This window comes from Anguilla anguilla, chromosome 19 (genome assembly GCF_013347855.1).
Source record: "Anguilla anguilla isolate fAngAng1 chromosome 19, fAngAng1.pri, whole genome shotgun sequence".
Taxonomy (NCBI): Eukaryota; Metazoa; Chordata; class Actinopteri; order Anguilliformes; family Anguillidae; genus Anguilla; species Anguilla anguilla.
In genome coordinates, this window is record NC_049219.1 from 3,392,938 (window position 1) to 3,537,116 (window position 144,179).

Genomic DNA, 144,179 nt, shown 5'->3' on the forward strand with positions numbered 1-144,179 from the left:
GTACACACACACACACACTCTCTCTCTCTCTCATACTCAGTCACTTCAACACACACCCTCACTCTCTCACACATACGCACTCACATCCCCAGTCACACACACATTCACACAAACGCACACACACAAGCTCATGCACCCACGCACGCACACATACATGCGTGCAGAGACACAAACACGTGTCAACACACACATTCACATTCCCATACGCATTCACACACATGTATAAACACACACACATTCTCTTACCTATGCACACACACACTGATGTACACTGATGCACACGCACTCACACACCCACACACGCACACACTCATGCACACACACTCACACACTTACATACACATACACACTCTCTCACACCCGATCACACACGTGCTCACACACACCTACACATGGACACACACAATCTCTCGCACACCAACACACACATTCACCAGTGCACTCTCACGCGCACACACACATGCATACATATGTACACACGCTCGTAACCGTATGCACACACACACACACTCTCTCTCGCACTCTCTCATACTCAGTCACTCACACACACACACACACCCTCTCTCTCACACACACACACTCACATCCACACACATTCACACAAACGCAAGCACACACACACAAACTCATGCACTCACGCACACACACACAAGCCTGCAGAGACACAAACACGTGTCAATACACACACTTCTCAGTGTCCCTCTCCTAACTGGAGTAGAGACACACATGTGCGCACACACAAACATGCACACACACACATATATGTATATATACACACTCATGTACACATACACACACTCAATCACACACTCACACACACACACACACACACACACACACTCACACACACATATATATGTATATATACACACTCTCATGTACACATACACACACTCAATCACACACTCACACACACACACACACACACACACTCATATACACACACACACTCATATACACATACACACACACTCAATCACACACTCACACATATATATATACACACTCATATGTACCCAGTCTCACACACACGCACTCACACACCTACACACCCTCTCGCACACCCAGTCTCACACACACACACACCCTCTCTCTCTCACATACACTCCATCACACACACACATACTCTCACACACACCCTTTCTCTCTCAGTCATGCACACGCACTCACAAATACATACACTCATGTTTACTCATGCACACGCACTCACAGACCTACGCACGCACACTCTCTCACACCCAGTCACTCACACACACCTACACACGGACACCCACAATCTCACACACGCATGCACACATACACGCACTCATACACACACACTTTTCTCTCACTCACACACTCACATACAGTATACAGACACACACATTTCGCAAACGCACGCACACACACACACATTTATGCAATCACGCACAAACACAAACGTGTCAACACACACACATTCTCATTCCCATACGCACGCACGCACACACATGTATAAACACACACATTCTCTTACCCATACGCACACACACACACACACATACTCATGCACTCACACATGCACACACATGCATACACATACATGCGTGCACACACCATATACACATGTATACACAAACATTCTGACACCCATACATACACACACACGTATAAACACACACACATTCACAAAGGCACTCTCACGCACATACACATACATACACTCATTCTCTTGAACGCACACACACTCAAATAAACAATCACACACACATTCACACAAACACATGCACACACACTTTCTCTTACCCATACACACACGCACCCGTGTGTACACACACACATACTCATGCACTCAATCATACTCTCACACATGCACACATACATACATGCGTGCACATGCACACACATTCTCTTACCCATACACACACACAATCCGGGCACACACGTACTCATGCACTCACACACATACACACACATGTTCACATCCACAGTCACTCCCACAAACGTACGCATGTATGCACACACATTCACAAATTCACGCACACAAACACACTCTCACCCAATCACACACACACACACACTCATCGACACACTTGCAACCTTCCTTGACCAATGCCTTACCAGTGCAATTTCAGCTGTGCCCAATATTATATATATATATATATATATATATATATATATATAACCTCAATACAGCCTAACCCCTGTACATAAGAGTATTATCTTTTAGCAGTTCAGGTCACTTGCTGTCTAAATGTGATTTTTTTTTACATTTTAATACATTTATATTGCAAATGTTCAAGGTGTGTTTATGTACTTTTGATTATTAAAACATTAATATAACATTGAGAGTAATAATGCCAAAAGATGGCAGGGTAAAATGTTTTTGAAGTAATAATTCTGTCTCCTGTATCTGCATCTTTTTTAAAAGAATCCAGTGGCAAACTCCTCCACTTAAATGTGCATTTTACTAGTTTTTACAGTTGCTTTCATTCATTTTCACAAGAGTTCCAATGTGCAAATTTCTGTTGGCAAATGCAGCTGATAGGGAGAATGCAGAATGATCACTGCAGTGTACTTATTTCCTTTCATTACTGTAAACAATGATGGATTGAGTTTCCTTATTAATTCTTTTAGGATTGTTTTTTTTTTTTTTTTTTTTGCTTTAATTTTCTGTATTTTCAGACAATAATATGCAATGATTAAACCTGAATTATTAAAATATCAAATGTTTTGCTGTTGTGATTTATTATTGTGTGATGTATTGAACTCCTGTACTCCGCAGTAGTACTTATTTCATATTCTGTATGGGATTATGTTTGGGCTCAATTTGAGTAGATCAGCATGGGGCTAAAATCTGCAGTTGAAGCAATGACATTCATCTACAGTAGTGGAAATAAAATCCATTATAAGAGAAGTTGTGTAGTGTCTGATGAATGCTTGCTTCTGTTGCTGTAGTGTAACCACAACTCAATACATTTTGAAAAGGCACTGCTTGTCTATTGAGCTGGTATGTTTATGTTACCTCTCAAATAAATGGTTTTCCTGAAGGTTTGACCTGGATCTGCTGCACATCAGTTGAATGGATTAGACCACTAAGCCAAAATCAGGGCAGAAGTGTGGTTTGCATGACATCCAGTCTCTGAGATGTTCCTGAGACCCTACAGTTTTTCTCATTTTTTCAGATGCATTTCTGATATCTGCAGTCACACATTACAAATGCATTACAGTATGTTATGATTGCTTTGGCTCAATGTGGAAAACTCAATTTGCCAAACTGACTGGCAAAATTCTTACCCTAAGACACTAATTGCAGTACCTACCCACAAAGTGCACAACTCTAAATCACACTCAGTTTTCACAATACAGTCGTCTCGTATTAGTACAATGTTCCAATGCTTATTGCTAGACATGCAGATTGTGAAATGAAGTCAAGATGTTTGCAATTCTGTCTCATCACTTCCAGCAACATTGCCCAGGTGAGTCGCATTGCAGCACGATTGGTAATCCCAACATAAAAGGCTGTTTTACAGCACTACATTCAGCAGTGTCTGACAACATGGAGCAGCCCAATGCAGTTGGTACTGATGGACGGGTCATGGCTGTGGCTGAGGTTGTGGTCAAGCAGGTAGAAGAAATGCTGCTGTATTGAATGAATTTAGAGCCACAGTGATTGACCATGTCATAAATCCAGGCATAACAATGGGAGAAGCTGGAAGGATTGTAAGGCCAAACTTTAAAATGTCAACAGTGGCATCTAATAAGAGCTTTTGGACTGAACATTGATGAGTCAATAATTTACTGCAAAATGTGATACTGTAATTACATTACAGGATTGTTGTGTTGGTGTCATTTTATATTATTTCTGTTCCGTGACGAGCCTGTAAGCCATGCTAATCATTTTTATTAGAGACCGCGCAACTCTGCCGGCTTATTCCACATGGGGGAAAATTGCGTTTGTGTTAGGTATTCCTGTGGCAATGTCTGTTCTGTCTGTTCTGATAATGTGATTATTTTTCTTCTATCAGATAAGGCCTGCTGGTGCAAGTGTGTAATGTTGCATTTGTATGTGTTATTTTTACTGTCAAATGTCTAGAGTGTAAATGTTTCTGTTTAAATGATTGGTTGAATAACACATATCGCCGCTATTTTCACCGACCATGTTAAACGTACTCACTCAGCTCCAAAGGCATGCTGATGTTAAACCCATATTCCAATCTGTTTGAAATGACACAAATTCTGCCTAGTCTGTTCAAACATCAGACATTTTTTTAACTCTACATATTGTTTATGCCCTGCACCTGAACAAATTGGATGTGCCCATTCTACTGTACCATCTCCTTTGTAAGCTAAGAAGTTCCTTTCAGCTGACTACATCAGAATCTGTACTACTGGCTGAGAGCTGAAAATGTACAACATTGTTAATCAGAAATTATATCTGGGTGGGTAAATTGCTGGATATGCTGTAGAACATAGTTTGTCATTGATTTATAAATATACCAGTATATCCTGGGCTTTCACTGATGGTTTAATTGTGGTACATATAGCAGTGGCCTGATATCCATTCTATGTTTGCAGTTTACTTCTACCTGACTGCTCCCCCCAGCTGGGAAACAGAGGGGCACAACCCCCCAGCAGGGAAACAGAGGGGCACAACCCCCCCAGCAGGAAAACAGAGGGGTACAACCCCCCAGCAGGGAAACAGAGGGGCACACCCCCCTAGCAGGGAAACAGAGGGGCACAACCCCCCCAGCAGGGAAACAGAGGGACACAACCCCCCCAGCAGGGAAACAGAGAGGCACAAAAGACTCTGGGTCATCCCACCATGGATGGCGCAGGAGAGGTAGCAGGTTATGGCAGTTTGCTATGGTGGTCTGGGAGGATGGACAGCGTGGGAAAGTGTGGAGGACCGATCGCTCAGTGGGTCAGACTGGTGGAAGATACCACAAGCCAGGCTTAGCTTCCTGATCAGGGCCAATTATGACACCCTGCCTTCTCCTCAGAACGTGCGCTAATGGTTTGGTGCGGATGAGACCGTCCGCTCTGTGCTGCCCCCAAACGAGGCCTCCGGCACATTCTGTCAGACTGTGAGACGGCTCCAGCACAGGGACACAGAGCAGGCCTCCAGCACAGGGACACAGAGCAGGCCTCCAGCACAGGGACACAGAGCAGGCCTCCAGCACAGGGACACTGAGCAGGTCTGTCAGGCTGTGAGACGGCTCCAGCACAGGGACACAGAGCAGGCCTCCGGCACGTTCTGTCAGGCTGAGATGGCTCCAGCACAGGGGTGCTACAGATGGAGGTATGACCAGCTGCTGCGGAAGCTTCTGGAATTACTAGAGACCAGCAGACAGGAGGCAAACAGAGACACCTCTCCTGTGAAAGAGCATCAAACCCACTTTGTGAGGCAAGCAGAGGAGGAGGAGACCGTAGGACACAAAGGTGGGAGTAGAGCCCTGGTTCCAGGCAGAGGGTGGAGCATGCGTGTAGATCTCAATCCACAGCTCCATTTCCCAAATGAAATCAGCACAGCGTTCCTGTGGCCTAATGTGGAGACATGGTCCACTCGGGCGAAGGTGGTGCTCCTTATATGGAGACGTGGTCCACTCGGGCGAAGGTGGTGCTCCTTATATGGAGACGTGGTCCTTTTGGGCGAAGGTGGTGCTCCTTATATGGCGACGTGGTCCACTCGGGCGAAGGTGGTGCTCCTTATATGGAGACATGGTCTACTCGGGCGAAGGTGGTGCTCCTTATATGGAGACGTGGTCCTCTCGGGTGAAGGTGGTGCTCCTTATGGAGCTCACCCTCCCATGGGAGGAGGGGGCAGAAGCAGCCTATGAGCGGAAATGCCTGAAGTACTCCGACCTGGCAGCGGAGTGTGAGAGTGTAAGGAGTGTAAGGAGGTCAGTTAGGGAGCGACAGTATATCCAGTGGAGGTGGGACGCTGGGGGTTCACCCGCCAGTCAGTGCTCTACCTTCTGGAGAACACGGGCATGGCAGGGGCAAGGCTGAGGAGGGCAGCTAGAGGGCTGGCCGAGGAAGCAGAGAAGGGGGCCTGGCTCAGAGGAAGGGGGGGGGGGGGGGGGCGGCAAACACCCACTGCACCCAAAACAACAGCAGAGGGTGGCAGCTGGCCTTCTGGATCAGAGCCTCTTTGTGTCCCTGGAGTAGAGGCTCCCAGCCCAGCACACACAGGTGTAGAACAGGACACCAGCCACATTGATCTGGTAGAACATGGCTAGCATCCTGCTACACACACCGTAGGAGCGTACCCTCCCCAGAAAGAAAAGCCTTCAGTCTAGTATGGCCTCCAAAGACACAAACCACAGTATCAAACCATCTATCTATATGATCGGGTGAACATGGTGTATATGTGTTTGTGTGTGCGTCTGTGTGTATTGATGCACTGTGTACATTGACTGCTTACTCCAGTTCCCTCTGTCTAATATAACATTTTTTGTAAAGATCTGAAACTAGGCCCTAATATAGGAAATCAGAATGGGGGAAAATATTTTTCATGGCACTGTACATGAGGTAGACTGGTTTCCTTTAACAGGCTTTAATATAAGGGGCACCAGGGAAACACACACTACACAGCCTGCAGAGGAATTCTCAGAAGTTTGCTAATGCCACACACCAGTATGGAGTATATTATCTTAACAGGAGCGAGCTCGTCTGAGTAACTTTTTCCCTGTTGTAATTACAGCAAACACTCATGTGATAGAGCCACAGCCATGACATGACCTTATGTTCAGTCTTAAGGCTTTCCTTTAAAAAAAAAAATCAGCTTTGGTATGATAACAAGCCTACACATTAATGGATTATTTTACTCTGCTTGGATGAGAAAAATAAACATTTACCACATTTCAGCTTGTGCGCATGTATATTTTGTAATGGAATAAAACACAAAAGCTGTTTATCATGCCTGAGGAAGACCTTTCATAAGCAGCTCTGACATGCAGTCATATGAGCGCCCAAGGGGGGTCGCTAGAGAGCGATGAAACGCAGATCCCTGTCTGACTGAACCCTCCCGTACCCTGGGCAACACAGGCACCAATCGTGCGTCGCCCTGTGGAGCTACCGGCCACAGTCGGCACTGGCACGGTCCAGATTCGACCTGAGGCCTTGAGGCTCATCCATGCACCTCAGCGTGGGGCCTTAACTAAATGAGCCATCCAGCAGCCCCAAGCCTAATTTCAATAAAAATTACACCTTACCAGCATCTTGTTATGTTTCTGTTGTCACTTCACTTTTTAGTTGACTATCTGCTTTTCTCCTGCACAATCTTTGTTTCGGTTTTGTAGTATGGGCGTGGTTTTCTCTTTCTCTCTCTCTCCCCTCAGCTGATCACTCTCACCTGTTCTGGCCGCATTCTCACGCACTGGCTAATCACTCATTTCATTCACCTGTTCCCTGTTTGCATGTTCACGCTCCGTTCAATTATCTCTCATTTCACTCACCTGGTTCTTTTGGTATATATTCTCTGTTTCCCTGTTCTTCCTTGCCAGATTGTGCCTCCTGTTTACAGTGCCTTTCCAGCGTTTACCTCTCGTTAGTCTGACTCGTGTTTTGATCTTGCCTGTTTACCCGACCACCGATTTTTTGCCTGCCGACTTTGTTTTGCTGATTCCTGTTCTGACCTCCGCCTGTTTAACGACTTCGATTTTTGCCCCGGTGGATTTTTCTGGTTTTTGATCTTTGCACAAACTGACTACGAGACTGCCTGCTGTGTTGTGTACCTTTGAATTAAACATCTCCTTCGGGAGTTTCGACACTCAGTTGTACAAGTCTGCATTTGGGTCCACCACACCCCGACCCGTGACAGAACAATCTGGCCAGTATGGACCCAGCGGACCCAGAGCACCTGCTAACGCCCTGCTAACCTGCTAACGCCCTCGCCAGCCAAGGCAGCACTCGTGAGACGGCACGAGCAAGCCCTCCGTGAGATCCGGTATTCGCTGACAGCACTCGCTGGTCAGATGCAGCAGCTGACCACCCGCCTCCCGGCTCCCGCTCCCGAAGCCCCGACGGCTCCTCCCGACCCGGTCCAGCTCTACACCCACGCAGCCCTCCTGCCCAGGGAGCCGCACACTCCTGCTCCGGAGCGCTACGCTGGAGACTTGGGGAAGAGCAAGGCGTTTCTAATGCAGCGTTCGCTCGACCTTCAACCAGCAACCCACCACTTACAACAACGATGGGAAAAAGATTTCTTGCATCGTGGGGCTGCTGAAAGGATCTGCATTAGACTGGGCCACAGCAGTTTGGGAGAGCCAACCTCCTACAAACTTCACCTGCTCCAGTTTCGTTGCAGAAATGCGAGAAGTCTTTGATCGCCCCGTTTGCGGGAGAGACTATAATCAACGCCTGCTGTCGATGCGCCAGGGCACGCGCAGCGCGGCGGCATTTTCAGCTGAGTTCCGGACTATCGCTGCGGAATCAGGATGGAACGACACTGCGCTCCAGGGGGTCTTCAGAGACGGGTTGTCCGAAGCTTTGAAGGATGAACTGGCTGCAAGAGACGATCCCGACAACCTCGATGCCCTGATCGCGCTGCTGGCCATCAAGCTGGACAACCGCCTCCGTGAGCGCCGCAGAGAGACGGCCAGACGCCAACCCTCAGCGAGTCCTTCAGCGGCCAGACGGCCAGACGCCAACCCTCAGCGAGCCCTTCAGCGGCCAGACGGCCAGACGCCAACCCTCAGCGAGCCCTTCAGCGGCCAGACGGCCAGACGCCAACCCTCAGCGAGCCCTTCAGCGAGATTCAGTTCCAGTCCCGGTCCCGGCATCAGTGTACCCCCGAGTTCGACCGCACCCCGCACGCCCAGCGAGGAGCCAGTGCAGCTTGAAAGAGCCCACCTCACGCAAACGGAGCGTATGCGGCGAATCAGGACGGGACTTCGCATTTACTGTGGCACAGCTGGTCACGTATTATCCTCCTGTCCTATTCGGCCAAAAGATATTAGAGTGGGGACCCTGGTGAGCCGTACCACTTCCCCTTCTACCGGCCAGTCAAGCCTACTGCTCGATGCCACACTGGTTCAGGACCAACAACCCCTCAGGCTACAGGCGTTGGTCGACTCTGGCGCCGACAAGAATTTCTTGGACGCCGAACTGGTCGCTCATTTTTTGCCTGCCGACTTTGTTTTGCTGATTCCTGTTGCCTTCCGATTCTGTACTTTTGCCCCGGTGGATTTTTCTGGTTTTTGATCTTTGCACAAACTGATTATGAGACTGCCTGCTGCATCATGTACCTTTTGAAGGTACGCAATTGTCCAAGTCTGCATTTGGGTCCACCACACTGCAACCCGTGACACATCTATAAGAAATGCTAACTACCATACAAAATGCCAAATAATCTCTGAATTGATAGGAACCACTCAAAGCAGGTACATTTCTTGTTTTCATAGTTCATAATCACATGCTTACAGAACACAAAATAACAAACTAAAAGGTTTTACGGCTTCTTCCCTCAGAATGGTCAGTGCTGAACTAACGCTGATCTCGTGCATTTCAGATTGAGTACGCTGTGCATGTGTGGGAAATGCACCATGTGCATTTCAGTTTGAGTACGCTGTGTCTGTGTGGGAAATGCACCGTGTGCATTTCAGATTGAGTATGCTGTGTCTGTGTGGGAAATGCACCATGTGCATTTCAGTTTGAGTACGCTGTGTCTGTGTGGGAAATGCACCGTGTGCATTTCAGATTGAGTATGCTGTGTCTGTGTGGGAAATGCACCGCGTGCATTTCAGTTTGAGTACGCTGTGTCTGTGTGGGAAATGCACCGCGTGCATTTCAGATTGAGTACGCTGTGTCTGTGTGGGAAATGCACCATGTGCATTTCAGATTGAGTATGCTGTGTCTGTGTGGGAAATGCACCGTGTGCATTTCAGATTGAGTACGCTGTGTCTGTGTGGGAAATGCACCGCGTGCATTTCAGATTGAGTACGCTGTGTCTGTGTTGGAAATGCACCATGTACATTTCAGTTTGAGTACGCTGTGTCTGTGTGGGAAATGCACCGTGTGTGGTTCTGATAGGCCGGACGCCCAATAAGCCGTACAGCTCGTTTAGTGTGCGTGACATAAACGAAGCGCCCCGGTCAGTTAGAACCTCTTTCGGGATTCCGACGCGGGAGATAATCTGAAACAGAGCCTGTGCAACACGTTTAGCTGAAATATTGCGCAACGGCACTGCTTCGGGATACCGGGTCGCATAATCCACTAAGACCAATACGAAACGGTATCCCTGGGTGCTCCGTTCAAATGGCCCGATGAGGTCCACAGCGACTCTATCAAACGGGACCTCTATTAAGGGTAGGGGGCGCAACGGCGCTTTTGGGGTGGCTGGGGCGTTCACTAATTGACATTCAGGACAGGACGCACACCACCGGCGTACGTCCGCCCAAATGCCCGGCCAATAAAACCGAGCCATTATACAGTGTAGTGCAGGGGTGTCAAACTCAATTGCACAGGGGGCCAAAACTCAAAGCACACTTTAGGTCGCAGGCCGAACAGGATAAACATTTATTGAACACGCTAAAACTAAATGTTTTTTGAACATAAATATGAATAAAAACAGACAGGAATATTATTCTAGAATAAATTAACTTAAACTTTATATAACTTAAAATACTTTGCTCTCCATAAAAATATCTCTTGTCAAAATTATACAAATTCAAAATATGAGCATGGTCCAAAAAACTCTGGAAATATAAATAAAATTTGTGCTTTTCAGCAAAAAATAAAAATAACAAATCAAAACATTCAGTTTTCTTTGCTCTTATGCTGTTTTGTCAGAGCTGGATGCTTGGCATCTTTTCTTGGCAACAAGTTCATTTATGTTTGGTGTAAGATTCTGTGTTGTGGAGATTCTCAGGATGGCCTGCAGGTGTTCATCAGTGAGACGACTCCTGTGTGCTGTTTTGTTAATCTTCATCACTGAGAACAGCTTCTCACACAGATATGTGCTACCAAACATGCACAAGGTTCGAGCCACATGTAGACGGAGCTGAGGCATTGCTTCAGGAATGGAGCGAATAAACTGTGCGGGCCCTGCAGTGTCATACTTTGCCTTTAGTGTCCCATTACACTGCAGCTCTATCAGCTCCATCTGAATCTGTACAGGTGCAGTTTCCACGTCGACGGCAAATGGGTTGCGAAGCAGCTCAAAATTCCTTTTTTGTGCTTCAAAGTCTCCAAAGCGCTGTAAGAACTCAGTGCGAAGTGCGCTCAGTTTGTCAGCAAAGTGCGCATTAGGGAACATCGTTGCACCGACTTGGTTCAACATTACTTGGCAACAGGGAAAGTGAGGCAAGTTGCACTGGTGCATTTGTGTCTCCCATAAGAGCAGCTTCACTTGAAATGCCTTCACTGCATCATACATGTCAGTGATCATGCGGTCACGTCCCTGGAGCTGAAGGTTCAAGACGTTGAGATGAGTTGTTATGTCTGCCAGAAACGCCAACTCACATTTCCACTTCTCATCCCGAAAAACTGTGGAGTCTTTTCCTTTACTGTCCATGAACTGACAAATTTCCTTGTGTAGCTCAAAAACTCTATTGAGAACTTTTCCTCGACTCAGCCAATGCACCTCTGTATGATAAGGAATGTCGGCAAACTCTGAATCTATTTCTCGCATAAAAGACTGAAATTGCCGGTGATTTAAACCTTTAGCTCGGATAAAGTTTGCGGTTTGCGTTACAGTGCTCATTAAATGTTCCATTTTTAACACTTTACCACACAGCGTTTCCTGATGTATGATGCAGTGATATGCTTTCAACTCACCAGTACAGTTCTCCTCCTGCATCTTTACCCGCATCCTCCCCACTAGCCCATTGTTTTCGCCGCACATCGCCGGTGCTCCATCTGTTGTAAGTCCAATCAGTTTGTCCCAGGGCAGTTTCATGTCGGTTACACTTTGACATACGTTTTCAAAAATGTCTTTTCCTGTCGTTGTCCCGTGCATCGATTTAATGTCTAATATTTCCTCTGTAACGCACAAACTGGAGTCCACTCCACGGATGAAGATGGCTAGCTGTGCAGTGTCCGTCATGTCAGTACTTTCATCCACAGCAAGACAGTATGCAATAAAGTCTTTGCTTCTTTCCATCAACTGTGTTCTTAAATCAGTGGCCATCTCACAAACCCGATCAGCAACCGTATTTCTACTCTTATTTCTAGGCTTACATTTGCCAATATCTGCCTGTTGTCTGGACACAAGACATCGCACACCTTCATCATGCAGCTCTTCAGAAACTCTCCCTCGGTAAATGGCCGGCCTGATTTGGCTATCTCTTCTGCCACAATAAAGCTTGCTTTCACAGCAGCTTCACTCCGTGATTTCGCTCTGGTGAAAAACGTCTGCTGAGATTTCAGATTCTTTTTTAACTCTTCTACTTTCTGTAGCTTCTGCTCAGCACTCAGGTTTTTCAGCTTATCCTGGTGTTTTGTCTCGAAGTGCCGTCTTAGATTAAATTCCTTAATTACAGCCACATTTCCTCCACAAATAAGGCACACGGGTTTACCGGCAATGTCAATAAACATATACTCAGCCTCCCATCGGTTTTGAAAGGCTCTGTTTTCAGAATCAACTTTTCTTTTCGCCATTGTTAGGGGCTAGCTTTGACTTTACAGTAGGGTTGTAAACAGCAACAGACGCTTGAGTTGATTGATGCGGGAATGTTCCCATGTAACCTATCGTTGGGCAAGGCAGCTGTTGCGCTGCATTATGGGATCTGTAGTTTGTGTGTTATCAGCGCTTCATATCGCTGGTCCATTAATAACAATAATAATAGATCTATATAAAATGATCTCGCGAGTTTGACACATATGGTGTAGTGTCTTATCATACCCTAAGTGTCCCGCCATGGGGTTGTAATAAGCCGCCTGGAAAACCATTTCCCGGCAGCTTTTTGGTACCAACAATTGGGTCGTATCTTCACCGGTCTGAGCGTCACGACACACTCCATACAACCTGTCCCTAATGATAGAAAAATAAGGGTGAGAGAGTACTGCGTCGGGGCGCACCTGCTGACCATCAATGCGCATCACTTGGTCATAGGCAAAGCGTAAGGTGTCGTCCCGAGACTGCTCGAGTGGGAAATCCTCCATGGGGTGGAACACCGGGACCCGGGGAGTCTCAACCTGAGACTCACCTGGGTCTGCCCCCCCCTCGGCCGTGTCGGACAGACGTCACACGTCCCTATCAGTCGTGGTCACACCCCAAACAGGTTCCCAGAAATCTTTCGAAACCCCGCCCAATCAGTGCCCAAAATTAGGGGGTGCGAGAGCCGGGAGCTAACCGCAGCCTTCAGAATATGCGTTTTTCCCTGGTAACGAATTTCCACGGGTACTACAGGATACTCGTGCACATCCCCATGCACACACCGAACGGAAACCCAGGACGCCTTTACCAATGCCTCGGATCGAACCAGGCTTTGTTGTATCATGGACTGCATAGCCCCCGAGTCCAACAGCGCCCGGTGTTCACTCCCTTGCACCCTTACCGGGATGCAGTACGCTCCCTCTGGATCGGGAGCGGAAGTGGGCGGTCCGACCACCCGGACCAGCTGCCCCACTTCCATGATCGGACAGTCGCGGTGCAGATGACCCGGCTGCCCGCACCGCCAACACCCCGGTCCGAGCGCCTGAGGAGCCCTCAGTGAGGCGGAGCCCCCTGCCACTGAGCCTGGGTCTGTAGAGGGAAAATAAGCAGAGGGGAAATTAGGACGAGGGAGGGGAGGGGTCGAGGCACGGGGAAGAGGAGAAGGGCCAGCACGAAGAGGGGGTCTCCTCCGGGGAGCCGGTTCCGGCAGCTCTTGCTGCTGGGAGCCAGGGTAAAGCGCCAGGTGGTCCTCCACCAGCGTGACTGCCCCGTCTAAATTGGTTGGTCGATGGCACCGAACCCAGTTGGCCGTCCCTTCCGGCAGCCCCTCCACGAACCGCTCCAGGACGACCTGCTCGACGACCCCCCCCGCGGACCGGATTTCCGGCTGTAGCCAACGCCGGGCCATGTCGGTCAGGCATTGCGCGTAGGCGAAGGGCCGGTCTCCCGCCCTCAAGTTTGCCTCCCGGAACCGGCGCCTCTGATCCTCCGGGCCGCAGCCCAGCCGGTCCAGAACCGCCCTCTTGACGGAGTTGTAATCGGCCCGGGCGCCGGGAGGCAGCCCATGCGCCGCCTGTTGAGCATCGCCAGTTAAGAGGGGCAGGAGACGTACCACCCACTCCACCAAGGGCCACTGGCACGCCTCCGCTGCCACCTCAAAACTTTCTGTGAACGCCTGGACATCATCCTCGGCGGTCATTTTTGTGGAGCTGGATCCGGAATTGGGGACGGGACTGGCGGTCCCGGGAGCTGGCTTCGCCGGCGGCGGCCAGCTGTCGCAGCGCCTGCGTCTGGAGGGAGGCTTGTGCACGCAGCACCTCCATCTGCTCAGCGTGCACCGCTGCCTGCCTTTCCTGCATCTGAGCCATCCCCTCTAGCATCCGCGCCAGCGCTACGAGAGGCTGTGCTACCTCTCCCCGGTTCAGGTTAGGATCCATCCCGGACTCTACTTTGCGTGGCTGGTGGGCTGACTGTTTCTGCTTTCTTCTCTCGACACCAGACTCTCCTCCCCGTGCGGGCCACCACTGTGGCAAGGTGAGTGCCACCGCTCGCGTATAGAGAGAGAGACGAGTTCGAAGTAATCACTTCTTTTTTATTTGTAGCCGAACACACGGCTTTTCGTTCACCCGGTTACATGGGGTTTTTACTGTACAATCGCCGTACTGCCGTACATCCTCCGTCACCAGCCAGCCCGTCTGCCTCGGCGAACGCCTTTTAAAACACCCAGGCTCACTGTCAAGGTAATCAGCGCATCGTTAAACAATTAAACATTTAAAGAGCGGTGCTGATTAGCAACCTCTAACAGCTGTGGCACAGAGTCCGAGAGCCACCCCGCCCACTCTCTCTCTGCAGCCAACGCACAAACCACGCCCCCCCTACCACATCTATATATACAGTTTAACTTGTAGGCTACAGTTGAGGCCAAAAGTTTACATACACCTTGGCTAAAGACATTCAAACTCAATTTTTCACAACTCCACACATTTCATGTTACCACGCATTTCCTGTGTTAAGTCAATTAGGGTATCTACTTTATTTTCATAAGAGGTCATTTCAAAATAATAGCTAAGAGACTTTTCAGCTTGTATGTACTATATCAAATTTTCAGTGGGTCAAAAGTTTACATGCACTTTGTTAGTATTTGGTGGCATTGCCTTTTAATTGCTTAACTTGAATCAAACACTTGGGGTAAGCTTCCACAGGCTTCTCACAATACCTTGCCAGAATTTTTGCTCATTCCTCCTGCCAGAACTGGTGTAACTCAGTCAGGTCTGTGGGCCTCCTTGCTCGGACATGCTTTTTCAGTGCAGTCCACAAATTTTCTATGGGATTCAGGTCAGGGCTTTGTGATGGCCAATTCTTTCACTTTGTTGTCTTTAAGCCATTTTGTTACAACTTTGGAGGTATGCTTAGGATCATTGTCCTGCTGGAAGACCAAGTTCTGACTTTCTAGCTGATGTCTTGAGGTCTTGCTTCAGTATTTCTAGATAATCCTCCTCCCTCATGATGCCATTAATTTCTTGAAGTGCACCAGTCCCATTTCCAGCAAAACACCCCCACAACATGATGCTGCCATCCCCATACTTCACAGTTGGGATGGTGTTATTGGGATTAAAAGCCTCTCCCTTTTTCCTCCATACATAGTGCTGACCGTTATGGCCAAACAGTTCAATTTTTGTTTCATCTGAAAAGAGAGTGCTCCTCCAAAAGGCTAGGTCTTTGTCCTGGAGATCACCTGCAAACTTCATTCTGGATTTTTTATGCCGGCCTTGGAGTAGGGGCTTCTTCCTTGTACAGCAGCCTTTCAGGCCATGGCGATATAGGATTCTCTTAATGGTGGATGTAGATACTTTGGTACCTGATGCTTCCAACTCCTTCATCAGTTCCTTTGTTGTGGTCTTGGGGTTCAGTTGAACGTTTCAGACCAAAGTTTGTTTAGCCCTGGGAGTTAATTTGTGCCTCCTTCCTGAACTCTGCAGTGTCTGTCTGGTCTCAAGATTTCTATATTTGTACACAATTGTTTGTACAGATGTTCATGTTATCTTCTGTTGTTTGGAAATTGCTCCTAACGGGGAACCAGACTTGTGGAGGTCTGCAATTTTTTGGCATAATTGCTTGGATTTTCCCATTGTATCATGGGCAAAAAGGCAGTGGCTCTAAAAGTAGGCCCTTAAATACAGCCACATGTGCCAATTAACTCCCAATTAACTCCTAATTATGACAATTGGCCAATCAGAAGCTTGTAAAAAGTAACAGCATCAATTTCTGGAATCTTCCATCCTGTTTAAAGACACACTAAATTAGGTGTATGTAAACTTTTGACCCACTGGAATTCTGATATAGTGAATTAAAGCTGAAATAAATATGTCTGTAATCGATTGTTTTAAAATTACTTCTGATGTGAACAAAGCAGATGCCTTAATTGACTTGCCAAACTAAATGTTTGACAACATGAAATGTGCAGAGTTATTAAAGACTGAGTTTGAATATCTTTAGCCTAGGTGCATGTAAGCTTTTGGCCTCAACTGTATGTATGTGTATACATGTCTCTCTCCAGATTTAATTATGGTAAATACATTTATATGCATTATTATTATTATTATTATTATTATTATCTCAACAAATCTCAACAAAAACAAGTTTTCAATGTACAAAAATGCCAAGATACACACCCATACAAAGCACTGTCTATAAGCCTATAATTAAAACTTGCAAAATCTAGGCCTTTAAAAGTTTTTTTGACATTAATACTTTTCATATGAAAAATGGGTGGGGCGGTGAATAAATAAATACATATAATAATGGAAAATATTTTGGCCTATTAAAACATTTTTTAATGTTACAAAACTATCCAGACATATGTTTTCCCAATTAATGTTATGCATCCATGGGTTGCATAAAGTTTAGCACAATAGTATCATTTATTTTACAATATAAAAATCATATTTGTGAATAATAATAATAATAATTATTATTATTATTTTATTCCAAACAGCACCCAAAGCACTGGATACAGACAATTGTTCAAACATAGTGTCGCCATTTTCACAGTTTCAGGTGTAACAGCTGAATAGCTAAATTTCTGTGATTGGCGTTTCACTTTCATGTGACACAAACTTTGAATGACAGCACTCAACATAGAATGAGACCATCTAACTGCTCGTGATATTAGCTCTCCAACAACACCAAACATGACTACTGCATATTAGATTGGCTAAGTAATTTAGACAAAGACCGTGAAACAAAGTCTGGTCCCAAAAACACTTAAGTGTGCCAGGAATCTGCTAAGATAACAAGAACTGCTGGAAAGAGACCTCGCCAATTTAAGGTGGAGCGGAATTTTCGAGTCGGGAGCTGCGAATCGGGAGCCAACTTTAGCGTCGTAATCACTGACGATCAAACGTCATTTTCAAATAAATGGTGTAAATTAACGGATTACACAAATACCACAACTTTTGTTTTCCCGCATAATTTACGAACCGACATATTATTCACCTTCAGGAGCGACAACAAAAACAGATATGCTGTCTCAGAAACGTCAAAGCAATATTGATACATCTACGCCTTTGGATCATGCTTTTGATTGGATAATACATGTGACTCGCCAAATCATCGACCAATAGAAACGTGCTTTTGACCCGTCGTCCATTTTGCTTTTGACACGCCCCGTATTCTGGTCTCCAGATACTCCCGACTCGAGAAAAAGATTGTGGATCAGAGCTTACATTTCAGCCGTGAAATAAAATAAAATAATAAAATAAAATAAAATAAAATAAAAAAGTCTTGTGGCGCATTTTGAAAAAAATGAAGTGGAACTGGTAAGAGCAGGTATCATCAAGTCAGCTCTCGTTAGTTTTTTATTATTTTATTTAAATACTTCACAAACACGTTTGATGAGTATACAAAGGGCAAATAACCTAACCTTAAAAATTGTCAACGAAAAAAAGTGTGTGAGAGAGAAAAAAGTAACAGTTGATTGGGGAAGGCACAAGACGTACAGACAAAATAGCAAAAAATTAAACTTATAAACAAAAGCACATGCTTGTTATTTCTTAATATTTTGTAATAGGAAATAACAAAAATAACTTACCTCACACATTAGCGTGTTACATAGGGCCATCACTCAGGATGTTAATGGGTCAGTGACTATGGCAGGGAGACTGGTGGAGCGTTAAATTATTTATTTATTTAATTTGCTGTCTGTAGTAGGCTATTTGTCTTGAAATGTTTTGTTATAATCAAAAAGGCTTATTTGTGTGTTCAGCCTACAGGTTACACCATTATATTGGAGAACGTTAAATCCCAACATTATAATTTACGAGCTGTTGAATAGGCCTGATATATGTAGGCTATATGCTAAAATTTGGCAAAGGTCTACATGGATTAAATAGGCTATGTGTTTCTTCTGCATAACGTATTAAATATTGTGACTGACGCAGCTAAGAAATAGCATAAATATATAAAACTCCGCCCATCGAACATTCAGTTGAGCCAGTAAGTAAGGAAATGCGCTCCAAAAGAGAAACTGAAACTTAACGGCCATTTTAAAAACGGAGGAGAAAGAATCCCCAGGAAAGAAGGAATTAAATTAAATGTAAAAAACGGAGTGAACAGTCTGTTGTGGAGTGGAACTGAGGTAAGAGAAGCTGAACGTAAAGGGCTGCGGGGAGGAATGGGAATCTGCAGGTATAACCAGCGTAATTCAGAAAAACTGACAACTGGCAATAAAATGGTGTGTTTAAGGCGTAGCCTGATAAGCTAAGAGCTCAAACGGAGTCCGAACAAACCATTTAGACCAGAAAGTAATACTGAAATAACCTTTCAGAAAGTTTACTTCAGTAGCCTATTTGTGATATTCTATGACCAATTCTACCTCGTGAGGAGGTAGCCTAGCGAGTCGGACGTCACAGGTCGCTTGTTGTTGACATTTTGACACTGCAGTATGAACCCGGATTTTGTTTTTAATTGAACGATTAAGAGGTTGTTACTTATTCTTTTATGGTTTATAGGAAATCATTCCCATTACTAAATCAAATGAATTGTTTTGCAATATTGAGGCAAAATATACAGTGGAGTGATTATATTAGGCAGAGATTACTCTATATGTTATTTCATTTCAACTTTATTCAAGACTCATCTTAAAAAGAGGTCCATAGCAGGTAAAATAGACAATACAGATAATGGCACATATGATGCATGTTATCATCTTACTCAGGGGCGCCCGCAGGATTCTCGCTCATGGTACGCACACTCAAAAAAGTTGCCACGCACAACCTACAAGCGGCAGCAGGTCATTTTCGGCAAACGTAGAGGAACCATGTAGGCCTATTGACGTAAACAGAGAATGAGAGCGCCTGGAGCACGAGAGAAAAGGACAAAAATGGGATAGTCTGACAAAGACTGCACTACGAAAAAAGCCGCGTTTGAAATGAAATCGGTTGATTGGAATATAGCTTATTATATAACTTAGCCTACTTTATGGTAGGAAAGGACTGATCCAGCAAAAACATGATTTGACTCTCATTTTGCCGTAGTTTTGAGTTAATAAACTTAGCCGTGAGTTTTTTATAAACACGTTTTCTTTTTATTTTAGATCACTTAGATGCCACCTATCTAACTTGCTAGCACTGAACCCAATGACGGAGGGCTAGCATCCAAGGATTTTAAACGCATTTTGAAAGAAACTTTCCGCTAATTCCGCTTAATCAAATAATCAAAACCGCCAGCCAGCCTTGTGCCACTGCTAGGGTACGCAGTGTGCGTATTTGGCGTACAGGTGGGGGCGCCACTGAGGGGTGACGATATCGCGACAGTTTACAGTCTACTAATCGCAGGCTTACTCGGGGTGTCTGTCTATGGGCAGGCTAGCCGTGCGCCTAGGCTAACCGGCGAAGGTGTTCTAGTTTTCCCACAAGGAAAAAAAATAAGGTTAGCTGGCCTTACAATTCATAAATGTATGTGTTTGTGACAAGTGGTGCTTTGTTTCAAACTGTTTGTTTATATGGTAAACGGACATGGAACAACGCAGGCACATTATTATAAGAAAATAGCGAAAAAGCGTCCGTCCACCTTCCTCCTAACACTGGGTAGCCTACTGGCTTCTGATTGGTGCGCGAGAACCAGGGGTTCTAACCATAAGCGTGCATAAACTAAACTTGACGGCACGGGTTTTGCTCGGAGGCGGACTATGGGTAGTGACTGCTTCATACTTCCTAAGAGTCATGATTTAAGTGGTGATATCTGAAATTCACGTTTTAGATGAATTGTAGATATTTTTAATTGGTGTTACATATTACAAAATACAGTTAGAGATATCTTAAATTAGCGTTTTCACTGGTCATAAATTAATGATAAATATCTGTAATGTGAAACCGCACAGGTTATTAGATGTTAAAATGGCTTGCCCTATTTTGGCTAGTAATATCTTAGATTCAATTATCCACAAAGATCATTTAGATATTGTCAGGATTCTGCCCTTTTCTGTTTCTGTTTTTTCCTTTTCTGGGCCGCCAGATGGCGGTACTTCAGTTTGTATTTCAGTTTGCTCACTCTTTAGTTACCCCTGTGTTACTTGTATTATTGTTTTCAATTATTCTGTCATTGTTTTTCTTTGTGTCTCATTATCCCTCCCTGCTCTGGTTTGATTGTGCTTTGAGTTCACCTGTGTGTTGTTATCTTTGTGGCTATTTAAGTTCTCTGTTTTCCTGACTTGGGTGCTGGTTCCTTGTGTTTCTGCCTGAGAGTATCTGCCTGTCTGTTTCTGTCCGTGTTTCTGTCTGTGAGTTCTGCCCTGTCCGAGTTCTGTTTCCTTGTGTGTGTGTTTTTTTTTTTTTTTTTTTTGTGAAAATTCTGCTGTTTTTGTTTTTGAAAGTGGCCTTGTTTTTGCTCCCTCTTTTCTGTTATCTGTATGAGAGTAAAGTCTTTGATTGGATTTGCCTTTTTGGAGTTCCTGGTGTTTTTCCCGTTTGGGTCCTGGTCCCCCGTTACCTGACATCTTAAATTGGGAGGAATGAAATATCTTTAACTGAAATTATGGCTAAGTCAGAACTAATGTGGAGATATCTCTAATTTGGGTTATGACTAGTCATAATTGAAATGGCAATACAGTATCTGGAATTCACGTTTTGGATAGTCAAAACTGAATTGTAGATATCTTTTAATAGGAGGTCCCATATAACTGAATGGCGAAAGTAACTTCAATCTTACTAGCAAAATGTAATTTGAGATATTAAAAGTTTTTTGATGAGTGAAAATGCAGTTAGATCTTAAATTAGCTTTTTGACTAGTCATAAATCAGTTACAGGTACCTGTAATGTGAATCTGGTCAGGCTATTAAATGTTTGTGACACAACACCTTAATTAGCATTAAACAGGCACAGAAAACAAACTAAGATTGGGGGAACTGGCGCCCTCTAGTGTGACGGTTGGATTCAGGTAGGGTTATTTCCCAAATATATATAAAAATAATTAGCACCCCTAAAGATTCTTAGAAATAAAATCAAAATAAATCTACACCAATATTAAGAGAAACTCTTGTGGCCTTCCATGGCTTCCTGTTTCCCTGGAGGATTAAACTGAGAACCTGCTTGTGAAACCCATTTTTCATCTTCGCCACAGAGAAAGATAAAGAACTGACGAACGAAATTAAAATGGTTGCTGACCTTTGAAAATCAGGCAATTGATCAAAAATAAACTGAAGATGCTAGTTACTACTGTGAGGACAATAATGAAGAAGTTTAAAACTGCTGGAGGGCAGCATGGTGGTGTGTGTGGAGTTTGCATATTCTCATCCCATGTCTGCATGGGCTTCCTCCCACAGTCCAAAGACATACAGGTTAAACTAACTGGAGACGTTAAATTGCTTGAATGTATGAGTGTGTAAGTGCATGGTGTGTGTGCCCTGTGATGGACTGGTGACCTGTTCAGGGTTTTTTCCTGCCTCTTGCCCAATGCATACTGGGAGAGGCTCCAGTCCCTCTCACAACCATGTCCAGGAATATGATGTAGGATGGATTTAAGGATGCATATACTGAAAAGAAAAATACGGTGGTGGATCTTTAATGTTATGGGGCTACTTTGCTCACACTGGTTCTGGGGCCCATGTTAAGGAAAGCAGCATCGTGAACTCTACCCAAGTACCAGGACAATTTAGCCCTAAACCTGACTACCTCTGCCAGCAGACTGAAACTAGTGGATCTTTCAGCAAGACAATGACCCCAAATTCACAAAAGACTGCTGAAACTCCCTGAAAACCTGTGACTCAATTGAACAGCACAGCCCATGAGCACGGATCAACAAAGACATCAGGATCTGGAAAGATTGTGGGTGGAGGAAGAGTCTAAGATCCCTCCCAATGTGTTCTCTGGCCTTATAAGACGTTATGTAAAAAGACTCAGTGCCATTATCCCTGCAAGGGGAGGGTGCACACAGTACCAAATACAGCGGTGCCAATAATTGTGATGCACAATTTTTGTAGAATTGTTGTATCATCTGAGAAATGTGTCATTTTGGTAGTTTCCATTATATCATTAAATATATTCCATATGTTGGACAATGAAAATATACCTCAGCACTGGTACTGGTGGTCTTAGTAATTGTTATCATGGGTGCAGAATATTTTGGAAGGAATTGTATTACTGTACAAGTTTATGGCTCAGTTAAATTCCAGATTTGTCCCTGTCTGTTCTACGAGATTTGATGTATGTGTGTGTCTGTGTGTATTATTATGTCTGTGTGTTATCATGTTCTTCTTGTGTGTATTTACAGGTCTGCCAATTTGGGTCAGAACCCACTTGTGAATCTGATCTGGTGTGTTCAGGTGTCCTGAGACAGGGGGCGCTGTTTCTAAAATGAGTTCCTCAGAGAAGACCAAGACTGAGGATGGAACCCACGGCCCTGCGGGAAAGAGGTAAAAATGCATGAATCAGAGAGTTAATGTGCTGTGAGTTAGAGCTGCAGTAAGAGGATGAGTTTAACTGGAAGCTCTGTCTCCATGTTTTGTTCACAGGGTTTGGGTAGAGAGGGCAGGGTCGCCTGTACCCAGCTGTCTGTCTATGAAGAGTGACCGTTCAATTGATCTTCTAATCGACTTCAGAGGAGAGTTCAGAGGTGATCAAAGGTAATGAAACACTTTCGTATTGAATTAAACCTGCAATAAGAGGATGATTTTAACTGGAAGCTCTCTCTCCATGTGCTGTGAGTTTGACCTGCAGTAAGAGGATGAGTTTAACTGGAAGCTGTCTCCATGTGCTGTGAGTTAGAGCTGCAGTAAGAGGATGAGTTTAACTGGAAGATCTGTCTCCATGTGCTGTGAGTTAGAGCTGCAGTAAGAGGATGAATTTAACTGGAAGCTCTGTCTCCATGTGCTGTGAGTTAGAGCTGCAGTAAGACGATGAGTTTAACTGGAATCTCTGTCTCCATGTGCTGTGAGTTAGAGCTGCAGTAAGAGGATGAGATTAACTGGAAGCTCTGTATCCATGTTTTGTTCACAGGGTTTGGGTAGAGAGGGCAGGGTCGCCTGTACCCAGCTGTCTGTCTATGAAGAGTGACCGTTCAATTGATCTTCTAATCGACTTCAGAGGAGAGTTCAGAGGTGATCAAAGGTAATGAAACACGTTCGTATTGAATTAAACCTGCAATAAGAGGATGATTTTAACTGGAAGCTCTGTCTCCATGTGCTGTGAGTTAGAGCTGCAGTAAGAGGATGAGTTTAACTGGAAGCTGTCTCCATGTGCTGTGAGTTAGAGCTGCAGTAAGAGGATGAGTTTAACTGGAAGATCTGTCTCCATGTGCTGTGAGTTAGAGTTGCAGTAAGTGGATGAGTTTAACTGGAACCTCTGTTTCCATGTGCTGTGAGTTAGAGCTGCAGTAAGAGGATGAGTTTAACTGGAAGATCTGTCTCCATGTCCTGTGAGTTAGAGTTGCAGTAAGTGGATGAGTTTAACTGGAAGCTCTGCCTCCATGTGCTGTGAGTTAGAGCTGCAGTAAGAGGATGAGTTTAACTGGAAGCTCTGCCTCCATGTGTTGTGAGTTAGAGCTGCAGTAAGAGGATGAGTTTAACTGGAAGCTCTGTCTCCATGTGCTGTGAGTTAGAGCTGCAGTAAAAGAGTTTATCTAAGTTGTGTCTCATGATTTATTCACAGGATTCACTGCTCAAATAAACTGTTATCCTCAAAACAGGTATGATATGTTCTTTTTATATTTTATTATTTGAAGTTAATATGACTTTCAGATGGTCAGATTGAATATCTAATCAGGTTTATTAAAGTTTATAAAAAGTAATCTGGCCCTCTTTGGCTCACAGAAAGACTGGATTCTTTTTTAGGATCCATAAACGATGGCAGTGGATGACTCCAAACAGATTGTTTTTATGTTCAAAGGCTTTATTTGTCACATGCATATACATGTACATACAGTGAAATGCTGGTGTGACAAACTCCTTGTAGACTGTGCAACATAATGCTTCAATAATAATTATATACAGAAAAATAAATAAATAACTAAATAAATAAATAATAATAATAAGACTAATAATATAAAATAATATAAGATACGAATACAAATTAAAAGAGAGAAGAATATAAAGAGCAGTTATTTAAAAAATACGAACAATACAAATAAGTAAAAATAGTAAGTCCTAATATAAGTCCTAAAATAAGTCATTGGAAGCAGTGCAACCTATGATATATCATACAATAAGTACAAGAAAGAAAAATGAAAAATACAAAGTAAACCGTGGGATGGTAAGGTGCTGCAGTGTACATAGAGGTAAAGGTGCTATGTGCCTGAGGTGAAAATACTATTCCAGGACAGTTGTCCTGGCAGTGCAGTTAAAAGCACTGATGTCCTGAGGGAGGAAGCTCCTCCTAAGTCTCTCAGTGCTGGTCCTGTGGCTGCGTAGGCGTTTGCCTGACCGCAGCAGCTCAAACAGTCCGTTGTTGGGATGGAGTCCTTCATAATTCTCTTCGCTCTGCTTAAGCACCTCCTGGGATACAGGTCCTGCAGAGTGGGGAGTGTGGTCCCCATGGTACGCTCAGCTGACCGCACCACCCTCTGCAGGGCTCTCCGGTCCAGAGAGGAGCAGTTCCCGTACCAGACGGTGATGTTCCCCAGCAGGATTCTCTTAGTGATTGCAGAGTAGAAGGTTTTCAGGATCTTCTTGGAGTCTCTGAACTTCCTCAGCTGTCTGAGTTCATACAGGCTCTGCCTTGCCTTTCTCACCACAGTGCCGATGTGCAGTGTCCATGTCAGGTCCTCTGTGATGTGGACACCGAGGTACTTGAAATTGCTCACCCTCTCTACCAGTGACCCATTGATCTGTAGAGGGGTGTCGGTCCTCAGCCGTTTCTTCTTACAGAAGTCCACCACCATCTCCTTGGTTTTGCTGACGTTCAGGAAGAGACTGTTGTCCTGGCACCACAGTGACAGGCCTGCCACCTCCTGGAGGTAGGCTTTCTTGTCGTCGTTGGTGATCGGGCCTACCACCACTGTGTCGTCAGCAAACTTGATGATGGTGTTGGACTCAAACCTGGCCTCACAGTCCTGTGTGTACAGGGAGTACAGCAGAGGGCTCAACACACACCCCTGGGGGGCTCCAGTGTTGAGGGTGAGGGGGTTTGAGGTGTGCTTACCCACTCTAACCACCTGGCGGTCAGGAAATCCAGTATCCAGGCACAAACAGAGGTGTTCAGTCCCAGGTCAGTCAGTTTAGCAGCCAGTCTGGAGGGGACTATGGTATTGAAATCAATGAACGGCAATCTTACATAGCCCCCCCTCTGTTGTCGAGGTGAGAGAGTGGCATGCAGAACCTGACAGACCGCATCGTCCGTGGATCTGTTGGGGTGGTAAGCAAACTGCAGAGAGTCCAAGGTGCTGGGGAGAGAGGAGCCGATGTAGTCCTTGACTAGCCTCTCAAAGCACTTCATCACCACCAAGGTGAGTGCTACCGGGGGGTAGTCATTCAGGCAGGCTGGGGAAGCGTTCTTGGGTACAGGGACAATGGTGGACCTCTTGAAGCATGTGGGGACCACGGACTGAGCCAGAGAGGTTGATTATGGTGGTGAACACAGGAGCCAGGAGATCAGCGCAGGTCTTGAGGACTTGTCCGGAGATTCCGTCTGGCCCTGCTGCTTTCCTGGTGTCCACCCGTTTCAAGGCTCCCCTCACATAGTGCTCTGACAGGACAAGTGAGCTTGCAGCTCCAGGGGGGAACTCGTGTTATACACGCTAACTGTGCTAGTTGTTAGCATTGTTAGCCTTGAAACGTGCATAGAAAGAGTTCAGCTCCATTCTGTCCTTGTAGCGATACTTCGCATCCTTGATTGCTCGCCTCAGCCTATAGGACACCGCCTTGTGCTCCGTCATGTCCCCAGACACCAGTCCCGCGTTATAGGCAGTGGTGCGTGTGTTCAGAGCAACGCGGATGGATCTGTCACCCAACGGTTTCTGATTAGGAAAACAATAACCTTTCACCGTAGGGCTAACTTTGTCCACCACCGTTGTAATGAAGCCGGTCACCACTTCCGTAAAGACGTTGACGTCATCAGAGGTGGACTGGAACCTGTCCTAGTCGACGTCGTCCAGCGTGTCCTGTAGAGTGGCCTCTGATTGGGCAGTCCAGCGCTTGACCTCTCGCGACACCACCTCTTCCCGTACCCTCCGTTGTTTGTATTCTGTTATCAGGAAGATGGCGGCATGGTCTGATTTGCCAAGTGATGGTAGAGAGGTAGCCTTGTAGCCCTCCTTGAACGGTGAATAGCAGTGATCAAGTATCTTGTCCTTTCGGGTAGGACATTTGACATGTTGGTAAAAGTTTGGCATAACTTTTTTAAGGTTTGCCTTGTTGAAGTCCCCTGCCACGATGTGGGCAGCATCTGGATGCTTGGTCTGTAGTCCGCTTAGCACATCATGTAACACCGACAAAGCCTCGTCGTGTCCGCTTGTGGTGGAATGTAAACGGCCCTAGTGATCACTGCGGAAAACTCCCGGGGCAGGTAGAATGGACACTCAGCACTCAGTTTGTATAGTTAGCATTAAAAAATGTGTTGCACTGAGAAACTTAATTCAACTGAACAACTAAATTATTCCAAGGACATTCGTGATTCATCACAAGTAGTGTCCCTAAAAAACATAAATCAGAAGCAAAAGCTGCATTTCGAATATAGGCTTTAGACCTGCTGCTTGTTGTGTTCTAAAGTATCTTTTCCTGTTCTGGCCTTCTTACAAGAGTCATTGCAGGCATTTAGCAGTCACTCTTATTCAGAGCGACTTACACAACTTTTTACACAGCATTTACATTGCTTCCTTTTATACAGCTGGATATGAACTGAAGCAATGCAGGCTAAGTACCTTGCTCAAGGGTACAACAGCAGTGTCCTACCTGGGATTCAAACCTCTGATGAGACCAGCTCCTTACCCATTATACTACACTGCCACCCATAATGGCTCTGATACAGCACACCTCTTCATGTATTTATTTCACTCTGATACAGCACACCTCTTCATGTGTTTATTTCACTCTGATACAGCACACCTCTTCATGTGTTTATTTCACACTGAGACAGCACACCTCTTGATGTGTTTATTTCACACTGATACAGCACACCTCTTCATGTGTTTATTTCACACTGACACAGCATAACTATTCATGTGTTTATTTCACACTGACACAGCATAACTATTCATGTGCTTATTTCAGACTGAGACAGCACACCTCTTCATGTGTTTATTTCAGACTGATACAGCACACCTGTTCATGTGTTTATTTCACACTGATACAGCATACCCTCTTCATGTATTTATTTAACTCTGATACAGCACACCTCTTCATGTGTTTATTTTACACTCTGATACAGCACACCTCGTGTTTATTTCACACTGAGACAGCCCACCTCTTCATGTGCTTATTTCAGACTGAGACAGCATACCTCTTCATGTGTTTATTTCACACTGATACAGCACACCTCGTCATGTGTTTATTTCACACTGATACAGCAAAACTATTCATGTGTTTATTTCACACTGATACAGCACACCTCTTCATGTGTTTATTTCACACTAATACAGCTGACCAGCAGCCCTGTGAAGCAGAAGGATCTCACTGACTCACTGGAGAGAGATGAGCCACACAGTAAGAGTTTTCACTCATTGCTACTGTGTGTCCATTTGAATGCTGAAATGAGCTTAGCAATCGAATATAACAGAGTACAATGTTTTGATTTATAGCATCTACACTTTCATAATAGTGTTTTACATCAACAGTCTTGCATATTGAAAACATCACACACTACATATACACAATGGTGTTTAAATTAAAATATTGCATTCAGCAGTGATTATGGGGCAAGAAAATGCATATGAGATTAAATGTCCCTGAAAGAGATTCAGATCTGGTCTGAATTTTTATCCAGGATTAATGAGCACTGAGCATAAAAATTATAAGATGATTAAATTACTACCTGACCCATGAAGACCATATTTACCACATCATACTAAAAAAAATTAAGAAATTGAATGTGATAAAGGAATTGAATCCTTTTTCATTGTTTCATATGTTTTCATTTTGTGTGTAGAACAGACTGTGAGAAGTGTGTAACACCTTAAGAGGTGTGTAAACCATTGTGAAAATGGACTGCATATGTATTTTTTTTTATTTTTTATTATCTGTTATACATTGTTTCTCATGTTTCCTCTCCTCAGATAAATCCATAGAAAGAGCCCAGCAGGCACTGAAAACTGCTCTGAAGAAGAAGTTTGAATGCATATTTGACGGTTTAGCAAAGCAGGGCAACCCAACCCTCCTCAATGAGATCTATACAGAGCTCTACATCACAGAGGGGGGAAGTGGGGGCGTTAACGATGAACATGAGATCAGACAGATTGAGACAGCATCCAAGAGACACACCACACAAGAGACTGCAATCCCCCTCAATGACATCTTTAAGCCTTTACCTGGACAAGAGAGACCCATCAAAACTGTGCTTACAAAGGGCATCGCTGGCATTGGGAAAACAGTCTCTGTGCAGAAGTTCATTCTGGACTGGGCAGAAGGAAAAGCCAATCAGGACATTGATTTCATCTTCACTCTTCCTTTCCGAGATCTGAATCTGAAAAAGGAGAGAGAATTTAGCCTCATGGAACTTCTGCAGCACTACTTTCCGCAACTGAAAGAGATCAAAAGTTTTGAAGATGAAGTCAAAGTTGTGTTCATCTTTGATGGTCTGGATGAGTGTCGACTTCCTCTAGATTTCCAAAGCAATAAGATCTGCAATAATATAACAGAGTCATCATCAGTGGATGTGCTGCTGACTAACCTCATTCTGGGGAATCTGCTTCCCTCTGCTCTCCTCTGGATCACCTCCCGACCAGCAGCAGCCAATCAGGTCCCTCCTGAGTGTGTCCACCAGGCGACAGAGGTACGAGGGTTCAAGGATCCACAGAAGGAGGAATACTTTAGGAAGAGAATCAGAGATGAGATAAAGGCCAGCAGAATTATCTCCCACGTAAAGTCATCCAGGAGTCTGCACATCATGTGTCACATACCAGTCTTCTGCTGGATTTCTGCTACTGTTCTGGAGACAATGTTGGATAAAGTGAGTGGAGACCTGCCCAAAACTCTGACTGAAATGTACACACACTTCCTGCTCATTCAGACTAATGTGAAGAATGAGAAGTATCATGGCAATGGTGTGACAAACCCGAAAATCTCTGAGTCAGATACAGAAATCATCCTGAAACTGGGGCAGCTGGCTTTTCTACAGCTGGAAAAGGGCAATCTGATATTCTATGAAGAGGACCTGAGAGAGAGTGGCATTGATGTCAATGAAGCTTCAGTGTACTCTGGGGTGTGCACAGAGATCTTTAAAGAGGAGTGTGGGTTGGATGAGGAGAAGGTCTACTGCTTTGTGCATCTGAGCATTCAGGAGTATCTGGCTGCCTTGTTTGTGTTTCATTCATGTGTGAATGAGAACAGAAATGTACTCAGAGCAGAAGAATCAAAACCTCGCAGTGACAGAGTGCAGCTGTCTGAGTTACACAGGACTGCAGTGGATCAGGCCTTAGCGAGTAAGAATGGACACCTGGACCTTTTCCTCAGATTCCTTCTAGGCCTCTCTCTGGACTCCATTCAGACTCTATTAGGAACACTGCTGATGCAAACAGGAGGCAGATCATCTGTACCAGACCCACAGACAGGAAGCAGATCACCAGTGCCAGACCCACAGACAGGAAGCAGATCACCAGTGCCAGACTCACAGACAGAGAGCAGTTCAAAGAGCATTAGGAACACAGTCCAGTACATTGGGAAGAAGATCAATGAAGAATCTTCAGCAGAAAGGACCATCAATCTGTTCCACTGTCTCAATGAACTGAATGAAAACACTGTAGTGGAGGAAATAAAGAAGTTCCAGAGATCAGGAAAACTCTCTAATGATGAGCTGGGACCACACCAATGTTCAGCTCTGGCCTTTGTGTTACTGATGACAGAGGAGATCCTGGATGAGTTTGACTTGAAGCCCTACATATCATCAACAGGTTATGAGAGACTGCTACCAGTACTCAGGAACTGCAGGAAGGCCATGTGAGTATTATGTAATTATTAAAGTAGATAATGACAGCATGTTTTTATAAACACTTCATAGTTAAAGTGAACACAATAGAATTGTCAGGCAAGTGAGAATTATGATTTTTGAATCAAGCTATTTTAACAGATTGTGCCCTCATTTAATGAGTACAGAAGTAGCATCAGATGTAAAAACTCACTTATCCAACATGTAAAATGTATTTTATTAGATTTAATTTACATATTATCATTAAAGATACCAGTTATTAGGCTAAATACATCATGAATTCCTTGTTTGGCAAACCAAACCAGTGATGGATCAATAATGGCCCAAACATACAACTCGCAGATTTTAATGAAGGGAGGGTATAGTATCTTACAGTATTAAGACGAACATATTCGCCATCAAATAAAAAAATACAAGCTACACTTCCTTTACACAAAATTAGACAGACATGGAAAATAAATAATATAATTGTGAATAAAATGAATGAAAGGGACCGCAGAACCACAGCTTGTCTGTCCCATTGTGACCCAGGATGGTAAAATAAGCAGCTAAAGAATCAAGACCAGAGATCCAAGACTGTGATCAAAAAAGACCAAGGCAGAGCTGAGAAGCAAGGGAAATGGCACAAGATCACAGGCTCACTTTTTCTTTACAGGCCAACACTTTATTTCAATTTTATTTTATTTGTATAGCGCTTTTAACAAAGGAGCTTTGTCACAAAGCAGCTTTACAAAGAACCCGGCCCCAAAAGAGTAAGCCTAGGGCAACAGTGGCAAGGAAAAACTCCCTGACTGATAACAGGAAGAAACCAGGCAGAACCGGACTCAGAGGGGGAACCCATCTGCCGCGGGCAGGCACCATTTTGTTATGGAAGGTCAAAGTGGCAGGAGACGGGGATGCCCAGCTGGTCTAGCTGGTCTAGGGCTGGAGCTGCGGGCCGGGGGGGGGGGGGGGGGGGGGGGGGATAAGCAAACTTGGGCAGGTGCCCAGAGCCGAGGAAAACGAGAAAAAAAGCATTGTTAGGGGGTTCAAATGGTAGATTAGAAACAGAGGTGCCCACGTGCAATAAGGAAAACCCCGGCAGAATAAGGCTATGGCAGCATAGCTAACGGAAACAGGCAGGGGCCAACGCAGCCATGAGGGCAGGCTTGAGACAGTCATCACCAGACCATGACCGGTTCAGCTTAGCACAGCACTACCAATGATGATCCAGTGACAGCACTAACCGCTCAGTCTAACAGAGACTCTATAGCTATGCCTGCCAACCACTCCTGCCCCTCAAATATGAGAGAGACTAAAAATATATGTTTTGAGCCTAGCTTTAAATAAGGTGATAGTGTCTGCGCCCCGAACATGGGCAGGCAACTTGTTCCACAGGAGGGGAGCACGATAGGAGAAGGCTCTATCACCTATGGTACTTTTAGATATTCTAGGAATAACAAGGAGGCCTGCACCCTGCGAACAGTGCGTTCGTGAGGGAAAATAAGGAAGAAGTAAATCATTTAAGTACAAAGGGGCAAGCTCATGTAAGGCTTTAAAGGTAAGAAGTAGTATCTTATAGTCTATTTGGAATTTAACTGGCAACCAGTGAAGCAATGCTAACACTGGGCTGATGTGTTCGAATCTCCTTGTTCTAGAGAGAATACGAGCTGCTGCATTTTGAATTAGCTGGAGCCCTTCAGAGAGGAATTTGCACATCCAGACAAAAGAGCATTGCAATAATATAATCTTGAAGTAACAAAAGCATGAACTAGCTTTTCTGCATCATGTAAGGACAGTATTTTCTGAATTTTTGAGATGTTTCTCAAGTGATAAAAAGCAACCCTGAACCAAGAGAGTGCCTGTCCACGGAGGCCTACAAGATTTTCAAGTCTGTCCAGAAGGATGAGGTGATCAACTGTGTCAAATACTGCACTTAAGTCTAAAAGCACAGGTACAGAGATGCAGCCATGGTCGGAAGCGAGGAGTAGGTCATTGAGTACTTTGACCAGGGCTGTTTCAGTGCTGTGAGAGGGTCTAAAACCAGACTGGAAAAACTTCCAATATATGATTGGAGTGCAAAAATTAACCAAGTTGTTTTGAAATGGCCTTTTCTAGTATTTTAAAAGGAACGGGAGGTTCGAGATAAGCCTATAGTTAGACAGGTCATTCACATCCAAGTTTGGCTTCTTAAGAAGGGGTTTGATGGCAGCAAGTTTAAGAGTCTGTGGTATGTGTCCAGATGCTAAAGACACACTGACAATATGTAACATTGGTGTTCCGATCACTGGTAATAGCTCCTTGAAAAGCTTCGTAGGGATAGGGTCTAGACGACAAGTAGAAGATTTTTAGGAATTAACTTTGGCATTAAACTCCATGAGGTCTGTTGGAGCAAAAGAGTTCAGATAGGCCGCCCATCTTTCTGAAGATTCTTCTGAAGATTCTGCATCCATGCGTTGAACAGATGGAAGACCCTATATGAGGGGTGGTAGGAGAACTTTGAATCTTGCCCCTGATTTTTATAATTTTGTCATCAAAGAAATTCATGAAGTCATTGCTACTAAATGATATTGAGGCACATGGATCAACTTGATTCTTGGTCAGTCTGGCAACAGTGTTAAACAGGTGCCTAGGATTGTTTCTGTTTTCATCTATTAAAGTAGATAAGTATGAGGAACGTGCTGTGGAGAGGGCATGTTTATAAGTTAGTAGATTGTCTTTCCAGTCCTGGAGGAATACCTGCAATTTAGTAGAACGCCATTTGCGCTCAAGTTGGCGTGAAGCTTGTTTGACAGCACGAGTATGGTCATTGTACCAGGGTGCTAATTTCTTATAGCGGACTTTCCTCTTCTTAAGAGGTGCGATAGTATCCAGGGTTCTGGAAAGTACGTAATTTATGTTGTCTGTCAACTGATCAATTGAGCTAATGCTTGCATTTTTGTATGCGTTTGGATGGGAGCCAAGAAAATCCCCACAGTGCACAAATGAGCCTGGGAGCTCATTAATAAAAGCATTTGCAGTCCTGGAGGAAAGCTTACAGCTAAGGTAGAATGAAGGATCTGATGACACATGACAGACTTGTGAAAGTTGGAAAGTAGTTCAATAATGGTCTGATAGCACATATTTTTGAGGCATAACTGCTATATTTGCTATTTCTGTATCGTAAGTTAAGACCAGATCAAGAGTATGGTTATGAGAATGTGTGGACTGATGTATATGTTGATCGAAGCCAATAGATTCAATGATAGACAAGAGTGCTGATCTGAGAGGATCACCTTCACTATCCATGTGAATATTGAAGTCCCCTACAATTACTGCTTTATCTGAATTAACAACCAGGCTGGAAAGGAAATCAGCAAACTCAAGTAAAAAGCCACTGTATGGCCCTGGTGGCCTGTATACAATTGCAAGCATAAAACTGACTGCTTTTTTGTTCGGATGTGCAAAACTGAGAACAAGCACTTCAAAAAAAGTTACATTTGAAGCCAGATTTCAAAGTAGCAAAAAGATTAGAATGATATACAGCAGCAACACCACCGCCACGACCCGTCAGACAGGGAATGTGCGTATAGCTGTAGCCAGGAGGGGTAGATTCATTTAAGGCAATATACAGTTTTAAGCCAAGTTTCAGTTACACATAAGATTTCAGCTTGGTGATCAGTAATTAATTCATTTACAAGAGTTGCCTTAGGGGCTAGTGATCTGATATTAATTAATCCAATTTTTAGCTGAGTTTGGTCAGCCGCATTATTAGTAGAATAACAAGGTCTGATTTTTTGCAGATTAGCCATACAAACACCCCTATGGTCTTTATTGAACTAACATTTGTCCTTAACTTTGACTTGGACAAGTAAACACAGGTATTACACTTATTCTTATCTAACTCAGTTTGGTGAAGTAGTTCGAACTGTGTTTGTGTAGAAAAAAGAATCCCTCCTTTTAAATGTCAGTCAGTTAAGGACGAATGTTGATTGAATCAAATCCATGTTTTTCAAAAGGGGGTAAGAATACCCCTTTTATCCCTAGTCCATGCATAGATAATTTGTGAGTGGGAGATGACCAGAGAGAGCCTGCTCATTCTGTACCCCTCTTATATTGTTCATGAAGATGAGATTTTTTTTTAACATTATGATTAATATAATGCTGGGTTTGGTTTGGGAGAGGCAAGTGTGGTTATGAATGAAATGTTTGTGTTACTGTATTGTGAGATTAGGTCAGGCTGTAAATGTTACAAGGCCAGTAGTGCCACCCTGGTCTCTGCTTTATTCTGGTGTAGGCTGACCCAGAATCCAATAGTGCCTGTAGACAAAGTGAAAATAGGAAGGTAGAGGAATTGTAGGATATAATGGGTGTCAGGGTGAGGTCTTCTCAGGGGACTGTTAAAGTGCCTGTTTTTGAGGTAATACTGTGGCTTATCTCAGGCTGAAGTCTGGCCTGTACAAGGATTCTGAAGTTTCCTAAACCCTGGAAAAAGCTAAATGGTGTATCCTTGGACAGCACCATTTAATGTATCACTATTCCAACAAAATGAACTCAAAGACATCATTAACAGTTCCTACATAGCTTTGGTTTCACTACCTGGTTATATGTAACACCAGCAGAACAGACAAACTGCACTACATGGTTATATATAACCTCAGCAAAACAGACAGACTGCACTACAGTACCTGGTTCTATGTAAACAGATCACTTTTTTGCTTTCTTGTTTCTAAAGTGAATCTGGCTTTTGCTGTGTATTGGCTTGCAATGCTGTGGGAAGTTTCTCACAGTTACCAGCAAAAGTAAAGAAGCAGAGCCTAACTCACTATCCAAACTGAAAGACTTGTGTTATTTCTTGCATCTTTACTTTTGGTTGTATCTGTGCCAAATGTCAGAAGAAAGGGGCCATTTGGGTAAGAATTTCATCTGTAGAACTGTCAGAGTTCTGTCCAACAGGACGTCTAATTCTCAGGCCCAAAGTGCTGCAGTTGGAGAGTGTAGCAAAGTCATTTTCCTCAGAGCATCAGTAATTTGAAATCCTCAATATCACTCTTCATCACGATTACTGTTACATTGCACATATAAGATTTTACAGGATATTGCGCTATTTGAACATACAATAATATATAAACTCTTCTTTGCAGACTGAACAGCTGTAACCTCACAGAGAAGTCCTGTGAAATTGTGGCCTCTGCTCTTCAGTCATCAAACTCACCCCTGAGAGATCTGGACCTCAGCAACAATAACCTGGGAGATTCAGGAGTGGAGCTGCTCTGTGCTGGACTGATGAGTCCAAACTGTAAACTACAGAGACTGGAGCTCAGCTACAATAACCTGGGAGATTCAGGAGTGAAGCTGCTCTGTGCTGCACTGATGAGTCCAGACTGTAAACTACAGACACTGGGGTGAGTAGTGCTGTGTACTGCGTGACCTTAACTAAATAGAATTAGTGATTTTGGATCTATGCAGTGAAATATAGGGTTGTCAGGTTTGTGGTTCCTGACCATAACATAGGGTTTCAGTGGAGTCTGTAGTATCAGGTCACAGGTGATGACTGAATGCTGAATGCATGATTGACATTGTAAAATATTGACCACTTCAGTACAGTAATATGTTTCACGTCTATCGTAACATAACAAAAATAACATAACATAATGACGAGAATAGGCCATTCAGCCCTACATGCTCACCATTTTCCTACCTACCACTAGTGCTAGGTTTACCGACAAACTAGATAGTATCCAGCATCGTATCAAGCCCGGTCTTGACAACCCCCAGAGTTTCTGCCTCTACTACATGACATGCGCCAAGCTATTCTACACAGTGACAACTCTCTGTGTGAAAAAATACTTCCTAACGTCGGTGTGGAATTTACCTTTTGCTAATTTCCTTTCATGCCCCCTCGTCATACTAACAGAGCTGAACCTGAAGAATCTCTTGTAGTTATCCCCTTTATGAATTTAAAAGACTCAATCAGATAGCCATGAGTCTACTTTTACTAAGCTTGAAGAAGTTAAGCATCTGAAGTCTTTCCTCAAAACTTTTATCTTTCATACCAGGAACCAGTTTGGTTTCCCTTCTTTCAACCTTTTCCAGATCCTCTATATCTTTCTTGTAGTACAGTCCCCAGAACTGCACACAATTCTGTAAGTGTGGTCTGACAAAGGTATTGTATAAAATAAGTATAACTTCCTTGGATTTACAGGGCTCCAGACTAACTTTTTACATTGGATGCACTGGTGCGCCTAACTTTTTCATTTAGGTTCAGCAGCACATAATTTAGTTAGACCCAAAATTTTTCACCGCACCTTTTGCAGCGTAATAATACATTTTAAGTGTTACCTTTTTTGTCAGCTCCCATACACATTGGTAATTTCTTAACACATGTAAATGATTGTAAACAGGAATAAAGGGCAGATAAATGTTTTGTCTTTATTTAAATGACAGCACAAACAAGAAATGGCAATAACCTCAATTGTTTAAAAAATAAACTTAAAAACTGCTGATGTTTAAAGTGCTTGACAAACTCAAATAAATAAATCAAACTCAAATAACTCAAATAAAAGTGTGCGCTGCTCCCGGAGGAGTACAGGGTGCGGTTTCACACACACACTAGTGATGCGCGGATCGGCTCTGACGTCATCCGAACAAATTATTTTCTCCGATTTAGAGACCCGCACCCGATCACACATTACCGCTATTTCTCATTATTTCGCAGCTGTTGCATATGACTACCCAGCACTTGACTCGTCATTCACTAAATCGCACACATCCCACACATAACATTTCTGCCCTTCCTTTTTTTAATTCTCCTTTTTTATTTTTCTCTCAGATCTTTTTTGCCTCCATTGCTGCTTAAGACGAATGGACGCCGCAATTGGCGCAACGAGAGTCTAGTCTGCTAATTCACGCCTGACGAAAAATGAAGCTTAAAATGTGTTCACATTTTAGAGAATGTAATTAATACTTTCCTCATTAATGATGTATTTTTGGGGGAAAAAAATAACGCTACACACACACAGAGACAGACCTGCTAAATGTCAGGTGCACCGGTGCGACCAATGAAAATGTTTAGTCGCACTTGACAGATTTTTGGTCGCATGTTCAACCAAAATGGTCGCACTCTGGAGCCTTAATTTATACTCACTACTATCCCAGCATCCTGTTGGCTTTTTTACTGCAACAGCACAGTGCCTAGAACCTGAAAGGATTTGATCAACTATTACTCCCAAAATTGAGCACATTCCAATGTTGTTCCTCCCATAAAGTAATCTAGCCTTGTGTTATTATTTACCACATGTAGAACTTCACATTTACTTTGCTTTATTGATTTTCATTTGCCAGGTTTCTGCCCACTTCTGGATTCACTTCTGTCATATATTGCAGTCTTCATCCATCCCCATTATTCACTACCTGCTATGAACTCTAATGAAATCCATACTTGTACCCCACTCTCTTTCATACGCTGACCTTGTGATTAAGATAAGTTGTACTCCTTCATATTACACACCTGTGTGTGCTACAGGGTTGTGGCGTTTCTGAAGATATTGAGAATGAAATGAGATATTATCAGGGCTGCGTTTACCCATCTTGAGGCCCTGGGCTACGCAACTCAGAGGGCCCCCGCCGCGGCGACGCACGCAAAGATACACAATACAAGACAACCCCATAATAAGCCAGTGCAAAGAGACCATGGGAAAATACACACCAACGCCATACAAAAGAATGCCAATTATAGTCATACTGCAAACACACAACGGCAGGATAATCAAAATTCGAGCAGTTTTATCACACGGCAAACAGTCCACAAAAGAAAAACAACGTTCTAATTCTATTTGTATGAGAAATACATATGGACATCGCTGAATAGAATATCGTAGTCATTTTTGTTTATAAACTACACGATAATATTCAAGACTTAAACTAGAATATTTTAAAAAATCTGACTCACCAGCAATGTTCCCTCTAATTTTTCATGTATCTGGGCATACACACAAGCTCCCTGAGCAAACTGAGGACTACTGTGAGCAACATTAGATATGCACGCTTTATTTTTAAATAAGTAATTTGGTCCACTTAAAAAAAGACAAAAATCTGAAAAATGGGATGTGTAGATGTTATACAGTATGTGAGAGTCCTGCTTTGGCCATGGGAAGAGTCCTGCTTTGCCTGGCTGAGGGTCCTGTTCTGGAAGATATGAGACATATACACCTTTCAGACATAACATTTTGCTTACATTAAAACATTCACATTTTGCACAATGACTTGTGCTGTAGCTTGTGATACAGTGCAAATTCCTGTAACACTTTGTCTGTAAAATATCTAATTACACAGTTTTTCTTGGCATTTCTACTACCCATAAATGATCTAATAGTAACAACATTTAATGATTAATATCCATAAAGACAAAATCTTAATAACCGTCACTAGAATATGCACAAATCTGACTTAAATTTTACCTTATTTTTCACGTCTGTCCTTCTCACTTCTCCAATGGTTGTACACTTTGTCCAGGTTGATGGCTTCGTCTGCTTCTTGCTTTGACTTTATGCGCATCAGCTGGTCCAAATGTGTCACTTCAAGACGATTTCTGGATTTTGTTTTGATATGATTCATTAAACTAAATCCTCTTTCACAGTCGGCACTGGAAGCTTGAAATGTAGCACAAATATCCACAAGCTGTGAGATCTCCTTTAGCTCCTCACATCTAAGTGTTGCAGCAACCATATCTGAGAATGTGCTGATTGACCTCTGTTTAAGTTTTTGCTTCATTATGTACTTGAATTCAGCATACTGACTGTTAATGGTCTCCATAGACTGTGGTGGGTGGTGGAGAATGGCCTCATACTTCTTTGCCAGTGTGGCAATGTCTGCTGATCCATAGTCAAAACTGATGTCTGAGCTCAATGTTTCAATGTCAAATGCAGACCACTCCTTTAATTCATCCTCTGGAAAACGAGCATCCATGTGATCACACAGCTTACTAATAAAAAGAGTAATCTCACCAGTATTTCTGCCATCAGCTGATGAGGTCCCCATTGCCTCTTTGACACGGTCGCTCCACTGTACATCCTTCTCCTTCAAGTATTGGGAACGCAACTTCTCAATTTTTGCTCTAGCAAAGCAGTGTCCTTCCATCACAGTCAGGTTGCGTCTTTGTAAAGTGAGGCAGAGTTGTGCTAGCTCACCCAAAACATCTCCCAGAGCAGTGATAGTAACCTTGAATTTTGAATCACTCAGCTTTTTGTAGCAGTACTTTGCCACTGGATCTCTGTTATCGGTGAATTCTCTTTTACAGAATTCTGTAAGCACAGTGTAGTTCCTCAGAACAGCATTGACAGCTTGGTGCCGCGACAGCCATCGCACTTCGTTCAGAGGCCTGAATGACAGTGCATCTTCATCAAGAATCTTTGCCAGGTCCTCCATTTTGCCCCTCTTCACAGCGGACCGAGAGAAAGTGGAATAGACAGTTCTAAGAAGAGCTTCGACATCTCGCATCGAAGGCACATTTTTCCAGGCATCATCAATGCCCAAGTCCTCTCTGTGGGCCACACAATGTTGTTCAGTTAGGTGTGGTATTTGGCGCTTTAACAAAGCTGCAACTCCGTTGTGTTTTCCTAGCATTACTGAGGCACCATCGGAGGTCAGCATCACCATTTTCTGCATGTCCAGTCCATGTTTGGAGTAAAACTGAGTTATTCCTTGCACAATATCCTGAGCAGTGCATGCTGTCAGCTGGATGATGCCACCAAACACAGTTTTGTAGTTAACATCATTTTCCTCCCTGTATTTAATATATATGACTAGCATTTTGTGTACTGATATGTCTGTGCTCTCATCTACTATCAGGGTATGCCAGGGTGCATTTTTAATACTGCACATAGTCTCATTCTGCACTATCTCATTGATTGAGTTCACAAATTCAAAGGCATAGTTTTTGCTTCGCCAGCTTTCTGGTATACTCACATACTTTGCCATGTGATCGTGGATTTGTTGAACTGACAGAATTGATGCATTCATTTTGATGGCAAGTAAAATATTGTCAATGAGAACTTTAACTTGTTCAGGGTCCGATTTTGTTTTGTGTGACAGCTCGTTCCTTTTCTCTCGCTCTTTTGCGCTCCCCCGCAATAATGTACCAATCCCCTGTCCCATCTTGAGTCTTCGTACAGTTTCGACAGCTTTTAAATGACTTTTATGCTGAACGTGACGCTTGAGATAGTCCAGCTTCCATTCAGTCCACATTTTTCCCTCTGAAAACTCACTTGCTACTTTGGCATCGCTGCATGTTTTGCAGAGTAGACCTTTCTCACTTGAAAAAGAAAAAATCTCACCCAATTTCACCGCTTTTTCTTCAATTTGCACATACTCCGACAGCCATTCCATCTTAAAAGAACTGCATTTCTTTTTTACTGTGGCTTGCTGAGTGGATGTGTCGCTGCCTGTTCGTTTCGCCATGATGCAGGGTTTGTATTAGCATCTATTAACCTGCTAGCTAACCTGCACGGCGCATATAGGCAGGGCCCAGACGCAAGCACCGTCAATGCCATGATTGGCTTCGTACCGTAAGTGAACCGTATCGTATCATTGGCTGGACACCTGTCACTCACTGAGTGAGAAACAAAAAAACAATATTATTGGGCGAATTAATTAGATTAGATTAGGTCTAATATTAGATATGAATTAATACGTTATGTTGATGTTGTTTATGCGCTGGATAGATTTTCTTGTGCGCTGAGAATGTGCGGGCAGTGCGCGATTGCGCACGCGCGCAGCTTAGAGGGAACATTGCTCACCAGTGACCAGTCATTAAAAAGCCTTTTTCCTGCTTTTCTTTGATGCAAATTCCTTGATTAAATCCTTAAAATCCAGCTGGCGCAGCAGATCATGCTCAATGGACAGAATGGTCAACCCGTTCAGTCTATTTTTCTCAATGGATACCCTCAGTCTGTTCTTAATAATGCCCAACTTGGAAAATGATCTTTCTTCGGTGGCATTTGAAATAGGAAGAGTGAGATAAATTCGGAGTGCAATGTCCACGTTTGGGAACGCACTTTGGAGTTGTTTCTCTCTCAGTAAGACCATCAGGTTTCTTGGTGACAGATCGTCAGTTGTTTTGTCACAGAATTTAATGAACTGAACAAGCTCATCCTCAAAAACATCCTGTAAATCGGTGCTATATTTTTTCTGAAGATTGCGGCTTGCTTCGCGTATTTCAGACACAGACAGGCTCTTGAGATGGGTTAAAAAGCCAAAATAGTCGCAAGTCTCTGTGTAGGACTTATGTCTTGCTTGCAAAGCACTTGTTAGTTTCTCAATTATGACTAAAAATACCTTGACACAAAACTTCTCAGCTCCAATTAGAATGTGGTCAGGTGCACTGGAATCATCTGCTCTCCGTTTTCTCTTCGCCTGCCGCGTTACCACAGACCTGTATTCCTTTGTTCCTCCCATTTCCTTGGCCTGCGTCTCCAGGTCTCCAAACTGGTCGCGTAAACCTGCCACGAAATCTGACAGTGATCACAGCATATCCACAGCCGTAACGAGATCCACATCTACCTTCTGGAGGATAGTACTCGTTGTCTGAATTCTTTGTAATACTTTGTTCCACAATATACACAAGAAAGCGCCTCGTCACGCGTGAGAGCATTATGAGAATCATCATCTGATATGTTTATTAGCGAATTCAATATATTTTTATTGTTTACACAGAGAGCTTTGGTGGCCTGGGCGTGAGCAGCCCATCTCGTGTCCGACAGTCCCTTTAAAGTCTCTATGCGTTTGTTAACATTGGGCTCAAGTCCATCCATCATAACCTTCCATCGGCGGGGTGTAGGTGAATCAAGATGTTACCAAAAACAGGTAAAATGACCGTTAGCCCAGGAAGAAGCAGATCAAAAGTTTGTAGTAAAAACAGGAAGATTTATTACGCAGCCGGCTACGGGAACAACTCAGCAAGGAAGTTCAAAATAGTTTTGGTGGGTGATCAGATTTATACAGTTTACAGTAGACTGGTATTTGCATATTGTGGAATTATATTGTTGAAAGGGAGCACTGCCTCTGATTGGTGATAGAGGCTGTGCTTCCTTCCGATTGGACCATTCAAATTCAAATCCATCCTACCTATTCAAACAGGTACCATTCACATTGAAATTGAATACAACAGGGGGGCTCACCCCTTCCCCCCTGGGGCCCAGCGGAAACTTCCCAAACGCAGAATACACAAAACTGTCTGTTTCCCAACAGGGGTGATCCCGAGAAAAAATTAAAGAGTGAACAGAAAAATGTGGTTGTTTCCAGTACACAACTCCATTAATTGAGTCAAAGTATAGATACCCCTGGTCAAATATTACTCCACTACAAGTGAAAGTTGTTCAGTCAAATTTTTACTTGAGTTAAAGTACTGGAGTACTTTCTTTTAAAAATACTTAAGTATTCAGAAGTACATTTTCTTTTTAATGCCAACGCACTGTTGTATTGTTTCTACGATGCATTTACAGAAGCTCATTTACAGATGCATTTTTACTATTATTAGATAGCAACACATGATAGACAGGGGATAAATTGGGATTTGGGAGGTGGGTGGACCCTGAGATCCGGTGGGAGGTGGGTGAAAAAAGGTACAAACCAATGAATGTCTCAGCTCAACATAGTTGTATCTTTAATGTTTTGTGCACATAATTGTAATTAAGGAAAACAATGTTTTAAAAAGAATGTATACTATTGATGCAAGCTTCTACATAATATATTTCAAGTTTATTGAGTGTCATTAATGCTGAGAATTTTTTTTACCCACGAAAATAATCGGAAATCCTCCTCTTGTCCTCACTTTTTCCTCCTTTATCCATCTTTCTTAAACTGGTGAGGCGCAAAACTTTCCTTTAAACTAATCATTGATCTCAAACTGTTTTCATTAATTTTCAGTGATTAACAAGCATGCAAACATCTAATCAAATGGAAAGGGACACAGTTTCTTCGCATTGTGTTAGGGAGATTAAATGATAAATGCGATTTAGAAAAATCAGTTTTAATCGCTAAGCAGTGGCGGAATCTTCCCCTGATTTTCCTTGAGTATCAATACAATTAATCCACAAATAGGCTACTCAATACTATCATATATAGCCAGCTTTCCCCAAATAGGCAGTTTTAGCGAGTAGCCTAGGCCGTATAGCCTACATTTATTTTCATTTGCAGTACAAAATTGTGCACAATTTTAATCAACATTATTTGCGGATACACTTCTTTCTCCGCACTCGTATTCATGGCAAATATCTGCAATGCGTAGGCTAGATTGTAAAAACAACTGAAGTGCAGGTTTTGTTTTTGCTGGTTATTCTGAGAGCTAACATAGTAGATTACAGACTGGTGTATCTTATTTGTTAAGTGTAGACTACCTGGTGATTAAAACGGATTTTTAACGGATAAATTGAATTTATGATTTAATCCCCCTAACACGGTATGAAGACGCTATGTGTTAGGCTACTTGTCATTTGATTTATCCGATCGTTGGCACGCTTGATTATAAAGGAGAATTACTAATGAAAACAGGTTGAGATCAATGATTAGTTTAAAGTAAAGTTTTGCGCCCCACCAATTTTCAACTCACCAGTCGCCGCTGAATAAAACGTTATGTAGCCTATGTGGGAAATATTCAATCCTAGCTTAGCTGCTGACCAGCAACCTGCTGATTTTGCTTAAGCAATCAAAGTTGCCGTTAATAATAGCCGGCGTTCGTGGGGGCTTTTATTCACCTCTCTTTAAAATGTTGCATAGATGAAATTACATGTTAATGAAACTACCTACCGCCTCCGCTTCCAATCAATCAAGACAATCAACGACATTTTTCTTTCTGTGCTGTCTATATAAACGACTGTTCCTCCTGAGTTTTTTTTCTTCAGATTTTTGATTGGTTGAGTGAGTAACTGGCTAGAGGGAACACATGGACTGGAGCCTAAATGGACTGGATTGTCATAGTTATTTGTAAAACTGCCGGTCAAAATTTATTTACCAAAGGTGGGTGGACGCCTTCCACCCGCGTCCACCCCCAATTTAACCCCTGATGATAGATAGCATTGCCTGAAATGTGAAACAGTTGGATGACCCTTCGCTCAAATTCCATAAAATTTCATCTGACCAATTCTAGCATAAAAACTGCAACGACTACAAGCTCAGACAACTTCATAATTAGCAAACGGGCTACCGTTAGCTAACGTTTACATATCTCGACATGCTCTTTCAGGTTAGACAGCGAGTTTTTGAATGCAGCGATGTAGTTCGTGCGCGGTAAGCAGAGCAAACATATAAAACAATATGAATCTTTTTGAATTTCACAAATCTCAAACATGGACTTGAGATATGGCCATGGGTACTCTGGTGGCGAAGAATCATCCTCATCTTCTGCCGTTGCCATAATTACCGCCGCCAAGTTCAAATGGAACTGTTCAACCACTGGTGCAACAAGCAAGCACTTTGAACTTGACCGACAGCATATGAGGAGTAGGCTACTGTGATTGGTTTTTCTCCTGTGAGTACTCACAGGTGTGGAAACCAATCGCATTTTAGAAAATAAAAAAATATTCAACTGTTGAATTCAAAGCTATGCTTCAAAGTAACGAGTAACGACAACCTTCATAGAAGTGTAGTGGAGTCAAAAGTACAACATTTATCTTTCAAATGTAGTGGAGTAAAAGTCATAAGTTTCCAAAAAAATAAATACTCAAGTAAAGTACAGATACTCGAAAAATGTACTTAAGTACTGTACTCAAGTAAATGTACTTCGTTACTCTCCACCCCTGATTGTTTCAGAGCAGCAATCTACACTGTTCACTCCGACTAAATTGAGTGAGTGGGCTGCACAAGGTATCCACTCAGCCAAAGGATTTACTTCTAGAATACGGGCCCTCAGTCCTTTGCACACACCTGACGTGTTGGATGCATTATCAGAACATTGTCCCCTACAATTATTTATATCAATATTCATGTCATTTAGCAGGTCTGTAACGGACTGAAAAAGAGACTCACCGGTATGACTGTATATGGGCAGGAATTTAAAAAAACGCTCGAAGACTTTACCTTCCTGAGAGACATATCTTATCACGAATGTTAGCTGATCAATATGGGTTAAATCTAGGGTTGAATCAACAACAAGAGAGAAGTACTTCGCTTTCTGCACCATTAGAATAATTTCAGCTTGAACTCGCTGTCCCATAATAGCAATGAATTCATCACATCTAGTGCTGGATAAATAGGAAGTAGACCCACTCCCCTGGTTTCCATATTTCTTTAAATGTTCAGCAAGAAAGGGGTCGAACTTGCTGAGTAGCTCAAGTATTCCCAAATAGTTGCCGTTGTTAGGGGAACCAAGAACTTCATCGCCTCCTCGGAATGCGAGACCTCGTTCTGACAAGAACTGTATAACGGAGACAATTCGTTTTAGGACCTCGCGCCAATACTTCCCCTCCTCTTCGCAGCGCTCCTTAAGTTTGTTGTCAATTCCGTGCACCTGTGTGCGAGCGAACCAGATGAGCATTGCATTTCGATGAGACTGGCTTGACTCATGCTCTTCAGTCCGACAAGAAGCATGTTTCCAATCAGAAAACCTGGATTGAGAAAAGGCAGATGGTGTCCCGCCGAAAAGCCGACAAAAAAAGCGATATACATTACCGGTTGTTGGAGAATAATCTAACCACTCACGGGTAACACTCTCCCCATTACACAGATTACTCGAAAACGAGGTCTTATTCAATTGTCTGTTCTGATTTTTATACGATCGTTCTGATGCTGTGAATGCTATGTCTTTATTTTGACATGACAAGGATGCTTTTATTCCTTTGCTCACCCAATAGCTACGCAAGTTTTCGGTAACGGGTCCCCAACAAGCTACATCAGTGGATGTGGCTCCACATGTTGCATCTTTCCTCCCGACCGTGGTGCCTGCACCTGCTAGCGGAGTAGTTTCGTCAGCAGCACTGACAGTGCTGATGTTATCAGTGTCTCCGGAGCCGGGTTCCAGAGAAGGCGTACTCGATGCTAACAGGGTTGATGTCGTGGCTGTGCCATCTCTGCCTGGTGACGGCGGTATAGTTTCCGGAGAAGGCGGCCGGGTTGACTGAGTTGGTGTGGCGGGACTTGGGTTAGCATCTGCATCATCGTCAGTGTCAGGGCATGTGTCAGGGAAGGGATCGTTGTTGATGTCGGAGCCTGCTTCGGTTGCTGTTAAGTAATCATCCGTCGATGTTTTGAAGAAAGAAGTAAGCTTCGGTATTTTACTGAGAACTTCTTTGTTTCTTGCTTTTTGTTGTTGTTTTCTTGCTCTTTTTTGCGCCCCACTCTCAAATTTTCTGCTTGACGACATGTTTGTTTTAGACAGAATTTTGATGATGACACAAGAATTCTCGCGACAACATATTTTGTATGTTTACGTTGTTTAGATTAACGGCAGTATATCGCGAGACGTGCAGCAATCCTACGGGTACGTATATATGTCAAAACGAATTACAAATTCGTAAAAAAAAGAAAAAAAACATTCCCCTCACCCTAGTGGCGGAGGCTTGAGACTGCAGCCCATGTAGCCCATTGGGTAAATGCGGCCTTGGATTTTGTTACTGTTGGTAAAATCAACTATTGGTCGATATGGTATGCCTGTACATCTTAGGGGAAAGTGTCAATCTGATCAACATGCAAGCTGCTGTTTAAATGCAATGTTACATAACTTAGTTTTGTCACTTTTCTGTGGTTCCAATCCAAAGGTAAAGTCTGGATTTTAGAACATTGAAAATCAACAGCAGTTGGCTTTACTTATCTTGCTAGGCAGACGGTAGAGGTTGCGCAGGGTCATTATATATAGCAGGAACACAAGGAGACTTCTCACTGCTATATAGAGCACAGGGTTATTATATAGCAGGAACACAAGGAGACTCCTCCCTGCTCTATAGGGCACAGGGTTATTATATAGCAGGAACACAAGGAGAGTCCTCACTGCTATATAGAGCACAGGGTTATTTTATAGCAGGAACACAAGGAGACTCCTCACTGCTATATAGAGCACAGGGTTATTATATGCACCTTTAGCTGCTCCAAACAAAACTGGCACCAACCCACCATACTGTCCATAGCCACGCTCCCAAACACCATCTAAAAGCACCCTCCCCTTGGCCTGGAAGCTAGGCCTCTTATAGAGCCCATGTTTAGGTAATGGGCCACAGCTGATGTGATTGCAATGAACCATAGCTGCTGCTATACCTCTCTGTAGGGCCGATGCTGCCTCCTGGTGGACAGCACCCCAATTCCCTTCCTGGCATCACATGTTAAACAGGCAAAAGCTTTGAGGATATGCTACGGGGCACTCAGAACAACACCAATTAATGCATTACTAATGAGATGGGAGAAATAGCACTGAGGCATGGATAAAACTTGCTTTGCATAAGTGTATTAAGTTTAAATGATCTAGTGTAGATCACCCTGCTAAGCATCCTGTTGAGGACACATGGGAAGTGGACATGCAAGGGCAGAAAGAGGAGAAAAGCTCTTATTAATTGTGCAAGTATGCAATGGGGAAAGCTACAATTGGAGGGGAAAAGACATGGCTTCTTCAACCTGCTGGTCTGTCATCTCCCCATGGTTTCTTCTGGATCCTGTAATAGACCTAGCTGTGTTAGGAAAGAACAGAACTGACACAGAGGGCCTCTTACAGTAAGTTCAGCTGACGCACAGCTGCAGAAAGTGTGGGGTGGACATCTGCAGATCCTCAGTATCACTCTTCATCACTCAACATGATTACTGTAACATTTCACATATCACATTTTACAGGATATTTCGCTATTTAAAAATACAATAATATATTAACTCTCTTTTGCAGACTGAACAGCTGTGACCTCACGGAGAAGTCCTGTGAAATTGTGGCCTCTGCTCTCCAGTCATCAAACTCACCCCTGAGAGATCTGGACCTCAGCAACAATAACCTGGGAGATTCAGGAGTGAAGCTGCTCTGTGCTGCACTGATGAGTCCAGACTGTAAACTACAGACACTGGGGTGAGTAGTGCTGTGTACTGTGTGATCTTAACTAAATAGAATTAGTGGTTATGGCTCTGTGCAGTGAAATATAGGGTTGCCAGGTTTGTGGTTCCTGACCATAACGTAAGGTTTCAGTGGAGTCTGTAGTATCAGGTCACAGGTGATGACTGAATACTGAATGCATGATTGACATTGTAAAATATTGACCACTTCAGTTCAGTAATATGTTTCACGTCTATCATAACATAACAAAAATAACATAACATAACATAATGACGAGAATAGGCCATTCAGTCCGACATGCTCGCCATTTTCCTACCTAGCACTAGTGCTTGGTTTACCTACAAACTAGATAGTATCCATCATCGTATCAAGCCCGGTCATGACAACCCCCAGAGTTTCTGCCTCTACTACATGATGTGTGCCAAGCTATTCTACACAGTGACTACTCTCTGTGTGAAAAAATACTTCCTAACGTCGGTGCGGAATTTACCTTTTGCTAATTTCCTTTTATGCCCCCTCGTCATACTAACAGAGCTGAACCTGAAGAATCTCTTGTAGTTCACTTTGTTGATCCCCTTTATGAATTTAAAAGACTCAATCAAATAACCCTGAGTCTACTTTTACTCAGCTTGAAGAAGTTAAGCATCTGAAGTCTTTCCTCAAAACTTTTATCTTTCATACCAGGAACCAGTTTGGTTTCCCTTCTTTCAACCTTTTCCAGATCCTCTGTATCTTTCTTGTAGTACAGTCCCCAGAACTGCACACAATTCACTAAGTGTGGTCTGACAAAGGTATTGTATAAAATAAGTATAACTTCCTTGGATTTACAGGGCTCCAGACTAACTTTTTACATTGGATGCACTGGTGCGCCTAACTTTTTCATTTAGGTGCAGCAGCACATAATTTAGTTAGACCCAAAATTGTTCACCACGCCTTTTGGCAGCGTAATAATACATTTTAAGTGTTACCTTTTTTGTCAGTTCCCATACACATTGGTAATTTCTTAACACGTTATGTAAATTATTGTAAACAGGAATAAAGGTGCAGATAAATGTTTTGTCTTTATTTAAATGACAGCACAAACAAGAAATGGCAATAACCTCAATTGTTTAAAAAATAAACTTAAAAACTGCTGATGTTTAAAGTGCTTGACAAACTCAAATAAATAAATCAAACTCAAATAACTCAAATAAAAGTGTGCGCTGCTCCCGGAGGAGTGCAGGGCGCGGTTTCACACATACACACTAGTGATGCGCGGATCGGCTCTGACGTCATCCGAATCCACATGTACGCATAAATCATCCACCCGCCACCCACCCAAACAAATTATTTTCTCCGATTTAGTGACCCGCATCCGAGCACACATTACCGCTATTTCTCATTATTTTGCAGCTGTTGCATATGACATACCCAGCACTTGACTCGTCATTCACTAAATCGCTCCCACACGGAACTTTTCTTCCCTTCCTTTTTTAAATTCTCCTTTTTTAATTTTCTCTCAGATCTTTTTTGCCTCCTTTGCTGCTTAAGTCAAATGGACGCCGCAATTGGCGCAACGAGAGTCTAGTCTGCTAATTCGCGCCTGACGAAAAATGAAGCTTAAAATATGTTCACATTTTAGAAAATGTAATTAATATCTCATAAAAAACACGTTTTCAACGTACAAAAATGCCAAGTTACTAAAAAGTATTTATCAAAATGACGCCAAGTTACGATACTACAAACAATATAGGCTATCTTGCCTCACCGAAATGGCATAAGATGTATCTCAAAGCAATGCTACCCAATATTTCCTCAGTTCTTTCAAGTCACTTGGCCCTGTGTATAAGCATGCACTACATGGACAGGCCAAACATATGTGTGGATGGCTCTCTCACAGTAAAGATTGATTGAATGGGTGTGTGTATGTCCAATTTGTATTGGTATGTATGTATTTCGCTGCTCAGGCTTTCGGTTGCGTGAATGATTGATGTTTCTTGGTACAAGTGTGTTCGTGAATGTGAATGTAAGATGCTGCCAGGGAAATGTCCCCATGCGGATAAAGAAGTTCTCTATGTATGTATGTACAACATGTGTTTTACATGCAGTATTTATTGTACGTAGCAAATATACAATAACTTGCACATGTACTCAAATTCAGTTCAGAAGCAAGTATAAACATGTTTTCTGGAGAAATGTGCTTCCTGTCGTTGCTCAGCAGCAGTTTTGTACATTAATGAATTTATACATTAATTTCAATGTACAATGTTCAATGTGTTCCATGCGGCAAATCGAAATATTTGTCTCTTTGATCTGACAGAAAGTTTGCATGACATTGTGAAATGGGAAGATTAGAAAACACAGGGCCAAGTGACTTGAAAGAACTGAGGAAATATTGGGTAGCATTGCTTTGAGATACATCTTATGTCATTTCGGTGAGGCAAGATAGCCTATATTGTTTGTAGTATCGTAACTTGGTGTAATTTTGATATCAATACTTTTTAGTAACTTGGCATTTTTGTACATTGAAAACGTGTTTTTTATGAGATATCAGTTCTTTTTGCAAAGCGTTTTATTATGAGAGTGAGAAATGCGACCCTGTAAAAAACGGGTGTGGATTATGGCTATCGTTGTGTTAATTTGTACAGTCTGATGAGCGTGTACCGTTCAGCAGTTTCGGTTTGCTGTGAAACAGTGTCTGTGAGAAAGGATGCAGTGGCATAAGCGTAAACGAATCAGAAACGCAGATGAAATATGGCCAGTTTATGTACTCACGGATTTGACGTCCATCCAACGAGCCTTGACTGACAAAAGAATCAGCAAGTCCATAGAATTATAACTCCCTAGGTCGCAACTTGTGTAGCCTTCTGTCCTGCTCCGTTGTCTGTTATTTCGTGGAGATGCACTTTTAGTGTTTGTAAGGTTTATAAGGCATTTTGATAGGCTTATCTGCAGGTAGGAATCCTCTTCGCTGTTTTGCTAAACTAGAACCGGAAAACATGATAGTGCAGAATAGGAGCAGACGCATATGTCCCAGCAGGCTTTGCATATGAGAAAATGACAACAGTGTGAGAGAAATTAGGATGAAATTATGAAATTCCGTAGTTGAAACAATATGTTTTTAGCAGAGTGGGCATGTAGGTGAAGGTTGACATGATCACGGAGTATAGTGCGAAGTAAATGGAGTGACCATGAGCGAGCTTATATTCCTTATCGAATGGTATATATAACAGTCGCTGTGTAGCATTAACTGTTAAAGTGGAGGTTTAAGTAACATGTGAAATCCATTGCATTGCTGTGTTTTTTTCATGTTCAGTGCTAGTAGTTATAACTATGAGTGAATCATGATTTTAAATGTAAATGTTTTAATGGGGAGTTGCAGAACGTACACGTAATTGTTTGTATGTGGCTAGATAGAGAACAGGGCAAGGTGACATGAATGTAGAAACGTGGCGTTTGCTGATAAGAAGGTTTTGTACGGTAGCCAAGTGAAGAAATGTAGTTAGTAGAAATGGCACAGCGGTGAACTGGTGTAACTTTGTAATAAAAGGAATACATTTGCAGTCATGAAATGCATAGGGGTGGCCATGAGTGAGTTTTGGTAAAGCAAATATAATATAAGCGTAAGAGAAGGTTAATGTAAAAGAGGAAAGTATCTGCCTGAGGACGAGGCGGGATTCAATCGTTCAACCGGAGGTTTACCAGTCTGCCACTTTGTTAGGGGCAGCACCATGACATAGCTATGCAATGCTTGAAATGTAATTAGCAAACCTGTCCGTGGTTTTAAAGAAGAACACAGGCGAATAAGCGCAGAAGAGCTCCCGTTGAATCCATATGGCTTTGCAATATTGTAGCCGGTGAACAATTGAACGTGCAGACGGTATGTCATAATACTGTGGTGCAAAAGCATATTTCTCCAAAAATACAGAACGGACATATTTAATACTGTACTCACTGTGTTTCTTCAATGCCTCGTGTGCAAGTAGCACATATAAACGAGAAAGTGTGAAAATCACCATGGTACTCCTTTAAAGAAAGGCACTCTTAGCTGGGTTTGAACCTTCGACCTTGTGTTCTCAAGACTGTAACCTTACCCACTACGCCACAGGCGGACTAGCTGTTTGTACTGTCAATGTTTCAGAGTAAAAAGGTATGGATATTTTGCGTGTGTATGCGAGTTTTCCATTGGGTCGTGTAGGTGAAGATTTGGCGGGTGTCGGTAAAATGTCCAATGAGGAGACATGTTATTAGTGGGATAGGCGGCAGGAAAAATAAGAATGAGAAGAAGAAGAAGAAGGAGAAAACGCAAAATCCCCTTAGTTTGGGGCTTTGTTGTGTGGACATGTGAAGTTGTTTATGAAATCTGTCTGTTGAAATGGGGTCAGAATGTACAGAATTTAATGTTTTTAAGGGCTGAGTGTCTGTGGCTGTTGTGGTTATTTCTGTGGGGAACCCTGAAAAGTGCCAAACTCTCGGTGCTGTATAGGTATGGGGGCATGCCCCCGCCAAGGCGTAAACTTGGCGGGATGGCATACCTGCCATCCCAATTTTCCTCATTAATGATGTATTATTTCACCCACCCGTAACTCATCCGCTATTAATCAGAATGTTAATTTTTATGACTCGGCCCACCCGATCCGCAGATTAACCGTGGTGCCCGCGGATATAACTGTGATCCACACATCACTGATACACACATGCCTTATTTTTTTCCCCACCCGCATTCAGCGAAGAAGAATATCAGGGTCAGAGCCAATCAGAGGCAGAGTAGGGGCGGGTCTTCGCAGAATGCGGGTGGGAAAAAAAATATAACGCTACACACACAGAGAGACAGACCTGCTAAATGTCAGGTGCACCGGTGCGACCAATGAAAATGTTTAGTCGCACTTGACGGATTTTTGGTCGCATGTGCACCCAAAATGGTCGCACTCTGGAGCCTTGATTTATACTCACTACTATCCCAGCATCCTGTTGGCTTTTTTACTGCAACAGCACAGTGCCTAGAACCTGAAAGGTTTTGATCAACTATTACTCCCAAAATTGAGCACATTCCAATGTCGTTCCTCCCATAAAGTAATCTAGCCTGATGTTTTTATTTCCCACATGTAGAACTTTACATTGAGCTGTATTGAGTTTCATTTGCCAGGTTTTCACCGACTTCTGGATTCACTTCTGTCACATATTGCAGTCTTCATCCATCCCCATTATTCACTACCTGCTCTGCACTCTAATGAAATCCATACTTACATACTAGAGCTACCGCGGTTACAGCATTACCGTGGAAACGCAATCACGTGTTGACGACAGGGAAACTTAATGCTACAGGGTATAGGTGGCTTGCTGCGCTAGCCACATACGATTTTGAAGTAAAATATCACCCTGAGAAGGTCAATGTTGAGGCTGATTTGCTTTCCCGAAACTGGACACTGAGACGTGGAGAAACCTTTCACAGGGTGAAAGCGATTTGTGGTCGTGTGCATGTGCAGGAGTCTAGTGACAGTGATGTGCACTTGGCAGACAAACCAGGTGTTCCAGCAGAAGGTGTTCCTGAGCTGTATGCTTTTGCAACTCATCTCAATTTGGGTCAGCTAGAACAGTTCACCCGAGAAGACCTGCGAGAAGCGCAGCTAGAGGACAGTGTTCTCAGAGTAGTTAGAGAGGCTTTGAACACAGGTCAGTGGCCGGCAAACTAGAGCTGCCGCGGTTACTGCATTACCGTGGTAACGCAATCACGTCACGTCCACCGCAGAGTCAAGCTGATCACCGCTTCACCGCTGGGTTTTGTTTTTTTCCTGTTTATTTTAGGCCAATTGTTTATGTTCCAATTTTTGCTTGTAAAAGTTGTGATCTGAAATAAATGCAATTGCAATTTTTAAAATAATTATAATTATAATTGTGTAGCCATGTGTTCGAAAGTTTACACTCACAGTTGCGCAGTTAACGTTCTGATTGGAGAACATGTCACCCAGAACGTGCTTTGCAACTGTTGGATACGGAAAGTTTTTGCTTCAAATTAGGCTAAAAACATGGATCTTGTAGCGAAACCCAACGTTACTTCTCCTGTTTGGGAACATTTTGGCTTTGAGCCCAATGAAGATGGAAAGCCAAAGAATTTGGATGAGGCAGTGTGCCGCTTTTGCAGCAAGAAAATCAACGTCATGCGAGGAAACAGGACAAATCTAGCATCGCATCTTAGGACCACTCATCGTCCGTTATACGATGCAATGAAAGGCACCCCATCTACCTCGGGAGGTACCGGCTCGGCACTACGTCAGTTAGGAGTCTCAGAGGCATTTGCCAGAGTGACTAAATACAACCGGGACAGCAACAAGTGGCGAGCACTTACAACAACTGTAACAAAGTATTTGGTTGTGGAGATGGTGCCCTTCCGGACTGTAGGAAAGCCGTCATTCTGAGCTATGCTTCAGTCCTTCGACAAGCAGTATGAACTGCCGGGCAGAACCTATTTCTCAGAAACAGCCATTCCAGAAATGTACTTGAAAGTAAAAAATGAAATCGTAGCCGGAGGTTTAAATTATTATTTTGTTATGGCGGTTACCGCAACGGTTTGAATGGCTTCGCTAATTTTTGCGGTAAGGAAAAAAATCAATACCGCGGCAGCTCTAACTTATACCCCACTCTCTTTCTCATGCTGACCTTGTAATGAAGATGAGTTGTACTCCTTCACATTACACACCTGTGTGTGCTGCAGGGTTGTGGCGTTTCTGAAGATATTGAGCATAAAATCTAATATTATTACTGTTGGTAAAATCAACTATTGGTCGATAGGGTATGTGTGTACATCTTCGGGAAGAGGGTCAATCTGATCAACATGCAAACTGCTGTTTAGGTGCAATGTTACATCACTTAGTTTTGTCACTTTTCTGTGGTTCCAATCCAAAGCTAAAGTCTGGATTTCAGAACATTTAAATTCTACAGCAGTTGGCTTTACTTATCTTGCTAGGCAGAGAGTAGAGGTTGCACAGGGTCATTACATAGCACGAACACAAGGAGTCTCCTCACTGCTGTATAGAGCACAGGATCATTATATAGCAGGAACACAAGGAGACTCCTCACTGCTATATAGAGCACAGGGTCATTATATAGCAGGAACACAAGGAGACTCATCACTGCTATATAGAGCACAGGGTCATTATATAGCAGGAACACAAGGAGACTCCTCATTGCTATACAGAGCACAGGCTCATTATATAGCAGGAACACAAGGAGACTCCTCATTACTATATAAAGCACAAGGTCATTATATGCACCTTTAGCTGCTCCAAACAAAACCCACCAACCCACCGTACTGTCCATAGCCATGCTCCCAAGCACCATCTAAAAGCACCCTCCCCTAGGCCTGGAAGCTAGGCCTCTTATAGAGCCCATGGTTAGGTAATGGGCCACAGCTGCAGCAATACCTCTCTGTAGGGCCGATGCTGCCCCCTGGTGGACAGCACCCCAATTCCTTTCCTGGCATCACATGTTAAACAGGCAAAAGCTTTGAGGATATGCTGTGGGGCACTCAGAACAACACCAATTAATGCATTACTAATGAGATGGGAGAAATACCACTGAGGCATAGATGGATAAAACTTGCTTTGCATAAGTGTATTAAGTTTAAATGATCTAGTGTAGATCACCCTGCTAAGCATCCTGTTGAGAACTCATGGGAAGTGGACATGCAAGGGATTAATTGTTAATTAATTGTGCTGCAACATGATGAACAGACAAGCCATCTAATAAATAACTCTCCAGTGCTTCCTCAGGCAGTATGTGAGAAGGGCATCCAATTGATCTAGCGAAATCTGAATTATGGAGTGAAACATTCAGGCGAAGAGCCACTTCCTCCAAATGGCTGAACACTACAGGGTCAATCTCTGTGATGCAGCTAATTGGACCAAACTGTCAAAGCATCCACACAAAAGAGCACATAATGAGGACTAGCATTTTCAGCTAGGTCAGCCAGGCTCAAACCTCTGGCTATCTCTTGCCTGTATAGGAAACAACAGTTTTCCTATTTGGCTCAATTCTGAAGATATAACTAGAACTAGATTAATCATTTTTAATACAAACCATTCACACATACATCCTAATTATGATTTCATACCATAATGGAATTTCTGGAACATGCCATTCAAAAGCTGACATGGCGAGCTAACCTAAGTTTTAATACCTTTAAAGGTTCACACAAAGTAAGGTAACTCAATATAGTTTGAGTTTGATGTTTTAGGATACAAACACTGTTTCTAATCTATCTATTGATTACATTTAAATGTTTTTCATAGCCTATTGCCAACTGGTGAAAACTTATCGCGATACTTTACATTTGTAGTGTAGTCTGGTTATCCACTAGGTGGAGCCCTAGGCTTTTGAAACAGGATATACCAACCAATGTAAGACGTCAGTGAGGTAGTGAGGTAGCTTGTTCAGGAGATTGAGTGCAGCCGTACTGTATGTATGCCACAGTTCTTTAAGCTCCAAAGTAAAGTTCATCATAAACTCTTTTATGTGGTCCCTGTGTTATTTTCCCTTCTCAAGTTATCATTATCATATCATTATTCTGCAGTTCCCATTGAATGTCTTCCCTTTTCAGTCCTGTTATGTTCCCTTGCTCTGTGAGTCTGCGTGCATGTCTTAATCCTGCAGGTGGAGCTGATTGCTCTATCAAAAATATGCAATCTGTTAGTCACGAAAAGACTGTTTACGATTACATACATTTGGATCCTTTGATATGCACACACATTACAGCACCCAAAAGATACTTATGGTAAAACAATGTGCTTACATATCACCAAAACAAACTTTTATTTGGCATCATCTCCCAAAATGTTTATCAAAATCCCTCACCTTTCATTGGAGAGAAAGCAAGGGTCATTCTGAGTGTTTATCCTGAAGTACGTCACTCAAGCTGCACCACCTAACCAAAAAATAAAATCTGTGTTACATTTTGCCCCGCTCTGCCCTACTAATGTAAATGTGGTAAAAAGCAACCAGTGTTGATTCAAGGCATGTTCAGTGAATCTACGTACTCTGGTATCGATCAACCAATGGGAATATTGTGACACTATGACATATTTTCATTGACAGCCCCGTCATTATCATATGGATGAAATATTACAGAAATAAATACAGAAATATATATATATATATCGACATAAATTAATCAAAACATAAATAAGGATATAAAAATATCCAGAAATAAATGAATCAAGCAATAAATAAATGTGGAAATGAACATCCACAGAAATGAATGAATCAAGAAATAAATATGGAAATAAATGCAAATACCCATTTGTCAGATTTTGTCTATTTATTTTTGTGTACATTCATTAATTTTTACATTTTCTTTTGTATTTATTTATTTATACATTAATTCATTTATTGAGTCATTTATTTATTTATTATTTTTAAATTTTTGGTTCTCCTTATACCTGTAGTACCAGTCAATGGCAATAATCAGTTGTGGTGTTTCTCTGCAGCCAGTAGATGGCGCTGCAGTGTATTTCATTTGCCGCCTTGGTTACATTATTAGATGAAGATTGAATGTTTTTAAAATATAAAGATGTTTGTAGACTGAAGGTGAGGTAAAGTACACCATAGTGATCATACTAGTGCTGTTTCTTGTGTTTGCAAATGAAATATGTTTGCAATCATGTTGTGTCCCATGTGATATCATCACAACATGGAACAGTTTTGTTAATGAAATCCTTGCAGGAGGCCCCCAACCTTGAGTTGAATTGGCTCCTTATTTTTAGTTATTTTTTGTTAATTGAGCCAAGTGATAACCTTTTTTTTGTGGATTAGTCAGAATACTTTATGAACGTAATTAATATAAACTCTTCCTGTTTTTGTGTGTACTGTGTACATCCCAGGAATGCACGTACTGTACAAATAGGAAATTCCACATTTATCTGCTGCCAAGGTGCACAGTGTGACAATTAGCAGTGAATTTCAATTGTGTGTGTGTTTGTGTGTGGTTGTATGTGTGTGTGTCTGTGTGTGTGCACGTGTGTGTGTGTGTGTGTGTGTGTGTGTGTCTGTGTGGTGTGTGTGTGTGTGCGTGTGTGTGTGTGTGTGTGTGCGCATGTGTGTTGTGTGCGGCTGTGTGTGTATACGTGTGCATGTTTGTGTGTGTGTGTATACGTATGTGTGTTATGTATGTGTTATACTTATGCGTGTGTGCGTGTTTGTGTTTTGTGTGTCTGTCTGTTTGTGTGTTGTGTGTGTGTGTGTATACGTATGTGTGTTATATGTGTGGTGTGTGTATGTGCGTGTGTGTGGTTGTGTATGTGTGTGTGTGTGTGCGCATGTGTGTTGTGTGTGGTCCTGTGTGTGTTTTGTTGTTTGTGTGTGTCTGTTTGTGTGTTGTGCGTGTGTGTGCGTGTGTGTGTGTGTGCGCGCCTGTGTGTTGTGTGTGGTTGTGTGTGTGTGCGTGTGTACGTGTGTGTGTGTGTGGTCTCTCCACAGGCTGGGTTGGTGTAATCTCACAGATGGCTGCTGTGATGTTCTGGGTTCAGTCCTGCGTTCTCCTCACTCAGAGCTGAGAGATCTGGAGCTCAGAGACAATGAGCTGCAGGATTCAGGAGTGAGAGCGCTCTCTGCTGGACTGGAGGACCCACACTGTAAACTGCAGAGATTGGGGTGAGTACAAACACAAACCCCTTCAATCAAAAAGGGTTCCAATGTGACACAATACAGCACTAATTTTAATAATGACTAAATATAGCACTAATGTTACTAATGTTTTTAATGTTAAAATAGACAAGAGAGTAATTTTTCTTCACAGAAATAAAGCAACATTTTCCTTTTCTTCCTCTTGGTAGTAACACATTTTAAACCTGACATCAGTTGGAAAAAACATATTTTTCAGAAGCGTCAAATAATTTCTATTCATACATTCTTCAAAATTATGAAAATTAATTGAATCTGTTCAAATTTAGTTTAACTGGTCGTTTTCTTAAATAGTCATGATTTATTCCTGAGCCCTGTTATTTTATATTGAGCTGTAGAAGGTGTGTAACACACTGCTATATGTTTGACACACACAGCCCTGTTAGTTTATATTAATTTGTGTAAGGTGTGTAACACACTGCTATGTGTTTGACACACACAGCCCTGTTAGTTTATATTAATGTTCTGTAAAGTAGCACACTGCTATGTGTTTGACACATACAGCCCTGTTAGTTTATATTAATGTGTGTAAGGTGTGTAACACACTGCTATGTGTTTGACACACACAGCCCTGTTTGTTTATATTAGTGTGTGTAAGGTGTGTAACACACTGCTATGTGTTTGACACACAAAGCCCTGTTAGTTTACATGAGTGTGCTGTAAGGTGTGTAACACACTTCTATGTGTTTGACTCACCAGCCCTGTTAGTTTATATTAATGTGTGTAATGTGTGTAACACACTGCTATGTGTTTGACACACACAGACCTGTTAGTTTATATTAATGTGTTTAAGGGGTGTGTGTCCTTCTCTCTGCAGGCTGTCAGGCTGTAGAGTCACGCAGAGAGGCTGTGATTCTCTGGCTTCAGCTCTGTGTTCAAACCCCTCACACCTGAGAGAGCTGGCCCTGAGATACAATCACCCAGGAGACTCAGGACTGAGAGCGCTGTCTGCTGCTAAACTGGACACACTCACACTGCTGTAAGTACAGAGAGTTTCCACACTGCACCTCACACACACACATACACACACACACACACACACTTGAGAGAGCTGGACCTGAGACACAATCACCCAGGAGACTCAGGAGTGAGAGCGCTGTCTGCTGCTAAACTGGACACACTCACACTGCTTTAAGTAAAGAGAGTTTCCATAGTGCACCTCACACACACACACACACAGAAGGAGTTGGGGGGGGGGGCATGGAGGGCACTGTACAAAGCAGCGTTACTCAAGAGAGTTGGGGATCTCCTGTGGAGGGTGCTGCACGGGATCACTGCAGTAAATAAGATGTGGTTGTTATAGTCAGGGGTTTGATCAGGGACACAGTGATGGTGGAGTTTCAGTATTACAAAGAAATGGAGAACCTGAGTGTGTTTCAGAGTGTGTTATAAGGGTGTTTTATGTTCAGTGGAGGGAGGGGAGATATTTTTGCACATGGAACAGGGTGAGTGAATGGAATAAGTTTCCTTTCTGACAGATTTGTGTTTTTTTTTCATATGATCATGGTTTTGTGTTTTATTGTGCCTTTGTTCTTATTTATGTGATGTCATTGGTGTGTTGAGAGTGGAAATAAAGGATGGTTAAAATTCAGAATTCTGTTCTGCTGTTCTTACAGTGTGGACCATGGAGGAGAGAACAGGACCAAACCAGGACTCAGGAAATGTGAGTGTGTATCGACACAGAACACTTTCCATAGATACACACTCTGCTGTGTTTGTGTGTGTGTGTGTGAGAGAGAGGGAGACTTCTCTCTTACACACATAAACACTCAAACAGAAACACGTACACAAACACACACACAGAGGTACTATGCCAGCTTTGTCTCTCTCACACACATAATGAGGTGAATATTAATAATGATAATTAATCTCATTAATGTCTCTGGTGTGCAGATGGCTGTCAGCTCACACTGGATCCAAACACAGCACACAGAAACCTGTTTTTGTCTGAGGGGAACAGGAGGGTGACACACACACCGGGGAGAGAGGAGCAGCCATATCCTGATCATCCAGAGAGATTTGAGTATGAGCACCAGGTTGTGTGCAGAGAGAGTGTGTGTGAGTGCTGTTACTGGGAGGCTGAGTTCAGTGTGTCTGAGGGGGGAGCGGTTTCTATAGCAGTGACAGATAAAGGAATCAGCAGGAAAGGACGGGATCATGACTCTGTGTTTGGATGGGATAAAAACTCCTGGATTCTGAGGTTTAAGCACGGTCACTCTGATATTCTCAGATACTCTGTTTTGCACAATAATAACCGAACATACATACCTGCCCCCCCCTCCCCCTACCGCAGAGCAGGAGTGTGTGATGATGATGATGATGATGGTAGAGGAGTGTGTGTGTACAGGGTAGGAGTGTGTGTGGACCGTCCAACCAGCACTCTGTCCTTCTACAGCGTCTCTGACTCTGACACACTGACCCTCTTGCACAGATTCCACACACACTTCACTCAACGCACACCCCTCTGTGCTGGATTTAGAGTGTGGAACTCCTCAGTGTCCCTCTGCCAACTGGAGTAGAGACACACACACGCACGTGCACGCACACACACACACACACATGCGCATACACACTCGCACACATGCACACACACACATACACACACACACACGTGCGCATACACACTCGCACACATGCACACACACACATACACACACACACACGTGCGCATACACACTCGCACACATGCACGCACACACAAATACATACACTCATGTACACACACACACACACACACACACACCACATTCATATACCCACTCACACACACACACCACACACACTCATATACACATACACAAACACACTCAGATACACATAGACACACACTCCCACACCTAAACACACACATCCACACACACACATACTCTCACACACACCCTTGCTCTCTCACACTCATGCACACACACTCACAAATACACACACGGATGTACACTCACACCCAATCACTCACACACCCAATCACACACACGCACACACACACACACAATCTCTCGCACACATGAACACGCACATTCACCAGTGCACTCTCGCGCGCACACAAATGCTTGCATACGTACACACGCTCATAACCATATGCAAACACACACACGCTCTCTCTCTCTCTCTCATACTCAGTCACTCGCACACACACCCTCTCTCTCACACACACACACACACTCACATCCACACACATTCACACAAATGCACGCACACACACACACACACACAAACTCATGCACTCACGCACACACACATACATGCGTGCAGAGACACAAACACGTGTCAACACACACAAACATGCACACACACACGCATACACACATACACATGTGCGCGTTCACACACACACACACACACACACCCTCTCTCTCTCACATACACTCAATCACACACACATACTCTCACACCACACCCTTTCTCTCTCAGTCATGCACACGCACTCACAAATACATGCACTCATGTTTACTCATGCACACGCACTCACACACCTATGCACAGACACACACAATCTCACGCACACACACGCGCATGCAAACATACACACGCTCATACCCGTATGCACACACACCTGTGTGCACACACGCATACTCATGCACTCAATCATAATCTCACACATGCACACACACAGACATTCATGCACACGCATGCACACACACACCCTCTTACCCATACACACACACAACCCGGGCACACTCATACTCATGCACTCACACATACGCACACACATGTTCACATCCAGTCACTCCCACAAACGTACGCATGCATACACACACATTCACATATTCACGCACACAAAACACACTCTCACCCAATCACCCACACACGTCGACACACTTGCAACCTTCCTTGACCAATGCTTTACCAGTGCAATTTCAGCTGTGCCCAATATTAACCTCAGTACAGCTTAAACCCTGTACATAAGAGTATGATCTTTTAGCAGGTTCAGGTTAAGCACTTGCTGTCTAAATGTGATTTTTTTTACATTTTAATTAGGGCTGTCAAAGTCAACGCGTTAATAACGCGTTAACGCAAATTCGTTTTAACGCCACTAATTTTTTTAACGCACGTTCGTGGTAAGAAAGAAAAATGGTGTATTTAGGCTTTTCATGCACTTTCATTTGGGTGTGTGATTATGTGGTATGCGTTAGTATCGTTTATGTTTCCCATTCATTATAGCAATATATGAAATTTAAAAGTTACGATATCCATCAGCAACTTTTTTCGCTAACCAGCTTAGCTAGAAAACGTAATTTTGCTCAGAAATGAATGCTGCAAATGATATAACGAAACACCTGACAGTGATGCCATATTTACATTTCAGTACTACTTCAGCCTAACTAGTTTCACGGTTTCACTCTATTTACTCATTTAATATACTCCTTAACAATAAAATAAAGCAGCGTTTTCTGTGGGAATCCATGTTTTCCCGAGTAAAACAGCGTGAACGTAGTTTTTCATTGTCTGGGCATATTGTTCAGAAGAAGGGAGCTGCCCTGTCGTCCGACAATGTAAACAGGCTTGTCTGTTTAAGCAACTGGCTCGGTGCAAAGAAATAGAAGTATAGCCTAACTGTTGTATCCAAAGAAATGGAAGTATAGCCTACTGCAATATCCTAGTTTGAGTCCTAGTTCTGTATTATACTCCCTTTCCACTGTTTCCTGCTCACTTTATTTATTGTTTGTTTTATTTTGTATCATCCTGTTTTGATCCCATATAGTAGAAGGGGATGTTTTTGTGAGCCTTTATTTTCCCCATGTGAGGTTGGACACAATTACGTTGTGTGATTTGCTTTAGAAGTGCGAGGGATCCAGGGAATGATCTTTGAGTAATGGAAAATTTAGCTGACCAATGTACCTGTTGTACAATGTGTCTGTTGTTGCGATGCATTGAGGTCCATCATTTTGTGTTAATGCTTAAAAAAAGGGATGTTTTAGTGTGTGACTACTCATATTACTAAGTAATGTTACATTTAACAGGTCAATATGCCCATCTGTTGTTGCCTGTTGGGCTTTTGGTTTGCCATGTTATGATTTGAGCATATTTTGTTATGGTAAATACAGTACCTTTGAGGGTTTCTGGACAATATTAGTCATTGTTTTGGGTTGTTAATTGATTTCCAATAATAAATAAACATTCATTTGCATAAAGCAAGCATATTTGTCCACTCCCGTGTTGATAAGAGTATTAAACACTTGAAAAATATCCCTTTAAGCTACATTTTGAACAGATAAAAAATGTGCGATTAATTTGCGATTAATCACGATTAACTATGGACAATCATGCGATTAATCACGATTAAATATTTTAATCGATTGACAGCCCTAATTTTACTACATTTATATTGTAAATGTTCAAGGTGTGTTTATGTACTTTTGATTATTAAAACACTAATATAACATTGAGAGTAATACTGGCAAAAGATGGCAGGGTAAAATGTTTTTGAAGTAATAATTCTGTCTCCTGTATCCTGCATCTTTTTTAAAAGAAGCCAGTGGCTCCACTTAAATGTGCATTTTATTAGTTTTTACAGTTGCTTTCATTCATTTTCCCAAGATTTCCAATGTGCAAATGTCTGTTGGCAAATGCAGCTGATAGGGAGAATGCAGAATGATCACTACAGTGTACTTATTTCCTTTCATTACTGTAAACAATGTTGGATTGAGTTTCCTTATTAATTCTGTTAGGATTGGTTTTTTTTTGCTTTAATTTTCTGTATTTTCAGACAATAATATGCAATGATTAAACCTGAATTAATATCAAATGTTTTGCTGTTGTGATTTATTATTGTGTGATGTATTGAACTCCTGTGACACAGTAGTACTTATTTCATATTCTGAATGGGATTATGTTTGGGCTCAATATGAGTAGATCAGCATGGGGCTAAAATCTGCAGTTGAAGCAATGACATTCATCTACAGTAGTGGAAATAAAATCCATTATAAGAGAAGTTGTGTAGTGTCTGATGAATGCTTGCTTCTGTTACTGTAGTGTAACCACAACTCAATACATTTTGAAAAGTCACTGCTTGTCTATTGAGCTGGAATATTTATGATACCTCTCAAAGAAATGGTTTTCCTGTAGGTTTGAACCTGGATCTGCTGCACATCAGTTGAATGGATTAGACCACTAAGCCAAAACTAGGGCAGAAGTGTGGTTTGCATGACATCCAGTCTCTGAGATGTTCCTTTGACCCTACAGTTTTTCTCATTTTTTCAGATGCATTTCTGATATCTGCAGTCACACATTACAAATGCATTACAGTATGTTATCATTGCTTTGGCTCAATGTGGAAAACTCAATTTGCCAGACTGACTGGCAAAATTCTTACCCTAAGACACTAATTGCAGTACCTACCCACAAAGTGCACAACTCTAAATCACACTCAGTTTTCACAATACAGTCGTCTCGTATTAGTACAATGTTCCAATGCTTATTGCTAGACGTGCAGATTGTGAAATGAAGTCAAGATGTTTGCAATTCTGTCTCATCACTTCCAGCAACATTGCCCAGGTGAGTCGCATTGCAGCACGATTGGTAATCCCAACATAACAGGCTGTTTTACAGCATAACATTCAGTAGTGTCTAACAACATGGAGTAGCCCAATGCAGTTGGTACTGATGGACGGGTCATGGCTGTGGCTGAGGTTGTGGTCAAGCAGGTAGGAGAAATATTGTTGTATCGAATGAATTTAGAGCCACAGTGATTGACCATGTCATAAATCCAAGCATAACAATGGGAGAAGCTGGAAGGATTGTAAAGGCCAAACTTTAAAAAGTCAACAGTGGCATCTAATAAGAGCTTTTGGACTGAACATTGATAAGTCAATAATTTCTGCAAAATGTGATACTGTAATTACATTACAGGATTGTTGTGTTGGTGTCATTTTATATTATTTCTGTTCAGTGACGAGCCTGTAAGCCATGCTAATCATTTTTATTAGAGACCGCGCAACTCTGTTTATCCAAAATGCTGGCTTATTCCGCATGGGGGAAAATTGCGTTTGTGTTAGGTATTCCTGTGGTAATGACTGTTCTGTCTGTTCTGATAATGTGATTCAGATAAGGCCTGCTGGTGCAAGTTTGTAATGTTGCATTTGTATGTGTTATTTTTACTGTTTACGTGTCAAATGTCTAGAGTGTAAATGTTTCTGTTTAAATGATTGGTTGAATAACACATATCACCGCTATTTTCACCGACCATGTTAAACGTACTCACTCAGCTCCAAAGGCATGCTGATGTAAAACACATACTCCAATCTGTTTGGAATGACACATTCTGCCTAGTCTGTTCAAACATCAGACATTTTTTTAACTCTACATATTGTTTATGCGCTGCACCTGAACAAATTGGATGTGCCCATTCTACTGTACCATCTCCTTTGTAAGCTGAGAAGTTCCTTTCAGCTGACTACATCAGAATCTGTGCTACTGGCATTTTATGAGAGCTGAAAATGTACAACATTGTTAATCAGAAATTATATCTGGGTGGGTAAATTGCTGGATATGCTGTAGGACATACTTTGTCATTGATTTATAAATATACCAGTATATCCTGGGCTTTCACTGATGGTTTAATTGTGGTACATATAGCAGTGCCTGATATGCATTCTATGTTTGCAGTTTGCTTCTACCTGACTGCTTCCCCCCAGCTGGGAAACAGAGGGGCACAACCCCCCCAGCAGGGAAACAGAGGGGCACAACCCCCCAGCAGGGAAACAGAGGGGCACACCCCCCCAGCAGGGAAACAGAGGGGCACACCCCCCCCCCCCCCGAAAAGGGAAACAGAGGGGCACACCCCCGTAGCAGGGAAACAGAGGGACACAACCCCCCCAGCAGGGAAACAGAGAGGCACAAAAGACTCTGGGTCATCCCACCATGGATGGCGCAGGAGAGGTAGCAGGTTTTAGCAGTTTGCTAAGGTGGTCTGGGAGGATGGACAGCATGGGAAAGTGTGGAGGACCGATCGCTCAGTGGGTCAGACTGGTGGAAGATACCACAAGCCAGGCTTAGCTTCCTCATCAGGGCCAATTATGACACCCTGCCTTCTCCTCAGAACCTGCGCTAATGGTTTGGTGCGGATGAGACCGTCCGCTCTGTGCTGCCCCCAAACGAGGCCTCCGGCACGTTCTGTCAGACTGTGAGACGGCTCCAGCACAGGGACACAGAGCAGGCCTCCAGCACAGGTACACAGAACAGTGCTCCTTATATGGCAACGTGGTCTACTCGGGTGAAGGTGGTGCTCCTTATATGGATACGTGGTCTACTCGGGCGAAGGTGGTGCTCCTTATATGGAGACGTGGTCTACTCGGGTGAAGGAGGTGCTCCTTATATGGAGACGTGTTCTACTCGGGCGAAGGTGATGCTCCTTATATGGAGACGTGTTCTACTCGGGCGAAGGTGGTGCTCCTTATATGGAGACGTGTTCTACTCGGGTGAAGATGGTGCTCCTTATATGGAGATGTGGTCCACTCGGGCGAAGGTGGTGCTCCTTATGGAGCTCACCCTCCCATGGGAGGAGGGGGCAGAAGCAGCCTATGAGCGGAAACGCCTGAAGTACTCCGACCTGGCAGCGGAGTGTGAGAGTGTAAGGAGTGTAAGGAGGTCGGTTAGAGAGCGACAGTATATCCAGTGGAGGTGGGACGCTGGGGGTTTACCCGCCAGTCAGTGCTCTACCTTCTGGTAAACACGGGCATGGCAGGGGCAAGGCTGAGGAGGGCAGCTAGAGGGCTGGCCGAGGAAGCAGAGAAGTGGGGCTGGCGCAGAGAGGGAGGGAGAGTCGGCAAACACCCACTGCACTTAAAACAACAGCAGAGGGTGGCAGCTGGCCTTCTGGATCAGTTTGAGCCTCTTTGTGTCCCTGGAGTAGAGGCTCCCAGCCCAGCACACACAGGTGTAGAGCAGGACACCGGCCACAATGATCTGGTAGAACATGGCCAGCATCCTGCTACACACACCGAAGGAGCGTAGCCTCCCCAGAAAGAAAAGCCTTCAGTCTAGTAGGGCCTCCAAAGACACAAACCACAGTATCAAACCATCTATATATATGATCGGGTGAACATGGTGTATATGTGTTTGTGTGTGTGTTTGTGTGCGTTACACCCCCATCCTCATGCTAAATGGAATTTAATAAAAACCATTATGTGCCGTGGCAGGAGCTTGAAATAGTCGAAAATATCAGAGTATTTACTTTTGCTATCAGACCTGTGGGCTGTATTGGAATACTGGAACCACAAAGTGGATGCTTTCCGCCATCTGGTGGTCTTGTGACGCTACTACAAGGGACTAAACTCCAGAGGGTGAGACTCAAGGCAGAAGTTGGGAGTTTCTAAAACGTTGACTGCTTACTCCGGTTCCCTCTGTTTAATATAACATTTTTTGTAAAGATCTGAAACTAGGCCCTAATATAGGAAATCAGGAAGGGTGAAAATATTTTTCATGGCACTGTACATGCGGTAGACAGGTTTCCTTTAACAGGCTTTAATACAAAGGGCACCAGGGAGACACACACTACACAGCCTGCAGAGGAATTCTCAGAAGTTTGCTAAAGCCACACACCAGTATGGAGTATATTATCTTAACAGGAGCAAGCTCATCTGAGTAACTTTTTCCCTGTTGTAATTACAGCAAACACCCATGTGATAGAGCCACAGCCATGACATGACCTTATGTTTAGTCTTAAGGCTTTCCTTTAAAAAAAAAAAATCAGCTTTGGTATGATAACAAGCCTACACATTAATGGATTATTTTACTCTGCTTGGATGAGAAAAATAAACATTTACCACATTTCAGCTTGTGCGCATGTATATTTTGTAATGGAATAGAGCACAAAAGCTGTTTTTCATGCCGGAGGAAGACCTTTCATAAGCAGCTCTGACATGCATTAGGCTACATTACATTACATTACATTACTGGCATTTGGCAGACGCTCTTATCCAGAGCGACGTACAACAACGTGTATAACCATAACCAGGAACAAGTATGACGAAACCCCTAAAGAGAAGTACCGGTCCAAGTGCAGGGAACAACCGCATAGTTCAACTTAGACCCTGAAGGTTAAACTGATTAACACTAAACAACGAGAACGGCAACAACGCAGTCTATGGAAAAAATACAAGCAGTAGTTAAGACAGTTAATGCACCTAAGTCACCTACGAAACAGCTGCCTAGTTACAACCCTAAGCTTACAGTCATTTACAGGGGGGTAGGGAGGGATGGGGAGAGGTGCAGCCTGAAGAGGTGAGTCATATGAGCGCCCAAGGGGGGTCGCTAGAGAGCGATGAAACGCAGATCCCTGTCTGACTGAACCCTCCCGTACCCTGGGCAACACAGGCACCAATCGTGCGTCGCCCTGTGGAGCTACCGGCCACAGTCGGCACTGGCACAGTCCGGATTCAACCCGGGGCCGTGAGGCTCATCCATGCACCTCAGCGTGGGGCCTTAACTAAATGAGCCATCCAGCAGCCCCAAGCCTAATTTCAATAAAATTACACCTTACCAACATCTTATGTTTCTGTTGTCACTTCACTTTTTAGTTGCCTATCTGCTTTTCTCCTGCACAATCTTTGTTTCGGTTTTGTAGTATGGGCATGGTTTTCTCTTTCTCTCTCTCTCCCCTCAGCTGATCACTCTCACCTGTTCTGGCCGCATTCTCATGCACTGGCTAATCACTCATTTCATTCACCTGTTCCCTGTTTGCATGTTCACGCTCCGTTCAATTATCTCTCATTTCACTCACCTGGTTCTTTTGGTATATATTCTCTGTTTCCCTGTTCTTCCGTGCCAGATTGTGCCTCTGTTTACAGTGCCTTTCCAGCGTTTACCTCTCGTTAGTCTGACTCGTGTTTTGATCTTGCCTGTTTGATCTTGCCTGACTACGAGACTGCCTGCTGTATTGTGTACCTTTGAATTAAACATCTCCTTCGGGAGTTTCGACACTCAGTTGTACAAGTCCGCATTTGGGTCCACCACACCCCAACCCGTGACAGAACAATCTGGCCAGTATGGGCCCAACGGACCCAGAGCACCTGCGCAACGCCCTCGCCAGCCAAGGCAGCACTCGTGGGAAGCCCTCCGTGAGATCCGGTATTCGCTGACAGCACTCGCTGGTCAGATGCAGCAGCTGACCACCCGCCTCCCGGCTCCCGCTCCCGAAGCCCCGAGGGCTCCTCCCGACCCGGTCCAGCTCTACACCCACGCAGCCCTCCTGCCCAGGGAGACGGCATTTTCAGCTGAGTTCCGGACTATCGCTGCGGAATCAGGATGGAACGACACTGCGCTCCAGGGGGTCTTCAGAGACGGGTTGTCCGAGGCTTTGAAGGATGAACTGGCTGCAGGAGACGATCCCGACAACCTCGATGCCCTGATCGCGCTGCTGGCCATCAAGCTGGACAACCGCCTCCGTGAGCGCCGCAGAGAGACGGCCAGACGCCAACCCTCAGCGAGCCCTTCAGCGGCCAGACGGCCAGACGCCAACCCTCAGCGAGCCCTTCAGCGGCCAGACGGCCAGACGCCAACCCTCAGCGAGCCCTTCAGCGGCCAGACGGCCAGACGCCAACCCTCAGCGAGCCCTTCAGCGGCCAGACGGCCAGACGCCAACCCTCAGCGAGCCCTTCAGTGAGATTCAGTTCCAGTCCCGGTCCCGGCATCAGTGTACCCCCGAGTCCGACCGCGCCCCGCCCGCCCAGCGAGGAGCCAGTGCAGCTCGGAAGAGCCCACCTCACGCAAACGGAGCGTATGCGGCGAATCAGGACGGGACTTCGCATTTACTGTGGCACAGCCGGTCACGTATTATCCTCCTGTCCTATTCGGCCAAAAGATATTAGAGTGGGGACCGTGGTGAGCCGTACCACTTCTCCTTCTACCGCCCAGTCTAGCCTACTGCTCAATGCCACACTGGTTCAGGACCAACAAGCATCCATCGAAAGGCAAATCAACACTCAAGAGAAGTAAAAATCATCTTTTTAAAAAATGAAAAAAAAACAAGCAAACAGAAAAGAAAACAAAAAATAGAATAATCATAATGACAGCATTGCTACTAAAAAAAAAAAAACAGGGATTGAAAGCGAGAAAAAAAAGATCAATTAAAGAAAAGTAGACAGGATGGATGAAATTGAGAGGTAAAGCTGTATGGAGGGATTGTGGAGTGTGTGGTGTATGCGGATTTGTGTGTATGTATGTGTGTGTGTCATATGTAGGACTGAATATGTAGGAAGAACTCGGATGGCATGGCAAGAGAAAGTGGGAATTTGTTGTGAGCTTATCTGGGTATATTGGGCCAGGGAAAAATAAAGTAAAAAAGGAGAATGTGAAACTGTAATGAACATGAAACGTGAGTATGTATGCATCAAGTTCGACTGTGTGTAATGTGTATGAGAGAGAGAGAGGTAACTGGTTCATTTGGGTTGGATTATTAATTTAGATTATTAATGAATGGTTCCCAGTTTTCTCTGAATTGTTTGTGATTGTGGCTAGAAGCTAATGTTTTTTCTAATGATATGTATCCTGTGAGAAGGTTCAACCATTGCACAGTATTTATGGTATTTCTTGTTTTCCAATGTACTAGGATAGTTTTCTTGGCGACAGTTAGGGCAACGAGTATGGGCCTGGTGTTCTTGGTTGTTGAATTGATCGCGGATATGTCTCCAAGTAGGCAGAGGGAGGGAGATAGTGGGATACTGCAACCCAAGAAACGGGATAATGTTTTAGTGACTATGTGCCAAAAGTGTTGGATGGGTGGGCATAGTCAAGTAGCGTGGAAATAATTGTCCGGGGTGTTTAGAGTGCAGTGTGAGCATATGCCAGTGTCTGCTAGTTCCATTTTATACATCCTGTGTTGAGTAATATGTGCTCTGTGGATTACTTTGAATTGAATTAATTGTAAGTTAGTGTTGTCAGTCATTGTGAATGTGTTGGTGCATATTTGTTGCCAGAAGTCGGCGCTGGGAGAAATGGGCAAATCTACTTCCCATCTTGTAATGGGGAGGTGTATTGTAGAGTCCATATGTGTTAGTAGTTTGTATAGTTTAGAAAGGATTTTCTTCAGAGATGTTATTTTGTCGATTTCTGTTATTAATAATGGTGGCTGCAAGTCATTCAGCGTTATATTGACTTCAAATTTCAGGACAGATTTTACCTGAAGATATTGAAGGCACTGGTCTCTCCCAACGCCATATCTCTGGATTAGATCTTTAAAAGTGATTAAAGTGTTCTCTTGAAAAATGTGGTGGAGATGTGTAATGCCTTTTTGTTTCCATGTGGTGAAATTCAGTGGAGTTTTGTTGAGCTGGAAATCAGGGTTATGCCAGATTGGGGTGTATTTGCAGGGTGTCAAAGTGGAGTTTGTGATTTTGTTGATTTTCCACCAAGCTGTCAGAGTTGTAGAAATTACAGTGTTCTTAAAGCAGGTGTGGTGTTTTATGTTTATATTGAGGAATGGTAGGTCAGATGGTGAGATTTCCCTGCATGCTTCTTGTTTGATATTAATCCATGAGTTGTTTTGTTGGGTGGGGTGAGTCCATTTATAGATGTATAGCAATTGGTTGGCCAAGTAGTAATTATGAAAATTTGGTGCATCGAGTCCTCCTTGATTTTTATTTTTTTGAAGAGTACCCTAATTTGATTCTGGCTTTTTTATTTTTCCAGTAGAATTTGGTTATTATTGAATCTAGGGAGTTGAACCAGTTGGTGGTGGGTTGGTTTGGGGTCATAATAAACAGATAGTTGATTTTCGGTTAAATTGACATTTTGACGGTTGCTATTCTTCCAATTAAAGTGGTAGGTTCACCCATCGTTGTAGATCATCTTCTATTGTTTTTATTAATGGGTTAAAGTTCAGATGGAATAACTTGGACAGCTTGGGGGAAATGTTGACGCCTAAGTACCTGATATTTCCAGTGGGGGGGGGGGGGGGGTCAATTCCTGTGTTGCAGCATTCCAATCATCTCCTTCTAAGGGTAAAATTATAGATTTTGTCCAATTTATCGAGTAGTCAGATATTTTTGAGAATGCTTTGATGAGTTTAATGGTTTCTTGTAGGGACTTTTTAGGATCTTGTAGTATAACATCACATCTGTGTAAAGGCTGATCTTGTGGTGTGTGTTATGAGTTATAATTCCCTTGATATTTTCATTTTGTCTGATTGCTGCGGCAAGAGGTTCTATGAAAAAAGTGCATGGAGAGGGAGAGAGTGGACATCCTTGCCTATTCCCCCTGTGCAGTGTGAAGCTCTGTGATGTTATTCCATTCGTGGTGACCGTAGCCATGGGTGAGGTGTAAAGTATTTTTATCCAGTGAATAAATGATTCTCCGAAACCAAATTTTTGTAAAGATGCAAATAGAAATGTCCAGTTAACTCTATCAAAGGCTTTCTCTGCATCCAGTGAGGTAATTATTGCTTTTAAACTGATTGATTGATGACATTAATTAAATTAAATAGTCTGCACATATTGTTTGATGAATGTCGTCCTTTGATGAATCCGGTTTGGTCGTGATGAATTATGATTTGGGTGACTGTTTCAATTCTGGTGGCTAAAGCCTTGCTAATTATGTTGATGTCAGTATTGATAAGTGATAGGGGACGATAGCTGGAGGGTAGGGTTGGGTCTTTGCCAGGCTTAAGCAATACTGAGATCAACGCAGTGTTCATATGCGGGGGAATTTTGGAGTTATGTTTTATTTCATGTGCCATTCTGATAGAGAAATTGTTAACCAAAAATGTTTAAAGAATTCAGTGGGGAAGCCATCATGTCCTGGAGCTTTATTGTTGGGCATCTGGGTCAGTGCTTTATGAAATTCAGTTTGTGTTAATGGTTCAGTGCTTGTGCATGTTCTTTGGATAGTTGTGGTAGATTTATTTTATTCAAGAAGGAATTGATGTCTGCTGAACTTGGGTCGATGTCTGAGTAAGCTTCTCAACATACATCTAACTTTTCACATGTTGGATTTATGCTACAAATTCATACCGGGGTCAAAGCAGTGTAAATGATTTGGCAGACAATGCCCATTAGGAACACAAGCCCAGATCCAGATCAAATGAAGACTTGAAGCAGTAAACGATACCACTACCGGGATTTGAACCCTCAACCAAAGGACTGCGAGACAAACAGTTTACAACAGAGCTATTTGGGAAGGCATGTTCCAGTGCATGTTTGGACACACAAAAATACTCAAGGCCCAGGAAATTTTGACACAGGCTAGATAATGAGGTAACTTTTCATTATACAGCCTTGGTACATGGGTTACATATGTACTTTTTGTGCAATTTGATGCAAATTAGAATTGGAGATTTGGCACTGGAAATTGGTGATTTATATTTGAAAGTTCCTGGTCATTCCGGTCATTGGAGTCAAATGGGAAAAGGAGCAACAACATTGGTAATTGACAATATTTGAAAAAAATCATATGCTTTTCAAAAACAAAACAAAAACCGGCTACAGTAAGCTCACTGATGCAGGAGCACGGTTTACCCTTCACCAGTTGTTCAGAAGACCAAGCCTATGTCGGGATTCAAACTGGGGACCTCCGGCATGTCATGATGTGGGGTTAACCCCCAGCACCACGGAGCATCCTTGATTGGACCTACCGAATTCATGCACTCAAACTGTTGAATTGTCAAGGCTCCAAGCAACGTACATTCCTTAAGAAAAATATGAATAATAAAAAAGTCAAATTTATGATGCAAATTGATAAAAGTCCCTTATAGGAAACAGAAGAAAAAGGAATTTTGAATTTAGGTCAAGTAACTCCTGAGATACAGGCTAAAAGTCCTTGCAGTAACGCCACCTGTTGGCTGTTTGCTCCAAGGTTTTGTACACCCCTTCTTCATGATGTCATAAATGTCTGTACTAAATTTCATGTCGATTGGATGTTCACAATGGAAATTAGAAGTTGCTGAATTTTGATTGGTTGCTGGCAGCCACATTGATAAAGTTATCAAAGCAATATTTTGACAAAAGTTAGAAAATGAGCCACTGTACCAAATTAGAATTTATTCTGAAAATTTGTCATAATTTGTTATAGTACCTCCTAGTGGTCTGTTTGTATGAAATTTGGGGATCCTCCACAGAATGTCGTAAAAATCGTATGTGTGACGTTTCGTGAAAATTAGACAATGCGTTGACGATATATAAGACATATACTGTGCGTTTTGATAAAAATTGATTGGCTCGTATATTGGAAACGGATTGACGTATCAAAATTTCTTTAACAACTTAAGATCTGTGAAGTCTGTAGATGAACCTGACTAGGTTTTGAGACGATTGGGCCAACGGTTTCTGACGAGATTTTGAAAATAGGTTTTTGAGAAAATTGAGAAAAAGTCGCAAAATTTGACATTTTTAGAGCAGACGACCATTGGAGCAAAGATGCACATGACTTGAGAGATTGACATGAAGAAAGAATTTTGACTTTAGGCCACACTGTTCTTGAGATATGAGCCAAAATGCAAACGTGATTATTACAGCGCCACCTATGGGCACACTATCTCAGGTTTTGGGGCCTGAGTAGTGGGGGGAATTTGGGACCATGTTGTCAAGTTTTATGTTCATAGGTCTTACAGTTTTTGCTGCACAAACACTTTTAGGGGAGAAAAATAAATAATAAGAATAATCAGACCAAAAATAATAGGGTTCGAGCAGCTTCGCTGCTTGGACCTCTAATTAAAATACATAAAAATACAACATAAAACAGGATAATAAAACAAATGTACTAACTAAAAGCCATCCAAAATAGGTGCGTTTTCAGCTGTGTTTTAAAACTGTCAACTGACGATGCAAATCTGACATGTTCTGAAAGAGTGTTCCACATCTTTGGGGCATAAAAACAAATGGCTAACTCTCCACTCCAACTCTAAAAGCCACAGGTAGCCTGTGTAAGGTAGCAAGGACAGGGGAAATGTGAGCTCTCATTTTTGTCCTGATCAGTATTCTTGCAGCTGCATTTTGAATATTCTATAGTCTATTAATTGACTTTTTTGGAAGTCCAGCAAAAAGAGCATCATAATAATTGGGTTTAACCCTATATAGCTAGCTGGATAATGTGTATTGGCCGCTACAGGGCTCCTATTAGAGAGCACTAAGTCACCAGGTGGAGTTCAACTTCTTTAATCCGTTGTAAAACGGTAAAATAATTACAGGCAGCTATAAACTGTACATATCAATAATAGTTTCTGAAATAAAACACAAAGAAATGGTACATGAGTATCACAGCTCTTAAATATCTCTCATCAAAGAATAAACTGTTAATCACTAATTATTAATTACTGAAATAAAATGTACAATTCTCATGCTGTGTAAATGAAATAAGCATCCTCTTCAATTCTATGATAAAACAGAAGCAGTTATACTTCCTTTAAATATAATGCTTAGCTCCAAAAATCGTACCACACATTCGCTACAAACATGCATGGACATAATAAGCCGCACAGTCTCTGTAACGTGAAGAATTTACAACAATAATCAAGTCTGCTTGTGATAAATGCACGTATTAGCTTTTTGGAATTTGACTGCAAGAGAAAAGGTCTTACTCTGGAAATGTTTCTTAAATGAAAGAATGCAGTTTTTGTCACTGAGTTTATGTGTGAATCAAAAATGACCCCCACGTTCTTTACTTTTGGTTTAGATTTTATCCCAAGAGGGCAGCATTTATTTACAAGTTTTTCCCTCTGAACGCCTGGACCTAAAAGAAGAACCTCTGTTTTTTCCTCATTCAATTTCAGGAAGTTTTTGGGCATCCAGCTCGTGATGTCTAAAAACATTGTTGCCATCTGGCCCTACAGACATATATTCTGTGTATCATCTGCATAGGTATGGAATTTTACACCATGTTTGCCAATAATTTTGCCTAAGGGGAGCATATACAGAGTGAAGATTAGAGGCCTAAGTATCGATCCCTGTGGAACTCCACAAGTAATATCAGCCTTCTTTGAGACATGGTCACCTAGACAGACATAAAGTGTGCTCCCTGTCAAATATGACTGAAACTATTTTAGCACAGTTTCTGAGAGACCAACCCAATGCTTAAGGCGGTGCATTAGTATTTCATGGTCTATGGTGTCAAATGCAGCACTCAAGTCTAAAAGAATAAGAACTGATATATTATTATCATCAATACTCTGTCTGAGGTCATGAACTACCTTCAGCAACGCGTTCTCTGTGCTATAATTTGAGCGAAAACCAGGGTCATAATCAAATGGCCCTATTATGGACCTGCCCACATCCTGGTCTATATCTCCACCCAGTCACATGTTCTGGTTTATGTACCTGACGAAGACCTTTGAGGTCGAAACGTTGTACCATTATATCACTTTGGGAGCAGAAAAAACAGTGTGCGGATACACTCCCTCTTCTTACTATTATTATCAGTTACTCATAGAAAACACAGTACATAAAGAAATATCTCAGCAAAAACATGTTTTCAACATACAAAAATGCCAAAATACTCACCCATACAAAGCACTGTCTATAAGCCAATAATTAAAACTTGCAAAATCTAGGCCTTTAAAAGTATTGACATCAATACTTTTGATATAAAAAAAGGGGTGGGGCGGTGAATAAATAAATACATATAATAATGGCAAATATGTTGCCCTATTAAAACATTTTAGAGACATATGTTTTCTCAATTAATGTACTGTATGTCCGTGGGTTGCATAAAGTTTAGCACAATAGTACTATTTATTTTACAATGTAAAAATCATATTTGTGAATAATAATAATAATAATAATAATAATAATATTCCAAACAGCACACAAAGCACTGGATGCAGACAATTGTTCAAACATAGTGTCGCCATTTTCACGATTTCAGGTGTAACAGCTGAATAGCTAAATTTCTGTGATTGGCGTTTCACTTTCATGTAACACATAAACTTTCAATGACAACATTCTCAACATAGAATGAGACCATCTAACTGCTCATGATATTAGCTCTCCAACAACACCAAACATGACTTTACTGCATATTATTTGGCTACGTAGTTTAGACAAAGACAAAGAAAGCGCATAATTTACGCACCGACATATGCATACGCGCCTATTATTCACCTCCAGGACCGGCAACAAAAACAGATATGCTGTCTCAGAAACGTCAAAACAATCGTGATACATCTACGCCTTTGGATCATGCTTTTGATTGGATAATATATGTGACTCGCCGAATCATCGACCAATAGAAACCTGCTTTTGGCCCGTCGTCCATTTTGCTTTTGACACGCCCCGTACTCTGGTCTCCAGATACTCCCGACTCGAGAAAGAGACTGTGGGTCAGATCTCACATTTCAGCCCTGAAATGCAAATAAAATAAAATAAAATGTCTTGTGGCGCATTTTGAATGAAATGAAGTGGAACTGGTAAGAGCAGGTATCGTGGAAAGTCAGCTCTCGTTAGTTTTTTATTATTTTATTTTAATACTTCACAAACACATTTGATGAGTATACGAAGGGCAAATAACCTTAAAAATTGTCAACAAAAAAAAGAGAAAAAAGAAACAGTTGATTGGGGAAGGCACAAGAAAATGTACAGATAAAATACCAAAAATTACACACTTAAAAACAAACTGTTGACTTGGGCATGCCCATGCAATGTTCCTGATTGATTGAGTTTCATTTCTGAGCCTTATGACGGCCAGCTTAATTTGCATCGACACTGCTGTCTTCCTCATGTCACACCCCAACAACAATCTCCAAAGGCAATTGCAAAGTCTAGACATCAACAGCTCTCTTCTGCATTCACTAACGACACAAATGAATACACCTGCCTAACGAAACACATCTGTGAAGCCAATTCAACAAATACGTGCAGTACCTTAAAATGGGGGGACCGTGTACAAAAGGTGCTGTAATTTCTAAACAGTTCATCCGATATGGATGAAAATACCCTCAAATTAAAGCTGACAGTCTGCACTTCAACCTCATTGTATCCTTTCAAACTCAAAGTGCTAGAGTACAGAACCAAAATAACAAAAAAATGTGTCACTGTCCAATGAATTATGGTGCTCACTGTATGTGCTAAAATTTGGCAAAGATCTACATGGATGAAATATTTGTTTATTCTGCATAACTTATTAAATACCATGACTGATGCAGCTAATAAAAAGTAGGCTATAAATATATAAAACTCCACCCATCGAACATTCAGTTGAGCCAGTAAACAGGTAAGTAAGGAAAGGTCCAAAGGTCCAACAGAAACTGAAGCTTAACGGCCATTTTAAAAACGGAGGAGGAAGAAACCCTAGGAAAGAAGGAATAAAATTAAATGTGAAAAACGGAGTAAACAGTCTGTTGTGGAGTGGAACTGAGGTAAGAGAAGCTGAAGGTAAAGGGCTGCGGGGAGGAATGGGAATCTGCAGGTATAGCCTAATCGCATTAACCCGCGTAATTCAGAAAAACGGGTAACTGGCAATAAAATAGCGAGTTTAATGCGTAGCCTAACAAGCTAAGAGCTCATACGGAATCCAATACCGTTTAGACCAGAAAGTAATTTAAAAAGTAATTTTTTGATATTCCATGACCACTTCTACCACGTGAGGAGGTAGCCTAGTGAGACGGACGTCAAAGGACGCTTGTTGTTGACATTTTTACACTTACTGCACTATAAACCCTGATTTTGTTTTTAATTAAACAATTAAGTGGTTGTTACTTATTTTTTTTCATGTTTTAGAGGAAATCATTTCCATTAGCCTACTAAACAAATTAAGTGGTTTGCAATATTGAGGGAAAATATACAGTGGAGTGATTGTGTTAGGCAGAGATTACTCTATAGGCCTATATCATTTTACTCATAGTCGGACTCCCTCCAGAACCCGGACACGCTCCCTTGCGGCGTTGGTCCCGTCCTTTTTATTGAAAATTTCGAAAAGACGTGGGGGTTGGAAGTAGCCTAGGTGTCCGGTATTTAGGGTAATTAAACTACCTTTGTGTGAAATTTCATGTCCATCCAAACATATATGAATATATTACGACGACTTTAATAAACATTACCCTGTTCGAGTGAATAAAATGGGGCAATTCGGCACTGGATGACGATCTCGCTACAGTTTACTGTCTACTGTCGCAGGCTTTGACTGGGGGTGTCCGTCTATCTTTGACTAGGCTAACCGACGAAGGTCTTCTAGTTTTCCCACTAGGAAAAAAATAAGGTTAGCTGACCTTTCGATTACTATATGTATGTGTTTGTGAAAATTGCGAAAAAGCGTCCACCTACAGGTAAGCGGACGATAAGGCTGCGTCCGAATAGGCCTCAGTAGTCTGACGTAACGCCGAGCAAAAAACCTTGCCCGTATGTGGAATTCCGGTTCAAAGGGAAATTTCTCTAAGGGAAAAAATGAATGGATTTTCTCATAACCGTCCCTGTCACAGTCTGTGATTTAAACTGGCGTTTAAAACTTGGACGTTTTTATCCGGACACATTTCTCTCTTAAATGGCACTAGATCCGCTGAATTCCAATGTCGTTTTTCAACCGAAACAATTATTTTGCTAACTAAAAGCTAACACTGCTGCGCATGTTATTTACGTCACAGCTCTTGCGGTTACATGGCAATGCTAGTGAAGCGCAAGTAGCCTAGTTATATTAAGATGTTTACAACGATATATACATCTGTAAAACATAGAAAAATGTATAATTTATTACACTAACGGGAAACGTTAATAACATCCGCCGTCGCAAAATTACGTAGCCTAGTGTAAGTCATCAGGGTCCAAGTTGAACTATGCGGTTGTAATGTAATGTAATGTAATGTAAGTGTAGTCGGATTCTCTTAGCACCGCGGTTGTTTTTTTTAAAAATTCTCCTTCACATCTTTCCTTAACCTCATGACGTTTTCCATCGAGGTCAAGGAAAAGTGGTTAGGAAAAGACATAGGACGTAATTTTTTTTACTATGCGGACGCAGCCATAGTCTTTTTTTGCTTAGGAAGGTTCCTAACTGAGTGAAATGACCCGGAAGTATCTAAGTGGCAGCCATGATTACATTACATTACATTACATTACAGGCATTTGGCAGACGCTCTTATCCAGAGCGACGTACAACAAAGTGTATAACCATAACCAGGAACAAGTATGACGAAACCCCTAGAGAGAAGTACCGGTCCAAGTACAGGGTACAACCGCATAGGTCAACTTGGACCCTGATGGTTAAACTGATTAACACTAACAACGAGAACGGCAACAACGCAATCTATGGAAAAATAAAAATAAATAAAAATACAAGTAGTCGTTAAGACAGTTGATGCGCCTAAGTCAACTATGAAACAGCTGCCTAGTTACAACCCTAAGTTTAGTAATTTGCAGGGGGGAAGGGAGGGATGGGGAGAGGTGCAGCCTGAAGAGGTGGGTCTTCAGTCGTCGTTTGAAATGGATCACAGTCTCAGCTGTTCTGACCACCACAGGGAGGTCATTCCACCATCGTGGGGCCAGAACAGACAGGAGACGTGTTCTGGAAGTGCAGGTGCGAAGAGGGGGAGGTGCTAGGCGTCCTGAGGTAACAGAACGGAGGGATCTGGCTGGCATGTAGGGTTTGAATATCTTGTGGAGGTATGCTGGGGCTGATTCCTTGACTGCCTGGTATGCTAGGACCAATGTTTTAAATTTGATGCGAGCTATAACAGGCAGCCAGTGGAGGGTAGTGAGCAGGGGAGTTACGTGGGAGTGTCTGGGGAGGTTGAAGACCAGACGAGCCGCAGCATTCTGAATGAGCTGCAGGGGTCTGGTGGCAGATGCCGGTAGTCCAGCCAGAAGAGAGTTGCAGTAGTCCAGGCGGGATAGAACCATTGCTTGGACCAGGAGCTGGGTTGAGTAGGTGGTGAGAAAGGGGCGGATGTTGTATAGGAAAAATCTGCATGCCCGGGTTACTGCTACAATGTTGTTGGAGAGGGACAGCCTGTTGTCCATCATCATTCCGAGATTCTTGGCGCAGGGTGATGATGTCACTACGATGTCCCCTAAGGAAATGGAAAAGTCGAGGAGGGGAGAGGATAGAGCAGGAATAAAGATTAGCTCCGTCTTTCCCGGGTTGAGCTTCAGGTGGTGATTGTCCATCCAGCTCTGAATGTCCCTCAGGCCAGCGGAGATGCGGGCAGGGACCTGTGTGTCTGATGGGGAGAAGGAGAGAAAGAGTTGCGTGTCGTCGGCATAGGAGTGATAGGACAAGCCATGGGCAGATATTACAGGGCCAAGGGATCTGGTGTACATGGAGAAGGGAAGGGGACCAAGGACTGAGCCCTGGGGAACTCCGGTGGTGAGGGGACGGGGTGGTGATACCTTACCCGCCCAGGCAACCTGGAAGGAACGGTCAGAGAGGTAGGACTCAATCCAGTCAAGGACTGTGCCGTGGATCCTTGTTGCTGCCAGGGAGGACAGGAGGGTAGAGTGGTCCACAGTGTCAAATGCAGCGGAGATGTCTAGAAGAATCAGGACAGAGGAGAGGGAGGCTGCTCGTGCGGCATGGAGTGACTCACTGACCGAGAGGAGTGCAGTCTCGGTCGAGTGGCCAGGCCTGAAGCCAGACTGGTGGGGATCAAGCAGGTTGTTCTCAGAGAAGAAAGCAGAGAGCTGGTTAGATGCAGCACGTTCAAGTGTTTTGGATAGGAAAGGGAGGAGAGATACCGGGTTGAATGACTGAAGGATCTAGTGTGGGTTTCTTCAGTAGCGGGGTGATGTGGGCCTTCTTGAAGGATGAGGGGAAACATCCAGAAGATAGGGAGGAGTTCACGAGGGAGGCGACAAAAGGGAGGATGTCTGGTGTGATTGCTTGAAGGAGAGATGAGGGGATAGGGTCGAGGGCGCAGGTGGTAGGGCGGTGGGTGAGCAGAAGCTGGGAGACTTCAGTGTCTGAGAGGAGAGAAAATGTGGAGAAACGGGGCGGAGGACGCAGAGGGGGCGGAGGACGCAGAGGGGGCAAAGGAGCTGCGGATGTCTGCAATCTTTTCGTCAAAGAATGCTGCAAAGTCATCTGCAGTGAAGGAAGACTGGGGTGGAGGAGGTGGCACGCTGAGGAGAGAAGAGAAAATAGAGAAAAGTTGACGAGGGTTAGAAATGGAGTTATGAATTTTGGTTTGGTAGAATTTTGCCTTAGCGGCAGTGACAGCAGAAGATAAGAGCTGTTCGAATTATCTAAAATGGCTTGCCATATTTTGGCTAGTAATATCTTAGATTCAGTTATGCAAAAAGATCATTTAGATATTGTCAGGATTCTGCCTTTTTCTGTTTCTGTTTTTTCCTTTTCTGGGCCGCCAGATGGCGGTACTTCAGTTTGTATTTCAGTTTGCTCCCTCTTTAGTTACCCCTGTGTTAATTGTATTATTGTTTTCAATTATTCTGTCATTGTTTTTCTTTGTGTCTCGTTATCCATCCCTGCTCTGGTTTGATTGTGCTTTGAGTTCACCTGTGTCTTGTTATCTTTGTGGCTATTTAAGTTCTCTGTTTTCCTTTTTTGGGTGCTGGCTCCTTGTGTTTCTGCCTGAGAGTATCTGCCTGTCTGTTTCTGCCTGCGTTTCTGTCTGTGAGTTCTGCCCTGCCTGAGTTCTGTTTCCTTGTGTTTTTTTTTTTTTGAAAATTCTGCTGTTTTTGTTTTTGAAAGTGCCCTGTCTGGCCTTGTTTTTGTTCCCTGTTTTCTGTTATCTGTATGAGACTAAAGTCTTTGATTGTATTTGCCATTTTGGAGTTCCTGGTGTTTTTCCCACTCTGCGTTTGGGTCCTGGTCCCCCGTTACCTGACATATCTTAAATCCGGAGGAATGAAAGATATCTAACTGAATTTATGACTAAGTCAGAGCTAATGTGGAGATCTCTAATTTGAGTTATGACTAGTCATAACTGAAATGGTGATACAGTATCTGGAGTTCACGTTTTGGATAGTCAAAACTGAATTGTAGATATATTTTAATTGGAGGTCCCATACAACTGAATGGCGAAAGTAACTTCAGTCTTGCTAGCAAAATGTAATTCGAGATATTAAAAGTTTTTTGATGAGTGAAAATGCAGTTAGAGATATCTGAAATTAGCTCTGACTAGTCTTAAATCAGTTACAGGTACCTGCAATGTGAATCTGGTCAGGCTATTAAATGTTTGCAACACAGCACCTTAATTAGCACTAAACAGGCACAGAAAACAAACAGATTGGGGGAACTGATGCCCTCTAGTGTGACGGTTGGATTCAGGTAGGGTTATTTCCCAAAAATATATAAAAATAATTGGCACCCCTAAAGATTCTTATAAATAAAATCAAACTAAATCTACACCAATATTAAGAGAAACTCTTGTGGCCTTTCATTGCTTCCTGTTTCACTGGAGGATTAAACTGAGAACCTGCTTGTGGAACCCATTTTTCATCTTCACCACAGAGAAAGACAAAGAACTGACAAATGATTGTCAGTTGCTGACCGTTGAAAATCAGGCAATGGATCAAAAAATAAACTGAAGCTGCTAGTTACCACTGTGAGGGCAATAATGAAGTTTAAAACTGCTGGAGGGCAGCATGGTGGTGTGTGTGGAGTTTGCATATTCTCATCCCATGTCTGCATGGGTTTCCTCCCACAGTCCAAAGACATGCAGGTTAAGCTAATTGGAGACACTAAATTGCTTGAATGTATGAGTGTGTAAGTGCATGGTGTGTGTGCCCTGTGATGGACTGGTGACCTGTTCAGGGTTTTTTCCTGCCTCTTGCCCAATGCATGCTGGGAGAGGCTCCAGCCCCCCTCACAACCATGTCCAGGAATATGATGTAGGATGGATTTAAGGATGCATATACTGAAAAGAAAAATACGGTGGTGGATCTTTAATGTTATGGGGCTACTTTGCTCACACTGGTCCTCGGGCCCTTGTTAAGGAAAGCAGCATTGTGAACTCTACCCAAGTACCAGGACAATTTAGTCCTAAACCTGACTACCTCTGCCAGCAGACTGAAACTAAACTAAAAAGACTCGGTGATATTAACCCTGCAAGGGGAGGGTGCACACAGTGCCAAATACAGGGGTGCCAATAATTGTGACGCACAATTTTTGTAAAATTGTTGTATCATCTGAGGAAAATTTGTCATTTTGGTAGTTTCCATTATATCATTAAATATATTCCATATGTTGGACAATGAAAATATACCTCAGCACTGGTACTCTTGATATATTGGTACTGGTATATTGAACGGTCTTAGTAATTGTTATCATGGGTGCAGAATATTTTGGAAGGAATTGTATTACTGTACAATTTTATGGCTCAGTTAAATTCCAGATTTGTCCCTGTCTGTTCTATAAGATTTGATGTATGTGTGTGTCTGTGTGCATTATTATGTCTATGCGTTATCATGTTCTTCTTGTGTGGATTTACAGGTCTGCCAATTTGGGTCAGAACCCACTTGTGAATCTGATCTGGTGTGTTCAGGTGTCCTGAGACAGGGGGAGCTATTTCTAAAATGAGTTCCCCAGAGGAGACCGAGACTGATGATGGAACCCACGGCCCTGCGAGAAAGAGGTAAAAATGCATGAATCAGAGAGTTAATATGCTGTGAGTTAGAGCTGCAGTAAGAGGATGAGTTTAACTGGAAGCTCTGTCTCCATGTGCTGTGAGTTAGAGCTGCAGTAAGAGGATGAGTTTAACTGGAAGCTCTGTCTCCATGTGCTGTGAGTTAGAGCTGCAGTAAGAGGATGAGTTTAACTGGAAGCTCTGTCTCCATGTGCTGTGAGTTAGAGCTGCAGTAAGAGGATGAGTTTAACTGGAAGCTCTGTCTCCATGTGCTGTGAGTTAGAGCTGCAGTTAGAGGATGATTTTAACTGGAAGCTCTGTCTCCTTGTGCTGTGAGTTAGAGCTGCAGTAAGACGATGAGTTTAACTGGATGCTCTGTCTCCATGTGCTGTGAGTTAGAGCTGCAGTAAGAAGATGAGTTTAACTGGACGCTCTGTCTCCATGTGCTGTGAGTTAGAGCTGCAGTAAGAGGATGAGTTTAACTGGAAGCTCTGTCTCCATGTTTGTTCACAGGGTCCGGGTAGATAGGGCTGGGTCACCTGTACCCAGCTGTCTGTCTATGAAAAGTGATCATTCAATGCATCTTCCAGACACCTTCAGAGGAGAGTTCACAGGTGATCAAAGGTAATGAAACAAGTTCATACTGACACTACGGTTGAATAAAACTTAAATCTCAGTGGCTACTTTTTGGTTTAGTGGGGTGTATGATAGCACATTCTCGTCAACATGTGTGTATTAACTCATTTTAAAGTGTCATGATGTGTTTTATATCACATTCGGATGTGCTGTGAGTTAGAGCTGCAGTAAGAGGATGAGTTTAACTGGAAGCTCTGTCTCCATGTGCTGTGAGTTAGAGCTGCAGTAAGAGGATGAGTTTAACTGGAAGCTCTGTCTCCATGTGCTGTGAGTTAGAGCTGCAGTAAGAGGATGAGTTTAACTGGAAGCTCTGTCTCCATGTGCTGTGAGTTAGAGCTGCAGTAAGAGGATGAGTTTAACTGGAAGCTCTGTCTCAATGTGCTGTGAGTTAGAGCTGCAGTAAGAGGATGAGTTTAACTGGAAGCTCTGTCTTCATGTACTGTGAGTTAGAGCTGCAGTAAGAGGATGAGTTTAACTGGAAGCTCTGTCTCCATGTGCTGTGAGTTAGAGCTGCAGTTAGGGTGAGCTTAAATGGAAGCTCTGTCTCCATGTTCTGTGAGTTAGAGCTGCAGTATACGAGTTTAACTACGTTGTGTCTCATGATTTATTCACAGGATTCCCTGCTCACTGGATTTAAGTCGTTTAGACGAGGAGAGTTCAGATAAACTTTCCCACATAAAACAGGTATGATATATACTTTTTTATATTTCAATATTTGAAGTTTATTTGACTTTCAGATGATCAGATTGAATATGTAATCAGGTTAATTATAGTTTATAAAAAGTGCTCTGGCCCTCTTTGGCTCACAGAACGACTGGATTCTTTTTTAGGATCCAAAAACGATGACAGTGGAACATTCCAAACAGAATGATTTAAAGTTCAAAGTTCAATGGCTTTATTTGTCACATGCATATACATGTACATACAGTGATATGCTAGTGAGACAAACTCCTTGTAGACTGCAACACAACGCTTCAATAATAACAATATACAGAAAAATAAAATAAAAATAATAACTTAATATAATATAACATATGAATACAAATTAAAAGAGAAGAACATAAAGAGCAGTTATTTAATAAAACGAGTAATACAAATAAGTTTTAAAAAGTAAGTACTAAAATAAGTCACAAGAAGCAGTGCAACCTATGATATATAATACAATAAGTACAATAAAGATAAAAGAAAATTACAAAGTAAATCGTGGGACGGTAAGGTGCTGCAGTGTACATTGAGGTAAAGGTGCTATGTGCTTGAGGTGAAAATACTATTCCAGGACAGTTGTCCTGGCAGTGCAGTTAAAAGCACTGATGTCCTGAGGGAGAAAGCTCCTCCTAAGTCTCTCAGTGCTGGTCCTGTGGCTGCGTAGGCGTTTGCCTGACCGCAGCAGCTCAAACAGTCCGTTGTTGGGATGGAAAGAGTCCTTCCTAATCCTCTTTGCTCTGCTTAAGCACCTCCTGGGGTACAGGTCCTGCAGAGTGGGGAGTGTGGTCCCCATGGTACGCTCAGCTGACCGCACCACCCTCTGCAGGGCTCTCCGGTCCAGAGAGGAGCAGTTCCCGTACCAGACGGTGATGTTCCCCAGCAGGATTCTCTCAATGGTTGCAGAGTAGAAGGTTTTCAGGATCTTCTTGGAGACTCTGAACTTCCTCAGCTGTCTGAGGTGATACAGGCGCTGCCTTGCCTTTCTCACCACAGTGTCGGTGTGCAGTGTCCATGTCAGGTCCTCTGTGATGTGGACACCGAGGTACTTGAAATTTCTCACCCTCTCTACCGGTGACCCATTGATCTGTAGAGGGGTGTCGGTCCTCAGCCGTTTCTTCTTACAGAAGTCCACCACCATCTCCTTGGTTTTGCTGACGTTCAGGAAGAGACGGTTGTCCTGGCCCCACAGTGACAGGTCTGCCACCTCCTGGAGATAGGCCTTCTCGTTGTCGTTGGTGATCGGGCCTACCACCACTGTGTCGTCAGCAAACTTGACGATGGTGTTGGACTCAAACCTGGCCACACAGTCATGTGTGTACAGGGAGTACAGCAGAGGGCTCAACACACACCCCTGGGGGGCTCCAGTGCTGAGGGTGAGGGGGTTTGAGGTGTGCTTACCCACTCTAACCACCTGGGGTCTGGCGGTCAGGAAATCCAGTATCCAGGCACAAACGGAGGTGTTCAGTCCCAGGTCAGTCAGTTTAGCAGCCAGTCTGGAGGGGACTATGGTATTGAAAGCTGAGCTGAAATCAATGAAGGCAATCTTACATAAGCCCCCCCCCCCCCTTCTGTTGTCGAGCTGAGAGAGAGTGGCATGCAGAACCTGACAGACCGCATCATCCGTGGATCTGTTGGGGCGGTAAGCAAACTGCAGAGGGTCCAAGGTGCTGGGAAGAGAGGAGCAGATGTAGTCCTTGACTAGCCTCTCAAAGCACTTCATCACCACCGAGGTGAGTGCTACCGGGCGGTAGTCATTCAGGCAGGCTGGGGAAGCGTTCTTGGGTACAGGGACAATGGTGGACCTCTTGAAGCATATGGGGACAACGGACTGGGCCAGGGAGAGGTTGATTATGGTGGTGAACACAGGAGCCAGGAGATCAGCACAGGTCTTGAGGACTCGTCCGAAGATTCCGTCTGGCCCTGCTGCTTTCCTGGTGTCCACCCGTTTCAAGGCTCCCCTCACATAGTGCTCTGACAGGATGAGTGAGCTTGCAGCTCCGGGGGGGGGGAACTCGTGTTATACACGCTAACTGTGCTAGCCGCTGGGCTAATGTTAGCATCGTTAGCCTCGAAACGTGCATAAAAAGAGTTCAGCTCGTCTGCCAGAGTAATGTCAGCTCTCACCATAGGGGGGCGCCTGCCCTTATGGTCTGTAATGTCCCGTAGTTCTTGCCACGCGCGTCGGGTGTCTCGCTGCTGGAACTCCACTCTGTCCTTGTAGTGATGCTTTGCATCCTTGATTGCTCGCCTCAGCCTGTAGGACACCGCCTTGTACTCCGTCATGTCCCCAGACACCAGTCCCACGTTATAGGCAGTGGTGCATGCGTTCAGAGCAATGCGGATGGATCTGTCACCCCACGGTTTCTGGTTAGGAAAACACTTAACTTTCACCGTAGAGATAACTTTGTCCACCACCGTTGTAATGAAGCCGGTCACCACTTCTGTAAACACGTTGACGTCATCAGAGGTGGACTGGAACCTGTCCCAGTCGATGTCGTCCAGCGCGTCCTGTAGAGTGGCCTCTGATTGGGCGGTCCAGCGCTTGACCTCTCGCGACACCACCTCTTCCCGTACCCTCCGTTGTTTGTATTCTGTTATCAGGAAGATGGCGGCATGGTCTGATTTGCCAAATGATGGTAGAGAGGTAGCCTTGTAGCCCTCCTTGAACGGTGAATAGCAGTGATCAAGTATCTTGTCCTTTCGGGTAGGACATTTGACGTGTTGGTAAAAGTTTGGCATAAGGTTTGCCTTGTTGAAGTCCCCTGCCACGATGAGGGCAGCGTCTGGGTGCTTGGTCTGCAGTCCGCTTAGCACATCATGTAACACCGACAAAGCCTCGTCGTGTCCGCTTGTGGTGGAATGTAAACGGCCCTAGTGATCACTGCGGAAACTCCCGGGGCAGGTAGAATGGACACTCAGCACTCAGTTTGTATAGTTAGCATTAAAAAATGTATTGCACTGAGAAACTTAATTCAACTCAACAACTAAATTATTCCAGGGACATTCGTGATTCATCACAAGTAGTGTCCCTAAAAAACATAAATCAGGAGCAAAAGTTGCATTTCGAATATAGGCTTTAGACCTGCTGCATGTTGTGTTCTAAAGTATCTTTTCCTGTTCTGGCCTTCCTACAAGAGAAAACATGAGACATTGCAGGCATTTAGCAGTCACTCTTATTCAGAGCGACTTACACAACTTTTTACACAGCATTTACATTGCTTCCTTTTATACAGCTGGATATGAACAGAAGCAATGCAGGTTAAGTACCTTGCTCAAGGGTACAACAGCAGTGTCCTACCTGGGATTCAAACCTCTGACGAGACCAGCTCCTTACCCATTATACTACACTGCCACCCATCATAAAGCAAGGCTGTGTTTCCATGGCTCTGATACAGCAACCCACTTCATGTGTTTATTTCACACTGATACAGCACACCTCTTCATGTGTTTATTTCACCCTGATACAGCACACCTCTTCATGTGTTTATTTCACCCTGATACAGCACACCTCTTCATGTGTTTATTTCACACTGATACAGCACACCTCTTCATGTGTTTATTTCACCCTGATACAGCACACCTCTTCATGTGTTTATTTCACACTGATACAGCACACCCTCTTCATGTGTTTATTTCACAATGATACAGCACACCTCTTCATGTGTTTATTTCACACTGATACAGCACACCTCTTCATGTGTTTATTTCACAGTGATACAGCACACCTCTAAATGTGTTTATTTCAGTCTCTCCTGCGCACTCTGATGAAGCTGAAGAAGACTGAAAAGTTGAAACTGTTTCAGAGCCATCTGAGTCAGGGTTGCCCAGAATGCTTACATAGTCTTCCTGAAGATCCTTCTGTACTGGATACGTTTATGAAGATGAAGGAATTGTTCAAGAGTCATCAAATTGCTGATTACCCAGAATGCACTGAGAGAGGGCAGGAGGATCCTGAGGCCCTGTACATAGTTGAGAAGATGCTGGAGACCTGTGGCATTGAGAGGTCTCTGAAGATCACACTCCATATCCTGAGGACCATGAAGAAGAAGGATGTCACTGACCCACTGGAGAGAGATGAGCAGCACAGTAAGATTTTTCTCTCATTGCTACTGTGGCCATTAGAATGCTGAAATGAGTTTAGCCAACAAATATAACAGAGTACAAAATACAGAGTACTGATTTATAGTATTCACACTTTGATAATAGTGTTTTACATCAACAGTCTTGCATATAAAAAACATCACACACATGTACAGGAAGGCATTTCAATTCAAATATAGCATCCAGCAGTAATAATGGGGGCAATCAAATGCACATGAGATTAAATGTTTCCGAAAGACTTTAAAACCAGGAGCCTTGGGATCAAAAGCCAGTTACTAAACCACTGTCCCATCAGACTGACTGCCCTGAGGTTTTATCCTGGATTAAAGAGCACCGATCATAATAATTATAAGATAATTAAATTACTGCATGACCCATGAAGACCATATTTACCATAAAGACACATCATACTATGAACAATTCAGAAATTGAATGTTGAAATGGAAATGAATCCTTTTTATGTTTTCATTGTTGTGTGTACAACAGTTTGTGAGAAGTGTGAAACACTACTAGAGGTATGGGCAACACTTTACTTGAAGGTGCAGTTATAGCATATAGGGCATATCTTCATGATACATAACAAGTAAACCTTGCCTGTTAATTTCACAATGTGTCCTCACGATGCAGAATTATTTCATATTAACAGAAGAGATGTAACAGGGCTGGCCTTGTTTCGCATGTGTAATCAAAAATATTGTTAACTGTTCCATGTTTCCTACATTGGCGTTAATCAGTAATAACCTCTTGTTACCAAATTAGTTACAATTTAACTACATAGGTATAGCTACAACTTAATGTGCAACACTTTCAGAGCTGTGTAAAACATTGTGAAAACTTTCTGCATAAGTATTTTTTGTCTATTTCTGTTATTTTAAACATTGGTTCTCATATTTCCTCTCCTCAGATGAATTCAAAGAAAGAGCCCAGCAGGCACTGAAAACTCATCTGAAGAAGAGGTTTGAATGCATATTTGAAGGTTTAGCAAAGCAGGGCCACCAGACCCTCCTCAATGAGATCTATACAGAGCTCTACATCACAGAGGGGGGAAGTAGGGGGGTCAATGATGAACATGAGATCAGACAGATTGAGATAGCATCGAAGAGACAAACCACACATGAGACTGCAATCATCTGCAATGACATCTTTAAGCCTTCACCTGGACAAGAGAAACCAATCAGAACTGTGCTTACAAAGGGCATCGCTGGCATTGGGAAAACAGTCTCTGTGCAGAAGTTCATTCTGGACTGGGCAGATGGAAAAGCCAATCAGGACATTGATTTCATCTTCACTCTTCCTTTCCGAGATCTGAATCTGAAAAAGGAGAGAGAATTTAGTCTCATGGAACTTCTGCAGCAATACTTTCCACAACTGAAAGAGATCAAAAGTTTTGAAGATGATGAAGTCAAAGTTGTGTTCATCTTTGATGGTCTGGATGAGTGTCGACTTCCTCTAGATTTCCAAAGCAATGAGATTTGCTGTGATATAACAGAGTCATCATCATTGGATGTGCTGCTGACCAACCTCATTAAGGGGAATCTGCTTCCCTCTGCCCTCCTCTGGATCACCTCCCGACCAGCAGCAGCCAATCAGATCCCTCCTGAGTGTGTCCACCAGGTGACAGAGGTACGAGGATTCAATGACCCACAGAAGGAGGAGTACTTCAGGAAGAGAATCAGAGATCGGAACAAGGCCAGCAAAATTATCTCACACATAAAGTCATCCAGGAGTCTCTACATCATGTGTCACATACCAGTCTTCTGCTGGATTTCTGCTACTGTTCTGGAGACAATGTTGGATAAAGTGAGTGGAGACCTGCCCAAAACTCTGACTGAAATGTACACACACTTCCTGCTCATTCAGACTAATGTGAAGAATGAGAAGTATCATGGCACCAATGAGACAACCCCAAAGAAAATGTCAGCATCAAATACAGAAATCATCCTGAAACTGGGGCAGCTGGCTTTACTACAGCTGTTAAAGGGCAATCTGATATTCTATGAAGAGGACCTGAGAGAGATGGGCATTGATGTCAGTGAAGCTTCAGTGTACTCTGGGGTGTGCACAGAGATCTTTAAAGAGGAGTGTGGGTTGGGTGAGGAGAAGGTCTACTGCTTTGTGCATCTGAGCATTCAGGAGTATCTGGCTGCCTTGTTTGTGTTTCATTCATGTGTGAATGAGAACAGAAATGTACTCAGAGCAGAAGAATCAAAACCTCGCAGTGACGGAGTGCAGCTGTCTGAGTTACACAGGACTGCAGTGGATCAGGCCTTAGAGAGTAAGAATGGACACCTGGACCTTTTCCTCAGATTCCTTCTAGGCCTCTCTCTGGACTCCATTCAGACTCTATTAGGAGGAATACTGACACAGACAGGAAGCAGATCACCTGTACCAGATCCACAGACACAGACAGGAAGCAGATCAGAGAGCATTAAGAAAACAGTATTGTACATAAAGGAGAGGATCAAAAAAGAATCTTCAGCAGAGAGGACCATCAATCTGTTCCACTGTCTCAATGAACTGAATGACAACTCTCTAGTGGAGGAAATCAAGAATTTCCAGAGATCAGGAAAACTCTCTAATGAAATGCTGGAACCACACCAATGTTCAGCCCTGGCCTTTATGTTACTGATGTCAGAGGAGATCCTGGATGAGTTTGACTTGAAGACCTACAACACATCAGCAGCAGGTTATCAGAGACTGCTACCAGTAGTCGGGAACTGCAGGAAGGCCATGTGAGTATGGTGTAATAATTAAAGTAGATAATGACAGCATGTTTTTATAAACACTTCATAGTTAAAGTGAAAATAGAATACAATAAAATTGTCAGGCAAGTGAGAATTATGATTTTTGAGTCAAGCTATTTTAACAGATTGTGCCCTCATTTAATGAATACAGAAGTACCATCAAATGTAAAAAATGTATCCAACATGTAAAATGTATTTTATTAGATTTAATTTACATATTATCATTAAAGATACCAGTTATTAAATACATCATGAATTCCTTGTTAGGCAAACCAATGGGATGGATCAATAATGGTCCAAACATACAACTCACAGATTTAGGCTAAATGTAGAGAGGGTATAGTATGTTACAGTATTAATATGAACATATTCCCCATCAAATAAAAAAATACAAGCTACACTTCCTTTACACAAAATTAGACAGACATGGAAAATAAATAATATAATTGTGAAAAAAAATGAATGAAAGGGACTGCAGAACCACAGCTTGTCTGTCCCACTGTAACCCAGGATGGTAAAATAAGCAGCTAAAGAATCAAGACCAGAGAGCCAAGACTGTGATCATAAAAGACCAAGGCAGAGCTGAGAAGCAAGGCAAATGGCACAAGATCACAGGCTCACTTTTGCTTTACAGGCCAACACTTTATTTCAATTTTATTTTATTTGTATAGCGCTTTTAACAAAGGAGCTTTGTCACAAAGCAGCTTTACAGAGAACCGGCTCCTAAAGAGTAAGCCTAGGGCAACAGTGGCAAGGAAAAAGGACTCAGAGGGGGAACCCATCTGCCGCGGGCACGCACCTGTTTGTTATGGAAAATCAACAGTGGCAGGAGGCGGGGGTGCCCAGCTGGTCTAGCTGGTCTAGGGCTGGAGTTCTGGGCCGGGGGGGGTGCTCAGAAAACTTGGGCTAGAGCTCCGGGCAGGTGCCCAGAGCCGAGGAAGACGAGAAAAAAAACGTTGTCGGGGGTTCAAATGGTAGAATAGCAAGCAGAGCAGAAGAAACAGAGGTGCCCACATGCGATAAGGAAAACCCCGGCAGAATAAGGCTATGGCAGCATAGCTAAGGGAAACAGAGGCAGGGGCCAACGCAGCCATGAGGGCAGGCTTGAGACAGTCATCACCAGACCATGACCAGTTCAGCTTAACACAGCACTACCAATGATGATCCAGTGACAGCACTAACCGCTCAGTCTGCCAGAGACTCTATAGCTATGCCCACCACCCAATCCTGCCCCTCAAATATAAGAGAGACTAAAAATATATGTTTTGAGCCTAGCTTTAAATAAGGTGATAGTGTCTGCGCCCCGAACATGGGCAGGCAACTTGTTCCACAGGAGGGGAGCACGATAGGAGAAGGCTCTACCACCTATGGTACTTTTAGATATTCTAGGAATAACAAGGAGGCCTGCACCCTGCGAACAGACCGTTCGTGAGGGAATATAAGGAAGAAGTAAATAATTTAAGTACAAAGGGGCAAGCCCATGTAAGGCCTTAAAGGTAAGAAGTAGTATCTTATAGTCTATTCGGAATTTAACTGGCAACCAGTGAAGCGATGCTAACACTGGGCTGATGTGCTCAAATCTCCTTGTTCTAGTGAGAATACGAGCTGCTGCATTTTGAATTAGCTGGAGCCCTTTCAGAGAGGAATTTGCAAATCCAGACAAAAGAGCATTGCAGTAATCTAATCTTGAAGTAACAAAAGCATGAACTAGCTTTTCTGCATCATGTAAGGACAGTATTTTCTGAATTTTTGAGATGTTTCTCAAGTGATAAAAAGCAACCCTGAACCAAGAGAGTGCCTGTCCAAGGAGGCCTACAAGATTTTCAAGTCTATCCAGAAGGATGAGGTGATCAACTGTGTCAAATACCGCACTTAAGTCTAAAAGCACAGGTACAGAGATGCAGCCATGGTCGGAAGCGAGGAGTAGGTCATTGAGTACTTTGACCAGGGCTGTTTCAGTGCTGTGAGAGGGTCTAAAATCAGACTTGAAAAACTTCCAATATATGATTGGAGTGCAAAAATGAACCAAGTTGTTTTGAAATGGCCTTTTCTAGTATTTTAGAAAGAAAGGGAGGTTCGAGATAGGCCTGTAGTTAGACAGGTCATTCACATCCAAGTTTGGCTTCTTAAGAAGGGGTTTGATGGCTGCAAGTTTAAGAGTCTGTGGTATGTGTCCAGATGCTAAAGACACATTGACAATATGTAACATTGGTGTTCCAATCACTGGTAATAGCTCCTTGAAAAGCTTCGTAGGGATAGGGTCTAGAAGACAAGTAGAAGATTTTTAGGAATTAACTATGGCGTTAAACTCCATGAGATCTATTGGAGCAAGAAAGTTCAGATAGGCCGCCCGTCTTTCTGAAGATTCTTCTAAAGATTCTGCATCCATGCATTGAGCGGATGGAAGGGCAGACCCTATATGAGGGGTGGTAGGAGAACTTTGAATCTTGCCCCTGACTTTTTATAATTTTGTCATCAAAGAAATTCATGAAGTCATTGCTACTAAATGATATTGAGGCACATGGATCAACTTGATTCTTGGTCAGCCTGGCAACAGTGTTAAACAGGTGCCTAGGATTGTTTCTATTTTCATCTATTAAAGTAGAGAAGTATGAGGAACGTGCTGTGGAGAGGGCATGTTTATAAGTTAGTAGACTGTCTTTCCAGTCCTGGAGGAATACCTGCAATTTAGTAGAACGCCATTTGCGCTCAAGTTGGCATGAAGCTTGTTGGAGAGCACGAGTATGGTCATTTTACCAGGGTGCTAATTTCTTATAGCGGACTTTCCTCTTTTTAAGAGGTGCGAGAGTATCCAGGGTTCTGAAAAATACGTAATTTATGTTGTCTGTCAGCTGATCAATTGAGCTAATGCTTGCATTTTTGTATGTGTTTGGGAGCCAAGAAAATCCCCACAGTGCACAAATGAGCCTGGGAGCTCATTAATAAAAGCATTTGCAGTACTGAAGCTTACAGATAAGGTAGAATGAAGGATCTGGTGACACATGACAGACTTGTGAAAGTTGGAAAGTAATTCAATAATGGTCTGATAGCACAGGGTTTTTAGGCATAACTGCTATATTTGCTATTTCTGTATCATAAGTTAAGACCAGATCAAGAGTATGGTTATGAGAATGTGTGGACTGATGTATATGTTGATCGAAGCCAATAGATTCAGTGATAGACAAGAGTGCTGATCTGAGAGGATCACCTTCACTATCCATGTGAATATTGAAGTCCCCTACAATTACTACTTTATCTGAATTAACAACCAGGCTGGAAAGGAAATCAGCAAACTCAAGTAAAAAGTCACTGTATGGCCCTGGTGGCCTGTATACAATTGCAAGGATAAAACTGACTGCTTTTTTGTCTGGATGTGCAAAACTGAGAACAAGCACTTCAAAAAAGTTACATTTGAAGCCGGATTTCAAAGTAGCAAAAAGATTAGAATGATATACAGCAGCAACACCACCGCCACGACCCGTCAGATGGGGAATGTGAGTATAGCTGTAGCCAGGAGGGGTGGATTCATTTAAGGCAATATACAGTTTTAAGCCAAGTTTCAGTTACACATAAGATTTCAACTTGGTGATCAGTAATTAATTCATTTACAAGAGTTGCCTTAGGGGCTAGTGATCTGATATTAATTAATCCAATTTTTAGCTGAGTTTGGTCAGCCGCATTATTAGTAGAATAACAAGGTCTGATTTTTTGCAGATTAGCCATGCAAACACCCCTATGGTCTTTATTGAACTAACATTTGTCCTTAACTTTGACTTGGACAAGTAAACACAAGTGTTACACTTATTCTTATCTAACTCAGTTTGGTGAAGTAGTTGGACTGTGTTTGTGTAGAAAAAAGAATCCCTCCTTTTAAATGTCAGTCAGTTAAGGACGAATGTTGATTGAATCAAATCCATGTTTTTCAAAAGGGGGGAAGAATCCCCCTTTTATCCCTAGTCCATGCATAGATAATTTGTGAGTGGGAGATGACCAGAGAGAGCCTGCTCAGTCTGTACCCCTCTTATATTGTTCATGAAGATGAGATATTTTTTCAACATTATGATTAATGTAATGCTGGGTTTGGTTTGGGAGAGGCAAGTGTGGTTATGAATGAAATGTTTGTGTTACTGTATTGTGAGATTAGGTCAGGCAGTAAATGCACCATGTTACAAGGCCAGTAGTGCCACCCTGGTCTCTGCTTTATTCTGGTGTAGGCTGACCCAGAATCCAATAGTGCCTATAGACAGAGTGAAAATAGGAAGGTAGAGGAATTGTAGGATATAAGGGGTGTCAGGGTGAGGTCTTCTCAGGGGACTGTTAAAGTGCCTGTTTTTGAGGTAATTCTGTGGCTTATCTCAGGCTAAAGTCTGGCCTGTACAAGGTTCTGAAGTTTCCTAAGCCTGGAAAAAGCTAAATGGTGTCTCCTTGGACAGCACCATCAAATGTATCACTATTCCAACAAAAGGAACTCAAAGGGATCATTAACAGTTCCTACATAGCTTGGTTTCACTACCTGGTTATATGTAACACCAGCAGAACAGATGCACTGCACTACATGGTTATATATAACCTCAGCAAAACAGACAGACTGCACTACAGTACCTGGTTATATGTGAACAGATCACTTTTTTGCATTCTTGTTTCTAAAGTGAATCTGGCTTTTGCTGTGTATTGGCTTGCAATGCTGTGGGAAATTTCTCACAGTTACCAGCAAAAGTAAAGAAGCAGAGCCTAACTCACTATCCACCCTGAAAGTTGTGTGTTATTTCTTGCATCTTTACTTTTGGTTGTATCTGTGCCAAATGTCAGAAGAAAGGGGGCCATTTGAGTAAGAATTTCATCTGTAGAACTGTCAGAGTTCTGTCCAACAGGATGTCTAATTCTCAGGCCCGAAGTGCTGCAGTTGGAGAGTGTAGCAAAGTCATGTTCCTCAGAGCATCAGTAACTTTAAATCCTCAATATCACTCTTCATCACTCAACATGATTACTGTTACATTGCACATATCACATTTTACAGGATATTGCGCTAATTAAAAATACAATAATATATCAACTCTCTTTGCAGATTATACAGCTGTGGCCTCACAGAGACGTCCTGTGAAATTGTGGCCTCTGCTCTTCAGTCATCAAACTCATCCCTGAGCGATCTGGACCTCAGCTACAATAACCTGGGAGATTCAGGAGTGAAGCTGCTCTGTGCTGGACTGATGAGTCCAAACTGTAAACTACAGAGACTGGACCTCAGCTACAATAACCTGGGAGATTCAGGAGTGAAGCTGCTCTGTGCTGCATAAGACTGGGGTGAGTAGTGCTGTGTACTGTGTGACCTTAACTAAATAGATTTTGTGATTATGGCTCTGTGCAGTGAAATATAAAAAGTGCTTTCTCTCTGTTTACTCCTGTGTCCACCAGCATTCTTTCTTTGTCCACATTGTTCTCATCCCTGTCTTCTAACTGCTCTAGCACAACAAAGAAAAGCAGGATAAACCCTCATGAGTCTTAGGGTTGCCAGGTTTGTGGTTCTTGACCAGAATGTAATTTTCAGTGGAGTCTGTAGTATCAGGTCACAGGTGATGACTGAATGCTGAATGCATGATTGACATTGTAAAATATTGACCACTTCAGTACGGTAATATGTTTCACGTCTATCATAACATAACAAAACATAATGGCGAGAATAGGCCATTCAGTCCGACATGCTCGCCATTTTCCTACCTACCACTAGTGCTTGGTTTACCTACAAACTAGATAGTATCCAGCATCGTATCAAGCCCGGTCTTGACAACCCCCAGAGTTTCTGCCTCTACTACATGACATGCGCCAAGCTATTCCACACAGTGACTACTCTCTGTGTGAAAAAATACTTCCTAACGTCGGTGCGGAATTTACCTTTTGCTAATTTCCTTTTATGCCCCCTCGTCATACTAACAGAGCTGAACCTGAAGAATCTCTTGTAGTTCACTTTGTTGATCCCCTTTATGAATTTAAAAGACTCAATCAAATAACCCTGAGTCTACTTTTACTAAGCTTGAAGAAGTTAAGCATCTGAAGTCTTTCCTCAAAGCTTTTATCTTTCATACCAGGAACCAGTTTGGTTTCCCTTCTTTCAACCTTTTCCAGATCCTCTATATCTTTCTTGTAGTACAGTCCCCAGAACTGCACACAATTCTGTAAGTGTGGTCTGACAATGGTATTGTATAAAATAAGTATAACTTCCTTGGATTTACAGGGCTCCAGACTAACTTTTTACATTGGATGCACTGGTGCGCCTAACTTTTTCATTTAGGTGCAGCAGCACATAATTTAGTTAGACCCTAAATATTTCACAGCGCCTTTTGGCGCCACAATAATACATCTTAAGTGTTACCTTTTTTGTCAGTCCCCATACACATTGGTAATTTCTTAACACATGTAAATGATTGTAAACAGGAATAAAGGTGCAGATAAATGTTTTCTCTTTATTTAAATCACAGCACAAACAAGAAATGGCAATAACCTCAATTGTTTAAAAAATAAACTTAAAAAGTGCTGATGTTTAAAGTGCTTGACAAACTCAAATAAATAAATCAAACTCAAATAACTCAAATAAAAGTGTGCGCTGCTCCCGGAGGAGTACAGGGCGCGGTTTCACACACACACACAAGTGATGCGCGGATCGGCTCTGACGTCATCCGAATCCACATGTACGCATAAACATGACATACCCAGCACTAAACTCGTCATTCACTAAATCGCTCCCACACGGAACTTTTCTACCCTTGCTTTTTTAATTCTTCTTTTTTAATTTTCTCTCGGATCTTTTTTGCCTCCATTGCTGCTTAAGACAAATGGACGCCGCAATTGGCGCAACGAGAGTCTAGTCTGCTAATTCGCGCCTGACGAAAAATGAAGCTTAAAATATGTTCACATTTTAGAGAATGTAATTAATATTTTCCTCATTAATGATGTATTATTTCACCCACCCGCAACCCATCCGCTATTAATCAGAATGTTAATTTTTATGAGTCGGCCCACCCGATCCGCAGATTAACCGCACATCACTAATACACACATGCCTTATTTTTTTCCCCACCCGCATTCAGCGAAGAAGAATATCAGAGTCAGAGCCAATCAGAGGCAGAGTAGGGGCGGGTCTTCGCAGAATGCGGGTGGGAAAAAAAATAACGCTACACACACAGAGAGACAGACCTGCTAAATGTCAGGTGCACCGGTGCGACCAATGAAAATGTTTAGTCGTACTTGACAGATTTTTGGTCACATGTTCAACCAAAATGGTCGCACTCTGGAGCCTTGATTTATACTCACTACTATCCCAGCATCCTGTTGGCTTTTTTACTGCAACAGCACAGTACCTAGAACCTGAAAGGATTTGATCAACTATTACTCCCAAAATTGAGCACATTCCAATGTCGTTCCTCCCATAAAGTAATCTAGCCTGATGTTATTATTTCCCACATGTAGAACTTTACATTGAGCTGTATTGAGTTTCATTTGCCAGGTTTCCACCGACTTCTGGATTCACTTCTGTCACATATTGCAGTCTTCATCCATCCCCATTATTCACTACCTGCTCTGCACTCTAATGAAATCCATACTTATACTAGAGCTACCGCGGTTACTGCATTACCGCGGTAACGCAATCACGTGTTGACGACAGGGAAACTTAATGCTACAGGGCATAGGTGGCTTGCTGCCCTAGCCACGTACGATTTTGAAGTAAAATATCGCCCTGAGAAGGTCAATGTCTGAGGCTGATTTGCTTTCCCGAGAACTGGACACTGAGACGTGGAGAAACCTTTCACAGGGTGATGTGAAGGCGATTTGTGGTCGTGTGCATGTGCAGGAGTCTAGTGACAGTGATGTGCACTTGGCAGACAAACTAGGTGTTCCAGCAGAAGGTGTTCCTGAGCTGTATGCTTTTGCAACTCATCTCAATTTGGGTCAGCTAGAACAGTTCACCCGAGAAGACCTGCGAGAAGCGCAGCTAGAGGACAGTGTTCTCAGAGTAGTTAGAGAGGCTTTGAACACAGGTCAGTGGCCGGCAAACTAGAGCTGCCGCGGTTACTGCATTACCGTGGAAACGCAATCACGTCACGTCCACCGCAGAGTCAAGCTGATCACCGCTTCACCGCTGGGTTTTGTTTTTTTCCCGTTTATTTTAGGCCAATTGTTTATGTTCCAATTTTTGCTTGTAAAGGTTATGTGTTCTGAAATAAATGCAATGCAATTTTTAAAATAATTATAATTATTATTGTGTAGTCTATTTTCTTCACTCCATGTGTTCGAAAGTTTTCACTCACAGTTGCGCAGTTAACGTTCTGATCGGAGAACGTGTCACCCAGAACTGTTGGCTACGCAAAGTTTTCGCTTCAAATTAGGCTAAAAACATGGATCTTGTAGCAAAACCCAATGTTACTTCTCCTATTTGGGAACATTTTGGCTTTGAGCCCGATGAAGATGAAAAGCCAAATAATTTGAATGAGGCAGTGTGCCGCATTTGCAGCAAGAAAATCAACGTCATGCGAGGAAACAGGACAAATCTAGCATCGCATCTTAGGACCACTCATCGTCCGTTATACGATGCAATGAAAGGCACCCCATCTACTTCGGGAGGTACCGGCTCGGCACTACATCAGTTAGGAGTCTCAGAGGCATTTGCCAGAGTGACTAAATACAACCGGGACAGCAACAAGTGGCGAGCACTTACAACAACTGTAACAAAGTGTTTGGTTGTGGAGATGGTGCCCTTCCGGACTGTAGGAAAGCCATCATTCCGAGCTATGCTTCAGTCCTTCGACAAACAGTATGAACTGCTGGGCAGAACCTATTTTTCGGAAACAGCCATTCCAGAAATGTACTTGAAAGTAAAAAACGAAATCGTAGCCGGAGGTTTAAATTATTATTTTTTAATGGCGGTTACCGCAACGGTTTGAATGGATTCGCTCATTTTTGCGGTAAGGAAAAAAATCCCACCTGTCCATAGCCACGCTCCCAAACACCATCTAAAAGCACCCTCCCCTAGGCCTGGAAGCTAGGCCTCTTATAGAGCCCATGGTTAGGTAATGGGCCACAGCTGCAGCAATACCTCTCTGTAGGGCCAATGCTGCCCCCTGGTGGACAGCACCCCAATTCCTTTCCTGGCATCACATGTTAAACAGGCAAGAGCTTTGAGGATATGCTGTGGGGCACTCAGAACAACACCAATTAATGCATTACTAATGAGATGGGAGAAACACCACTGAGGCATAGATGGATAAAACTTGCTTCGCATAAGTGTATTAAGTTTAAATGATCTAGTGTAGATCACCCTGCTAAGAATCCTGTTGAGATCTCATGGGAAGTGGACATGCAAGGGATTAATTGTTAATTAATTGTGCTGCAACATGATGAACAGACAAACCAACTAATAAATAACTCTCCAGTGCTTCCTCAGGCAGTATGTGAGAAGGGCATCCAATTGATCTGGCGTAATCTGAATTATGGAGTGAAACATTCAGGCGAAGAGCCACTTCCTCCAAATGGCTGAACACTACAGGGTCAATCTCTGTGATGCAGCTACCTGGAACAAACTGTCAAGGCATCCACACAAAAGAGCACATAATGAGGACTAGCATTTTCAGCTAGGTCAGCCAGGCTCAAGCCTCTGGCTATCTCTTGCCTGTATAGGAAACAACAGTTTTCCTATTTGGCTCAATTCTGAAAATATAACTAGAACTAGATTAATCATTTTTAATACAAACCATTCACACCTACATCCTAATTATGATTTAATACCATAATGGAATTTCTGGGACGTGCCATTCAGAAACTGACATGGCGAGCTAACCTAAGTTTTAATACCTTTAAAGGTTCACACAAAGTAAGGTAACTCAATACAGTTTGATGTTTTAGGATACAAACACTGTTTCTAATCTATCTATTGATTACATTTAAATGTTTTTCATAGCCTATTGCCAACTGGTGAAAACTTATCACGATACTGTACATTTGTAGTGTAGTCAGGTTATCCACTAGGTGGAGCCCTAGGCTTTTCGAAACAGGATATACCAACCAATGTAAGACGTCAGTGAGGTAGTGAGGTAGCTTGTTCAGGAGATTGAGTGCAGCCGTGCTGTATGTATGCCACAGTTCTTTAAGCTCCAAAGTAAAGTTTATCATAAACTCTTCTATGTGGTCCTGTTCTTTTCCCTTCTCAAGTTATCCCAGCATTATTCTGCAGTTCCCGTTGAATGTCTTCCCTTTTCAGTCCTGTTATGTTCCCTTGCTCTGTGAGTCTGCGTGCATGTCTTAATCCTGCAGGTGGAGCTGATTGCTCTATCAAAAATATGCAATCTGTTAGTCACGAAAAGACTGTTTACGATTACATACATTTGGATCTTTGATATGCACACACATTACAGCACCCAAAAAATACTTATGGTAAAACAATGTGCTTACATATCACCAAAACAAACTTTTATTTGGCAATATCTCCCAAAATGTTTATCAAAATCCCTTACCTTTCGTTGGAGAGAAAGCAAGGGTCATTCTGAGTGTTTATCCTGAAATACGTCACTCAAGCTGCACTACCTAACCAAAAAAATAAAATCTGTGTTACGTTTTGCCCTGCTCTGCCCTACTAACGTAAATGTGGTAAAAAGCAACCGGTGTTGAAGCAAGGCATGTTCAGTGAATCTACGTACTCTGGTATCGATTAACCAATTGAAATATTGTGACACTATGACATATTTTCATTGACAGCCCCCACATTAACATATGGATGAAAAAATACAGAAATAAATACAGAAATATATAGATATAGGCATAAATTAATCAAAACATAAATAAGGATATAAATATATACAGAAATAAATGAATCAAGCAATAAATAAATATGGAAATGAACATCCACAGAAATGAATGAATCAAGAAATAAATATGGAAATAAATGCAAATACCCATTTGTCAGATTTTGTCTATTAATTTATTTGTACATTCATTAATTTTTACATTTTCTTGCTTTTGTATTTATTTATTTATTTATACATTAATTCATTTATTGAGTCATTTATTTATTTATTATTTTTACATTTTTGGTCCTCCATATACCTGTAGTACCAGTCAATGGCAATAATCAGTTGTGGCGTTTCTCTGCAGCCAGCAGATGGCGCTGCAGTGTATTTCATTTGCCGCCTTGGTTACATTATTAGATGAAGATTGAATGTTTTTAAAATATAAAGATGTTTGTAGACTGAAGGTGAGGTAAAGTACACCATAGTGATCATACTAGTGCAGTTTCTTGTGTTAGCAAATGAAATATGTTTGCAATCATGTTGTTTGCCATGTGATATCATCGCAACATGGAACAGTTTTGTTAATGAAATCCTTGCAGGAAGCCCCCAACCTGGAGTTGAATTGGCTCCTTATTTTTAGTTATTTTTTGTTAATTGAGCCAAGTGATAACCTTTTTTTGTGGATTAGTCAGAATACTTTATGAACATAATTAATATAAACTCTTCCTGTTTTTGTGTGTACTGTGTACATCCCAGAAATGCACGTACTGTACAAATAGGAAATTCCACATTTATCTGCTGCCAAGGTGCACAGTGTGACAATTAGCAGTGAATTTCAATTGTGTGTGTGTGTCTGTGTGGTGTGTGTGCGCATGTGTGTTGTGTGTTTGTGTGTGTGTGTGTGTGTACATGTGCATGCTTGTGTGTGTGTGTGTGTGTGTGTGTGTGTGTGTGGTCTCTCCACAGGCTGGGTTGGTGTAATCTCACAGATGGCTGCTGTGATGTTCTGGCCTCAGTCCTGCGTTCTCCTCACTCAGAGCTGAGAGATCTGGAGCTCAGAGACAGTGAGCTGCAGGATTCAGGAGTGAGAGCGCTCTCTGCTGGACTCGAGGACCCACACTGTAAACTGGAGAGACTGGGGTGAGTACAAACACAAACCCCTTCAATCAAAAAGGGTTTCAATGTGACACAACACAGCACTAATATTAATAATGACTAAATATAGCACTGATATTACTAATGTTTTTAATGTTGAAATAGACAAGAGAGTTATTTTTCTTCACAGAAATAAAGCAACATTTTCCTGTTCTTCCTCTTGGTAGAAACACATTTTAAATCTGACATCAGTTGGAATAAACATATTTTTGAGAAGCGTCAAATCGGTTCTATTCATACATTCTTCAAAATTATGAAAATTAATTGAATCTGTTCAAATTTAGTTTAACTGGTCATTTTCTTAAATAGGCATGATTAATTCCAGAGCCCTGTTATTTTATATTGAGCTGTAGATGGGGTTTGACACACACAGCCCTGTTAGTTTATATTAATGTGCTGTAAAGTAGCACACTGCTATGTGTTTGACACACACAGCCCTGTTAGTTTATATTCATGTGTGTAAGGTGTGTAACACACTGCTATGTGTTTGACACACACAGCCCTGTTAGTTTATATTCATGTGTGTAAGGTGTGTAACACACTGCTATGTGTTTGACACACACAGCCCTGTTAGTTTATATTTATGTGTGTAAGGAGTGTAACACAACACTGTGTGTTTGACACACACAGCCCTGTTAGTTTATATTAATGTGTCTAAGGTGTGTAACACACTGCTATGTGTTTGACTCACACAGCCCTGTTAGTTTATATTAATGTGTGTAAGGTGTGTAACACACTGCTATGTGTTTGACGCACACAGCCCTGTTAGTTTATATTAATGTGCTGTAAGGTGTGTAACACACTGCTATGCGTTTGACACACACAGCCCTGTTAGTTTATATTTATGTGTGTAAGGTGTGTAACACACTGCTGTGTGTTTGATACACACAGCCCTGTTAGTTTATATTAATGTGTGTAAGGAGTGTAACACACCACTATGTGTTTGACACACACAGCCCTGTTAGTTTATATTAATGTGTCTAAGGTGTGTAACACACTGCTATGTGTTTGACTCACACAGCCCTGTTAGTTTATATTAATGTGTGTAAGTTGTGTAACACACTGCTATGTGTTTGACACACATAGCCCTGTTAGTTTATATTAATGTGTGTAAGGTGTGTAACATGCTGCTATGTGTTTGACACACACAGCCCTGTTAGTTTATATTAATGTGCTGTAAGGTGTGTAACACACTGCTATGCGTTTGACACACACAGCCCTGTTAGTTTATATTAATGTGCTGTAAGGTGTGTAACACACTGCTATGTGTTTGATACACACAGCCATGTTAGTTTATATTAATGTATGTATGGTGTGTAACACACTGCTATGCGTTTGACACACACAGCCCTGTTAGGTTATATTTATGCGTGTAAGGTGTGTAACACACTGCTGTGTTGGATACACACAACCCTGTTAGTTTATATTAATGTGCTGTAAGGTGTGTAACACACTGCTATGTGTTTGACACACACAGCCCTGTTAGTTTATATTAATGTGTGTAAGGTGTGTAACACACTGCTATGTGTTTGACACACACAGTCCTGTTAGTTTATATGAATGTGTGTAAGGTGTGTAACACACTGCTATGTGTTTGACACACACAGCCCTGTTTGTTTATATTAGTGTGTGTAAGGTGTGTAACACACTGCTATGTGTTTGACACACACAGCTCTGTTAGTTTATATTAATGTGTGTAAGGTGTGTAACACACTGCTATGTGTTTGACACACATAGCCCTGTTAGTTTATATTAATGTGTGCAAGGTGTGTGTGTCCTCTCTGCAGGCTGTCAGGCTGTAGAGTCACACAGAGAGGCTGTGATTCTCTGGCTTCAGCTCTGTGTTCAAACCCCTCACACCTGAGAGAGCTGGACCTGAGATACAATCACCCAGGAGACTCAGGAGTGAGAGCGCTGTCTGCTGCTAAACTGGACACACTCACACTGCTGTAAGTACAGAGAGTTTCCACAATGCACCTCACACACACACACACACACACACACACACATCTGAGAGAGCTGGACCTGAGACACAATCACCCAGGAGACTCAGGAGTGAGAGCGCTGTCTGCTGCTAAACTGGACACACTCACACTGCTGTAAGTACAGAGAGTTTCCACACTGCGCCTCACACACACACACACACACACACACACACACACACACGCACACACACCTGAGAGAGCTGGACACAGACACACACACACAAAAGGAGTTGGGGGGGGGGGGGGTCATGGAGGGCACTGTACAAACCAGCGTTACTAGAGAGAGTTGGGGATCTCCTGTGGAGGGTGCTGCACGGGATCACTGCAGTAAATAAGATGTGGTTGTTGTAGTCAGGGGTTTGATCAGGGACACAGTGATGGTGGAGTTTCAGTATTACAAAGCAATGGAGAACCTGAGTGTGTTTCAGAGTGTGTGTGTTATAAGGGTGTTTTATGTTCAGTGGAGGGAGGGGAGCTGTTTTTGCACATGGAACAGGGTGAGTGAATGGAATAAGTTTCCTTTCTGATAGATTTGTGTTTTTTCATATGATCGTGGTTTTGTGTTTTATTGTGCCTTTGTTTTTATATATGTGATGTCATTGGTGTCTTAAGAGTGGAAATAAAGGATGGTTAAAATTCAGAATTCTGTTCTGCTGTTCTTACAGTGTGGACCATGGAGGAGAGAACAGGACCAAACCAGGACCCAGGAAATGTGAGTCTGTATTGACAGAACACTTTGCATAGATACACACTCCTTTCTCTCACACACATAATAAGGTGAATATTAATAGTGATAATGAATGATAATTAATCTCATTAATGTCTCTGGTGTGCAGACGGCTGTCAGCTCACACTGGATCCAAACACAGCGCACAGAGAGCTGTCTCTGTCTGAGGGGAACAGGAGGGTGACACACACACCGGGGAGAGAGCAGCCATATCCTGATCATCCAGAGAGATTTGAGCGCTGGCCCCAGGTTGTGTGCAGAGAGAGTGTGTGTGAGCGCTGTTACTGGGAGGCTGAGTTCAGTGTGTCTGAGAGGGACGGATGGGTTCATATAGCAGTGACAGATAAAGGAATCAGCAGGAAAGGAGGGGATTCTGACTGTGTGTTTGGATTGAATAAAAACTCCTGGAGTCTGTGGTGCTCTAAGCACGGTCACTCTGATAAACACAGATACTATGTCTGGCACAATAATAACCGAACAGACATACCTGCCCCCGCCTCCCCCTACCGCAGAGCAGGAGTGTGTGATGATGATGATGCTGGTAGAGGAGTGTGTGTGTACAGGGTTGGAGTGTGTGTGGACCGTCTGGCCGGCACTCTGTCCTTCTACAGCGTCTCTGACTCTGACACACTGACCCTCCTGCACAGATTCCACACACACTTCACTCAACACACACCCCTCTGTGCTGGATTTGGAGTGCAGGGCTCCTGCTCAGTGTCCCTCTGCCAACTGGAGTAGAGACACACACACACACGCACAAATATGCACGTGCACACACACGCATACACACACACACGTGCGCATACACACTCGCACACATGCACGCACACACAAATACATACACTCATGTACACACACACACACCACATTCATATACTCACTCACACACACACACACTCATATACACATACACACACACACTCAGATACACATAGACACATACACCCACATACACACATCCACACACACACATACATTCACACACACCCTTGCTTTCTCACACTCATGCACACACACTCACAAATACACACACTGATGTACACTCATGCACACGCACTCACACACTCATGCACACACACTCACACTCTTACACACACATACACACCCTCTCACACCCAATCACACACATGCACACACACACCTACACACATGAACACACACAATCTCTCGCACACACGAACAAACACATTCACCAGTGCACTCTCACGCACACAAACACATGCATACATATGTACACACGCTCATAACCGTATGCACACACACACTTTCTCTCTCTCTCTCATACTCAGTCACTCACACACACACCCTCACATCCACACACATTCACACAAACGCACGCACACACAAACTCATGCACTCACGCACGCACACATACATGCGTGCAGAGACTCAAACACGTGTCAACACACACATTCAAATTCCCATACGCATGCACACACATGTATAAACACACACACATTGACATTCCCATACGCATTCACACACATGTATAAACACACACACATTCACATTCCCATATGCATGCACACACATGTATAAACACACACACATTGACATTCCCATACGCATTCACACACATGTATAAACACACACATTCACATTCCCATATGCATGCACACACATGTATAAACACACACACATTCACCAGTGCACTCTCACGCGCACACGCATGCATGCATACATACACACGCTCATAATCGTATGCACACTCTCTCTCTCTCTCTCTCTCATACTCTGTCACACACAAACACACACACACACACCCTCTCTCTCTCACACACACACTCACATCCACACACATTCACACAAACGCACGCACACACACACACAAACTCATGCACTCACACACACACACACCCTCTCTCTCACACACACACGCACACTCACATCCACACACATTCACACAAACGCACGCGTACACACACAAACTCATGCACTCACGCACACACACACATGCCTGCAGAGATACAAACACGTGTCAACACACACACTCCTCAGTGTCCCTCTGCTAACTGGAGTAGAGACACACTCCAACGCATGCACACACACACACAGACATATATATACACACACTCTCATGTACAGATACACACACTCAATAACACACACACACACACACACACACACTCACGTATATACAAACACACACACTCGTATAAACATACACACACACTCAATCACACACTCACACATATATATACACACACTCATATGCACCTAGACTCACACACATGCACTCACACATCTACACACACTCTCGCACAACCAGTCACACACACACACCCTCTCTCTCTCACATACACTCCATCACACACACATACTCTCACACACACCCTTTCTCTCTCAGTCATGCACACGCACTCACAAATACATACACTCATGTTTACTCATGCACACGCACTCACAGACCTATGCACGCACACTCTCTCACACCCAGTCACTCACACACACCTACACACGGACACACACAATCTCACGCACACACACACACGCGCATGCACACATACACGCACTCATACACACACACTCTTTCTCTCACTCACACACTCACATACAGTATACAGACACACACATTCGCAAACGCATGCACACACACACACATTTATGCAATCATGCACAAACACAAACGTGTCAACACACACACATTCTCATTCCCATACGCACGCATGCACACACATGTATAAACATACATGCGTGCACACACCATATACACATGTATACACAAACATTCTCATACCCATACATACACATACACACACATGAATAAACACACACACATTCACAAAGGCACTCTCACGCACACACACATACACATACATACACTCATTCTCTTGCACGCACACACACTCAAATAAACAATCACACACACATTCACACAAACGCATGCACACACACTTTCTCTTACCCATACACACACGCACCCGTGTGTACACACACACATACTCATGCACTCAATCATACTCTCACACATGCACACACACATACATGCGTGCACACGCACACACATTCTCTTACCCATACACACACAATCCGGGCACACACATACTCATGCACTCACACACAGACACACACATGTTCACATCCACAGTCACTCCCACAAACGTACGCATGTATGCACACACATTCACAAATTCACGCACACAAACACACTCTCACCCAATCACACACACACACACACACTCATCGACACACTTGCAACCTTCCTTGACCAATGCCTGACCAGTGCAATTTCAGCTGTGCCCAATATTATATTTATATATATATATATATATATAACCTCACTACAACCTAACTTCTGTACGTAAGAGTATTATCTATTAGCAGTTCAGGTTAAGCACTTGCTGTCTAAATGTGATTTTTACATTTTAATGCATTTATATTGCAAATTTTCAAGGTGTGTTAATGTACTTTTGATTATTAAAACATTAATGTAGTGGTAAAAATAGGTTCAGTTTCTGTCCTTTTGTTTCCTATGTTCCAGTAAACGTTTCCCACTTTTATCCACTTCACTACTTCTACCGGGAGTTGTCTGACGCGTGTTGCAATGGAAATAAAACGTATTATTGTTGTTGCTCTTGTTGAATTTATTTACAAATTAAATTAACATAAAACTGCAATAATAAACTTAAAATTAAAGTCCATTTAAACTTTTCCAGATTCCACAGGTCCACTTTGGTTGTGCAAAACACGCAATGACCGTTTCCACTCGCACCCGGCTACTCCCGCGGGCCCGCCTCACCGCACCATTTTAAATATAATTTATTCCCCCTTCTCCTATAGAGGGACACACTCTTAAAATAATCAATGCACACTAAACAATAAATAACAAATACATGATAAATTCCATTATAATTTCAACTTAAATGTAGAACAGAATAGATAAATGCCATAATAGTTTTTTGGGGTTCTTATTATAATTACTATAAACCAACATAATGGCTCCTACAATTAATATAACATTGAGAATAATAATGCCAAAAGATGGCAGGGTAAAATGTTTTTGAAGTAATAATTCTATCTCCTGTATCTGCATCTTTTTTAAAAGAATCCAGTGGCAAACTTCTCCACTTAAATGTGCATGTACTAGTTTTTACAGTTGCTTTCATTCATTTTCACAAGAGTTCCAATGTGCTAATTTCTGTTGGCAAATGCAGCTGATAGGGAGAATGCAGAATGATCACTGCAGTGTACTTATTTCCTTTTATTACTGTAAACAATGATGGATTGAGTTTCTTTATTAATTCTTTTATGATTGTTTTTCTTTTTGGTTTTTTTTTTTTTGCTTTAATTTTCTGTATTTTCAGACAATAATATGCAATGATTAAACCTGAATTATTAAAATATCAAATGTTTTGCTGTTGTGATTTATTAGTGTGTGATGTATTGAACTCCTGTGACACGGTAGTACTTATTTCATATTCTGTATGGGATTATGTTTGGGCTCAATTTGAGTAGATCAGCATGGGGCTAAAATCTGCAGTTAAAGCAATGACATTCATCTACAGTAGTGGAAATAAAATCCATTATAAGAGAAGTTGTGTAGTGTCTGATGAATGCTTGCTTCTGTTGCTGTAGTGTAACCACAACTCAATACATTTTGAAAAGGCACTGCTTGTCTATTGAGCTGGTATGTTTATGTTACCTCTCAAATAAATGATTTTCCTGTAGGTTTGAACCTGTTGAACCTGGATCTGCTGCACATCAGTTGAGTGGATTAGACCACTAAGCCAAAATCAGGGCAGAAGTGTGGTTTGCATGACATCCAGTCTCTGATGTTCCTTTGACCCGACAGTTTCTCATTTTTTCAGATGCATTTCTTATATCTGCAGTCACATTACAAATGCGTTACAGTATGTTATGATTGCTTTGGCTCAATGTGGAAAGCTCAATTTGCCAAACTGACTGGCAGAATTCTTACCCTAAGACACTAATTGCAGTACCTACCCACAAAGTGCACAACTGTAAATCACACTCAGTTTTCACAATACAGTCGTCTCGTATTAGTACAATGTTCCAATGCTTATTGCTAGACATGCATATTGTGAAATGAAGTCAAGATGTTTGCAATTCTGTCTCATCACTTCCAGCAACATTGCCCAGGTGAGTCGCATTGCAGCACGCTTGGTAATCCCAACATAAAAGGCAGTTTTACAGCACAACATTCAGCAGTGTCTGACAACATGGAGTAGCCCAATGCAGTTGGTACTGATGGACGGGTCATGGCTGTGGCTGAGGTTGTGGTCAAGCAGGTAGGAGAAATATTGTTGTATCGAATGAATTTAGAGCCACAGTGATTGACCATGTCATAAATCCAAGCATAACAATGGGAGAAGCTGGAAGGATTGTAAGGCCAAACTTTAAAATGTCAACAGTGGCATCTAATAAGAGCTTTTGGACTGAACATTGATAAGTCAATAATTTACTGCAAAATGTGATACTGTAATTACATTACAGGATTGTTGTGTTGGTGTCATTTTATATTATTTCTGTTCTGTGATGAGCCTGTAAGTCATGCTAATCATTCTTATTAGAGACCGCGCAACTCTGTTTATCCAAAATGCCGGCTTATTCCACATGGGGGAAAATTGCGTTTGTGTTAGGTATTCCTGTGGCAATGTCTGTTCTGTCTGAATAGAACACAAAAGCTGTTTTTCATGCCGGAGGAAGACCTTTCATAAGCAGCTCTGACATGCAGTCATATGAGCGCCCAAGGGGGGTCGCTAGAGAGCGATGAAACGCAGATCCCTGTCTGACTGAACCCTCCCGTACCCTTGGCAACACAGGCACCAATCGTGCGTCGCCTTGTGGAGCTACCGGCCACAGTCGGCACTGGCATGGTCCGAATTCGACCCGAGGCCGTGAGGCTCATCCATGCACCTCAGCGTGGGGCCTTAACCGAATGAGCCATCCAGCAGCCCCAAGCCTCATTTCAATAAAATTACACCTTACCAGCATCTATAAGAAATGCTAACTACCATACAATATGCAAAATAATCTCTGAACTGATAGGAACCACTCAAAGCAGGTACATGAGGCAGACAGGAAATCACCAGGTCAGACGACATGTTCCCACTGTAACAGGATTTAGTACAATATGCACCAGGGAAATACCCACTACACAGCATGCAGGGGCATTCTCCAAAGACTCACTAAGTTATCTCAGTCTTGATAGTAGTTTATAAGCATCACACCTCATATGGTCACATCTCATAGGCATGAAGGTTCTGTCTGTGGTCACACACGCATGTTACATCAGTAATTAGGCATCTCAGCACACAACACAACAGCACACTATAGTTCCTGGGACGGGGGCGGTATATCACCATGGTGGGTGCCAGAGCGTTTCGGGTCCTCTCAGGAGTGCACTCGGGACGGCCCTGAGCTGCATTCCATCCTCCCCGTAGCTCTCCATCGCTCCTCTCCCTCATCGCCATGGTAACTGAGAATGTGGAGACTGGGACAAGGCTGCAGGCCTAGGCAGAAGTGGCCAGGAGTGCATACAGAAATACAGAACCATACACTTCCCTTCACTACCTTAAGCCTCCAAGCAGCTGTACACTGCAGAACACAGTCTGAAGTGCATTAACCACTGCAGGTTTCCCACTGAATCTGCAGGAACTGAGGCAGAGCAGTGAAAGAATGGGCAGTGTTTCATTATGTGCTCTCATATAGACATGAAAACTGTTTCTCTGATCGATCAAACATTGTATGAATTATTTGTAAAACATTTTAGTTTACAGCCATATCTGCTGCAATTACTAAGGCATAAGTACACTTATGTAGTTGTGGAAATGACTGAGTTTTGGTCTGATGGGCACTTCCTCACTTGAACCAGAATCCACCGTTTGGGCTGTTCACAAAGGCCGATAACAGAATAAGCACAGCAAGTACACGAAGCTGTAACATTCTGAGAGTTCTGAGAGCTAGCCTTGTAATAACTTGTCACTAGATGGGTTACAGTAGCTTTCTCTGGTCAGCGCGTCACAGGCATCAGCATGAAGGTTGGCTTTGTCTGTATTACTGTTGCTCTACGAGTATCATCAAATTGTCATTGTTGTAGACATCATAAATGGTTGCATGCTTTCAGCAAGAACAGGGACACTGATGTTTCTTATTTTTAAAGGACTTTCTATGTTGTGTAAAATTATAGATTGAGTGTTGGCTTTTTTTTTTTACCTAAACCATTTTTATAAGAAAAATATAACAAAAGCAAATGAGGAAGCATCCATCGAAAGGCAAATCAACACTCAAGAGAAGTAAAAATCATGTTCAAAAATGAACAAAAAACAATTAAACAGAAAAGAAAACAAAAAATAGAATAATAATAATGACAGCATTGCTACTTTTAAAAAAAAACAACAACAAGGATTGAGAGCAAGAAAAAAAATATCATTTAAAGAAAAGTAGACAAATGGGATGGAATTGAGAGGTAAAGTTGTATGGAGGGATTGTGGAGTGTGTGGTGTATGTGGATTTGTGTGTATGTATGTGTGTGTGTGTCATATGTAGGACTGAATATGTAGGAATATGTAGGAAGAACTCGGATGGCATGACAAGAGAAAGTGGGAATTTGTTGTGAGCTTATCTGGGTATATTGGGCCAGGGAAAAATAAAGTAAAAAAGGAGAAGGTGAAACTGTAATGAACATGAAAGGTGAGTATGTATGCATCAAGTTAGACTGTGTGTAAGTGTGTAATGTGTATGAGAGAGAGAGAGAGAGAGAGAGAGAGAAAGAAGGGGGGGGTTGGCTAACTGGTTCATTTTGGTTGGATTATTAATGAATGGTTCCCAGTTTTCTCTGAATTGTGATTTGTTTGTGGCTAGAAGCTGATGTTTTTTCTAATGATATGTATTCCTGTCATGGTTCTGGGGTGTAGTGGCCTTGTGCTGCCACTAGAGGGCACCGGGCCTTTGAGAATTTCTTAATGTGTTCCAGGTGTCTGATTTCTCAATTACCTTCACCTGGGGAGGTGCCTTTATAAGCACTGCCAGAACACCCATCTGCGCTTCTGTGTAAAATCCTGTTAACACAAAGCCGGTACGGTAGAGGTATAGGTGCTCTGCGGACGGTTTACGGAACTGTGTTGTGGTTGGTTCTGTGTCCTCTTAAGGCGAGTCAGTCTCTTAGCGCAGTGAGCGCATTCTGACACCTTAAGAGCATTTATACTTTTATTTTGAGCTCGTGTGAGCCGGTGGGTATCGGGACGTTGTCCCGGGTAATGTATTTTGTTTGTGTTTTTCTGAGCTGCGTCTCAGGGTTTTCTTTTCGCTGAGTAAGTTTTGCTACTCAGTTGTCTTTTCATTTGAGACCAGTTTTGGGTTTGGTACCAGAGCTTCGCCTCTGTACCACTGGCCCTTTTCTTTTTCCGCCCTGGTTTTCACGGGTCGCTTTTGGTTTCGCGAGCCAGTTTTACGGCTGGACAAGGGGGTCCTTCGGAGTGGTTTTTTACTCCGTGTTTTCTTTGTTGTTGTTTAGGATCCTTTGTGTGCGGGAGTTGCTCTCCCAAGGATCTTACTTGTTTTGTGTTTTACTTTCGGGTGTTCCCCTCCCTTTGTCCTTCGGGACTTTGTGGCTAACTCTTCCGGTAGCGTTAGCTTTTCGTTCCCCTATATTCGTCGCTTCTGGTTCTCCAACACCCCCACACCGTTATAATTCTGTGAGAAGGTTCAACCATTGCACAGTATTTACGGTATTTCTTGTTTTCCAATGTACTAGGATAGTTTTCTTGGCGACAGTTAGGGCAGTGAGTATGGGCCTGGTGTTCTTGGTTGTTGAATTGATCGCGGATGTGTCTCCAAGTAGGCAGAGGGAGGGAGATAGTGGGATACTGCAACCCAAGAAACGGGATAATGTTTCAGTGACTATGTGCCAAAAATGTTGGATGGGTGGGCATAGCCAAGTAGCGTGGAAATAATTGTCCGGGGTGTTTAGAGTGCAGTGTGAGCATATGCCAGTGTCTGCTAGTTCCATTTTATACATCCTGTGTTGAGTAATGTGCTCTGTGGATTACCTTGAATTGAATTAATTGTAAGTTAGTGTTGTCAGTCATTGTGAATGTGTTGGTGCATATTTGTTGCCAGAAATCGGCGCTAGGAGAAATGGGCAAATCTACTTCCCATCTTGTAATGGGGAGGTGTATTGTAGTGTTAGTATATGTGTTAGTAGTTTGTATAGTTTACAAAGAATTTTCTTCGGAGATGTTATTTTGTCGATTTCTGTTATTAATAATGGTGGCTGCAAGTCATTCAGCGTTATATTGACTTCAGATTTCAGGAAAGATTTTAGCTGAAGATATTGAAGGTATTGGTCTCTCCCAACGACATCTCTGGATTAGATCTTTAAAAGTGATTAAAGTGTTCTCTTGAAAAATGTGGTGGAGATGTGTAATACCTTTTTGTTTCCATGTGGTGAGTTTTGTTGAGCTGGAAGTCAGCGTTATGCCAGATTGGGGTGTATTTGCAGAATGTCAAAGTGGGGTTTGTGATTTTGTTGATTTTCCACCAAGCTTTCAGAGTTGTAGAAATTACTGTGTTCTTAAAGCAGGTGTGGTTTGTTTATATTGAGGAATGGTAGGTCAGGTGGTGAGATTTCCCTGCATGCTTCTTGTTTGATATTAATCCATGAGTTGTTTTGTTGGGTGGGGTGAGTCCATTTATAGATGTACAGCAATTGGTTGGCCAAGTAGTAATTATGAAAATTTGGTGCATCGAGTCCTCGATTTTTATTTTTTTGAAGAGTACCTAACTTGATTCTGGCTTTTATTTTTCCAGTAGAATTTGGTTATTGAATCTAGGGAGTTGAACCAGTTGGTGGTGGGTTGGTTTGGGATCATAGTAAACAGTTGATTTTTGGTTAAATTGACATTTTGACGGTTGCTATTCTTCCAATTAAAGTGGTAGGTTCATCCATCGTTGTAGATCTTCTATTGTTTTTATTAATGGGTTAAAGTTCAGATGGAGTAACTTGGACAGCTTGGGGGAAATGTTGACGCCTAAGTACCTGATATTTCCGGGGGGGGGGGGGGGGGTCGATTCCTGTGTTGCAGCATTCCAATCATCTCCTAAGGGTAAAATTATAGATTTTATCAAATAGTCAGATATTTTTGAGAATGTTTTGATGAGTTTAATGGTTTCTTGGAGGGAATTTTTAGGATCTTGTAGTATAACATCACATCTGTGTAAAGGCTGATCTTGTGGTGTGTGTTATGAGTTATAATCCCCTTGATATTTTCATTTTGTCTGATTGCTGCAGCAAGAGGTTCTATGAAAAAAGTGCATAGAGAGGGAGAGAGAGGACATCCTTGCCTATTCCCCCTGTGTAGTGTGAAGCTCTGATGTTATTTCATTCGTGGTGACTGTAGCCATGGGTGAGGTGTAAAGTATTTTTATCCAGTGAATAAATGATTCTCCAAAACCAAATTTTTGTAATGTTGCAAATAGAAATGTCCAATTAACTCTATCGAAGGCTTTCTCTGCATCCAGTGAGGTAATTATTGCTTTTAAACTGTGTTGATTGATGACATTAATTAAATTATATAGTCTGCACATATTGTTTGATGAATGTCGTCCTTTGATGAATCCAGTTTGGTCGTGATGAATTATGATTTGGGTGACTGTTTCAATTCTGGTGGCTAAAGCTTTGCTAATTATGTTGATGTCAGTATTGATAAGTGATAGGGGACGATAGCTGGAGGGTAGGGTTGGGTCTTTGCCAGGCTTAAGCAATACTGCGATCAACGCAGTGTTCATATGCGGGGGAATTTTGGAGTTATGTTTTATTTCAAGTGCCATTCTGATAGATAGCAGTGTAAATGATTTGGCAGACAATGCCCATTAGGAACACAAGCCCAGATCCAGATCAAATGAAGACTTGAAGCAGTAAATGATACCACTACCGGGATTTGAACCCTCAACCAAAGGACTGAGAGACAAACAGTTTACAACTGAGCTATTTGGGAAGGCATGTTTTGGACACACAAAAATACTCAAGGCCCAGGAAATTTTGACACAGGCTAGATAATGAGGTAACTTTTCATTATATAGCCTTGGTACTTGGGTTACATATGTACTTTTTGTGCAATTTGATGCTAATTAGAGATTGGAGATTTGGCACTGGAAATTGGGGATTTATATTTGAAAATTCCTGGTCATTCCGGTCATTGGAGAATGGGAAAAGGAGCAACAACATTGGTAACTGACAATATTTGAAAAAAATCATATGCTTTTCAAAAACAAAAAAAACCCGGCTACAGTAAGCTCACTGATGCAGGAGCACGGTTTACCCTTCACCAGTTGTTCAGAAGGCCAAGCCTATGTCGGGATTCAACCTGGGGACCTCCGGCATGTCATGATGTGGGGTTAACCCCCAGCACCATGGAGCATCCTTGATTGGACCTACCGAATTCATGCACTCAAACTGTTGAATTGTCAAGGCTCCAAGCAACGTAAACATTTCTTAAGAAAAATATGAATAATAAAAAAGTGAAATTTATGATGCAAATTGATAAAAGTCCCTTATAGGAAACAGAAGAAAAAGGAATTTTGAATTTAGGTCAAGTAACTCCTGAGATACAGGCTAAAAGTCCTTGCTGTAACGCCACCTGTTGGCTGTTTGCTCCAAGGTTTTGTACACCCCTTCTTCATGATGTCATAAATGTCTGTACTAAATTTCATGTCGATTGGATGTTCACAATGGAAATTAGAAGTTGCTGAATTTTGATTGGTTGCTGGCAGCCACATTGATAAAGTTATCAAAGCAATATTTTGACAAAAGTTAGAAAAATTAGCCACTGTACCAAATTTGAATTTATTCTGAAAATTTGTCACTGAAAAAAAAGCCATTTTTAGTTATAGTACCTCCTAGTGGTCTGTTTGTATGAAATTTGGGGATCCTCCACAGAATGTCGTATGTGTGACGTTTCGTGAAAATTAGACAATGCGTTGACGAGATACAAGACATCTATTGTACTTAGGCATTTTGATAAAAATTGATTGGCTGGTATATTGGAAACGGATTGACATGTCGAAATTTCTTTTACAACTTAAGATCTGTGAAGTCTGTAGATGATCCTGACTAAGTTTTGAGATGACTGGGCCAACAGTTTCTGACGAGACGTTGAAAATAGGTTTTTGAGAAAATTGAGAAAAGTCGCAAAATTTGACATTTTTAGAGCATTGGAGCAAAGATGCACATGACTTGAGAGATTGACATGAAGAAAGAATTTTGACTTTAGGCCACACTGTTCTTGAGATATGAGCCAAAATGCAAACTTGATTATTACAGCGCCACCTATGGGCACAGTATCTCAGGTTTTGGGGCCTGAGTAGTGGGGGGAATTTGGGACCATGTTGTCAAGTTTTATGTTCATAGGTCTTACAGTTTTTGCTGCACAAACATTTTTAGGGGAGAAAAATAAATAATAAGAATAATCAGACCAAAAATAATAGGATTCGAGCAGCTTCGCTGCTCGGACCCCTAATTAAAATATATAAAAATACAACATAAAACCGATATTAAAACAAATGTACTAACTAAAAGCCGTCCTAAATAGGTGCGTTTTCAGCTGTGTTTTAAAACTGTCAACTGACGATGCAAATCTGATATGTTCTGAAAGAGTGTTCCACATCTTTGAATCATAAAAACAAATGGCTAACTCTCCACTTTGTTTATGCTTTGCCTTTGGAATCTTGAGCAGACCAGCACTAGAGGATCTTAAGGCTCTATTTGGGACATATTTGGATAAGCAATATATATTTATGTGCAAAGCTATTTAGTGCTTTAAAAACGAGTACTTTAAAATCAACTCTAAAAGCCACAGGTAGCCAGTGTAAGGTAGCAAGGACAGGGGAAATGTGAGCTCTCATTTTTGTCCTGATCAGTATTCTTGCAGCTGCATTTTGAATATTCTGTAGTCTATTAATTGACTTTTTTGGAAGTCTAGCAAAAAGAGCATTACAATAATCAAGTCTGCTTGTGATAAATGCATGTATTACCTTTTTGGAATTTGATTGCGAGAGAAAAGGTCTTACTCTGAAAATGTTTCTTAAATGAAAGAATGCAGTTTTTGTCACTGAGTTTATGTGTGAATCAAAAATGACCCCCAAGTTCTTTAGTTTTGGTTTAGATTTTATCCCAAGAGGGCAGAATTTATTTACAAGTTTTTCCCTCTGAACGCCTGGACCTACAAGATGAACCTCTGTTTTTTCCTCATTCAATTTCAGGAAGGTTTTGGGCATCCAGCTAGTGATGTCTGACAGACAGTCAACCAATGTATTAAAAACATTGTTGTCATCTGGCCCTACAGACATACATAACTGTGTATCATCTGCATAGGTATGGAATTCTACACCATGTTTGCCAATAATTTTGCCTAAGGGGAGCATATACAGAGTGAAGAGTAGAGGCCTAAGTATCGATCCCTGTGGAACTCCACAAGTAATCTCAGCCTTCTTCGAGACATGGTCACCTAGACAGACATAAAATATGCTCCCTGTCAAATATGACTGAAACTATTTTAGCACAGCTTCTGAGAGACCAACCCAATTCTTAAGGCGGTGCATTAGTATTTAATGGTCTATGGTGTCAAATGCATCACTCAAGTCTAAAAGAATATGATAATAATATTATTATCATCAATAATCTGTCTGAGGTCATGAACTACCTTCACCAAAGCGGTCTCTGTGCTTTAATTTGAGCGAAAACCAGGGTCATAATCAAGTGGCCCTATTATGGACCTGCCCACATCCTGGTCTATATCTCCACCCAGTCACATGTTCTGGTTGATGTACCTGACGAAGACCTTTGAGGTCGAAACGTTGTACCATTATATCACTTTGGGAGCAGAAAAAACAGTGTGTGGATACACTCCCTCTTCTTACTATTATTATCAGTTACTCATAGAAAACACAGTACATAAAGAAATCTCAACAAAAACATGTTTTCAACATACAAAAATGCCAAGATACTCACCCATACAAAGCACTGTCTATATATAATTAAAACTTGCAAAATCTAGGCTTTTAAAATTATTGAAATCAATACTTTTGATATAAAAAAGGGGTGGGGCGGTGAATAAATAAATATATATAATAATGGCAAATATTTTGCCCTATTAATACATTTTTTAATCTTACAAAACTATCCAGACTACTGTATGTCTGTGGGTTGCATAAAGTTTAGCACAATAGTACCATTTATTTTACAATACAATAATAATAATAATAATTTTATTCCAAACAGCACCCAAAGCACGGGATGCAGATAATTGTTCAAACATAGTGTCGCAATTTTCACGATTTCAGGTGTAACAGCTGAATAGCTCAATTTCCGTGATTGGCCTTTCACTTTCATGTGACACAAACTTTGAATGACAACATTCTCAACATAGAATGAGACCATCTAACAGCTCATGATATTAGCTCTCCAACAACACCAAACATGACTTTATTGCATATTAGATTGGCTAAATAGTATAGACATAGACAAAGAAAGCGCATAATTTACGCACCGACATAGCCTATTATCCACCTCCAGGACCGGCAACAAAAACAGATATATTGTCTCAGAAACGTCAAAACAATCTTGATACATCTACGCCTTTGGATCATGCTTTTGATTAAATAATATATGTAACTCACCAATTCACTGACCACTAGAAACGTGCTTTTGACCCGTCGTCCATTTTGCTTTTGACACGCTCCGTACTCTGATCTCCAGATACTCCCGACTCGAGAAAGAGACTGTGGGTCAGAGCTCACATTTCAGCTCTGAAATGCAAATGAAATAAAATAAATTCAAATTAAATGTGTTGTGGTGCATTTTGAATAAATTATTATTATTATTATTAATTACATTTATGTAGCACTTTCCAAATGCTCAAAGTGCTTTACAGTGATGGGGAACTCACCTCACCTCATCCACCACCAATGTGTAGCACCCACCTGGATGATGCACGGCAGCCATTTTGCGCCAGAACGCTCACCACACATTAGCGAAGGTGGAGAGGGAGAGAACGTTTATTTAGCCAATTAAATCTGGGAATGATTTTTAGTGGCAAGTTTGTGAGAGCCAGATCTGGGATTTGGCCAGGACACCGGGGAACCCCCTACTCTTAGCGATAAGTGTCATAGGATCTTTAATGACCACAGAGAGTCAGGACCTTGGTTTAACGTCTCATCCGAAAGACGGCATCTCCTACAGCACAGTGTCCCCGTCACTGCACTGGGGCATTGGGGTTTTATTTGTACCAGAGGGAAGATTGCCCCCTGCTGGTCCACCAACACCACTTCCAGCAGCAACTCAGTATTCCCTGGTGGTCTCCCATCCAAGTACTAACCAAGCCCACACCTGCTTAGCTTCAGCCATTTGGCAGGAGCAGAGTGCATGGAGGTATGGCTGCTGATGAATAAAATGAAGTGGAACTGGTAAGAGCAGGTATCGTGGAAAGTCAGCTCTCATTAGTTTTTTATATTTTATTTTAATACTTCACAAACACATTTGATGAGTATATGAAGGGCAAATAACCTTAAAAATTCTCAACAAAAAAAGAGAGAAAAAAAAAGAAACAGTTGATTGGGGAAGGCACAAGAAAATGTAGACAAAATACCAAAAATTACACAAACATATAAACAAAAGCATGTGCTTGTTATTTCTTATTATTTTGTAATAAGAAATAACAAAAATTACTTACCTCACACATTAGCATGTTACATAGGGCCATCACATGGGTCAGTGACTGGCAGGGAGACTGGTGGAGTGTTAAATTATTTAGTGATTATTTATTTATTTATTTTATTTGCTGTCTGTAGTAGGTATTTGTCTTGAGATGGTTTGTTATAACCAAAAAGGCTTATTTGTGTGTTCAGCCTACAGATTACACCATTATATTGGAGAACTTTAAGTACCAACGTCAATATAATTCACGCCTCTCTGTTTTTCAGGCTTATCAGTGGTTTGCATCTTGTAGTGTACCCTCTGTAGTCCTGCTGGTGTAGTCTTCTACGTATGGTAGACTTTGATACATCTACACCTGCATCAAGGAGAGTGTTTTTGATCTGTTGGGCTGTTGTCAGGGGGGTTTTCTTCACCATAGAGACTATTCTGCGGTCATCCACTCATTGGCTAACAACAACAACTGAGTTCCATTTAATGTCCAAAACTGATTTTTTCATCGCAGTACGTTAATCCACACAATACGGTCTTATTTTTTTCAGTCCCTTTTCAATGGATAAACAGTTTTTACGGATTGGATCAGCTGTATCTGAAAGTATTTGGATATTCTGTAGATTCAGTATGGCAAAGAATGTGTCATTAGCTCAACTACACGAGCTGCTGGATCAACAAAAATCATTATTTAAAGAAGCCTTGCAACAGATGGAGAATAGTTACAAGAGGTTTGTAAAGACTATAATGGATAATACCAACAGTAGTTTGGATGGCATTCTAAAAGATGTGGAAGACCTCAAAGTCAGTCTCCAATGCACACAGAAGGATGTGGATCAACTCAAAGAGGCATGCAACAAAATCTCATCTGACGGTAAATCCTTTGAGGGTGATATCCATAAACTAGCTGAGTCCCTACTTACAATGTATTACAAATCAGGTTACCTTGAAGGACAGTCCAGACGCAATAATCTGGTTATTGATGGAGTTTTTGAGTCAGACAATGAAAAATGGGCTGACACTGAACAGAAAGTACTTAAATTATTCGGAGAAAAACTGGATCTGGACCCAACCAAAATAGAAATTGAGAGAGTCCATCGCACTGGAAAAGTGCCCAACAATGTCCAGTCAAACACTGGGAATGAATCTAGTTTGCCTGGAAGGAAAGTTGATAGGCCAAGGTCCATTGTAGTCAAATTCCTCAGGTTTAAGGACAGAGAAAGAGTCTTGTGGAATGCTAATAAACTCAAGGGGACTAAAATATTTATTAATGAAGACTATCCTGAGGCTGTGAGACAGAAGAGAAGGGAGCTGATACCTAAGATGCTGGAAGCCAGAAAGAACGGAGACTATGCAGTGTTAAGATATGACAAGCTCATCACTCGCCCTGGTCGTCAGAAAGAGAGAAGAACATAGAACTGTATATCAACAAAGAGCACTAACACGAACTGTAGGCAGGGGGCCATGTATGATTTTACCTTGATGCTATGATGAAATTACCAAAAAGTCTTGTTAATGGCTCATCTGAATGTATGTAGTCTGCGGAACAAAATACATGAAATTGGTTGCCTAGTACAGTTATACAATATCCGCATTCTAACTATATCAGAAACCCACTTGGACTCATCATTTGAAAATGAGGAGATATCAATACACAGGTACAATATCTTTAGAAAGGACAGAAGTAGATTTGGTGGTGGTGTTGCTGTCTACATCCAAAGCCATATTCCAGCAGTATACAGGGCAGACCTAATAATCAGCAACATGGAGGCTCTATGGGTGCAAGTTCACCTACCCCACCTAAAACCCATTCTTATTGGCTGCTGCTACAGGCCTCCGAGTGCTGATATAAAGTATCTTGAAGAGATGTGCGGCATGTTAGATAAAGCCTCTGATGAAAATAGAGAATTATATGTACTGGGAGATATGAACATTGATTGGCTAGACACTAGGTGCCCATTGAAATCTAAGTTATATTCTATGACTCAGGCCTGTAATTTAACTCAAGTCATGTCATTTCCAACAACAATTTTTACGAATAAGTTTGGCAAAACCTCAAACATGTATCGATCATATTTTTACGAATAATCCTGTGCACTGCTCAAAGGCAGTTTCTCTATCAGTTGGATTTAGTGATCATAACTTGGTTGCTTTGTCTAGAAAGACCAAAATCCCCAAAGGGGGTAATAAGGTTATCTATAAGAGATCGTACAAACATTTTAAAACAGAAACATTTCTGCAAGAAGTGGAACAGGTACAATAGTCTAATGTATGCAATGAGAATGATCCTGAAGCTGCACTTACAGAGTTCATGAATTTATTCATGAAAATTGTGAATGGTCATGCTCCACTGACAAAATTTACAGTAAAAGCTAACAATGCTCTATGGATTGATAAAGAGCTGAAAGATTTGATGACTTTAAGAGACAATGCAAAAAAAAAAAAACAGTTCATAGAGTATGCAGTCTATCAGTTACAAGAATACTGTAAATTAAGGAATCTTGTGACTAAGTTAAATAAAAGTAAAAGAATATTACAAGCATAGGATTAGTGAAGTAAAAAATGATGGGAAAAAACAATGAATGAAATAATGGGCAGGACATCTAACACGTCTATTTCATTTATCCAATCTAATGGAGCATTTATAACAAAACCATATGAAATCGCAAATTACTTTAATGACTTTTTCATAGGTAAGGTTGACAAACTCAGAAGCAACATGCAATCTAGTGATGGTGCAGTATCAAACAAATTAATTAGTAATGGCATAATGGAAAATAATAACTGCCACTTTGAGTTTCAGCAGATCAGCAGAGATGTGGTTATGGAAATGTTAATGTCACTACCCGACTGTAACCCTTCTGGCACAGATAATCTTGATGGTAAATTGCTTAAATTAGCGGCCACCTACGTCACTACTCCTATAGCCCATGTATTCAATAAATGTCTAATCCATGGGGTTCGTCCAACTCTTTGGAAGGAAGCTAAAATCATTCCACTTCCAAAAGATAAAAATAGTGCTTTTAATGGGCCCAATAGTCGCCCTATAAGTATTTTACCGGCACCGAGTAAATTAAATGAAAAAATTATCTTCAAACAAATTAAGGATTATTTCTCCAGCAATAAATTGATATCCAATACTCAGCATGCTTATAGAGAAAGCCATTCTACATGTACTGCACTTGCAGAAATGACTGATGACTGGATAACATACATTGATAATAGGAAGATGGTGGGAGCAGTCATGCTAGATTTTAGTGCAGCATTCGATGTAATAGATCATGGAAATTAGAGTGCTATGGCTTTTCATGTACTGCAGTCTCCTGGATAAAGGACTACCTCACAGGAAGAAAGCAAAGAGTGTTCTTTAATGGCAGCTTATCTAATTCAAAGGACATACATTGTGGGGTTCCACAAGGCAGTTGCCTGGGGCCATTACTGTTCACCATCTTCACCAATTTCATTACAACCCGCGTCAGGCAACTGCACCCAACTCGCAATGAAGTGGATAAAAGTGGGAAACGTTTACTGGAACATAGGAAACAAAAGGACAGAAACTGAACCTATTTTTACCACTACATTTAGTCAATGACCCGGCTCTGGATTATTTCGCTGTGGATTATTGAAATAACTTGTAGAGGCTGCTTTTCGCTGGATGCATCAAACAAAGGAGAGCGTCTGGGCGGAGGTATGTGCTTCAAAGCTAAATAATTTAATGGAACATGGAATGATATGGACATAACTGGAATTGAAATGAACTAGATTTTACAAGGTTTATTTTGGATGTATGGACACTTGAATGTTTTGTTTAGAAAACCCGATTCAGCTTGAGAAAATAATCGGGTGCCTTTGAATCAGCGCAACAAACTTAAGGCTTTGAAATTCGAAGAAAAACAGTGTTTGAATGGACTACGCTAATTGAAGGAAATTAATTTTTGTTTCTATAGGAAAAGAAATAGAAATTAATTTTGAGGAGCAGAATGGCTGACTCCGACACAGACGTAAATTCAGGCCTACCTGAGAAGGATTTAAATGAAGACACAGCGCGATTGCGTTCCTCTAGATCCGGCAAAATGTCGCATTTAACGCGAAGAATGAACATTGGTAATTCTCTCTAGGCTGACGATGAGCATGTTGATGAAGTTAAGGGAAACTTGGCGAAATTCAATGACATGCTTAATGAATTCAAAGGTCTTCATGTATCATACATCCAAATGTTGAATGAAGAGGATAAAAAGGAGGATTTAAAAGGCTGGTACGAACCGAGAATTGCACAAATTAACGCCTTTCTTATAAATTTGATCTGAATTTAATTCAAATGTTTGTCCAAATGATGAGGATCAACTGTCAGTTATTTCCTCTATCAGAAGTGACAGGTCCAGCAGATCTAGTAGTTCAAAATCAAGTGTCTCATTCACAGCTTCAGCGCGCATTTGCGCAGAAGCAGAGCGCGCAGCTCTGTTGGCTGCTAGGTTGCAAGAGAAGCACGCTCTAGAAAAACAGCAAGAGCAACTTGATCTGCAAAAGGAAGAAATTAGGAAAAGAAGAGACGCTAGAGATTCAAACTAAATTGGCAGCCAACACAGCGAAAATTAACTACCTCAAAAATGCGGAAACTTCTGTTGATGGGAATTGTACAGCAAATGAAATACAATCAGATGCAATGAATGCATATTATGATGCAACACTGGAGAAACCATCACCGTTGATTGGCATAAGTGGACCAGATATACGGCCTAAACAGGGTGTTCAAGTACAGTTTCCTGTCTTACTTAGTGCAGATACCTCTAAGCCTTCTGCTCATACTAGCAGCACTGTCCAACCACAGTCTCAGCATAGCACTCTCCAGAGTACTTTCACACAGGCCACTCAACATACATCTCAGGCAAGGGACAAAAGCAGAAAAGCACTCTTCTAATAAGCCCCCATCAAGTCTGTAAATCTTTCTAGCATACTTAAAAAGCAGAATGAATTGACAAACATTCTTGTAAAACAACAGATTCTTTCTACTTTACCAAAAGGAAACCTCTCAGTTTTTGATGGAGACATTCTGCAGTATAAATCTTTCATCCACTGTTTTGAACACATGATTGAAAGAAAAACAGGCGATAACCAAGACCGGTTACATTTTCTTATTCAATACACCAGAGGACAAGCTCAGGAGCTTGCTAGAAGCTGTCAACATATGAATCCAAACAGAGGCTATCATAAAGCAAAGACATTATTGAAGGAGCACTTTGGAAATGAATACAGAATTTCTTGTGCCTATATGGAGAAAGCCCTTGGTTGGCCTACTATCAAATCTGAGGACGCAAAGGCTTTATGGGACTTTGCACTGTTCCTTAGAACCTGTTGCAGTGCCATGGAACTGGAGTACATGGAAGAATTGGATACAGTTTCTAATATGAGGAACATTGTTCTTAAGCTCCCATATAAGCTCAGAGAAAAGTGGTGCGCGAAGGCGTGTGAGCTGCAATGTACTAGTAGAGTCAGAACAGTCAATCTGGTCTCTCTCATTGAGAGACAAGCTAATATAATTTCAGACCCAATATATGGCAATATTCAGGATTTGAGCTCTGCTAAGGTAAAGCCTAAAATAACAGTGAGGCCCAAATCAAAAGGAACCTTTGCCACCAATGTTAATGTGAAATCAAACCAGGAACCTAGAGGCCCAAATATCTCATGCCTGTTCTGCAAAGGGGACCATGAACTGAAATCATGCTCTGAATTTGGAAATAAAGTACACAGGGAAAAGATCACATTCCTAAGACAGAATGGAGTCTGTTTTGGATGTTTAATGAAGGCTGGGCATGTGAGCAAAGACTGCACAGGGCACCTCAGTGGCTCTATATGCAAGAAAAACCATCCTAGTGTACTACATATCAAGGCAGAACAGTCAGTGAAAGCCCATGTGAGTAGTGCGCAGGTGTCGCTCAGAGCTGGTGAGCATTCTGGGGCTGGTGACAAAGAGAGTAGCACAGAGTGCATGCTTTCCATTGTGCCAGTTCAGGTAAAACACTCAAAAGGAAGCAAAGTAATACATACGTATGCATTTCTTGACCCTGGTAGTTCTGCAACCTTCTGCACAAAGAGCCTCATTAGTAAATTGAACATCACGGGGAGAAAAACCAACATCTTGTTCTGAACTATGTCCCAGGAGAAGCCTGTGAGCTCAGACGTCATCACAGGGTTAGAGGTCTCTGCTGTAGATGAAAACAACTTCATTGCATTACCAGAGGTATACACTCAGAGAAGCATGCCAGTAGACACATATAGCATTCCCACCAATGATGATCTCTCTAGATTTCCTTACCTTAGTGAGGTGAACATTCTTAGAATCAAAGCCGACGTGGAGTTGTTGATTGGCAGCAATGTTCCAAAGGCTCTAGAACCATGGGAAGTAGTCAACAGTCAAAGCGATGGGCCATACGCAGTTAAAACCATATTGGGCTGGGTTGTCAATGGTCCTCTAAATGGAAGTTGCATGAATAGCTGTCCTAAAGTCACGGCAAACAGAACTTCTGTTACAAACCTGGAAGAGCTGTTGTTGCAGCAGTATAACCATGACTTCAACGAAAGCTCACAGGACAAAGTTGAAATGTCCCTGGAGGACAAGAGATTCATGACTATAGCAGAAAACTCAGTCAATTTGCTAGATGGACATTATACTTTGAACTTACCTTTTAGAAGAAAATACTTAGTTATGCCAGATAACCACCAGGTGGCAGAGCAGCATCTTTCTAGTCTAAAAAAGAAGTTCCGAAAGAATGACCTATTCAAAACTGAATACACAGAATTCCTCACAGAAGTCATCAACAAAGGACATGCAGAGGTGGTGCGACAGGATGAATAGAAAAGATCTGATGGTAAAGTCTGCTACATCCAACCCCAGTGTATACCACCACAAGAAAGGTACCATAAAGGTTGTCTTTGATTGTGGTGCAACTTTTCGTGGCACATCTTTAAATTCTGAACTCTTGCAAGGTCCAGATCTGACAAACTCTCTTTTTGGTGTTCTTACGAGATTCCGACAAGAGCCTGTTGCAGTGATGACAGATATTCAGACAATGTTTCATCAGGTCAGAGTGTCAAAATCTGATGTTGACTTCTTAAGATTTCTGTGGTGGCCTAGTAATGATGTCAGTAAGCCTCCAGTTGAGCACCGCATGTTGGTGCACCTTTTTGGAGCGGTATCGTCTCCAAGTTGTGCAAACTTTGCATTAAGGCAGACAGCTAGAGACAACAAGAGCATGTTTCATCCCAAGGTAATAAGCACTATTGAGAACAATTTTTATGTTGATGATTGCTTGAAGTCCCTCCCATCTGAACAGGAAGCAGTGGAGCTGGTCAAAGAGCTTACATCTCTCTGTCAAAAAGGAGGATTCCGTCTGACCAAATGGATGAGCAACAGCCGAACTGTACTTGCGCATATTCCAAAGGAGGACAGAGCCCATGAGGTCAGGGAACTGGACCTAGACAGAGACAAACTGTCAATAGAAAGAGCACTTGGATTATTATGGAGTGTTGAGGATGACATGTTTAAGTTCAACATCATTGTGAAAGATAAACCTCACACTCGAAGAAACATGCTGTCCATAGTGAGCTCAATCTATGACCCACTTGGTTTCTTGTGCCCTCTCACTCTACCTGTAAAGTTGCTTCTTCAGGAGCTCTGCAGGAGCAAACATGACTGGGACAGCAGAATACCTCAAGCTGCATCTGACAAATGGAGAAGATGGATCGATCATCTTGATGTGTTGGAGAACTTCCAAGTGGCTCCTTGCGTGAAACCATCTGGATTTAGACCACTCAGACAAACTGAGCTACATCACTTTTCCGATGCCAGCGATCATGGGTACGGCACAGTAAGTTACCTCAGATTGACTGCAGACAATCATATGGTACATGTATCCTTCATGCTTGGTAAAGCAAGAGTGGCTCCTCTAAAACAGATGACCATACCTCACATGGAACTGGCAGCAGCAGTGCTGGTTGTTAAAGTTGACAAGATGCTGAGAAAGGAGGTGGAGTTAAAGCTCAGTCAGTCAACCTTTTGGACCGACAGTCAATCTGTTTTGAAGTACATAGCAAATGAGCAAACAAGATTTCACACTTTTGTGGCCAACAGAATCTCTCTCATAAGGGACAACACAGATGTATCACAATGGAGGTACATCAGAACCAAACTGAATCCAGCGGACATGGCATCAAGAGGTGTGAGTGCAAGCACATTGGTCAAGTGCAAGGAATGGATCCAGGGACCAGAGTTTCTGTGGAGGACAGAAGAGGAATAGCCTCAAATCCCCATGGAGTCCCTCTCACTCTCTCAGGATGATCCAGAGGTGAAAAGGAGCACCACAAAGACAAATAAAATGAAAACCCAACAAACAAGCTACTGGAACACTTTTCTAGTTGGCACAAATTAAAGAGAGCAGTGGCATGGTATTTAAAATTAAAAGACATTCTTCAGTCACTCTTCAGAGTGAAAAGAAAAGAAATCAAGTCTAGTCATGACACAAAGTCTCAAACAAGAGCCCAGAGCAAAATGATGTGTGACCACATACAAGCTTTTAAGACTACACTTGGAAGACAGTCAATAAGTTTGGATGATCTGTTGAAAGCAGAAAGGGCCATCATTGTGTTCTGCCAAAGACAGAGATATTCAGATGAAATGGCAAAGTTAGAGAAAACATCCTCTACTGGAAAGGCCTTCAACAGACAAAGTAGCATCTACAAGCTTGATCCAGTGCTAGAGGATGGAGTTTTACGAGTAGGAGGGAGATTGAACAAGTCAGCAATGCCTGATGAGGCCAAGCGACCAATGATTCTGCCAAAGGATCATCACATTTCCACTCTTGTGCTTCGTCATATACATGAACACCTTGGGCACGGCGGCAGAAATCACATCCTCTCACAACTCCGGCAAAAGTACTGGATTGTTAATGCCAACTCCGCTACTCGTAGGGTAATATCCAGATGTGTTGTGTGCAGACGCATAAGAGGCAAGATGGGGGAGCAAAAGATGGCAGATCTTCCCAAGGAGAGACTAAGAGCTGATCTTCCACCATTCAGCAATGTTGGACTAGACTACTTTGAGCCTTTTGACGTAAAAAGAGGAAGAAGTCACGTGAAAAGGTATGGAGTAAATTTTAGCCATACACCTTGAAATGGCTCACTCGATGGACACTGACTCTTGTATTAACGCCTTGAGAAGGTTTGTGTGTAGGAGAGGTCAAGTCACACACATCCGATCTGACAATGGGACCAACCTGGTTGGTGCAAAAAATGAGCTGCAAAAGGCCATCTCTGATTGGAACCACAATAAGATCCAGAAAGAAACGCTTCAGAAAGGAGTTTAATGGAGTTTTAATCCTCCTGCAGCTTCACATCACGGTGGAGTTTGGGAAAGACTTATCCGCATGGTGCGACAAATTCTTTATTCCATCCTGAAAGAACAAGAACTCGATGACGAAAGTCTTGAAACTCTACTGTGTGAAGCCATCTTAAACAGCTGCCCTATTACCACTGTTACAGAGGATGAAAAAGACCTTGAGGCGCTGACTCCGAACCACATTCTCCTTTTAAAGACTCATCCTGCTTTCCCACCTGGATTGTTCCAGAAATCTGACTTGTACATTAAACGACGTTGGAAGCAAGTTCAGTACCTAGCTGACTTGTTTTGGAAAAGATGGACTCGAGAGTCTGTAATAATGGTAAATACTCTCGAGTCCATCTTTTGATGTCGTAATGGTGGTCGACAGCACAGCTCCTCATGGATCCTGGCCTCTTGAAAAGGTACTCAAAGTCCAGCCTGACTCTGAAGGACTAACAAGAGCTGTTACACTCAAGACTAAGACTGGAGTCTTGGAAAGACCAGTGACAAAGCTCTGCCTGCTTCTTGAAGGCTCAGAGGTCACTGAATGAAGATTGACCTGCTTGGCAAGATATAAAGATAAGTACCACATTGTACATTCACTCTCATTTCTTGATTTTTCTTTAATGTTTAGAATACATGAATGGCTCCTTATATAGCATTTCTGTTTGTAATTGTTGCATAGGTCACAATTAGGGGCCGGTGTGTAGGAGCCATTAATTTATGTTGGTTTATAATAAGAACCCCAAAAAGGTATTATGAAGGAATTATTTATTTATTCTGTTCTACATTTAAGTTATATAATATAATGGAATTTATCATGTATTTGTTATTTATTGTTTAGTGCGCATTGATTATTTTATGAGTGTGTCCCTCTATAGGAGAAGGGGGAATAAATTATATTTAAGATGGCGCGGTGAGGCGGGCCAGTAGCCGGGTGCGGGCGGAAACGGTCATTGACCGTGTTTTGCACAACCAAAGTGGACCCGTGGAAGCTGGAACTTTAATTTTAAGTTTATTATTGCAGTTTTATGTTCATTTATTTGTGAATAAATTGAACAAGAACAACAACAATAATGCATTTTTATTTTCATTACAACACGCGTCAGACAACTGCGCCCAACTCCCAGTGAAGTGGATAAAAGTGGGAAACGTTTACTGGAACATAGGAAACAAAAGGACAGAAACTTAACCTATTTTTACCACTACAATAATAGTAATAATCATAATAATAATTTGTTTTTAATGACATTTAACGTAATATACATTCGATGGTAGGCCTACCATAATGTGAAGGCATTCAAAACCTGACAACCTTTCATAAAACCTATTAAAGAACCCACCACTAGATGGAGGCACATGCTCAATAGTCACTGAAGTCAGCGTTCAGATTATGGCTAATGTTTCTCAGCTTGACAGTTGCTTTTGCAATCAAATGTCTTCATCTGCATATGAATTGGTTCAAGTAGCTTAATAGCAATCTTATCTTACTGTACAATATTGTCTTGCAGTTATGTCAAGTTATATATTTCTACTTTCAAAAATAAAACTGAAACTCACTCAGACACCAGAGAGCCATCAGGCACCAGCCACGCCTAATGCCAGCTGATCTGGCTGCTCCAGCTGTCTGTGTCACACTGGGCTGCCTGTGTAACATCCCTCCATATTGTATACTCCTGTGCTACTACTACTGTGACATTTGCAATGTTTCTAACTTTCTATTGTCTGCGTCTGTGATGCCCTTTAACATAACACAGTGCTGCAAACCACATTTCTCTACAGGGACAATAAAGTCAAGTCAAGTTCAGTAGAGATGGCTTATACGAAATCCACTGTATTTTCCACGTGCAAGTAATTTCTGTCACAAAGGTCACATAAGTATTTATCTATAACCTTTATATGTATAGGAAAAACTAGTTTTAAGTGCATCAAGTTAAGGCCATTTTAGAAAGTGCCATGCGATTTCTGAAAACATTTTAAGAACATTATACATACTCTCCACACTGGAAGACATCTTGTGCTTGTAGAGGCATTGTTATGGGCTCTGTTGTGGAGTTTCATGATTTTCCTCCATGATCAGCGTGTCTCACTTTGCAAGTCTGCTAGATGACTTGCTATATGTGAGAAGGAATCTGAATAAGATCATCTAGAAATTGTGTATATGAAAATAAGCTCCATATTATAATTGTGGGTGTTACAATGGTCCTGTGCGGTCACTCTGCACAACAGAACTGAACAATGCCTTTAGCATGAGGTTTCTGGGGAGCTTTTGGTATGCCTGCTCCTAGGATAAAAAGTCAGATTATTAAAATATGAATAAAATTCAACCGGTTTATGAGTGAAGACCACACAGCACCGAGTGCCCTCGAAAGGACAGGAAGCATAGATAAACCCTTCAGGCGTGGCCTTAAAACCATTTGAGCATAGATTTTGTACATGAGATGTGATGCACAAGTCAGCATGTGCCTGTTTACTCTGTACATTCAGATCAACCAGCCTGAGTCCATGTTCAGAGCAGGAACGCTGTAATGTGCGTGTGCTTACACGCCAATATGAATCATCACTCCTAAGAGACAAGCAGGATGGCTGTAGGATGGTGTTAACTCTGCTCCTGTTGTCTGTCATCCACGTTAGCCAGGGGGAATCCCCTGGAAACCAGCGACAACGCCGGGAAACCCCCTTGAAACCGATGTCAGATCAGGGAGTCGCAGACAAGCAAATTCATTACAAACTACAAATTTATTCAGTCAATTACTCATTCAATTGTCTGGTCGGGACCACAAACCGGACATGTACAAATAATTTAAGAAATGGAACCTGCTAATGAATTATCGACCCGTATCGCTTCTACCCTTTCTGTCCAAAACCCTTGAACGAGCAGTTCTTAAACAACTAACCTCTTTTCTCCATCAGAACAACCTGCTAGACCCTCACCAGTCTGTCTTCCGATCCGGGCACTCAACAGAGACTGCGCTCCTAGCTGTGACGGAGGCACTTGCCACTGCAAGAGCCTCACGCCTCTCCTCTGTCCTGATCCTTCTTGACCTGTCTGCAGCTTTCGACACGGTCAACCATAAAATACTCCTCTCCACCTTGGCTGGGATGGGAATCGCCGGGACTGCCCCGTCTTGGTTCGCTTCCTATCTTGCAGATAGGTCCTACCAGGTCACCTGGAAGGGGTCTGCCTCTGCTTCTCATCCACTTGTTACGGGAGTGCCGCAGGGATCTGTACTGGGTCCTCTGCTGTTCTCCTTATACACCAGATCTCTTGGTTCAGTCATTAATTCACATGGCTTTTCCTATCATTGTTATGCAGATGACACACAACTTTTCTTTTCTTTCACCCCCTCGGCCACACAGGTCAATGATAAGATCTCTTCCTGCCTGGCTGACATCTCCACCTGGATGGCCAGCCACCATCTGAAGCTCAACCTCAACAAAACTGAGCTGCTCTTCTTCCCGTGCAAGACCTCCTTACTTCGTGAGCTCTCAATCACGGTTGATGGCACCACAGTGACTGCCAAGAGCTTGGGGGTGGTCCTGGATGACCAACTGGACCTCAAGGAGCACATCAAGGCAACATCACGGTCCTGCAGATTCCTTCTGTACAACATCAGAAGGATTCGACCATACCTGACGATGCACTCCACCCAGCTGCTCGTCCAGGCTACGGTGACCTCTTGCCTTGATTACTGCAACTCTCTCCTTGCAAGCCTGCCAGCTTGTGCCATACAGCCACTACAGATGATTCAGAATGCCGCTGCCCGACTCATCTACAACCTTCCCAAATTCTCCCACGTCACTCCTCTGCTGCGATCACTCCACTGGCTACCGGTCGCCACCAGGATCTGGTTCAAAGCTCTGACCCTTGCCTACACTGCTGCCAACAGGTCAGTCCCCATCTACTTGCAGGACATGACTCGATTCTATGTGCCTGCTCGACCACTCCGCTCTGCGGCAGCAGGGCGCCTTGTAACCCCTCCCACCCGCCCAAAGGGGTCACAGAGCTTCTCCACCCTAGCTCCCCAGTGGTGGAACGAACTCCCCGTCCCTCTCCGAACCTCCCCCTCACTACCCATCTTCCGCCGTGGCCTGAAGACTCATCTCTTCAGACTATACCTAGACTAACCACCACCACGCTGTATATTTCACTCTTTAAAAAAAAAAAAAAAAACCTTTTCATGACACTTGTTGTCCCATCCCAGCACTTTTTGGTAATTTGTATTTGTCCTAATACTGTAGCTTATTCTTCTGCCTAGTTGGCTTTGCAGAGGTTAGGTCAGAATAGTGTTCACTGTGTGAACTGTGTTCTTGGCTAGAAATAGCTGTACAAAATAAGTATTGTACCTTACTGAACCCGTGTTTAGCAGTTGTCTATGTCCATGAAATGCACTTTTTGTACATCGCTTTGGATAAAAGCGTCTGCCAAATAAATGTAATGTAATGTAACCTTATTTGTTCGCAGCGTCAGTGTGTGCACTGAGTCGAGGAAGGATTACTACTCTACAGGATTCCAAAGAAAAACTGCCACGTTATGGGGTAATAATGGGGGGAAACAATATTTACGACACCGTTATCATTGTCTTTGTCGCCTCCAATCATGAAATTCAACCACCTAAGCTACTGCTGTAAGCAACCCAAACTCCAACTAACAGTTCCATATATACAGTTTAACTTGTAGGCTACAGTTGAGGCCAAAAGTTTACATGCACCTCGGCTAAAGACATTCAAACTCAATTTTTCACAACTCCACACATTTCATGTTACCATGCATTTCCTGGGTTAAGTCAATTAGGATATCTACTTTATTTCCATAAGAGGTCATTTCAAAATAATAGCTGAGACATTCATTTCAGTTTGTATGTACTATATCGACATAGGGGGCGACATAGCTCAGGAGGTAAGACCGATTGTCTGGCAGTCGGAGGGTTGCCGGTTCAAACCCCGCCCTGGGCGTGTCGAAGTGTCCTTGAGCAAGACACCTAACCCCTAACTGCTCTGGCGAATGAGAGGCATCAATTGTAAAGCGCTTTGGATAAAAGCGCTATATAAATGCAGTCCATTTACCATTTACCATATCAGATTTTCAGTGGGTCAAAAGTTTACATAAGCCGCTTTTCCACTGTAGGGCTGAACCGTTACCAGGGGCACTCCGTGCCGTTCCGCGCTGCTCAGTACTCGTGGGAACGGTTACGGTTTCTGTTTCCACCGTCGGGATGCTAAAATCAGGACTAGGAAGTATCTAGTGAGGACAGCAAGTGACGCGGTGGATCAGCGACGGAGTCCCGTTGTGAATGTAATATGCGCCAGTTGTTGTCGTCACTCCCCATACCGTTTTGTTTTTGTTATGTTATGTTTCGTTGGCTGACGAAACGGACGAGGATTCTGTGTATTTTGGTCTGTTTTTGGTTTTTATTTTTAGCGTATCCTCCACTGACCATCACTGTTGCACTTACGCATTAAGACGCTGCACCTAACGAAACGTTGTTAACGATTTTTCTTTTTTAACTTGAGTCAAACACTTGGGGGTAAGCTTCCACAGGCTTCTCACAATACCTTGCCAGACGTTTTGCTCATTCCTCCTGCCAGAACTGGTGTAACTCAGTCAGGTTTGTGGGCCTCCTTGCTCGGACATGCTTTTTCAGTGCATTCCACAAATTTTCTATGGGATTCAGGTCAGGGCTTTGTGATGGCCACTCCAATACTTTCACTTTGTTGTCTTTAAGCCATTTTGTTACAACTTTGGAGGTATGCTAAGGATCATTGTCCTGCTGGAAGACCAAGTTCTGACCAAGTTTTAACTTTCTAGCTGATGTCTTGATGTCTTGCTTCAGTATTTCCAGATAACCCTCCTTCCTCATGATGCCATTTATTTTCTGAAGTGCACCAGTCCCATTTCCAGCAAAACTGTTATGTTTCTGTTGTCACTTCACTTTTTTAGTTGATTATCTTTTTTTCTCCTGCACAATCTTTGTTTCGGTTTGTAGTGTGGGCGTGGTTTCCTCTCTCTCTCTCCCCTCAGCTGATCACATTCTCACACACGGGTTAATCAGTCATTTCATTCACCTGTTCCCTGTTTGCATGTTCACGCTCTGTTCAATTATCTCTCATTTCACTCGCCTGGTTTCCTTGGTATATATTCTCTGTTTCCCTGCTCTTCTGTGCCAGATTGTGCCTCTGTTTACAGTACATTTCCAGTGTTTATTTCTTGTTAGTTTGACTCGTGTTTGATCTTGCCTGTTTTCCCGACCACCAATTTTTGCCTGCCGTCTTTGTTTTGCTGATTTCCTGTTCTGACCTTCGACTGTTTATCGACTTTGATTTTGCCTTCTGATTTTGTACTTTTGCCCCGGTGGATTTTACTGGTTTTGATCTATGCACGAACTTACTACGAGATTGCCTGCTGTATTGTGTACTTTCGCATTAAACATCTCCTATGGGAGTTTCGCCACTCCGTTGTTTGAGTCTGCATTTGGGTCCACCTAACTTCGAACCATGACAAAAACACCCCCACAACTTGATGCTGCCATCCCCATACTTCACAGTTGGGATGGTGTTCTTCGGATTAAAAGCCTCTCCCTTTTTCCTCCATACATAGTGCTGACCGTTATGGCCAAACAGTTCAATTTTTGTTTCATCTGACCAGAGAGCGCTCCTCCAAAAGGCTAGGTCTTCGTCCTGGAGATCACCTGCAAACTTCATTCTGGCTTTTTTATGCCGGCCTTGGCGTAGGGGATTCTTCCTTGTACAGCAGCCTTTCAGGCCATGGCGATGTAGGATTCTATTAATGGTGGATGTAGATACTTTGGTACCTGATGCTTCCAACTCCTTCACCAGTTCCTTTGTTGTGGTCTTGGGGTTCAGTTGAACCTTTCGGATCAAAGATTGTTTAGCCCTGGGAGTTAATTTGTGCCTCCTTCCTGAACACTGCAGTGTCTCTGTGGTCCCAAGATTTTTATATTTGTATACAGTTGTTTGTACAGATGTTCGTGTTACCTTCAGTTGTTTGGAAATTGCTCCTAAGGAGGAACCAGACTTGTGGAGGTCCACAATTTTTTGGAAGAGTTGCTTGGATTTTCCCATCGTATCATGGGCAAAAAGACAGTGGCTCTAAAAGCAGGCCCTTAAATACAGCCACATGTGCCAATTAACTCCCAATTAACTCCTAATTATGACAATTGGCCAATCAGAAGCTTCTAAAAAGTAATTGCATCAATTTCTGGAATCTTCCAGCCTGTTTAAAGCCACACTAAACTAGGTGTATGTTTTGACCCAATGGAATTCTGATGTAGTGAATTAAAGCTGAAATAAATATGTCTCTAATCGATTGTTTTAAAATGACCTCTGATGTGAACAAAGCAGATGCCTTAATTGACTTGCCAAACTAAATGTTTGGCAACATGAAATGTGCAGAGTTATGAAAGACTGAGTTTGAATATCTTTAGCCTAGGTGCATGTAAGCTTTTGGCCTCAACTGTATGTATGTGTATACATGTCTCTCTCCAGATTTAATTATGGTACATACATTTATATGCATTATTATTATTATTATTATTATTATTTTTATTATCAGTTACTCATATAAAACACAGTACATAATGAAATATCTCAACAAAAACACGTTTTCAATGTACAAAAATGCCAAGATACTCACCCATACAAAGCACTGTCTATAAGCCTATAACTAAAACTTGCAAAATCTAGGCCTTTAAAAGTTTTTTGACATCAATACTTTTCATATAAAAAAGGGGTGGGGTGGTGAATAAATAAATACATATAATAATGGAAAATATTTTGGCCTATTAAAACATTTTTTAATCTTACAAAACTATCCAGACATATGTTTTCCCAATTAATGTACTGTATGTCTGTGTGTTGCATAAAGTTTAACACAATAGTACCATTTATTTTACAATATAAAAATATTTGTGAATAATAATTATTATTATTATTATTTTATTCCAAACAGCAACCAAAGCACTGGATGCAGACAATTGTTCAAACATAGTGTCGCCATTTTCACAATTTCAGGTGTAACAGCTGAATAGCTAAATTTCTGTGATTGGCGTTTCACTTTCATGTGAAACAAACTTTGAATGACAACATTCTCAACATAGAATGAGACCATCTAACTGCTCGTGATATTAGCTCTCCAACAACACCAAACATGACTACTGCATATTAGATTGGCTAAGTAGGTTAGACAAAGACCGTGAAACAAAGTCCTGGTCCCAAAAACACTTAAGTGTGCCAGGAATCTGCTAAGATAACAAGAACTGCTGGAAAGAGACCTCGCCAGTTTAAGGTGGAGCGGAATTTTCGAGTCGGGAGCTGCGAATCGGGAGCCAACTTCAGCGTCGTAATCACTGACGATCAAACGCCATTTTCAAATAAATTGTGTAAATTAACAGATCACACAAATACCACAACTTTTGTTTTCCCGCATAATTTACGAACCGACATATTCACCTTCAGGAGCGACAACACAAACAGATATGCTGTCTCAGAAACGTCAAAGCAATATTGAAACATCTACGACTTTGGATCATGCTTTTGATTGGATAATATATGTGACTCGCCGAATCATCGACCAATAGAAACGTGCTTTTGACCCGTCGTCCATTTCGCTTTTGACACACCCCGTACTCCGGTCTCCAGATACTCCCTACTCGAGAATAAGATTTTGGATCAGAGCTCACATTTCAGCACTGAAATGCAAATAAAATAAAATAAAATAAAATGTCTTGTGGCGCATTTTGAATAAAATGAAGTGGAACTGGTAAGAGCAGGTAACATGGAAAGTCAGCTCTCGTTAGTTTTTATTGTTTTATTTAAATACTTCACAAACGAACACATTTGATGAGTATGCAAAGGGCAAATAGCCTAACCTTAAAAATTGTCAACAAAAAAAAGTGAGAGAGAGAAAAAAAGGAAACAGTTGATTGGGGAAGGCACAAGACATACAGACAAAATACCAAAAATTTCACCTAAACTTATAAACAAAAGGGCATGCTTGTTATTTCTTATTATTTTGTAATAGGAAATAACAAAAATCACTTACCTCACACATTAGCATGTTACATAGGGCCATCACTCAGGATGTTAAAGGGTCAGTGACTATGGCAGGGAGACTGGTGGAGCGTTAAATGATTTATTTATTTAATTTGCTGTCTGTAGTGTAGGAGAATTTTGAGACTCCCCATGAGTGTGATGACATCACATGTTAAAGTTTTTTTGTTAAAGGGTATTCCTGTCAATGTTGATCAGACTGTTTCCTCCAAACTCTCAATGCTTCATGATAAAAATTATATACACTCATATATCACATGTATAACTATATACTAATATAATCAATATGTAATCCAATAACTCTATATCAGTAGTTGCAGCAAAGCTTATGGAAACGCAAGAAACCACAGTATCCACTGTAGAAAAAAGGCAAACGCAGAAGGCTTAAAAAACTATACTTACTCAGCAGAAAATTAGTGCCAACTAGATATGCTAGAAAACTAATACTTTACAGTGACCCATGTGTAACCTGAATAAAGTAAAAAAGGTACAGGAGGCTATAACTCTGTGAACTTGTATGTATAATGGAAAAATACAGAAAGTAATGACGTGTATGCATAGTGAAAAAGTACAGAGTAAGGGAAAATTGGAAAAATACAGACAGCAATGACGTGGTGTATGCGTAAGTGGGAAAGTACAAAGTAAGGGAAAATTGGGGTACCTGTCCACTGATGAAGATTAATTAAGAACATCAATAGACTAATTAAAGACATCAATAGAACTAAAAATCAGTTTTGGGGCACCTGTCCACTATGATAAGAATAATTACTGATACATTAAGAACATCATAAGGACCGAAAATCATCTTTATGCCAAAAAGGTCAAGTTGACCCACGAACAGGAAAGTGAAACTCCTTACTGTGCCAGAAAAGACCAGATGGCTGATATTTTTAGAAATGTGTTAAAGGGGGGTTGTGGGCACAAATTGTGTATAAAATGTATGCAAAACTGACAATCGAGGTTCAATTCCCCTGAATTGATCCGGCTTTGTGCACCTGTGCAATAAAGTCTAAACTTTCTGAAGAGCTTGCTGCTGTTGTGTCTTTTCCCTCCTGAAATTGTTTTGTACAGATTGGCGATTGGCGTGGAACTCTGTCGTTTCCTAGACACGACATTTGGGGGCTCGTCCGGGATACGAAAAAGGTACCATCCTTTCGTAAAACCAACCCGGACACTAACACCGAAAATTGAGGGGAAGAAAAGCAGCGAGCTCTTCAGAAACGTGCGCAACGAACCGTGAGTGAATTGAGTGCGGTATAAGAACAGGACAATATATGTTTGTGTGTTGCAAAATGTGCTGAAACTAGGATAAGTGTTTAAATGCATTGTGGCTGCTGAAGGTTTTCGCTGTTGCTGTTGTTTGTTGCAAAATGTGCTGGTTTTCACTTTTGCTGTTGTTTTGTTGCAAAATGTGCTGTAACTAGGAATAATATTTGAATATATTTTTGCTGCTGAAGGTTTACACTGTTGCTGTTGTTTTAAAAAAAGAGGTGCCAGAGATTTGGGAGGAGAGAAACCCAAGAAAGGCCACCTGCAATAGCTCTGGTGTTTAGGAAAAACACTGTCCTCTGA

At 42.3% G+C, this 144,179-nt stretch overlaps 4 protein-coding genes across 5 annotated transcripts in view; 3 read left to right on the top strand and 1 right to left on the bottom strand.

The window, feature by feature from the left end:
- Positions 1-18,541: 18,541 nt before the first annotated feature.
- On the top strand, positions 18,542-109,230 carry LOC118218889 (NLR family CARD domain-containing protein 3-like; the record flags this gene model as incomplete). Its single annotated transcript, XM_035401616.1, has 12 exons — positions 18,542-18,695; positions 22,826-22,967; positions 23,067-23,177; positions 24,202-24,238; positions 90,767-91,106; positions 92,026-93,506; positions 93,546-93,853; positions 98,931-99,101; positions 105,601-105,777; positions 107,580-107,741; positions 108,443-108,489; positions 108,614-109,230. Coding segments are annotated over exons 2-12 (3,510 nt in total), but the record flags the coding sequence as incomplete, so codon positions are not given.
- LOC118218922 (zinc finger protein 862-like) lies at positions 38,611-41,039 on the bottom strand. 2 transcript variants are annotated; one of them, XM_035401688.1, is made up of 2 exons: positions 39,042-41,039; positions 38,611-38,764 (listed from the first exon to the last, which is right to left on the bottom strand). In XM_035401688.1, exon 1 carries the CDS (start codon positions 40,966-40,968, stop codon positions 39,043-39,045), a length of 1,926 nt encoding a protein of 641 aa, XP_035257579.1. In that variant the 5' UTR covers positions 40,969-41,039; the 3' UTR covers positions 38,611-38,764; position 39,042. The 2 variants fall into 2 exon arrangements, with proteins under 2 accessions (XP_035257579.1, XP_035257578.1); XM_035401687.1 differs by having other exon boundaries at positions 38,611-38,769.
- Positions 109,231-131,085: 21,855 nt separating the features above from the next.
- On the top strand, positions 131,086-133,816 carry LOC118218934. The gene is made up of 2 exons (XM_035401709.1): positions 131,086-133,300; positions 133,700-133,816. The coding sequence occupies exon 1, from the start codon at positions 131,215-131,217 to the stop codon at positions 132,457-132,459; it is 1,245 nt and encodes a 414-aa protein (XP_035257600.1). The 5' UTR covers positions 131,086-131,214; the 3' UTR covers positions 132,460-133,300; positions 133,700-133,816.
- Positions 133,817-144,090: 10,274 nt separating this feature from the next.
- LOC118218945 overlaps positions 144,091-144,179 on the top strand; it is a 3,434-nt gene continuing 3,345 nt past the window's right edge. Inside the window, exon 1 of the mRNA XM_035401723.1 lies at positions 144,091-144,152. The gene's annotated coding sequence lies outside the window, so the exon portion shown is untranslated. The remainder of the gene's footprint in view (positions 144,153-144,179) is intronic.

What these genes read in the sequence shown, in the direction of transcription:
- LOC118218922 (XM_035401688.1), bottom strand. Translation starts at nt 40,968, where the DNA reads ATGGAATGGCTGTCGGAGTATGTGCAAATTGAAGAAAAAGCGGTGAAA.
- LOC118218934 (XM_035401709.1), top strand. Translation starts at nt 131,215, where the DNA reads ATGACAGATATTCAGACAATGTTTCATCAGGTCAGAGTGTCAAAATCT.